This window comes from Oryx dammah, unplaced genomic scaffold (genome assembly GCF_014754425.2).
Source record: "Oryx dammah isolate SB20612 unplaced genomic scaffold, SCBI_Odam_1.1 HiC_scaffold_28, whole genome shotgun sequence".
In the NCBI taxonomy this organism is placed as follows: domain Eukaryota; kingdom Metazoa; phylum Chordata; class Mammalia; order Artiodactyla; family Bovidae; genus Oryx; species Oryx dammah.
In genome coordinates this window covers 30,413,340-30,557,050 of record NW_024070212.1, presented here as the reverse complement: position 1 = coordinate 30,557,050, position 143,711 = coordinate 30,413,340, and the positions used below count along the sequence as shown (strand labels likewise).

Below are 143,711 nucleotides of genomic sequence, written 5' to 3'. Positions count from 1 at the left end.
GATCTTAGCTTTCTGAATGTTGGATTTTAAGCCAACTTTTTCACTCTCCTCTTTCACTTTCATCAAGAGGCCCTTTAGTTCTTCTTCACTTTCTGCCATAAATGTGGTGTCATCTGTGTATCAGAAGTTATTGATATTTCTCCCAGCAATCTTGATTCCAGCTTGTGCTTCATCCAGTCCAGCATTTCTCATGAGTTCTTTTGGCTGGCCTAATAATTAAATTGACACAATGCAGATTAACAGAAGGAAAAAAATTAATTCATAAACTTGGAACTTTCATAAAGATTGGACCTCAGAATTGAGCATAGCAGAAAATTTATATATCATTTTTAGATAAAGAAAAAATTATTTATGAAGATTTAACAAAACAAAGGGGCTGGCACTTGGGGTAGCAGAGTAATGAAGAGGCAACATGGTTTGTTTCTACAAACTTCTTGGCCCTGAGTTCCCTGTCTCTGGGAACAAGGGTGACCTTCTACCTCCAGATACGGGGTTAGGGGGGCACACATTTCACCTGCAAGATTTATTTCCTGCCTCCTGGGAGACAGGAAGGAGAATCCAAGTGTTCTTCTCACATGAGCCATTTCTTAAGTCATTTTATTTAAAAATAGTCCATTATCCCTTGGAGGTGTGTTTCAGGGTGGCCTGCCCTGGATCCAAACACCATAGTGGTGAAGACATAGATAAGCTGTGTATACTAGGGATGTGAGGAGGGCATCAGAAAGGCTTAGATTGCTCAGGTAAGGCTAAAAGCTAAACTCCCCCCTCAAGGACCTAGGAGTGGAGTCAGAGCAGGTATAGGATAAAAGTAGACCATTTCCCACTGAAGATTTCTAATCTCTATGGAACTAATGACTGATCCTCTCTAAACCAACACATTCAAGTGCTGTCTTCTTTACTTTGATAAGGGTCGTCATTATCCTTAGCAAGCTCATTCTCATTTCTACTTCAAAGGACTGTGGATACAGCGGTGCAGGAGGTGAGGTTAAAGACGCTCTCTTTCACATTTCCTTTCTTTTCTTCTTTCTGCCTTCCTTCCCTCATACCTTCCTTTCTCTTTTTCCCTCTTTCTTGTAACAATTTTGACTGTGCTATAGGAGGTGGAGACTCTGGCTCTCTTAAATTTTCAAAGGATTCCTCATGATGCTTAGCAAGCTGCAACTGCTGTAACACAACCAGACCTGTAACAAGGCAAGAAACAAACCCATGACTCCGCTTGGGCTTCCCTGGGAAGCTACAGACCTGTTGCACTGCTGGGTACCTAACGATGAACAGTCAGCTCCTAGTAAGTCCTGCGGTGAGTCCTGCACAGGTCTTCCTCTTCACTGCTGTGCCAAAGCCACCCTGGAGAGGAGGGGGGCCTGGAGCTGGGTCCCCACCACCTAGTGAGTGGTGAGTAGAAGAAGCATGGGCTCTGAGCAGACACTGTTGTGCCTGAAGATAGGCCCTTCTCCTTCCAGCTTCAGGATCCTGAATACCTTGTCACATGACTCCTAACCTCAATTTGCTTCCTGACAAGTGGGGAGAATAAAACCTACTTTAAATTTTGGTTGTAAGAATTAGATGGGATAACTGAAGGGACATTACCTAATATATGTGTGTGTGTGCATGCTCAGTTGCTCAGTTATGTCCAGCTCTTTGTGATCCCATGGACAGTAGCCCGCCAGACTTCTCTTTCCATGGAATTCTCTAGGGAAGAGTACTGGAGTCGGTTGCCATTTCCTTCTCCAGGGGATCTTCCCAACTCAGGGATCAAATCTGCATGTTTTGTATCTCCACATTGCCAGGCAGATTCTTTACCACTGCGCCACTTGGGAAGCCCCACCTAATTAATGTACAGTCAGAATCAAATAAATGCATGTTAATTAAACCATTGGCCCATCTACCTGTTGCAGTCCTCAAGGCTCCAATGGACTGGATTCTCACCTTTCAACAATTACCTCAAACCAGGGTCCAGTTTATCCGGTCTTGCCTTAACTTGGCTGCATGTTCAGTGAGGGCAACATCTGAACGGCTCCGTATTCTTGCTGAGGCCCAGGATGCCCCAGAGCCTCTTGTATGGTCTGCCCTCATGGGTGGTGTTCAGCATCCTCTCATGGACCACAGACTTCCAAGGCAATTTAGGAGTGGGGTGGTGCCAGGTTTCAGATCTGAGCGCTGAGTTCTTCATTACAACGTGTGGCACTGGGAAAGTTATGAGTGGTGAGAAAGGTGAGGGATGGAGGAGTAGAATCATTGTGAAAGTCATTCTATTAAGTGGGATATTGCAGAAAGAGACAGTGAGATTTGGATTGGAAACTACAGAAGCAGCGTTTGGGCTTCGATGAATTCAGAGAATGCCTGACTTGCTAGGACACACCTGCTAAGCCCTTGAAATGCTGAGCTGAGAAGGACCTCGCTACTTCCGTGACAGGAGAAGAGCTGCACAAGGCATCGTCCTGGTGCCCAGCTGCAGGGCCTGCCTCCAGCCCCCCATTTGTCACATTCCCCCCCCATTTGTCACATTCCCCCCCCCATTTGTCACATTCCCCAGGGCCGTGGGCAGCCCCCTGCGGCAGGTATTGTCAGACCTCTCACACGCTGTGGCCAAGTTCAGAGAACTCATTACACGTCAAATCTTCTCAAGATAAAAATCCCTTTGCCATGTCTTTGACCATGGCAGGGAAAGGGAAGGAGACCTTGTCAAAATGTTCCACCAGGACCGTGGGGAATTCTTTTTGCGGTTCCTGTGACTTTGGGGTAGTAAAGAGAAGAATCAGGGTGGAACTAAGACAGAGGGAAGTCAGCGCTCCCCATTTCGGGTTGGCTGTAAATTCTAGGTTTGGGGTCCTTCACTTCTGTTTAGGGTTCTCAGTCATGGTCTCTCCTGGCTAGGAAAGTGGCCAAGGTCCTAGGGCAGAAGCTCTACCAGGAATGAAGCATATGCAGCTACCTGGAGCTGTGTCTCCCACAGGAGTAGGAACCCAAGGAACCCTGACCGAGGTTGTGGAGCAGATGGGGCTCTGCCAGCAGACCTCTCTTCCTAAAACAAAGATCTGATCATGTCTCTCTCTTCCTCTAAACCCACGGTGGTTCCCACTGATTAGATAATAAACTCCAAACTTTATCGAGGCTCATCTGATCCAACCCACCTCGCAGCCTCATTCCCTGCCATCATTTCCAAGTACTGGGTGTTGCAGTCAGTTCAGATTCCTTGCTGGTCTACAATGGCACAAACTCTTCTAAGCCTCTGTACTGTTCTTTGCTTTTTTTTTCCTGCATGAGATGCCTTTAACTTTTCCTACCTAATGAATTCCTGCTAACAAGTATATTCACACTATCGGCTAGAGTCCCACATGGCCACTGTCTGCATGAATTCAGTTTTAAAAGCACATTACAGCTGCCAATGATAATGAAAGAGGATTCCAATCTTATATCACTTGAAGATCAATAAAAATTAGAATTTGTAAGCATAAGCAACATTTCTCAAAATCTCCATCATACATCCCCCTTCAGAGATGTTGCTCTGCAACATTTTCCCCAACAGATTCCAGATCTCTATCTTCTCCTCCACCTTCCACAATTACCACTGTTTTTACTTCCACATTCTCTGTCAGCTCTTTCAACTAAATATTTTCCTCTATCTTCCTACCTCTCTAGACAAGTTCTCTCTCTCCTTTCACTCCTCTAATTCTCTATAGCAGAAAATATGATAATTGTTTAGTCAAGATCTTATTTAGCATGGTGGAGACAAAGGGGCGCTAGTGAAGTATGAAGGACTAGTCACATATTAGTAAATTGAGCCCACATCCCACAGCGATAGTCAAGGCAGAACAGAGCTTAACCTGTGGAGCAGTTTCTGTTGGGTGTTATTTTCTAGAATCCAGAAGCGAATAGAATTCTCTAGCTCTGGCCTATGTTGTTCAGCAGGTTTGTGCTTGCTGATGAGTTTCAGGTGACTCATGATAGCTTGCATCTGGTTGTATCTAGGTATTGAGAAATTCCCAGAAATTATATCTCCAACTCAAGATCTTTGTTCTATATAGTTGAGCCCAGAGGCCAGAGCATGAATAAAGGAGAAACGGAGGCAGAGACAGTGGCTGACAGGCCAGGGGATGAGAATGGAGGTGAACTGTGGCTAACCAGCAGCTCCCCTCCCTTTGACACAAAGACTCTATTTCTTTCATCAGAGAAATGCAACAGAAAAGAAATAAGGATTGGCTCAAGTATAGACACAACTCAGTTCAATTCATGTCAATCTATGCCAAAACCAATACAGAATTGTAAAGTAAAAATTAAAAATAAATTAATTAATTAATTTAAAAAAAATAAAATAAAATTTTAAATTATGAAAAATAAAAAAAATAAAAATAAAACTGTCATCCAGAAAAATCAAATAAAATAAAATAAATGCATTATGTGTTATGTAGCCTGCCAGACCCCTCATCCATAACACTCTCCAGGCGAGAATACTGGAGTGGGTAGCCTATCCCTTCTCCAGGGGATCTTCCTGACCCAGGAATCAAAACAGGGTCTCCTGCATTGCAGGCAGATTCTTTACCAGCTGAGCTACCAGGGAAGCCCCTAAAAAAATACATACCTACATCCACCATCAACAACTTACATATATCTGGATTGATAATACTTTACATCTTTCTTTCCAGATGTGTCCTAATTACATTGGTTGAAGTAGTTTTGAGGTCCCAGAGCAATAAATGTTTTTAATTTCCTGGAGGCAGCATTTCTGCATAAGAAGAACCTCTCCAGATGATCACTGATAATAAGGTAATGCAAATTCAGCTAGTGGGCTTACTTCAAACAGAAAAAGTGCCCAAAAAGTAAAATGTCCTATCAAGGGGAGTGGCCAAGATGGCAGAGTAGGAAGACCCTCAGCTCACCTCATCCTATGGACACACCAAAATTACAATTGTTTACAGAGTAACTATTGATGAGAATGATCTGAAAACTAGTTGAAAAGATTTCCCACAGTTAACAATATAAAGAAGGAATCACAATGAGATGGGTAGGAAGAACAGAGATGTGGTATAGTCTAGACTCTCACACCCAGGTAAGTGACCCACAGACAGGAAGATAATCACAAATGTAGAAATCCTCCCCCAAAAGTAAGGGATTCAAGCTCCACATTGAGCTCCCCAGCCTGGGGATTCTGTAACTAGGATGACAAGAATGTCTGACTTTAAAGGTGAGTAGGACTTGCCTACAGGAGAACCAAAGGGCTGTAGGAAGCAGAGACTCCACTCCTAAAAGACACATGCAAAATCTCACCCACTCTGAGACCCAGTGCAGAGGCAATAATTTGAAGGGATTCCGGTCTGACCCACTTGCTGATCTTGGAGACCTCTTGTAGAGGCAGGAGGGAACTGGGACGTTCCCTGTGGACACAGACACTGGCAATAGCCCCTCAGGGGAACTCCTTCCAGCATGAGAACTCTAGTGCTGGAAAGTGACCCTTTGGAGTCCTTACTCAAGTCTACTAGAGCTGGCAGCCTACCTGCCCATCAGCCAGTCACATCAAATCACTGTGTTGTGCACCAGGAACTAACACAGTGTTGTAGGTCTGTTATACTTCAAAAACGAATGAACAGACAAAAAAACTCATTAGGAAAAGAGGTCAGATCTGTGGTTACCAGAGACAAAGTGTGGAGGGATGCGGGAATTGGATGAAGGTGGTCAAAAGATATACTTTTAGTTATAAGTAAGTACTAGGGATGTAATGTACAACATGATAAATATGATTAACACTGCTTTATGTTGTATAGTTGTGTTGCGAAGAGTTGGACATGACTGAGCGACTAAATAACTATATATGAAAGTTGTTAAGGAAATCAATCCTAAGAGTTCTCATCACAAGGAAAAAAGTTTTTTTTTCTTTTTCTTTTGTATCTATATGAGATGACTGGATGTTCACTAAACTTATTGTGGTAATCATTTCATGATGTAAGTCAAATCATTATGAAAGTGTTAGTTGCTAGGTTGTATCCACCTCTTTGCTACCCTGTGGACTGTAGCTCATCAGACTCCTTCTGTCCATGAAATTCTCCAAGCAAGAATACTGGAGTGGGGTGCCATTCCCTTCTCGAGGGGATCTTCCTGACCCGGGGATCGAACCCGGGTCTCTTGCATTGTAGGCATATTGTTTACCATCTGAGCCACCAGGGAAACCCTTAATCTTAGATGATGCTGTATGTCAATTATATCTCAATAAAACTGGAAGAAAAAAAAAACAACTTTAAAATTTTTAAATACAAAATTAAATTTTTTAAAAAAAAAAGAAAACAAGCAATATGCTCCACTTGACTGAAAATTCCTAGAGGGCCAGAGCCAAGCCTCACCTATATTTACATGCCCCAGTAACTTGCACACAACCAGCTTCATTACATAGCAACATGATAAATATGTCTGGATCTGACTTTAACACTAACTATGTAATTGTCATTCGATGCCTCAGTTCTTTCCACTGTAAAATAAGATTGGGGTGTTAAACTCAAATGCTTTCAGGCCCAGGCAGGTAAAGTGAATGTGAGGTAGCCTGAGAGTGCATGTAGGGTATAATGGCAAAAAAGTCAGAGAGTATTCAGATTCATTAAAACTGTACTGCTCTTCTCAACAACAAACACACACAAAAACTGTTTTCTGATCAGAGTTGGCCATAAGAACAGCTGTTTAAAAAGCTCTCTTAGGTTTCTGTTGACTTAAAAATTCTTGAGTCATCAATTGCTCTGGTTCACTTTCTTTTTTAAGAATGGAGAGAAAATAGTGATGGAGAAGAGAGTCCTAGGAGTGGTGAAAACCTCCAGCCAGGGATCTTCATGCAAAGACCACTGTGTCCTTGATACCCATGCTACATGCAACCAAATACCATGCCTCCTGTTCTCATCCATCAGTTAACAGATCCCCCAACAGCTGTTGCTAACTTTCAAATTAGAATCAAATACTAAGTTGTTTATTGGAAGGAACCTCAAAGATGTTTGAAGATTTCTGAGTTTATTAGTTTCATGAAGAAAGGCTCTTGTGAGCTTAAGGAATCAAGGTTGTTTGAAACGTTGCCCTCACCCCAGAGGCATCAGGGCAACCTCAGAGTCCTCAGGGAGAGTGGAGATGGCTGCCTTGCACTCCTCTAGGCAGAGAGGGCAAAGCCCACTTAGTTGCTGGCCATGTCGAAGACAGTAAAACTCCTTGAGGAAGACATCACCCAGAATCCACAGGGGCTCCCTGCTGGAGGAGGACAGGTAAGTGGCCTCAATCCCCAGTGTGCAGTAGTCATCATTCTGAAGAGACAGCGGACAGGCCATCATCAGTGGCACTGCAAAGGCCTTGCCCCATGGAAATGTCCCCCACTCTATGTCTCATGACACCTGGGAGCCCCTGCCTTCTTGTTCACCCTCGGTCCTGCCCCTGGGAATTGCTTATAGGTGCCCAGATGTGAGCTGGGACACAGAACAGCCTCTGGGCCCATCCGAGCACATATGCAGGGACCCTGGGGTGAATGTGTACATTGAAGACATAGGTGGAGGGCAGCAATGGGAGCTGGGGCCTGCCGATGGTGAAGGTGATGGTAGGCAGGCTCTCCACAGAGTCTCAGCTCACCACAAACTGAGAGAAAAGAGGCAACGCTGCAGAACACCTGGGGCTATGGGCCCAGAAAAGGGCCCAAGGCCCCCTTTTCCTGTGGGACTGTCTCCTCCACTGTCCAGCAGAGACTGTTGCAGACACTGGAAGGCCAGGCCTGACTCCCAGGTGCAACACTGACAAACCCTCTGGCTTCTTGACTCCTCCCTTAAACACATCTCAGCTCTTAGATTTTGGGAGTTCAGATATGGTCCTAAGGAGTTAGGCTTTTCTAGGACCAAATTCTAACCTCAAATCATAAGGAAAAGGCATGGGCACACATTTGCACAAGTACAGTCACACCCTCTCATGTCCACGTGTGTATGCACCAGTCCATGTATTCATCTCTCTCTCTCTCTCTCTCTCTCTCACACACACACACACACAGACATTTGCATGCAAGAAAAAGCAAACCAGCTATGGGGACCAAGGGGAGAAGACATGGGGACAGAAGACTATTCAGAGTAAAGCCCAAAGGTGCATTCCTAGTGAAGGAAGAAAACCAAGTGGAATGGGGAAGTAACATTGTGCCCTGACTCTATTTCATGCAAATGACAGCAGCCAGACTGAGCTGAAATGTGCTCCTAGAACCTACAGTAGACAAGCAGCACCTCCTGACAACCACTCAGCGCAACCTCACAGTCTGGATGGAGTTAGTATTACTCCCTCCCCTTTCCCTTCTTTGCATTGGAGGTTCAAGCTTTGTTTCCACCAGTTCTGTCCTGCCAGGGGTTCGGGTCCCCCACAACGCTTCCTTCTCCCTCTCATGAACTCATGCTGTCGGGCTCCTGCATGGGCAGAGAAACCCTTGGCTTCTGGTTATTCATATCACCATTCTCATTATCCTGGGCTCCCGTTGCCTGCAGGAAGGAGGCCATGAACTGCTGGGGAAAGTCGCTATATCCACAATGGCCTGGCAGACTTTCAAACACCAACCAGTGGCCTGGTCACAAGTGCAAACCTGACAGACACCAGGACAGAGAGAAAGTCAGGTGCCTCTTCTGCAGTCATGAGCCCTGTCCTCCTCCTACCACCCAGCAGTTCAAGAGCCCTAACATTCTGCATGTTCTGGGAAGCAGAGCCACTCTATGACACATCTGCCCATGTGATGCCCCTGGGCCTTTGTGATTACTGGAATAACAGCCTCAGTCTTGGACTGCGGACCTCTCCAGTCCTTGGAAAGCAAAAGCTGTGCATGTCTTCTTTAATCCACTTGTGCCAGGTTTTTCCAGTGCTTACCCAGCGATTAGGACATACAACCTGCGATACGAGCACAGGTAAATACATGGGATTCAAAGAGAGATCACCATAGACTAAGGAGATAGGAATTAACCCAGGCTCTGAAGTTTGCCTAAAGTTCAAATAAGCACAGAGGAGAAGAGGGGTACACCAGGTGATACAAACAAAAGAAGCCAGAAAGTTATGACAAGGTGTAAGGACTTGATGACATCTATGCTTCAGATCAGGAAGTAGTGGGAAGGCTGTATTGATAGATAAGGCCTAGGTTTTGTATGGTCTTGAGTACAAGGCCAGGGCATTTTGTCTTTAAACTTGCATGTGATGGAAAATACTTGGCGGCTTTAAGTGTAGAAGTAACAGACTCACAATCGTGAATTTGGAGATCTGGTAAGCTTGTGCTCAAATTTTAAAATTCGTGAAATGTGTGACTTTGGATAACTTACTAACCTCCCAGCCTTGATTTGTTTTTATCTATAGAATGCAATATGATGCTGACATCCTTATAGTGTTGTATATTCTTATATGCAATAGTATAGTAAAATATTTAGCATATCTGGAATGTGGAAAACACCAGTGACAGCATTCAATTCAGTTCGGTTCAGTCACTCAGTCATGTCCGACTCTTTGTGACCCCATGGACCACACCACGCCAGGCTTCCCTGTCCATCACCAACTCCCAGAGCCTACTCAAACTCATGTCCATCAAGTCGGTGATGCCATCCAACTACCTCATCCTCTGTTGTCCCCTTCTCCTTCCGCCTCCAATCTTTTCCAGCATCAAGGTCTTTTCCAAAGAGTCAGTTCTTTGCATCAGGTGGCCAAAGTATTGGAGTTTCAGCTTCATCATCAGTCCTTCCAGTGAATATTCAGGACTGATTTCCTTCAGGGTAGACCGGTTTGATCTCGCAGTCCAAGAAACTCTCAAGAGTCTTCTCCAAGGCCACAGTTCAAAAGCCAGATGGTCAATACCAAAATCAGATTGATTATATTCTTTGAAGCCAAAGATGGAGAAGCTCTATACAGTCAGCAAAACAAGCCTGGGAGCTGACTGTGGCTCTGATCATGAACTCCTTATTGCAAAATTCAGACTTAAATTGAAGAAAGTAGGGAAAACCACTAGACCAGGTATGACCTAAATCAAATCCTTTACGATTATACAGTAGAAGTGCAAACTGATTCAAGGAATTAGATCTGATTGACAGAGTGCCTGAAGAACTATGGACAGAGGTTCATGATATTGTACAAGAGGCGGTGATCAAGACCATCCCCAAGAAAAAGTGACAGCATTACTCTTACTGATGATGGAAGTGGATAGAAATTATGCTGATGGTATAATGAAGTTTTAAGAACAAAGCTGTGAATTTGCAGGGCCTAGGAATGACCAACCTGCTGGCATGGTAAAGCTCAGTGGCCAGTTCTAAAGGTTCAGTCAAGAGCTAGACACCAGCATCTACTGGGCTCCAGGACCACCTCAGCCTGGGGGTTTGGTGATTCTTTAAGAAATTCATGTCATGAGAGGAACAGGCAATACTGTCATGCTGGGGGACTATGACAGTGCCCATAATCCCTAGGAACTGTCCACTCTACTTACTCCTGGATGGCAATCTGCCAGTACAGCTCCCAGGTGACAGGGGTCCTGACAAGATCACCAGAATAGAACTGAGTGTCCATGCCTCCCAGGATAAGCTCTTCACCATACTGATAAGTCGGCTAGCTGGGGAGAAAGGCCAAGTGCATGAGTCCTGCAGCACAGATGGGTCAGGCAGTTCCTCTCTCTCTCCTCCCACCTTTCCTCTCTCCTTCAGACACAGAGGAACTGCAGAACAAGGGTGTGCTGTCCTCTCAGCTGCTCTGCAGACTCCACCTGGCTCAAGGTACAATAGAGAGAATTCTCAGAGAAACACCCAAAACGCCAGAGACTTGGAAACACAGACTGCATCACAAAGGAGAGGACGGGCACCTGAAAACAGACTATAAGTTTATCCCAGAGAGGCCTTCCCCAGACAGGGAGAGGATAAGAAGAAACCCCACAGAGAGTGCCTGGGATGGGGCCTGACAGAGACCCAAGCGGGCCATGATGGGGATGCTCCTATCGGGGTCAATTTGATAACTAGATAATCTAAAGAGGTTCTAGGCCTCCTGTGTTTACTATCTTGGCCTGCCAGTCATCATAGTAAGCCATTTGGATCAGGTACCCTGAGGACCATGTGTTTAGGAATAAAGGATCAGGGAGTCTAGTTTGTCATGAAGTTTGAGTCCAGATGAAAAGTACTGGATTCTGTTCAAGATTTTTGAGCTGGAGTCTTGGCTTCATGCCTACCAAAGACTGAACCTGTTTCACATTCACTACATGTTTAAGCCTCCATTTCCTCACTGGCAAAATGGGGCCAATAGGATTTTTCAGATGTCATTTGAAGTTATTGCTACAAGAATATTTTATAGGGCCAGTTTAGTTCAGGTCAGTCGCTCAGTTGTGTCCGACTCTCGTGCATCAATCGGTGACGCAATCCAGCCATTTCATCCTCTGTCGTCCCCTTCTCCTCCTGCCCCCAATCTCTCCAGGCATCAGGGTCTTTTCCAATGAGTCAACTCTTCGCATGAGATGGCCAAAGTATTGGAGTTTCAGCTTCAGCATCAGTCCTTTCAATGAACACTCAGGACTGATCTCCTTTAGGATGGACTGGTTGGATCTCCTTGCAGTCCAAGGGACTCTCAAGAGTCTTCTCCAATGCCACAGTTCAAAAGGATCAATTCTTCAGCGCTCAGCCTTCTTCACAGTCCAACTCTCACATCCATACATGACCACAGGAAAAATCATAGCCTTGACTAGACGGACCTCAGTAGGCAAAGTAATGTCTCTGCTTTTGAATATACTATCTAGGTTGGTCATAACTTTTCTTCCAAGGAGTAAGCGTCTTTTAATTTCATGGCTGCAGTCATCATCTGCAGTGATTTTGGAGCCCAAAAAAATAAAGTCTGACACTGTTTCCACTGTTTCCCCATCTATCTCCTATGAAGTGATGGGACAGGATGCCATGATCTTCGTTTTCTGAATGTTGAGCTTTAAGCCAACTTTTTCACTCTCCTCTTTCACTTTCATCAAGAGGCTTTTTAGCTCCTCTTCACTTTCTGCCATAAGGGTGGTGTCATCTGCATATCTGAGGTTATTGATATTTCTCCTGGCAATCTTGATTCCAGCTTGTGTTTCTTCCAGTCCAGGGTTTCTCATGATGTACTCTGCATAGAAGTTAAATAAGCAGGGTGACAATATACAGCCTTGATGTATTCCTTTTCCTATTTGGAACCAGTCTGTTGTTCCATGTCCAGTTCTAACTGTTGCTTCCTGACCTGCATACAGATTTCTCAAGAGGCAGGTTAGGTGGTCTGGTATTTCCATCTCTTTCAGAATTTTCCACAGTTTATTGTGATCCACACAGTCAAAGGCTTTGGCATAGTCAATAAAGCAGAAATAGATGTTTTTCTGGAACTCTCTTGCTTTTTCCATGATCCAGTGGATGTTGGCAATTTGATCTCTGGTTCCTCTGGCTTTTCTAAAACCAGCCTGAACATCAGGAAGTTCACGGTTCACGTATTGCTGAAGCCTGGCTTGGAGAATTTTGAGCATTCCTTTACTAGCATGTGAGATGAGTGCAATTGTGCAGTAGTTTGAGCATTCTTTGGCATTGCCTTTCTTTGGAATTGGAATGAAAACTGACCTTTTCCAGTCCTGTGGCCACTGCTGAGTTTTCCAAATTTGCTGGCATATTGAGTGCAGCACTTTCACAGCATCATCTTTCAGGATGTGAAATAGCTCAACTGGAATTCCATCACCTCCACTAGCTTTGTTCGTAGTGATGCTTTCTAAGGCCCACTTGACTTCACATTCCAGGATGTCTGGCTCTAGATTAGTGATCACATCATCGTGATTATCTGGGTCGTGAAAATCTTTTTTGTACAGTTCTTCCATGTATTCTTGCCACCTCTTCTTAATATCTTCTGCTTCTGTTAGGTCCATACCGTTTCTTTATCGAGCCCATCTTTGCATGAAATGTTCCCTTGGTATCTCTAATTTTCTTAAAGAGATCTCTAGTCTTTCCCATTCTATTGTTTTCCTCTATTTATTCCTAGGTGTTTTATTCTTTTTATTGAAATGGTAAATAAGATTTCTTGCTTAATTTTTCTTTCTGATCTTTCATTGTTAATGTATAGAAATGCAACAGATTTTTGTGTATTAATTTTGTATCTGCAACTTAACCAAGTTCATTGATGAGCTCTAGCAGTTTTCTGGTAGCATCGTTAGGATTCTCTATGTGCAGTATCAGGCCATCTGCAAACAGTGACAGTTTTACTTCTGCTTTTCCAGTTTGGATTACTTTTATTTTTCTTCTCTGACTGCTGTGCCTAGAGGGCTTCCAAAAGTATGTTGAATAAAACTGGCGAGACAGGGCATTCTTATCTTGTTCCTGATCTTAGAGGAAATGCTTTCAGTTTTTACTATTGAGTATGACATTAGCTATGGGTTTTTCATAGATGACCTTTATTACATTGAGGTCATCCCTCTATGCCTACTCTCTGGAGAGTCTTTATCAAAAAATGTATGTTGAATTTTGTCAAAAGCTTTTTCTATATCTTTTGAGATGATCATATGGTTTTTTATTCTTCAATTTGTTAATATGATGTATCACATTGATTGGTTTGCAGATAATGAAAAATCCTTATATCCTTGGGATAAATCCTCCTTGTTCATGGTATCTGATCCTTTTAAAGTGTTACTGGATTTGGTTTACTAGTACTTTGTTGAGAATTTTTGTGTTTGTGTTCATCAGTGATATTGACCTGTAATTTTCTTTTTTTATGGTATCTTTGTCTGGCTTTGGTATCAGTGTAACACTAGCCTCATAGATTGAGTTTGGAAGCATTCTTTACTCTCAATTTTTTGAAATAGTTTGAACAGTGTAGGCATTAACTCTTCTCTAAATATTTGGTAGAGTCACCTATGAAGCCAGCCGGTCCTGGGCTTTTTTTGTTGGGTGTTTTTTCTTATGGATTCAATTTCATTATTGTTAATTGATTTATTCATAGTTTCTGTTTATTTCCAGTTCAGCCTTGGGAGACTGCACCTTTCTAAAAATTGGTCCATTTCTTCCAGGTTGTCCATTTTATTGGCATACAGTTGCTCATGGTCGTCTTTTATGACCCTTTGTATTTCAGTGGTGTTGGTTGTAACATTTCCTTTTTCATTTCTGATTCTATTGGTTTGGGGCTTCTCCATTCTTTTCTTGATGAACCAGGCTAAAGGTTTATCCATTTTCCTTATCTTTTCAAAGAATCAGTTTTTAGTTTCATTTATCTTTTCTATTGTTACTTTAAATTATAGTTGATTTCTAGTCCAAAGTTATTTACTTTTTATAAAGTATGTGAAAATTTAATGAATTGACTCAGTTCAGTTCAGTCGCTCAGTCGTGTCCAACTCTTTGTGACACCATGGACCACAGCACGCCAGGCTTCCCTGTCCATCACCAACTCCCAGAGCCTACTCAAACTCATGGTCAGTGATGCCATCCAACCATCTCATCCTCTGTCATCCCCTTCTCCTCCCACCTTCAGTCTTTCCCAGCATCAGGGTCTTTTCCAGTGAGTTGGTTCTTTGCATCAGGTGGCCAAAGTATTGGAGTTTCAGCTTCAACATCAGTCCTTCCAATGAATATTCAGGACTGATTTCCTTTAGGATTGACTGGTTGGATCTCCTTGCAGTCCAAGGGACTCTCAAGAGTCTTCTCCAACACCACAGTTCAAAAGCATCAGTTCTTTAGTGCTCAGCTTTCTTTATAGTCCAACTCTCACATCCATACATGACTGCTGGAAAAACCATAGCTTTGACTAGATGGGCCTTTGTTAGCAAAGTAATGTCTCTGCTTTTTACTATACTGTCTAGGTTGATCATAGCTTTTCTTCCAAGGAGCAAGTGTCTTTTAATTTCATGGCTATAGTCACCATCTTCAGTGATTTTGGAGCCCCAAAAAATAGTCTCTCACTGTTTCCATTGTTTCCCCATCTATTTGCCATGAAGTGATAGGACTGGATGCCATGATCTTAGTTTTCTGAATGTTGAGCTTTAAGCCAACTTTTTCACTCTCCTCTTTCACTTTCATCATGAGGCTCTTTAATTCTTCTTCACTTTCTGCTATAAGGGTGGTGTCATCTGCATATCTGAGGTTATTGACATTTCTCCCAGGAATCTGGATTCCAGCTTGTGCTTCATCCAACCTGGCATTGTGCATGATGTACTCTGCATATAAGTTAAATAAGCAGGGTGACAATATACAGTCTTGACATACTCCTTTCCTGATTTGGAACCAGTCTGTTGTTCCATGTCCAGTTCTAACTGTTGCTTCTTGACCTGAATTGACCAAACAATGATATAGCAAGTGTATTATAACTGGAAAATGTAAATATATGCATTATTCACCATGTATTTTTGCTACAAACATGTTTTTGTCTTCACATACCTTGGTTCTGAATTTGAAATTTTTTTTAATGCCTTTATGCCACGTGAAGCAGTACTGACTTTATTCTGCACATGGAAAGAGAACATTAAAGTTTTATTAATCTAGAGTATAATACATGTAATACATTCTATATGTCACTTATGCATAGTTTTTTATTTTTTAAATGTATTTTTATTTCTTTTCTTCTTTATTTATATATTTGGCTGTGTCAGGTCTTAGTTGTAACGTGCAGGATTTTTGTTGCAGCGAGCAGGCTTCTCTCTAGCTGTGGCATGCGGGTTCAGTAGTTGTAGCATATGGGTTTAGTTGCTCTGAAGCATGTGGGATCTTAGTTCCCCAAACAAGGATGAAACCCTCGTCCCCTGAATTAAGAGGCAGATTCTTAAACACCAGACCGCCAGGGAAGTCCCTATAAAGTCCCTATAGTTTTTTAGATTGTAGCCTTTTGGAAGGATTTAGTGAAAGAGGCCAGTTACTAAAATGATTCTCTAGTGAAGTTGCAGTTGGCAGAGGAAAGTTGCTGGAACTTTGTCATGCTTCTACCCTAAAGCTTTTCACCTATGTACAAACCCAAAGAAGTTTCCAATTTCACTTGTATGATTTAATGTTTCTTTATAGAAATAAATTCTTAAAGGAAAACTCAAGAGCTATAGAAGTTAGGCTTATAGTAATAACTCTCAGTGAACATTAACTTTATACCAAGCACATATTTCCTCTAACCATTATAACAACTTTATGAGGTTAATTTAGTTTCCCCATGATCATATAGTCAATAAAAGGCAAAGCTAGGATTTCAACCAACAAAGGTCAATCTAGTCAAAGCTATGGTTTTTCCAGCAGTCATGTATGGATGTGAGAGTTGGACTATAAAAAAAGCTGAGCGCCAAAGAATTGATGCTTTTGAACTGTGGTGTTGGAGAAGACTCTTGAGAGTCCCTTGGACTGCAAGGAGCTCCAACCAGTCCATTCTGAAGGAGATCAGTCCTGAATATTCATTGGAAGGACTGATGTTGAAGCTGAAACTCCAATACTTTGGCCACCTGATGCAAAGAACCAACTCACTGGAAAAGACCCTGATGCTGGGAAAGACTGAGGTGGGAGGAGAAGGGGACGACAGAGGATGAGATGGTTGGATGGCATCACTGATGTGCTAGACCTGAGTTTGAGTAGGCTCTGGGAGTTGGTGATGGACAGGGAAGCCTGGCGTGCTGTGGTCCATGGTGTCACAAAGAGTCAGACACGACTGAGTGACTGAACTGAACTGAGGATTTCAAGTCTGGTTTGTCTGAACTCAACTTCTGTCTAACCATGACTTCCTTTCATAGGGCCTCTGTGTGCAGTCTCTTTGCTTCAGTGTGCCTGTAAGCATCAACTTGAATGATAATAACAAAGATATTTATATCTGATTTAATAGTCTAATTCTTTTCTCATACCCTCCTAGCTTTCTTCTTGCCTCCATTTTAAAAAAATAAAATGCAATCATGGACTGCAAGGAGATCCAGCCAGTCCATTCTGAAGGAGATCAACCCTGGGATTTCTTTGGAAGGAATGATGCTAAAGCTGAAGCTCCAGTACTCTGGCCACCTCATGCGAAGAGTTGACTCATTGGAAAAGACTCTGATGCTGGGAGGGATTGGGGGCAGGAGAAGGGGACGACAGAGGATGAGATGGCTGCATGGCATCACGGACTCGATGGACGTGAGTCTGAGTGAACTCCGGGAGTTGGTGATGGACAGGAAGGCCTGGCGTGCTGCGATTCATGGGGTCGCAAAGAGTTGGACACGACTGAGCGACTGAACTGAACTGAACTGATGCTGCTGCCACCTAGTGGCAATATTTCTAACTTAGAAAATTTTTTAGAAATCTTGAAGCTTTCATGTGACTTCAAAATTCAAATTAGAAAGTGAGCGAAGTACATAGCACCCACAGATCACTTTCCTAAGTAGATATAACTGGTACCTGCTTATTAGCCATGTCCCTGTTAGCCTGCACCCTGCCCCCTTCCTACCCACGTTAGACAGACAAACCATCTGCTTCTCCCACGACACATCTCTGTCTCTGGCTTCTTGTCAACCCACAGACTGCAGGCTGTACTACTGCACTTCAAAAATCTTTGCTGAATGATATCAGTACCTAAGCTGTCTGCTTTCTCACACGAGTAAAACAATGTCTGCAAAGCACAGTGTGATCTCTTGAGTTCTCTCAGATAATCATTTGAATGATGGTCTTGTCTCTCTCACTGGTGTTAAAGTCTTGTAGGGACCTGATTCCCGACATACCACCTACTGCCCATACCACAGTGGCTTCCACTCAGAAAAATCACTCCGAATTTTCCACCAAAGAGGGGAACATTACACAGATTTCTGTCCCATTAGGCAAAGGTTGCACATCACCTTCTCTTCATGGCAATGGGTCTGATAGAAGACAAGCACTAACATCGCTGCTTGACAACTGCAGCTCTTTCAGACTTAAGTAAATTTGTATGATGCACCATATCCCTGTGGGCACTGATCACAGTGTCTAAAAAGACCACGGGCATGGCCAGTTGTTCTTATCACAATAAGTATGAAGAGTTTGAAGAGTCAGGTGGGGCATATTCAGCAGGTGCTAAAATTCTTATGAAGCATCATTCAAGAACTGAAAAATTCCTCCACTTCTCAGCTCACATTTCTCCAGTCTGAGTGACAGCACCCATCTGGAAAAGTGCAAAGACGACAAGGAATTAGAGGGAGGTGTTGGGTTCTAGAGCTCCCTGACCTTTAGAGAATCATTAGGGGAAAGCTTGCAATTAGGCACTGGAGGCTTTGATGCACTGCTTATCTAAATATTTGTTACCACTGAGTCCTTTGGTTATTATATGGTGCCATTTTTGAGGGCTTGCAAACAGATGTGTGAGGAATATGCAAGGGTAAGGCTTTTATTTTGCTAGCAATGAACTGACTGTAGGATCGTGAAATCATGAAATTTAGCCCATTTGGAGTGGACATTTCAAGACTGACTCTAGGACTTCATGTACAACATAACTCTTCAGTTGTTAATTCATAATCATGTACAATTAGTAGGGTACAATTATAAGTATTTAAGTTAATGAAGTACTTACAAACCACGGATACTGGGCAGGAGGAAGTAAGGTCTGGAAAGGCTATAACTTTAGAACTCACTGTTATTCTGCCCTCTTTTGATGTGTTATATCATCCTACATGCAGAGATCAATACAATCCCTTCTCCAAAGTCACAATCACCACTCTCCAGAGATTATAGTTTTCTTTCTAAAGACATTAATGAAAAAATTAGAAGTAGGTTAAAACTATACTGCAGTGAAATATTAAGGGTGAGCATCAAGGAAAATCAACAGAAAATAGTCCCTTATTCCCACAAAGGAGGTCCCCAATTGATGGTAGTTAAGACTAGGGACAGGAGTATGTTACCTGCAGACATTTCCAATAAACTCCCAGCTAATTTTTGGAGTAAAATTTTCCCAACTTGAAGACCTGCTCTAAATTCAGGAGCCAAACTTATTGAATTTGAATTGCTGCTTGCTGCATCCTAAGAAAGCCCTTCTCATGGTCCATGTTGTGCTAGGCACTGAGCCAGATCCAGGGAAGGCATGGGGAAGAACTGTACTCAAGAGGACAGCATGCTCCATTGATTCTAGAGACAGGGCTACTTTCCTGGTAGTCCAGTGGCTAAGATTCCCTGCTCCTGATGCAGGGGGCCCAGGTTCAATCCTTGGTCAGAGAACTGGATCCCACACACCACAACTAAGTTCACACGCCACAACTAAAGATTCTGCCTGCCATAACTGAGACCCGCCACAGCCAAATAAATAAATATTTTTTTAAATAAAAGACTTTAGAGATGAGGGTCTAAGTTCAGCTCTAAGTATTCCTTCTCACTGTTAACTTAGCCTCTGTCCTCAAGAAATGTCAAAAAATAAATCCATACCTCCAGCTGTTAAGTCAGAGAATGCAAAATACCAGGTGCTTTGCACAGTGTAGTTCGACAAACCTACACAGTAATACCATGAGTTGTATTAGATTTTGTCAGCTCCAGCAGCCTTTCTTAGGAATTCACACTTCTCTTACTTCCATTTCCTTCTAGAGAGGCACACTGTGTGTTCCCTCTGCCACTTCTGGTTTCAGTGTGGGTACATTACTTAGACCTAGTTTTGGAGCCTCATTCCTCACAAACGGGGTCTGATACCAGGATTGGCACCTGACCCTCATGAGGCCACCAGAGTGTTTCTTGAGACTGACATGGAGTTATCATATGAAAGAAGTATTCTTAACACTGGGAAGATATTGTTTTGAGAATTGCATCAGCAATTGACTTGATCAGATGAAGAAGACTATTTACAAAATTAAAGCAAATAAAAGCAAGCAGAGATTGAATGTGTGTGTGTGTGTGTGTTTGTGTGTAAAAGAAAGAGAGAGATCCAACTCTACTGACCACCCCAGGGTAGGTACAGTGGAGTAAAACAGAAAATGAACATTATTTCCTCAGGCTCTGACTTCGCAGTCTGACAATTATTAGCATCTTACTTTAAATTTTGATTATTTCGTAAATTTCTATCCCTGCCATGCAATTCCCCAAGGACTGTGTACCACCCCAAAACCCTCTGAGGGGGATGTAGTAACAGAAAGGACTTTGGAGACATTTTCTAGAAAGATAAACATGTGGTTTCTAAACATAAAAGAAGAGTTTGCACAGATATGTGAATGGCCAAAAGGGCAAATGTATGGCAAAGACAGCTATTTATCCCCCAATACCTGTCCTTACTATTATATATTTCATAAGTATAAAAATCCTAATAGTTACCTCAGATAAAACCAATATTTCTCAGGTTTCATGTCAGAGTAAGTTCACTTTCAGAATAAATTCACAATAGAACATGTAACTTCAACACTGAACTTTCCTCTGCCCTTTTCCCTGTAACCAGTACAGGTAAACCTTGACTGTCCACTGATTTGTGTTGTGAGATAGATGATGAAGCTGGAAGTCTCAACCAGTTTATATCTAAAAGATAAGTACCAGGAAGCTTATAAGTTAGAATTCTTTTATACACATAGGTAAGTATAAACTTCCAGGCACATTTTATTTGAATAAGGCACATGCAGAAAAGGGGACAGAAAAAAAAAATCACAAAGATTCATCAGAAATATTTATTGTCCATATAGGAACTAGTGGGAAAATCTTCACCTCTATCTCTTTTCTACTCTAAGAATGTCCAATTAAATATATAATCCCTAACCTTTAAGGAGATGAGGGTAGGGTTTATACAACAAGTAGGAGAAAAACTCTGACAATTCAGTGTCCAGAATGGAATGTAATCCATCTCTATTCCATCAGACCTTACTGCAAACACGGAACCCTTTCATCCAAGTGCCCTATCAAAGCACATGCATGCATGCGCACGCACACATACACACAAACACAAACAACTGATTTTAGATGTTTTAGCTTTTCTTAAAGTCATATTGAATTTGTTATTGTAGTAATATCCTCCAATTTATCTATGCCTCCATGTATCCACTTGGATAATTCCTACCATTCTACCTCTGGGCTTGGGCATTTGACTTGCTTTGACCAGTGGAACAATAGTAAATACGCTTCAGGAAGAGATTTAAAAATTAATTGCCTATTGGAACTTTCTCTCTTGCTTTCTAGTAACAATGAAACCACAATCTTATAAACTAGCCAGATGAAGAATGGGAGGTCTCATAAAAAGAGACCTCAGTCAGCCCAGCTGAGGCCATGATAAACCAGCCTAGCCCACCCCAACCCACTAGCTAACTGTAGATGCCCGACCCATTCCAACCAGGACCAGCTAAGACCAGTTCAGAACATACAAACCACCTAGTTCTTCAATTTTTTTTAAAAAAATGAATTCTTAAAAAAAAACACCTAAACACGGCCTAAATTACTAACTTCTAGAATTATGAGCTAAATAAATATTATACCTGCTTTGTAAGATACTAAGTTTTGCAGTTGGTTTCTTTTGCAGCTTAACTGATTTGTGATATATGCTGTGGCAACATGGTCCTAGGGCCATATGTCTACACATGTATGGACATATTTTCATAAGACCTTTAAAGTCTAGGAGGTGCACTTCCAAAATAAAAGATAACACTGATGGCAGATCTGACACTTACTAGCATCATTGTTTCCCAGAAGGGGAGGGCAAGAAATTGATCCTGTGTCTATCCTGACTTATGAGGGTCAATCATGCCCAGAAAAATACTCCATACGTGGGTAACAGTGTGGAGTACAGGAACTGGGGTTTATGGAGGAGCCCCAGGAGGAGTATGCAGGTAACTTAAAATATACTGATTGCATCTTTCCCTCCACCACCTCTTTTCTTTTTTCTTTTTTTTGGCCTTGCATGTGGGATCTTAGTTTCCCAACCAGGGATCAAACCTATGTCCCCTGCACTGGAAGGTAGATTCTTAACCACTGGACCACAAGGGAAGTCACCCCTGCACTACTTCTTGTGGAGAGAACAGGTGAAAGTGTTTTATCACAGATAACTAAGACTTCCAAAGTAGGGAATATAACTGGAAGATACAACTCCCTCCTCCTTTTCTCAGCACCCTTCAGCAACAGGGAAAACTCTAGAGGAGATTTTGGCTCTGACCATCAGTGAAGTCAGCAGTGTTCACTGCAGAGACAGAAGCACATAATCAACGCTGGAAAATATCAGGGTGGGACAGACACAAATTCCCTCCTTCCAAAAATTACAGGAGGGGAAAATGACCTTGAAAGAAAGAAACTGACAATTCACGACCACGGGTCAGTTCAAGAAAAGAACTTCAGAGAACTCAGTTGGCTTCTTACGCTTAGTTTATTCAAGAGAGAAGAGATTAACTCACTATGAGCTGGGGCCTGTTTGCTCCAAGAATGATGCATGAATGGCTGGGCACAGGCAGCTTCTGTCAGGGACCAAGAAGAAAAGATAAGGGCTTCCCCCAGCTTCTGCCAGCAACAGACTCTAGGATCCTTTATTCACAGCAGAGTTTTCCAAGTTTTTTTACAGAGAGGACTCACTGGAAGGGTTATCAAGTCATCCCCAGAATGAGTCCATTAGTGGGAACAAAGGGGTTGTCCAAAGCAAGAGGAGTTGTCCAAGAAGGTGAGATGACAGAGCCAGAGAGCAGCATCCACTTTTCAGCTTCTGTCTGAAGACCAAAGTAACCCACCAGGCCTCAGGGTCCACCTCAGAGGTCAAAGTCTCTCCAGAGTCTCAGCCCTCCCATCAGGGGTGACTGTCATCTTTCCGGAGGGGGTGGTCACCTTCTCAGGGACTCCAGCCTTCCTTCCTGGGGGTGTGACCTTCTGTCCAGTCTGAAGGTGCACGGGACCCACACCTATCCCTCCAGGGCTCACCGCCAGATGGCCCACAGTGGTCAGGGGCTTCTCTCCAGGGCTCTCAGTCTTCTCTTCTGGAGCAGCAGTGCGCCTTCCAAATGATAGAGGGGTCCTTGTAGGGGTTGCAGTCTCACCTCTGGGGGCTGTGGTCATAGTTGCAGACTTTCTATGAGTCTCAGTGGCCACAGCCTCTCCTCCTAGGGGCAAAATGCCCAAACCAGTGGTCAAATCTCTGGTCATAGTTGGCATTTCGGGACCAATTCTTGAAGAATTCACAGCAGTTGAGAACCAAAATTTTGGTGAAGGAGTTGAGCTGAACTCTAGAAGAAATCAACAGAAGAGGGTGAGACTCCTACCTCTTCCTTCCCATCCTGTCACTGGCAGAACTAGAGCTGCTCCAGGGATGAAGTAGCTGCTCCCAAACCAGAATCGGAGGATTTCTGAATACACCCACTTGTCAACACAGATAAAGTCTCCGCACACAGAAGCCTGGCTCCCCTACTTCAACATATCAACATGATCTCAGGCACCCATGGACACTCGGTGGGGTTTGCCACGTTTCTGGTTGAGGGACCCCAAGCAGAAGTCTGCCAGTTCTCTAAGCTTAAGCCTTTGCTTTGACTTTTGCACCTTGAGCAAGACCTTACCCCGAAGCCTATTCCTAACCTGTGGAATCCACAGGAAGAATCTTTCGTGTCCCACTTTTGGGAAGCACAAAGTCCAGGCTGAGGGCAAGGAGGTTGCCCTAGAAATCATGTTGTAAAGAATTAAGTTGGAGTCTCATTTCCACCCCTGACTAGCTGTATTATCTTTCTGAGCCCTGGTCTCCCACAAAATGAGGGTTATAGACTGTCTCCAAGGATGCTGCAGCTCTAGCATGCCAGGTTCCATCTCCAAACTGCCAGGGAAGTCTCTGCTATCCAAGAAATATCAAAAAGAAACTTAATTTCTTTTTCTGGTGTTTGTTGCATGAAAGCAAGGGAAAAAAATACAGAAATAAACTGATATGTATTTAGTGTTCACCATGAGCCAACATGCTTTCATTTCACATCTCATTTAGTTTGTATAATAATGACATGAGTATAAGGATTATTCCCATTTTGTAGATGGGAAAACAAAGCTCAGAGAGATCAAATGGAGCATGCATCCAAACCAAGATTAGAAAGCAGACTGACCTGGCCATCAAAGCTTATTCTCTTCCTTTTTTTAATTTAATTTAATTTTTTTTAATTTTAATTTTTACTTTATTTTACTTTACAATACTGTATTGGTTTTGCCATACATTGACATGAATCCACCACGGGTGTACATGAGTTCCCAAACATGAACCCCCCTCCCACCTCCCACCCCATATCATCTCTGTGGATCATCCCCGTGCACCAGCCCCAAGCATCCGGTATCCTGCATCAAACATAGACTGGCAATTCATTTCTTACATGCTAGTATACATGTTTCAATGCCATTCTCCCAAAGCATGCCACCCTCTCCCTCTCCCTCAGAGTCCAAAAGTCCGCTCTACACATCTGTGTCTCTTTTGGTGTCTCACATACAGGGTCATCATTACCATCTTTCTAAATTCCATATATATGTGTTAGTATACTATATTGGTGTTTTTCTTTCTGGCTTACTTCACTCTGTATAATTGGCTCCAGTTTCATCCACCTCATTAGAACTGATTCAAATGTATTCTTTTTAATGGCTGAGTAATACTCCATTGTGTATATGTACCACAGCTTTCTTATCCTTTGCTGTCATTTTGCCACAACAAAGCCTTTAGATCTTACAGAAGGGACCCACCCAGTGGCTGCTTGTGCAATTGCCAATCCCAGCTTCCAAGTCATAGCTACTCACCATCATTCACCAGGAGATTATTCAACGTGTGGACAAGGGGGAAAGGGCCAGTGCCGCAGAAGTCACCCCTGAAGTCATCCAGGTCCAATGTCCACACCATGGCCCCCCCAAAATGCTCTCTCTTTATGAAAAATGCCTGAAAAAAAGGAGTGGTCAGTCAACCTGCTGTTCTCACCATCCTCCAGACTGAGTACAATGGCAAAATCAGATGGACTTTCAGAAGGCAATATAGCAGGATGGTTAACCACATAACCTGTCTTTGAATCTAGCCTCTATTGCTTATTAGCTGTGGCATCTTGAAAAAAAGTTACATAAACTTTATGTGTCTTAGTTGCCTCCTGTGTAAAAAAAAAAAAAATGGATAATAACATTTCCAACATTTTTAGGATCCAAAGAATTCCTACATGCACATTACAACATGGATGGAAGTGGAAGACATCATGCTAAGTGAAATAAGCCAGTTACAAAAGAACAAATACCAAGATTCCACTCATAGAGGCTCTTAGAGTAGTCAGATTCATAAAGATGGAAGGTAGAGTGGTGATTAAGAGGAGGTATGTGAGGGAAGAGTGAGGAGCTATTTAATGTGTGGAGTTTCCATTTGCGAAGACAAGAAAGTTCTGGAGAGGGATAAGTGTGATAGTTACACAACAGCGTCAATGTACTTAATGCTATTGAACTGTAACAAAAAGTAAGTAAAATGGTAACTTTTATGTTTATGTATATTTTGCCACAATTTGAAAAAAAAGTTTTTAATTCCCACATGTGAAATATTTGGAGCAATACTTTGCACATAGTAAATGTTCATAAATGTTAAGTACTGTCTGACTTCCCAAATACTAATTACCATTATCATCATACTAAACAGTAGATGTTGCTTTATATTTTTTAAAAATCACCTCAACATACCTCATGCCAAAATGATGCTATAAAAGAGGAATAGAACAGATAATATCATATCCTTTTCACAGATAAGTAACATAGTCTTTGTCCATGATTTTTTAAATCACAGATATAACTAAAAGGCAGAGTTTAGACCCCAAACCAGGTTTTATTATTACTTTGCCAGCACTCTGTGTGCTGGCGGGAAAGGCAGACTCATATGCAAACATCTGCATGATGGAAACAACTTGGTCAAATTGGTTGGCTCCTTTCTGAGGTTTAATTTCCCCAAATGTAAAATAAGACAGCAAAGCCTAATTATTAAGTTTGAAACTGTGAAGATTCTGAGATTTTCTCCTACTTCTAAGCTAAACTGGGCTTCCAAAGTGCCACTAGTGGTAAAGAACCTGCCTGCCGATGCAGGAGATGTAACAGACTTGGGTTTGATCCCTGGGTTGGGAAGATCCCCTGGAGGAGGAAATGGCAACCCACTCCAGTATTCTCGCCTAGAGAATCCCATGGATAGAGGAGCCTGGCAGGCTACAGTTCATAGGGTCACAAAGAATCAGACATGACTGAAGCAACTTACCATGCATACATAGGCTAAATTAACCTGTTTTATATGTACACACACACACACACACACACCAGATCTCCAGATCAAAAAAGTGACCATTTCTACTCACAGTTAAAAGTCAGATTAGCACCTGGAGTTTGCTCTCCATTCCCCAATTATCCAAAGAGTGATGTGAAAGCAACCAGATATTCACTTGCATGTGCAGCAGAGTCTGCACCACAGGAGAAGAATCCCACAGTTACGACTCTCAAGCTGACACAGGAAGCAGGCACATCTTGCCCTCCTCCCCTCTAGAGAGACCCAGAGCTTAGCTCTGGAAAGTAAACAAGGCCTCTCCGGGAAGGAGATTTTACAGTCCATGCAGGTAAGGAGATGACTCTGGGGGAGAGGGGAGGGGAAACTTTCTGTTTAATTACAGCTGGTCTGTTTGCTTTACTCAGAATGCCTGGACAGTGCTGGAACACTGAGAGATCCAGGGATTACTGCCTCCCAGTGATTACCTGCAAGGTTTCTTTCAGCTGAGATTCTGTGATGAGAGCTCTTAATTATTCTTACACTGGGCTCACATCCACCTCTAGCTTGGTAAGGCTCTGTAACTGCCCCTCAAAGCAAGGCCACCCTGCACTGCTGGCTTCTGGCTTTCCCCAGCAATGGGGTCCAACCCCTGTCTTCTGTGTCCTATGGATCATATATTGAATTCCACTCAACTGGATAATTCCAGGGTCACTGACCTTTTTTGCGTCTTCTGTTTCCAAACCACAGAGTAAGATGCTGGAAGCTGAAAGTCATGCTCTCTACCTCTCTCCCCACAGCGGGTCTCACCCAGGATTAGAGGAAGTCACAGTGACTCTTCATGATAAACGCCATATTATCTCTGCTTTCTACCGCAAATGTTCCCCAAAGAACAACCAACACCAGTGACTTCCACATCACTTATGAGAGGAGACACTGTGACATCCCTCTACTTATAAGCCCCGACATCCAGGCAGTGACAGACTTCTGACAACTGCTCACTCATCAATGGCCTCTCCTCCCAAACTTCCTAGTCCAGACCCTTATCATCTCACATGTGCACACCTGAAGTGCCACACAGATTAGAGTAGGATCACAAGGGGATATACTGAAAACAGTTTCCAGATTCTTTCTAAGACCTGATGAATATTCAGGGTTGGAACTAAGAATTTCTACATCTATTAAGTCTACATCTAATCTAGGTGATTCCAAGCAGAGGCAGGTTAAGGAAACACTGGAACATGTCTTTTCTGTTTTAATTCACTCACCAGGTTCAACATCATAAACCACTGTTGATATGGGGTGCAGTGGTGGTGACAATTACTAAAGTCTAAAGATTTCAAACTCACAAATCATATACCTGGCTCAGAAACCTGATTTTGCCTGAAAATGCATACAGGATGAAGGCCAGACACCTTCATCAGCATTCAAGTATCTCCATAAATCCTCCTTTTTAAAATAAGATGATCGGGGCAGGTTTGATTAGGAAGCTCCAGTTAGATCTAGTATGCCTAAAACTCATCTAATATAGTCATTCTCACCTTCATTCTCCATGCAGTACACACACACTCATACACACACACACACACACACACACACACACACACACACACAGAGTACAGACAAGGGCCTCACAGAAGCCAGAGGAAAACTATGCTGGAGCAAGAAAGGACCAAGGTCTCACCTTGTAACCAAAGCTGATGGCATCATCATAGCCAACCCACTCTTTCCCCTTGAAGGCATATGGGACATACTGATCATTAATCCAGCGCTTCTTCGCTCTCCGGACAAAAGAGCAAACCTGCCAGGAAGATTCCCAGGGTAGTCCCATGAAGTGCCACGGAGGGGAGCAACAGCAAGGAAAAGAACCCAGGAATCCCGCACCAGGGGGTGACAGGAAGGCAGACCAAAGCGGGGGTGTGGAAGCCACTCACAAAGGACCTCCTGTCTATTCCAAAGAATCCCTACTACTGCGCATTCCTTCTATGACATCTGTGATGGATACACAAAAAGAACACTAAGGAGTGGGGGACAGCCTTAAGAAAACAAACCAGGGTTTGGTAAAATCAATACCAAATCAATACTACAATCAATACTATAGGAACAAACCTGACCTTTGACCAAACCTGTTCCTTTCTCAAAGACTTTTTATGAATAAGTATCTTCTCTGTTCACTAAAACCAACATAAACTGCCCTGTCTAGGCAGTTATCAAACTAACTTTTGAATCTATAGTAACTGTAAAGGCCTAGAATGCAGGGAGAACTAGGTTATTATAATCAAGACAGCACTGAGTGTGGATTGGGTACCCCGCCCTGAGCTGGAGACCATATGCTACAAAGATGTAGACATGTTCAACTTGGGCTGTCGAAGTTAAGGTGTAAAAGTCTTTCCTTTGGGGGTGGGGGTGGTCATTAAAAGTTTATCAAAATCTCTTTCACGTAATGTCCTTCAAGAACACTCCCTTGACTAGGTCATCACTCATAACTATGCTTCACTGGATTAGCAGGGAAACATCTTCAGGAGCCAGGACAGAGCAGAGACTGGAGAGACACCAGCACCTCCACTACCACCACAGGCAAAGATACAGCTCACCCTCTGGTGTCTGCTGTCCTCTGCCTAGAAGGTCCTTCCCACCCATCAGGATTCTGATTGTCCGTCACAGCTCTGCACAGAATTCACCTAATCTATATCCTACAGCCATGCAATCCATGCCTCTTACTATCTTTCCTGGTGTTTCACATTGCCCTGGGTCCATGGCTCTTTCCTCCACTAGAGCAAGCTTTGTTGAGATGGGGATTTGGGGGTGGAATTGAGGTAGAGGAGAAAGAATCTGTCATGGGGGATGTCTTTGAATCATTTCAGAATAATCTACTAGTGAGAAGGAAGGAATCAGGGAGAAGAAACAATACTGAGAAAAAACAAGACTGGCCAAGAGTGGTTAATGACTGAAGCTGGGTGAAGGGCTAATGACTGAAGCTGGGTGAAGGGCATTTGGGAATCAGGGAATAAGAGGATGTTATACTATTCTTTTACTTTTGAAAATGTTTGAACTTTTGAAAAATATATATATATATCTTGCAAATATTAATTAGGTTCATTTAGGTCATATAGTAATTCAGGATTGACTTAAATATTATTTAAGAATCTTCTAAAGAGTGAAATATCTGTCCCCCTTCATTCAGACTTCACCCAGTCCCTCACCTCTTACAAAGGACTCAAATAACTTTCCCAAAAGAAAAGAGAATATCCCACAGACTGGATGTCCCTTACCACAGCAAACTACCTCCTTTTCCTATCTCTAGCCCTCAGTCTTGCCTTGGTCCCTTGTCCCTGCTTTGGCCCTGGGCTCGGGTCGGGGAGCCCTAACTCACAGACAGAGGTTCCCATTCCCGTCACCTCATAATAAGCCAAGAAGCCAGCTTGCTTGGTGTACTTCCCTGGAGCTGCTGGTCCCACAGCTTCTGCCCTCAGCTCATTCTGAGAGGCTCTGAGGAGGTGAAAAGTACGTCCATAGGTGGGGAGCCCCATGAGGAGCTTCTCAGGGGGGACCCCAAGCTGTCGCCAGTAATTCATGACATACGCCTGCAGGGAGGAAGAACACAACCCCTCCTTGTTACCAAGAGCCACTGGCCTGGCTCAGGGGTGGATGTCTGGGTTGCCTAACAGCTTTCCTTTTCTTACCGAAGATTTGGGGTCTCCAGGCAGAGAGAACAGAGGACTATTGTGTCCTGTGACCTTTTCCCAGCTTCCATGTAAGTCATAAGACAAGACACTGATGAAATCCAGGAGTCTGTAAGGGGCAAGAAGAGGAAGTATGAAGATCATGCTGGCTAGACTTTCACAGCATCAAGTAGCTAACTAGCTGAACATCGGCCACCCAGCACCACTGCCGTCTCTGCCCGTGAGGACTGCCCTGCATGTGAAAGGCTGCCCTAGAACACACAGCCAGTGAGGGACAGCAGTGTGTCAGGACCTATGCCCTCCAGAGAGTATCCAAGGGGTCAGACCAGGAAACAAAGGCGTTCTGGCTGATATAAGTGCAGCAGAGGTCTGCATAAATAAAAGACGCTTACTCCTTGGAAGAAAAGTTATGACCAACCTAAATAGTATATTCAAAAGCAGAGACATTACTTTGCCAACTAAGGTCCATCTAGTCAAGGCTATGGTTTTTCCTGTGGTCATGTATGGATGTGAGAGTTGGACTGTGAAGAAGGCTGAGCGCCGAAGAATTGATGCGTTTGAACTGTGGCATTGGAGAAGACTCTTGAGAGTCCCTTGGACTGCAAGGAGATCCAACCAGTCCATTCTGAAGATCAACCCTGGGATTTCTTTGGAAGGAATGATGCTAAAGCTGAAGCTCCAGTACTTTGGCCACCTGATGTGAAGAGTTGACTCATTGGAAAAGACTCTGATGCTGGGAAGGATTGGGGGCAGAAGGAGAAGGGGACAACCAAGGATGAGATGGCTGGATGGCATCACGGACTTGATGGATGTGAGTCTGAGTGAACTCCGGGAGGTGGTGATGGACAGGGAGGCCTGGCGTGCTGCGATCCATGGGGTCACAAAGAGTCGGACACGACTGAGCGACTGAAATGAACTGAACTGAACTGAATCAGACAGCATAAAAGTGCATCCATCTTTCTACCATTCCAGGAGCCACTGGAACCCACCTCTTCCAGAAAGCCTTCCAGATGGCGACGTGCAGGTAAGCCTTAGCAGGGCACAGTGTAGAGGCTAGCATGGATCATCTAATTTAATTTTAATTTAGCCAATTTAGCCACGATTGTCTCTATTTTAAAATGAAGAAATTGAAGGACTTCCCTGGTGGTCAAGTGGTTAAGAATCTGCCTGCCAATGCAGGAGACATGGATTCAGTCCCTGGTCTGGGAAGATTCCACGTGCCACAGGCCCATGCGCCACAACTACTGAAGCCCAAGCACGTAGGGCCCGTGTTTTGCAACGAGAGATACCCACTACAGTGAGAAGCCTGTGCGCAGAAATCAAGGTGTAGCCCCAGTCGCCACAACTAGAGAAAAGCCTGCACACAGCAACAAAGACCCAGTGCAGCCGTTAGTAAACACATAAAATAAAGAAGTTAAAACTCAGACAGTTACCTAACTTGTCTAAGGTGACCCAGCCTGGTGAAGATGAACTCCCTCAATCCTGCATGGCTCTAAGACCAACACTAGGCCACTCACCCCACTGGGGTCCACCTTTCCTGCCTAACCACTCTCCATTGAAACCACGCTCCCTAAAGAAAATCACATTCAGAAACACCCCCATTCACCTCTTGTGTTCTGCATCTAACTCAGCTTTCATATCTGTAAATACCTGATTCTTGAGCTTTGAGAAAATTAGTATAGAACTGGCATTTCCAGAAAGTTATATGCTTTCTTGGGGCTTCCCAGGTGGCGTCAGTGGTAAAGAAACTGCCCGCCAATGCGGGAGAAAGAAAAGACATGGGTTCGATCCCTGGGTCAGGAAGATCCCCTGGAGGAGGGTATGGCAACCCACTCCAGTATTATTGTCTGGAGAATCCTATGGACAGAAGAGCCTGGCAGGCTATATAGTCCGTAAGGTTGCAAAGAGATGGACACGTCTGAAGCGATTTAGCACGCATGAACGTTCCTTGACCGATTTTGTGATTTTGGCATGAAGATCTCTGCTCTGAAAACAGGCCCTGACTTGGCATTCCTGTTTTTATTTCAGAGGCAGTAGTTGGTAATTCACAAATGTCTCTGATGCCAGCCATCTGGCAGTTGGTGCACATCCACAGGGGACTCCAGGAAAACAGAGGCCACGCCTTGTGGCCCAGCCATGGGTAATGCAGATCTCTACCCAAGAGGATGCTATGGTGTAGCCTGATGCTCCATCGCTTCCCTCTGATCTCCTCAGGAAAGCCTATAAGGAATAATCCTTGTCCCCACCTACGTTCCTGCTAGGCCCACCTCCCACAGGTGTTCTCACAGCAAGGCAGGAAATCGAAGCTCCAGGACAGTACTGGGCACCTCTGGGTTCTGAGCCCAAGATGCCTTCTTCCCTCCAGTGTTTCTCCCCCCAACACCAAAGAAGGACCCACTCACCTGCCCAGAAGGCGTGCATCATATGCTTTCTGGATGACGTGGGGGTCCCCAGAGACGGCAGCAGACAGCAGCAGCCTTGGACTCATGGTGAGCTGGGCCTCATTCTTGAAGGCCTGCAGGAGCTCCTGGGAAGAGAGAGGCAAATGAGAGAAATGGACAAGGCAGAGTGGAGTCAGGGAAAGCAGGAGTCATCCGGGAAACAATCTTCTGCAATAACACAGCCCCTGGAGCCAGGAGAGTCAGACACAGGCCCTGCCCACAGGCTCCTGAGAAACAGGGACATGAGCCAGTGCGGTAAGTTGCTGAGCAGAGGGCTGGCTGCAGGCCCAGGAGCAGAGTTCAGCAGCCTGCCTGAGGGAGGCCAGTAGATGCATGGAGAAAGTGTCACTCAGGCTGGAAGGCTGGGGCCAGGCCAGTGGTGACAGAGGGAAAGGCCTCCATAGGGCCCCTGCTCAGCAGCTGTCTGTCCACACCACTCTCCTGTCCAACCCTGGTCTTAGGCTCCTCCTGTGCCCGGGGCCCAGACATGGTCAAAATAGAATCACTTCTGGATTCAGGATCTGACAAGCCAACCTTACCTCAAGTAAGAAGAGAAAGGTCCAGCGGTCATGCGCGGGGCTGCCTCTGAGTCCAGGGTACAAGAAGAAGAGGTCCAGACCATCGAAGCCATGTGTCCTCAGGAGGGCGATCACTGAATTGACAAACCTTTCCCGGTTGGAAAACGTGGACAGCATCGTGGTGAACCTGCAGGGGGAACAGGGGTGAGGCCAGGAGTGCTTTCGGCATGACCGTGCTCCCGCCAACCACTCCCCTGCAAGGCTCTTTGGTTCACATGTGACTGTGGAAAGGAAGGCAGAGCTTTGAAACGCTCAAACCCTCTTAAAGCTCTACCAAGTCCTGGACTTCAGGCTCCAGGGAGGATTAGCAAACCACCCCTGCCCCTGCCAGACGGAAACAACACTTAGCCCGGGGTAGAGACAGTGGTTCAGAACAGCTCTGCCTTTGAAAACCTGGTTACTCCTGGCCAAGCGCTGACCCTCTGCCTAAACAGATAAGGGGAGGGAAAATAAGCCAAGGGCAGGTATTTCCAGAAAGATCTCTGAGCTAAGGGGCCCATAAGGTGGCAAAGAGGTCCAGGCTCTGACCAGGGGTTCCAGAGTCTCTGCTCTTCTATTCACTGGCTGTTTGACTATTTTCTATTTTTTGTAGTATTTTCTCTTCCATAATGAAGACCCTATTGGAAAATCTTTAGTATAGTAAAGCAGAACTTTAAGTAATTTGGAGCTAGTCCTACATGTAATATTAACCAGATTCAGACTTAGGCAGGCCTGGTTCCATTACCTGATCATCACCCTAGCTGGTCACCTCACAGGGACACCTGGGTGAAATACGGTTAAGTTCCCTAAGCTCTCACTCGTGCTTTTTTCCCTACAAATTTGGAATGCAAACAGCCACTTTAATCCTTTCCCCTAGCAATCATGAGATAGTGAGTGTAAAGCTGGCCTGCTCCCCTGACCCATCACCTCAACCCCACCCCAGAGATGAGACCTAACAGCACAGACTCACCTCGAGGTGCCGAAGTTCCACCCCCCGACGGACAGCAGTGTTTTCAGCCCCCTGTTCCTGTGATGAGGGACAGAGTCGGTGAGCTGGGTTCTCATCAGTCATTTGGGGAACAGAGGGAAGTAGTGGGGATGGGAGGAGAGGGAGGGAAAGGGGGCAGTGGGTGGAGTAACCTAAGGGAGAAAGGAGCAGAGCCAAGGAAGGGGAAGAAGGATAAAAGAGACAGCAACCAACCCCCATAAAGGTCACCACACCCAGGACCCCAGGTTGTCCAAGCCCCCCAAACTCCAAAAACGCATGACAGTCTCACAAAAAGGAAGAGAAAAAGCAGCCTAAATTTTCTCTTCACTCACTTTCTTGGTCAACAAACACTCACTGAACAATTAATATGTGCCTCTGACTGCTTTGGGCTTCTCTGGTAGCTCAAATGATAAAGAGTCTGCCTGCAGTGCGCGAGACCAAGGTTCGATCCCTGGGTTGGGAAGATCCCCTGATGAAGGAAATGGCAACCCATTCCAGTATTCTTGCTGGGAAAATCCCATGGACAGAGGAACCTGACAGGCCTCAGTCCATGGGGTCGCAAAGAGTCAGACACAACTGAGCGACTTCACTTTCACTTCTCACTTTCTGACTGCTTTAGGTGCTTGAACACAGCAGTGAACAGATGGACAAGCTCCCTGCTCTCCTCTCTGGAGGCTGTGCTCTAGTGACATGAATTTTCTCTGCCCTTCTACAACCATGCACACAGCGACAGACCACTCCCTGCAGAGGACAGCCCAGGAGGCCTGGGGAGAGAACACTGAGCACCAGCTCTCTGCTGGGCGCTGACCCCGCCACTGGTGTACAAAGAGCATAGACACCAGCCCTTCCCTTGGGGTTCATTTGCAGGTGACAAAGGGTAATGAAACACTAGCATTTGTGAAGCTTTTGTGATACGCAGCTCTCTCCGAAGCTTTTGAAAATAGAATCCTGAGCACTGGGCTTGAAGGGTGAGTAGGGGTGCAAGGCAGAGAAGAGAGAGGAGCATATTCTAGGCAGGGGCACAGCAGCCACAAGGACAGGGAGGCAAGGACAAGCTCAAAGTGCTGATCAATGGGGAACTCCCAGAGCAGGGACACTATAGAGAGCCCTTGACAGGAGGAGGGACCCAAGGATCAGAGGAAAGGTGACGACTAACAGAAGAAAAGACTTACTCCTCTACCTGTAAAATACAGCCCCCACAGACACAGTGAACACACCTCTCCTTGAGCTTGTTGAACTCTGGGTAGAGGATTTTCTCATCCAGGGGATCCTTAGGAACAATCTGATTGTTGTTCATCGAAGCAAAGGCAAATACCAGGTGGGTGCAGAGAAAGGGGTCCAGATCCCGGGGCAGGATCGAGGCTGGGCTGGGCCGACTGAATGCCCAGTTGGTGAAATAACACACCAGCTTGTGGGCAGCACCTGGCAGGGGACAGCAGGCATTACTGATAGAAACCAAGCAGGGATGGAGCTCAGCATCCACAGCAGCACGGAGACTTCTCTAGAGGCCAGTCCACTGTAACTCCCACCAAACACATCCCCCTCAAAGCTACACTGAGGGGAGGTCCATCCCCCACTGCTGGGGTTCCCCAGGGAAAGAAGGCCTCATGAAACCCTGGTCAGAATGGATCCCAGAGTCTGGATCCTGGCAGAGAAGACCCAACAGTGACTGAGAATTTGCTGCTGAGCTGCACTGGGTCAATGATCCCCAACGCAGAGGCAAGGCGGGCACAGGGGGCACTGGACTTGGGGCAGTTCTCAGTGGACACTCTCCCCGGCTCTGGAGAGGACCAGTTTCCTCACCATCGTGGTGTTTCAGCACAAGGAGCAGCCCTGCAGGAGACAAAGGAAGAAACACACGCAGATTCATGGGTACACCCAGAGTGACACACCCCAGCTCACCCTCCAGCTCCCACAAATGCAGACATACACACCCTTCCCTCCTTCCTCTTCTCTACACAGAGTGGATGAAGCCAGATCTAGCTAAGCTCCTTTCCATTCCAATATACTCTACATGTAGACACATAGGCTTTGCATAGGGACAACCATGACACTGAAAGTCCCAGCAAGGTTCAGGCCAGTGGTTCTCAACCCTGAAAGTGTTAGTCACTCAGTCATGTCCGAATCTTTGTAACCTCATGGACTGTACCCCACCAGGCTCCTCTGCCCATGGAATTCTTCAGGTAAGAATACTGGAGTGGGTAGCCATTCCCTTCTCCAGGGGATCTTTCTCATTCAGGGATTGACCCCCAGTCTCCTGCACTACAGGCAGATTTTTTACTGTCTGGGCCATCAAGGAAGTTCTCAACCCTGGATGCTAATTTAAAAATAGTGATATCCTGGTTCCTCCCTCACAGATTCTGATTAACTGGTCACAGGTGAGAAAGGGTGAGAACCACTGCTCTGATCACTTCTCCCTTCACTGTGCCCTGTCCACCTCTACCTAATCCAGGCCCTCAAGTCCCAGGATGCTCCTTTGGGTAACAGTGAGACAACAAGCTTATGAAGCCTGGCACCTCCTGAACTAAGAGACATTGAGGGGCTGGGACCCACCACACTCACCAACCCACAGTAGCAGCTTCCCCATCTCTGTGGTCTGACAGCTGCAGGCCTAGGGCTCGAGCCCCTTTATATGAGATTCCCCAGGTACAACTTTGGGACAGCGCTGAGACAGCCCAGCCACACACACACAAAACCAGTGATTAATAGGCAGCTGCCCAGTGTCACAGTGACCCCAGCATCGCCTGTTGTCCCGCCCAGCAGAGCCATGGTTCTCAGATCCAACAAAGGAACACTCCCTCTGACACTGGCATAGATGGGGTGTCCACCACCAGCCCTGGTGAGGGCAGGGCCGTGCTCAGCCCCTCTTCCTGTAATTCAGCCCCACATGGACTGAGTACGAGGAAGAAACACTGAAGGGCAGCAGGAATCCTACTGTTATGAGATTAGTGATTTGGAGGGTTGCATAGTGTAATGTTAAAAAGTCTCAGCTATAGACTCTGCCAGGCCAAAGTTTGAATCCCATGTCAAAAAGCATAAGTTCTAGCATCTTGAGCAGTTAGTCAGCTCTTTGAGCTTTAGCTCCCACACTTGTAAAATGGAGGTAACACCTGAACTCACCTCATAGGGTTTTATATGATTTAAAGAGATAAAAACTGTATGAAACACTGTGAGTTCAGTGCTTTGCATATATGAGGACCCAAATCCCATTGACCAGGGAGCCTGGTGGGCTGCAGTCCATGGGGTTACGAAGAGTCGGACACGACTGAGCAACTTCACTTTTACTTTTCACTTTCATGCATTGGAGAAGGAGATGGCAACCCACTCCAGTGTTCTTGCCTGGAGAATCCCAGGGATGGGGGAGCCTGGTGGGCTGCCGTCTATGGGGTCACACAGAGTCGGACACGACTGAAGCAACTTAGCAGCAGCAGCAGCAGTGAATGGTAGCAGGTGTTAGAGATGGCATAAGAGTGTGCCCCCAGAGCAGGGTTCTCAAACTCAAATGCTGACAGGCAGGTAATATAAATCAGTGAAGCGGACACAACAGTTCACTCTCCAGTGGATTCGAAGAAAAATAGTCCAAGTCTAGTAATACACTTCAGCTAACACGAAGCCTCTCCGTTGGAAGACATCAGAGATTACCATGAACAGCCACTAACTTTTGCCTTGCAGTGAAACAGAACCAATGTTTTGGAGGATTCTTCAATTTCTCGAGAGAAGACAAAAATCTGAATTTTTGTATGAGTCAAGAATGTCTGAGCCAGTATATGAGCCGATGATGACACTGTCATGAGAGGGGTCATAAACCTAAGGAGTAAATTAAATGCAATTCTGGATACCTAAGAGCCAATTTTTAAAAAAATATACCAAAAATATTAAGGATAAATAAAATAGGTATATAAACCAATGATTTCATGATCCACCAGTTTACTTTTCTGCTAAAAAGTTTCTAACCATGAGTAGGTCCCATATTTCAGTGTCTGAACTCAATCACAAGGACCAAAAATTGGATGTTCTCAGTGTATCCACTATGCTCATCCTCTCAGAGACTCAGACTACTGCTCACCTAATCCACATGCCACTGAGGGATTAACTAGATGCCAATAAATAAAACACTGCAAAGTAACAATGGCTAGTGGTTGAATTCACTTCCTTTCCAGAATGAAGAACAGGAAAGTTTAATTTGTATCAGCAGGTTGCTTGGTTGTTGTTGAATTGCCCAGTCATGTCTGACTCTTTGCGATCCCATGGATTGCAGCATGCCAGTCCTTCCTGTCCCTCACCATCTACTGAAGCTTGCCCAAGTTCATGTTCACGTCCAAGGAACTCTCAGAAGTCTTCTCCAGCACCACAGTGCAAAGGCCTCAATTTTTTGGTGCTCCAGCTCTTTATGGTCCAGCTCTCAAAACGGTACATGACCACTGGGAAGATCACTGCCTTGCCTATATGGACCTTTGTTGGCAGAGTAATGTCTCTGCTTTTCAAAACACTGTCTAGGTTTGTCATAGCTTTCCTTTCCTGCCAAGAAGCAAACATCTTCTGATTTCATAGCTGCAGTCACCTTCTGCAGGGATTTTAGAGCCCAAGAGGTAATCTGTCACTCAAGTCACGTTAGTTGCTCAGTCATGTCCAACTCTTTGCGACTCCATGGACTGCAGAACACTAGCCTTCCCTGTCCTTCACTAACTCATGGAGCGTGCACAAACTCATGTCCATCAAGTTGGTGATGCCATCCAACCATCTCAGCCTCTGTCATCCCCTTCTCCTGCCTTCAATATTTTCCAGCATTAGGGTCTTTTCTAATGAGTCAGTTCTTCTCATCAGGTGGCCAAAGTATTGAAGCTGAAGCTTCAGCATCAGTCCTTCCAATGAATATTCAGGACTGATTTCCTTTTGGATTGACTGGTTTGATCTGTCACTGCTTTCAGCTTTCCTCCCCTCTATTTGCCATGAAGTAATGGGGCCAGAAATACATCTATTTCTGCTTTATTGACTATTCCAAAGCCTTTGACTATGTGGATCACAATAAACTGTGGAAAATTCTTTAAGAGATGGGAATACCAGATTACCTGACCTGCCTCCTCAGAAATCTGTATGCAGGTCAGGAAGCAACAGTTAGATCTGGACATGGAACAACAGGCTGGTTCCAAACAGGAAAAGGAGTACGTCAAGGCTGTATATTGTCACCCTGCTTATTTAACTTATATGCAGAGTACATCATGAGAAACGCTGGGCTGGAAGAAGCACAAGCTGGAATCAAGATTGCCGGGAGAAATATCAATAACCTCAGACATGCAGATGACACCACTCTTATGGCAGAAAGTGAAGAAGAACTAAAGAGCCTCTTGATGAAAGTGAAACAGGAGAGTGAAAAAGTTGGCTTAAAATTCAACATTCAGAAAACTAAGATCACAGCATCTGGTCCCATCACTTCATGGCAAATAGATGGGGAAACAGTGGCTGACTTTATTTTTGGGGGCTCCAAAATCACTGCAGATGGTGACTGCAGCCATGAAATTAAAAGATGCGTACTCCTTGGAAGGAAAGTTATGACTAACCTAGATAGCATATTAAAAAGCAAAGACATTACTTTTCTAACAAAGGTCCATCTAGCCAATGCTGTGGTTTTTCCAGGAGTCATGTATGGATGTGAGAGTTGGACTATAAAGAAAGCTGAGCACTGAAGAATTGATGCTTTTGAACTGTGGTGTTGGAGAAGGCTCTTGAGAGTCCCTTGGAGAGCAAGCATATCCAACCAGTCTATTCTAAACGAGGTCAGTCCTGGGTGTTCACTGGAAGGACTGATGTTGAAGCTGAAACTCCAATACTTTAGCCACCTCATACGAAGAGTGGACTCATTGGAAAAGACCCTGCTACTGGGGAAGATTGAAGGCAGGAGGAGAAGGGGATAACAGAGGATGAAATGGTTGGATGGCATCACCAACTCAATGGACATGAGTTTAGGTAAACTCTGGGAGTTGGTGATGGACAGGGAGGACTGGTGTACTGTGGTCCATGGGGTCACAGACAGTCGGAGACGACTGAGCAACTAAACTGAACTGAATGGGGCCAGATGTTATGATCTTAGTTTTTCTTAATATTTAGTTTTAAGCCGGCTCTTTCACTCTCCTCCTTTACCCTCATCAAGAGGCTCTTTAGTTCCTCTTTGCTTTCTGCCATTAGAGTGGCATTATCCACACATTTGAGGTTGTTGAGGTTTGTCCCGCCTATCTTGATTCCAGCTTGTAACTCATCCAGCTTGGCATTTCTCATGATGTGCTCAGTGTATAGATTAAACAAACATGGTGACAACAGACAGCCCTGTTGTACTCCTTTCTCAATCTTGAACCAATCAGTTTTTCCATACAGGGTTCTTTCTCCGTCATCTTTTGCTTCTCTTTTTTTTAACCTATTTGTAAGGCCTCCTGAGAGAACCACTTTTCCTTCTTGCTTTTTTCTTTGTGATGGCTTTGTTTTCCACCTCCTGTACAATATTATGGACTTCCATCCATAGTTCAGTGACTCTGTCTACCAGATATAATCCACTGAATCTATTTATTACCTCTATTGCATATTAATAGGGGATTTGATTTAAGTTGTACCTGGCTGGCCTAGCAGTTTTCCCTGCTTTCTTTAGTTTAAGCCTGAATTTTGCTATGAGAAGCTGATGATCTGAGCTACATTCAGCTCCAGGTCTTGTTTTTGCTGACTATATACAGCTTATCCACCTTCAGTTAAAAAAACTATAATCAACTTGATTTCGGTATTGATCATTTGGTGATGTCTATGTGTAAAGGTTGCTTGGTATCATGGAATAAAAACAGTAAGTGCTATAGAATGTTTAGGGTGAGGATATTTCACTGAAACTTGGGAAAGCCTGAGGGAATACTCCACCCAACAGAAGCTGTGTCTCCATTTTTTTCATCCCTCTTTGCCTGCCTTTACATATTCAATCAGTATATGTTGAGAAGAGGCCAGGTCCTGATAGACACCCTAGGTACATGCTGATCAAGACAGTTTCTGATCAAGAAGCTTCTAGTCTAGTAACTACATGGATCACATCTCCCAGAGCATGTGTTTTCTCTCTTGTATCTCTTGGGAAAGTGCAATGGGAGACATACAAGTTTTGCTTCAAAACAACCTTGCGATCAGGTTCCTACTCTGCAGTACTGTTAGGGCCCGCTTTTTGCATGTTCAATGCTGAACTCCATACATTGGTCTCATATTAACCTGAATCAGGAGATAATTAAGCCTCCTGAATGCAATACTGGATCAGGTACAGCAACAGCCTTCACAATTGGATGGATTACCCCTGATGTAGTTCCTAACTCTAGTGACCAAGCTACTGTTTCCTAATTCCTAGCCCTTGTGCCCTAAATCTTATTTCTAGGTCTCTCCTTAGATTCTTCTTCCTGGTTTATAAACTGTAGGCACCACAGTTGGTTTCTAGGGCCTGGGTGCTGACTCACTCTTGCCAGGCTCCTGTGGCCTTACTGCTGGCCTTTAAGATCTCCTTGATGTGAATGCTTGCCTCTTTCTGCTTCTGAGCCTCCTCTCAACCTACCTCCTGCTACCCAGATTCTATTTCACTGAGATTTCCCACAAGATTTGTGCTCTTCCACCCAGACTCCTGCCAGGGGAGCTGGCTGTGAATCCTGCCCACCATGGAGCCAAATCTGCCTGCCAGCTGAAGCTCCCTCATCTGTACCTGAGCCGGCATTCTGGGCTCCTGTTCTGCTGAACTGGGCAAGACTGGATCCCAGACCTGCCTGTCCCATATCCTCAAAAGTGATTGATGATGCTGAGAAAAATGGCAAGATATAACAATGGATGCCCAGGAGTGACCCTTGCTTCATTCAGGGGTGACTGTGCCAAAGAGTGGGCAACTAAAGCTCTGTGTGTCAGAGATGATGAACAGTGAAACGCAGGGCTATGTTGAAAACCAGTGTGCCATGTCGCTCCTGTCACTCCCGATCCTCCTCCTTGAGTTCTTGCTGTCAAAAGACAACCACTGCTTTGTATTTTTATACCCCCACCAGGTACTTAGAGAATACTCCTTCCCAATGCTTAGCCTGTTCTCATGAAATGAGAAAAGACACATACAAATGTCTTTTAGTTGACCTGCTGAAGAAATTCCACAGCAAACAGCCCCTCCCATATTCTACAGCACTCCATTAGGTGAGGGCGAGATCACAGATGTGAAGGGCTTTGGGTTTAACAAAGCATTTGGCAACATTTTTCATGATTCTCATGTGGAAGAATTAGAGAAATATGACTTAAACAAAAGCAACTGGTTGAATAATATAAGAACACAAAGAGTGTTGACTACAGGTCAGTGTAAACTTGAAAGAGCTTTACCACGTCTCTAAAATGAAGGAGATGAACTAGAGCATTGTTTTCCAATATTTAATATAAAAGATTTTTGGTTGTGCATTAGGATTTTTTAGTTTAATATTTATGTATTTATTTTAATGTCTACAAGAAAATGTTTACTATCCCAAAGTTCCATGATTTCATAGATATTATTAAAATGTAAAAACTGAGGCAATTCAAAAAGGAATATTTTAATAAAGTAGTAAAGGTAAAACCTATTCAATCTCCTTAGAAGTCATTTTGAGAACACCATAATTTGAAACACACCCTACAGCCCAGCAACTTCATTTCTAGAAATTTGCCATATACATATATCTGCCCCCAAGTAAACAAAGAAAGCATGTTCACTGCAGGTTTATTAATAACAACAAAGAAAAAACAAACAAAATGACCATTATTTGGGGCACATCCATGTTTCTACACATCCATGCAATAGCCTCTTTCTTTGCCTTTTAAGCCAGTGTTCTCAACTGGGCAATAATTTGCCCCCCATAGGACATATGGCAATGTCTGGAGACAATTTTTGGTTGTCACAGTGGAGGCAGGAGTGCTACTAGGATCAGGTGGGTAAAGCCAGGGATGCAGCTAGTCATCCTACAATGCACAAGACAGACCGCCACAGCAAAGAATTATCCAATATTGATAATTTATAATCCCAAGGATGAAACATCCTGGTTAAAGCACAATTGCTTTCATTGCTGTTCCTGTTCTTATTCTTTTAATTCCATTACAAACCAGAGATTAGGGATCTATTCATCCCTTTTTTGGAGAAGGCGATGGCACCCCACTGCAGTACTCTTGCCTGGAAAATCCCATGGATGGCGGAGCCTGGTAGGTTGCAGTCCATGGGGTCTCAAAGAGTCGGACACATCTGAGCAACTTCACTTTCAATTTTCACTTTCATGCATTGGAGAAGGAAATGGCAACCCACTCCAGTGTTCTTGCCTGGAGAATCCCAGGGACAGGGGAGCCTGGTGGGCTGCCGTCTATGGGGCTGCACAGAGTCGGACGTGACTGAAGCGACTTAGCAGCTGCAGCATCCCTTATTACCTTATATTTAAACAACAGTTTCATCTGTTGCAAAGTGAGCTCTTTTAGTGAGGATACATGGTCAATTTAACTTTGTAGCCCCAGAACCAACAATGAAATGGTCTGCCTTTGGAATGAATAAACTAAGAAAAGGCACAGCCAAGGAGCCAAGGAGCATACTCTGGCTTAGAAAGAGGCAACTGGCATTGTTACAGAAGCAGGGGTTGTAACAGGTATATTTTATATTACTTGTTTTTATCTCCCCATTTCCCTCCTGCTACTTTATCTGAGGACACTAATGATGGCTTTAGGTTTAAGGTGAAAGTATGGACAAATGAACACTGTCCCATGATGATAAATAGTTGAGGGAAATTTGGGCATCTTTTGTGTTGAGGACATGAAATTTTACCTGCATCTCAGACAAGAAAGGACACTAGGGCAAAACAGAGTGGAATGTAAGGTATTTCCCAATCATCCCTCTACCTCCCCATCCTTCTCCACTTTGCTCTCTGACCCTGGAAGTCAGTCTGTTTGGACTATATCCAATTAGCTCAGTAGGCTCTACTTGACTAGAGGGTAGAGTGAGGAGGAGATGGGGGTCAGGGTGTTTACACCCCTGATCTTTCCCTGTAAAGTCACATCAAGGTAACTGTATCCCTCCATCGAGGGTCACTGCTCCTCTCAAGGAAGACTGCTCTATCTGACTCTCTTCTTCCAGCGTCAGATAACCTCTTCCTGGAACAGCCCCACTGTTCTAGCCCTGGCTTCCTATACTAGCTCTGTGGCTCCCCTGTGTGTGTGTGCAAGTTCAGTCTTAGTCGTGACCGACTCTGCGACCCCATGGACTGTAGCCAGCCAGGCTCCTCTGTCCATGTAATTTCCCAGATAGGAATACTGGAGTGGGTTGCCACTCCCTGCTCCAGGGGATCTTTTCAACTCAGGAATCGAACCCGTGTCTCCCGTGGCTCCTACACTGGCAGGCAGGTTCTTTACCACTGTGCCACTTGGGAAGCCTGTGGCTCCCTACACCACTCCCAAAACTCTGTAATTAGTCTCTTTGTAAATAAACCCTCCTCAAATTACCTTAATTTGAATGTACATCTGTTTTCCTTAGGATACCACCTGATATACCATATAAACTTTGATCATGTTGCTTATTATTTATGAGACTGTTTTTTCTATAACGTTAAAATTATAACTATCTTTCAGAGTATTCAGATTATTAAAAGTTTTACTTTAAATAGAGTGTTTAAAGGACACATACACAAAAATATGGAGCTTCCCCAGAACTCAGTAGTAAAGAATTTGCCTGCAATGCAAGAGACACAGGAGACATGGGTTCGATCCTTAGGTCAGGAAGATCCCTTGGAGAAGGAAATGGCAACCCACTCCAGTATTCTTGCCTGGAAAATCCCATGGACAGAGAGGCCTGGTGGGCTACAGTCCACAGGGTCGTAAAGAGTCAGACACAAGTGAAGTGACTGAGCATGCACGCACACAGTCAAAAATGTAATGCATCATTAACTATTTACATTTGTTAGGTGCAACAAAAACTTTACTAGATGCATTCAAACAAAATGAAAACTTATTAACTCACATTAACAGAAACCCAGAAGAGGTGGATTAATCAGCACTGCTTAATTCAGTTGTTCAGCAGCATCATCCAAGACCCAAATTCTTCTCTAATGTGTTTCTTCTCTATAGGACAGGGCCACCTGTGTCTGGATAAGATCAAAGTTGTTAGTAAAGATTGAAGGAGGGAAAATAGATGTTAGACAGCCAAATGCCCCTGCTACACTATTAGTAAAGTCCACAGTAATAAGCAGCTACTCAACCTCTCTGACAGCACACAGAATGGAAGGGGACCAGAAAGACTCTTAGGGAAGGGGAGGTGGAATCAGCAGAGCACAATCGGAACAAGAAAAAAAAATACCCTTCACAGAAACCAACAAAGAGAGGCTGTTATTCCTGATGACAGTGGTGAGCTTGCAGAACAATTCCATAACTCTTGACAACAGCTACTTCACTTCCAACCTCACAGAACATGCACGAGCTGTTCTTCATGAGGGTCAGTTGTTCCCCACAGTAGTTGTCAGGGTGGTGGAGTTGTAAACAACAGACAGCAACTCTGGCTAAATCATTGCAAACGAATTCAGAGGGAAGCCTGTTGGAATCAATGGGCATGTTGTACAACCAGTCTTTTTTTTTTTTTTAATTAAGATATAACTGATTTATAATATTAGTTTCAGTGGTTCAATATTTTTACAGGTTAGAGTCCATTTAAAGTTATTACAAAAGAATGACTCTATGTCCCTGTGCTAATATGTCCCTGCTGATTATTGATTTTATACATAGTATTTTGTGTCTGTTAATCCCATACCCCTATCTTGCCCCTCCCTCTTCCTCTTCTCCATGTAGCCACTAGTTTGTTCTTTATATCTGCAAGTCTGTCTGTTTTGATATTCATTTATTTTTTAGATTACACCTGTAAGTGGTAACAAAAGAGTATTTGTTCTTATCCATCTAACATTTCACTAAGCACTATTCTCTCTAGGTCCATCACATTGTTGTAAATGGCAGAATTTCAACTTATGACTGAGTAAAATTCCATTGTATGTAAATATATGACAGCTTCTTTATCTATTCTTTCTGATGGCTCAGACTATAAAGAATCTGCATGCATTGCAGGAGACGCGGGTTCGATCCCTGGGTCAGGAAGATCCTGTGGAGAAGGAAACAGCAACTCATTCCAGTATTCTTGCCTGGGAAATTCCATGGACGGATTCACTTACTGATGAACATTTAGACAGCTTCCATACCTTGGCTATTGTAAATAATGCTACTCTGATCATTAAGGTGCAAGATTCTTTTCAAATTAGTGCTTTTGTTTTCTTTGGAAACATACCCAGGAGTGGAACTCCTGGATCCTATTGTAGTTCTATTTTTAGTTTTTTGAGAAACTTGCATGCTATCTTCCATAATGGCTACATCAATTCACAATCCCACCAACACTGTACCAAGATTTCCTTTCTTCCATATCCTCACCAACATTTGTTATTTGTAGACTTTTTGGTGATGACCATTCTGACAGGAGTGAGGTGGCATCTCATTGTGGTTTCGATTTGCATTTCTCTGATAATTAGTGATGTTGAGCTGTTTTTCATGTGCCTGTTGGCCATCTAAATATCTTTATGTAAAAATGTCTTTTCAAGTCTTCTGCCTACTTTTAAGTGGGTTCTTTGTTTGTAATAACGAAAATTACGGAAGTAAAGAAAAATTAAGGAGAAACAATTCCATTTGCAATCACATCAAAAATAATTAAGTATTAATAACTAGGAATAAACTTAGCAGAGACATGAAAGACATACATTCTAAAAACTATAAAACACTGATGAAGGAATCTGAAAACAACACAAAGAAATGGAAAGATATTCCATGTTCTTGGACTAGAAGAATTAACACATTAAGACGTCCATATTACCAAAGGGAATCTAAAGAAGTAATGCAATACCTATCAAAATACCTATGACATTTTTCACAGAACTAAGAACAAGTAACCACAAATGACCCAAGTTGCCAAAGCAATCTTGAGAAAAAATAACTAGGCTGGAGGTATCATACTCCATGACGTCAGACCATACTACAAAGCTACATTAATCAAAGTAGTATAGTTCTGGCACAAAAACAGACACACAGATCAGTGCAACAGGATAGACAGCCCAGAAATAGATCCACATATTTTGTCAACCTACAACGAAGGAGTCAAGAATATACAATGGAGAAAAGATAGTCACTTTAATAAATGGTGCTGACAAAACTAGACCGCTACATGTAAAAGAATGAAATTAGAACTTTCTCAAACACGATCACAAACATAACTTCAAAATGGATTAAAGACCTAAATGTGAGACCTGAGAACACAGAACTCCTAGAAGAGAAACAGACAACATACTCTTTTACATTAACAGCAACGTTTTTTTAGATCTGTCTCTTAAGGCAAAAGAAATAAAAGCAAAAATAAATAGGACCTAATCAAAAGCTTTTGCACAGCAAAGTAAGTCAACAAAATGAAACAAACAAAAAAAACTACTAAAGGGGAGAAAATATTTGCAAATGGAGTTAATTTCCAAAATTTATAAACAGTTCATACAGCTCAATATCAAGAATCTATCTTAAAACATAGTCAGGATCCAAGAAAGAATATTTATTAAAAACAACAACAACAATTTGGCAGAAAACAACAAAATTCTGTAAAGCAATTATCCTTCAAGTTAAAAAAAAAAAAACAAACACAATATCGCCAGAGTCCTGCCATGGGAAGTCCGGTTAGGAATTCTACTGCTGGCTTTGGTGCTGCTGCTACTAAGCTATCCTCATCATTGCCAGATAACCATTCTTTAATTCTTTGCAGCTCTGCCTCCAGATTTAAGTTCCAGACGGGAATAGCCAAATGGCCAAGTCTAGTTCAGCTGCCTACACCCTAGTGGCTGAGATCAAAGAAAAAAAATACATAAAAACCTCGTCACCCTTAAGCTTCCATAGTCTCCCCTCCACAAAGCACAGCAATGAAATCCATTTCAAAAGCACTTCCAACATGTTACTGCTTTGAGATCCTCAGCATGGCTCACAGCACCCACCATCCAGTGGCAACTAGCCTCATCTTTTATCCTGTACCCTCCACCTCCATTTAACCCTAGTTGCAATACCTCCTCCTCAAGCTCCTTCCACAGCAAGACTCAGATATCTGGAATTCTTCCCCAGCCCCAAGCAACAGTGACTCCACATTCAACCTTTAGGACTCAATCCAAATGTCACTTCATCAGGGAAGATTTACCACTTCTTCATGACTGGCTATAATCTCTGTTTTCCAGCAGTCTTCTTTTTTTTTTTTTTTTTTTGGCTAACACTAAAACACTAATTCCATCCTGTCTCTTTCTCTCTAGACTTAGCTGCTGGAGGCTGGGCTGGCCATGTCTATCTGGCTCACTACCACACATCACAAAGCCCCAAAGCTTGACACACCAAACTCTTCTCTCATGTACTGCTGGTGACGTCCCTGCCTGGTTCCTGACCATCTAAAATTCTCAGGGGGTCATAATCAAAGTTGGTCCTTCTCCCACTTTAACATGCAGGAGTCACTGGGGACGTTGTAAAAATATAAACTCTGATTTCGGTGGTGTGAATGTTTGGTCCTTCTAACAAGTTTCAGATGATGCCAACGCTGCTTGGTCCATGGACCACATTTTGAGGAGCAAGGCAACACCTTAGCAAATCAAATGATAAAACACATAGGAAACACTGTATAATCCCACTCATATGAAGCACCTACAATAGTCAAATTCAGGGACAAGAAAGTAGAAGGGTGGTTGCCAAGGTCTGGGAGAAGAGCGGTTTAATGGATACAGTTTCAATTTGGGATGAGGGATGGTGGTTGCACAACATAAATGTACTTAATGCCAATGAATTATACACTTAAAATTTTGTAATGTTGTTTAAAAAGCAATTGAGAGAAAACAAAAAGGCACACATTGACCTTGCCAAGTGGAGTCTGCAACAGGGGCCCAGGGTTGGCACTGGGCACAAGAGACTGCATCTCTAGGTGCCGAAGTCAAGGGTGGCATTAATACAAACTCTGCCAGGCAAACTGACATTAGATAATGGTCAGGGGACTGAACATCAGGTAGTTTCTGACCTAATCAGAGGGCTTCTGTGAGACACAGGTTGCTTGTTAAAAATCTGCAGAGCTTGAAGCGGATTCTAGCTTGTACTTGTAAAGCACGTTTTCTAATTCAAACAAGCTTCATTCCTTTCACCTAAGATCCCAAATAAGGGTTACTACTGGAATGGAAAATTTTAGCTTGAAACTGAAGCGCTTAATGCATATAACGTGGTTCATCCCAAAGTGAAGTATACCAGCATCTGATACTCAACATCACAGTGATAATAAAACATCTACATTCACTGAAGGAACTCTCACCCAGCAGTGCCAGCTGAGCTCACACCAGAAAGTTAAAAGGATGATGTTTGGAGGTGAAGCCCTTTATTACTGATCTTTCGAATTTTGATGATCTATTATATACTGAAGTGCTGGGCTCACACCAGAAAGTTAAAAGGATGACATTTGGAGGTGAAGCCCTTTATTACTGACCTTTTGAATTTTGATGATCTATTTATTATACACTGAAGCAGCAGAACATCATTTACAAGACAAGCAGAGTTTTCAGAATATGTTGAGGACTACAGTAAACCTTACTACTCCAGACGATACAGATTTTAGTATCAGCAATTGTACCTTAAATGCCTCTGTAACTGAAAATGAGTTAACATTTCCTGTCCTATCTCTGCACCTCCTTCACTCTCTGGATAGTACAAGTCCTATAACCACATAATGAAGATGAAAAACTCCACAGCTATCCATTTGTGAGAGAGAACTCAGTAAGGAAACGTTGGGGTTCAAAACTGGTCTGCTTACTCTTCCAAAATCAAGCTATATTGACTGCTGATGCTCGTCAGAAACTTTACTCACCTCAAAAATCAGATCAGAGCTTACTTACCCTTTTGGGGAACAAAATCAGTTCCCGGCACAAGTGATTCTAAAGTTCAGTATGACCCAGATGTATAAACAGCAATTTGATGTGAATTCTTTCAGCTTTTCACACTCTGTTGGCTCTCCTTAGATGCCCTAAAACTTCCCTAGACTGCATACAAATATTTGGTGTATATCTTACTGAAAGGAATGCTTACGTAACAGTTTGGAATGAGCTTTTCTTTTTCTTTTCCTATTCTTTTAGTTTGTAGATACAAGTCAAGCAACCACGGAAATACTAATATTGCTTATGCTGTCCAAATGCCACAAATCTGCCTTTTAAAAACTCAGAGCCCATTTTTAGGTCTAGATGTGGCAAGGAAGTTTTGAAGCCCTCTGTAACTGAGTAAGTGGGAAATAACTATATACATCTTCCCACTCTGGCTCTCCCAATCTTGTGCATACCACACTGCCCAGAGTACATATGACTAGAAGCCCAGTCAGAGCCTGGGTGATTCGCTGCCTCAGTGAGACTGTGAACCAGCAGGTAATGCCTACAGAGCTAATAATTAAAGACAAGCCTCCTACTGTCTTGTGGGGCAGGACAGATCTTGGAGAATGAACCTGATGTCTGGAGCTACCTGAAACTACTTGAGTCAACCTGTGTCTATTGCTCTGAGCACTAGAAATCAGCAGTGGCATACGGTCAACCAGGTTAGTGGACTTGAGTGAGGACAATGAAAATGGAGACAGATTTACTGCAGGTCTTCAGACATGTGAACCAGTGAAATTAAACACAAAATAGATACTTGTATGGTTTTAAACAAAACAAAATGAGCCCATTTCCACCTGTTATCAGCAAACCTGTGCTCCTGCTACTGAAATTATTCTCAAGTAAAAGACTAGTGAATAACCCCACGTGATAGTACATTTCTGATTATTCTGAGGTCACCTTCTATCTTGAACAATCTTTTTTCTCACCATAGTAGACACAGTCAACCAAAACTGGACAATCATTTCTAACATGACTCTGATTACATTTGCAAATGTCTTATTGATGATCCTCGATGGAATTCTCATCAGCACAGGTTTATCTGAATCCTAATATTTTTTGCATTAAGTAAAGTGGTTCTTCAAACTGCAGGTTTTCTCCTTTGGTGTCATTTTAACCACCTTGACACAATATATTCATTTCCCTGGATTACCTCTTTCACTGTTTTCTCTCCACTATTCAAAGTCCATGAGGGAACAGGCCTATGTAAATTTAATTCCTACCTACCTCACTCTCTCTAAGAAATAACAAATTTTAAGCCTTTATCTCCAGGAAGAACTTAAAGAGTTTCTATCAACACACCCTATTACCTCTCTAAAGTCACAGGGAAGAACAGTGAAGGCTTCATTCTCACCTCTCCCCAAACCCAACAGGTAGACCATCTAAAAACAAAGTCCCATGTTTTCACTTGAGGGTAATTGTGAGACCAGAGCTCATGCTCAGCAAGGGTGAAACACAGCAGCTTTACTTACAAATACTTCGCCCATGAAACTACCCCAGTTTCATGAGATTTTAGCTAAACAAAACTTGCAAAGCACAAAAGTACATAATTGATTTAATTTAGTTTCAATACAATCAGTAATTGATCCATAACTTCTAAGTGGCAGCAGCCACCAATTCAGTAAACAAATATTTACCTTAAGTTTCAACTAGCTACTCTGGGGGGCTGGGGAAGCACATGAAAAAGTAACGGGCTCTAAGATAGATACCTTGATGACTCATGTAAGTGACATGTCTAACTGCACATCACACACATGCTTCAAAAGACAAGCCAACGGTGAATCAACTTTTTATTTCATTGACCGGTACTTCTCTCTCTGATGCTGAATTTAAACTCTTCAGAGTCCCCCAAAATAGCATTCAGGTTTCCTATGTCCAGAGATAAGGACCCAGAGGCAAAAGAGGTCAGGCCCCAGGCTGTTTTCAGGTGGGAAGGTGGCAGACATTCCTATGTAGGTCTATGTCAGTTTTTAACTGAAATGCTTTTAAGCTCTCCATCCTGAACCTCTTCTATGGCATTTATGACAGAAATACATGCATCTCATCAACACAACTCCACGGGGGTGGCGGCAGTGAGGGGGCACTACATAGGTACCAGCCAAACTTCTCATTCGGCCAGAAACTGGACTTCTGGCTCGGTTTAATAACAAGGAGATGCATAAAACTGTGGTGAGTGTCCTGGCTCTTCCTTAAGGTGGGCTGGACTGGATGTAAATGGAAGTACTGCTCATGATAAAGCTGAATTAAGCTCTATAAAAAAATAAAGTTGCTCCTATCTCTATGAGCAGTTTCCGAGAATCCAGGAATGCCCACATCCCGTACCTCAGACATGGCCAATTCCTAATGCACAGCTACAACGGGAAGCATAAAAATCCCTTGCTAATTTTTAGGGCGTGGGGAGGATTGGGCTCTGGGAAAGACACGGGATGGATATTTTTCTCCCTCCCCCCACCTACAAAGACTACGTACCTACACACACACTCAGACACACACACATCCATGTTCCAGGGAATTTTTCTTCCCTGACTACAGGATCCAGCCTCCCCCAGGCTGAGACACAGCGCCTTTGAACTGCACAGATGTGGTGTACCAACATACTGCATAAGGCTCCTCTGTTGTCTCATAAACTGAGAGGGCAGGGGCAAAGGACATGGATACTCATGGGGGATTCACTTCTTGTCTGAAATCCAATCTACTCGGCAGCACTCTTAGGTCCAGGCTCTGGGAGAGGTCCTGTGGGCAGGATATGGTGGATGACCTGATGGTCCCAGCCCACTGTGGTAAGAAGGGAGTGATTGAGCGGGGACCAAGTAGCATCTCTCACAAAGTCTCTGTGGGCTCGGCTTCTAAACCTACAAGAGAACAAAGAAAAGCGTGGGCTTGGTAAGAGACAGAAGAAAAAAGGAGAAATGGAAAGCACCCACTTCACCATACATATGACCTAGGCATCAGGCCACCAGTGTAGCCACGCAAAGAAGACTCCATCATCCAATCCAGTGCCCTATTTTCATAGAAGAAATGACGCTAGAGCAAGGGTATGATGTGAGTCAGGGTCAGACAGCATCTCATGGCAAAGAAGGCAGTACCCTCAGATCTTGTGTCTGGGGCCTTTTATCCTATAGCAGGCTGCATTCCTACACGTGGTACTTTGTGCAAAAAGCACACAATGTCCCTTTCTGAGAGATCGCTGGAATGCCAGGCTCAGGAATCCCACCCAACACCACATTCCTCTACCAGGCACAGAGCTTGGGAGTCAGTCCCTGGAACAGGGAGACAGTCAACAGCTAGCCTGCTTCCATCACCAAGTCTCCCTGAAAGAGACAATGTACTTTTCCGAAGGATAAAAAGACCCAGCCATCTGCTGGTCCCTCCATGACTCCTGATCATAGGGTCCGTGTCACACTTACACCTCGCAAAGGCCTGAGTCCAGCACAGCAAGTGAGCAGTCCTCACTGACAGAGGCCAGGAAGGGAGCACTAGGAGAGAAGGAGAAGGTTGCAAAAGATCAGTTCATAGGTATCAGGACAAAATTTCACTAGGCAGTCCCCAAACCCCACTCTAAAGTGACCAGAGAAGGTAGCTTGATCCCCACTTTGGTTTAAAGCCTGACTACCACTCAAGCCTACAGTACAAGTTTCAAGGGAAGATGAGGAAAATGGAGCAAAGCTAGGGCAGAGAGCCATCCCTGCAACTAACCATCCCATCTGGTGCCTCCCTGTAGCTTCAGCAATAACCCAGAAACACAGGCTTTCCAACCACACAGCCCTAGAAGCCCATAGCATAAGTCATTTGGGGTGTTGAGAAGGAACAAGACCATATTTTAGCCATTTGCAGTCAGAGACCACACAACGCAAAAAACGGACCACAGTCTTAAGAGATCTTTCACTTATTAAGGTCTTCAGCTAAAACAGTGTCTGTTTTAAGGAACTAACCAATCAGCTAATGCTATGCCAACACAAGTATTCTCCCTCACTCTTCCCTTTCATATCTACCAGGCCTTGATGACAAAGAGCAGTACCTGTGTGGGGAGAACACCAGCCCAGTGACACACTGGGAGTGCACAACAGAGCTGAGGGCACAGCTTGCACTCTTGGTGTCCACAAGGGAGACAGTCCCATTCTCATCACCTGAAGGAAGAGGCAGTATGTCAAGGGGGTTAAGAGAATGGGCTTTGGATTAGCCAGATCTGTATTTGAATGCTGGTCCTTCAATCTTGAAGAAGTTAACTGTTCTGAGCATCCATTTCCTCTTTGGTAAAGTAGGAATAATTAGTCATTTGAGGGTTGTGAAAGTTAAAACTATTGGATGAGATAACTGTTGTGTTAACTACAAACTACGTCACAGTATACACAGCCAGATCACCAAGTTAGCACAACTATTCCCTACTATACAACAGGATTCCCTATGTAACAATCCTCTTGCTTTGTGGCCCACTGACTTCTAGCCATGAATGTAAGAGCCACAGCAAACAATCAGGAATCAAATATTCTAGAATAAAAATTACCATGTTCTTTAAAGCTAAACTAAAACGACTTTTGGATCATCCTACCTCCACACACCCCCATTAGAGTACTTCACTGAGTGCTCAAGGGTGCTGACAGACTGAACAGCCGGAGCCTCGTGTACCATGGAGTGGCTTTCTTGCTTATTCTCCCCTTCCCAGAGTCAACACACAGTTGGACATGCTGCCTTACCAAAGACGAAGACTTCACTCTGCTGAGGATGCCAAGTCAGGGAGGTAGGAAGGTAGCCAGAGGCACTGCAGCCTGTGAAGGAGAGAAGAAGGGTCTGGAACAAAACTCTGACCTCAGCTTTGAGAAGAAGCTTCGGTGGTGAAGTCACTCTAAATCCCAGGAGCACCTTTATTCAGTTTCCCAAGTTCTGCTAAGGCAGTCCCATCCTTACTCTTGACCCTCACAACCTATCAGCCTCCTGCTCTTTCCAGACCTGAGTCACAGGCAAGTTTCAACGTAAAGCATGAAGTTGACAACTCTGGCCCCTTTATTTGCCCATCCAGGAAATATCAATTACACCCACCCTCAGGAACTAGCCCTTCCTCTTGGGACTCACTACACAACAAGAACCTCAGCAGGAAAGAAAGCAATTAAATCATTCATGTCAGTGACTGGGCATCTGGTAGCTTTGCCTTTGACTCTGGCCAAGGGAAGTCTCTTCCAGGTGGGTTCCTAGTACCATCATCCCACCACCAGCTCTCAGACTCACCCATCTGTGATGCTGGCTTTGGACAGCGGGTATCCCACAGTAAAATTCTATTGTCCTAGAAGAAGGAATAGAAAAAGGGCTTCACAATCCAAAAACAGCTGCTGGCCAGAAGCTGTCCATGCTAGACTTAGGTCTAAAGGGTTCAGGTGTGGTCAGGGATGGGAAGGGGAAAAGAGGCTGTATCTTACCTCACCGCATGAAAGAAACACAGAATCCTTGTGGGGAGAGGCAGCAACACAGGTGACCTGCCCAGAGTGAGCTGTAGAGGAGAGAGAACAAGAAGTATGACAAAGGAGATAAAAGCAATCTTATCAAGAAGCCCAGATACTATGAAGGGGTAGGAGGGAGGCTGTGAGAACTAGCCCTAGCTAGTCTTATGATGCAAATGGACAAATTCTGTGAGAGTCTGGATACCTAAGAGGAAATGTTGATAGCATTATAAAACCTCAGTAGACTTGCAGGAAAATGAACGGCTACAGTAGACATGAGTTTGAGTAAGTTCCGAGAGTTCATGATAGACAGGGGAGCCTAGCGTACTGAAGTCCATGAGTCACAAAGTCGGACACGACTGAGCGACTGAACAGAATAGAACTGAAAGACATGAATGATAAAGGCTGAGTCTGATCGGTAGAGGGATTTACAGTAAAGACAGGCTAAACAGCACAAGCACACGTGCCTCCAGGCAGCATACGAAGACTTTCAAGGGAGTCCTGGACACTTGGAGTTTTAAGGGCATTTCTCCAATGTTTTCTCTCCATACCAAAATAAGAAGCTGCCTGTGGTCTGCCAGCACTGCAGACCTCTACTCTCAGTCATCCTTCTCCCATGTGTAAAAGAAACACACACCTCTCCTCCTCCTCAAACTTTATCGTGGTGTGATGTTCAGAGCATAAAAACCTAAATAATAAAACAAAACAGGGTTTTTGTAAGAGCCAAAGAAGAAAAGAAAGAGCATCTGGGTAAAATTCTGTGAAGGAGGCTGACCTTTCTTGGCCACACCACGAACACAAGTATTTAGGTACTAATTTAAAAACATGTGAAAGGGTACAGTTTTTCAAAATTCTTTTAGGGCTGCACGCTAAGAATGTTAAAGATCATTCTAAATGTTAATTACAGGCTGTGGAAACCACCTTCTCCAAAGTGATTTAACCATACTCTAAGATAGATGTGGCTCTGCCTTGAGATAGAAGGGTGGATTCAAGCCACCTTCCATAGAATCCACGGAAAGCCAACATTGAGAACAGGAATGTACTGCTCACTTGAAAGAAAGCTTTGGGGCAAGCAGCATGGGGGAGGACGAAAGATGAAAAACTACGTGGGGCCTCTACCTTTAGGGAATCTGAAATCAGTGGAGGGAATACGAATAAACACAAAGAACTGTCACAACACAGTAAATCAATAATCCTTCAGTATTTTAAATTTAAATTAAGAAAAAAAGAAGAACTAATGAAAAAGGCTGAAAGGGGCAAGTGTTTATTTAGCATTGGCCAGAAAATCATATCATATGTCTAGGAAACAAAAGGCTAATATAGTAGACTTTGAACACTGGCATTTTAACATTATTATCTAACTATCTGAAACTCCAGGAGACGTGTGAGTTTGTGGTTTTGCTTTGCACGTATCTGAATCATACACTTTGCAGTTAGAATTGGCAGAGATAGGCAGTGAGGGAACCAGTTATCACCTATATCTACGTCTCTCTGTCACACATACATTAATGCCCTATACATTATCTTCATTAAGATCTGGTATCTTCATGAAGAATGGCTCCCCAAACAAAGTTAACTGCTAGTGCTGTTAATGAAAGTGAGCAAAAAGAGGAAAGTTAATAGAAAATGATGGCTCTCATCCTCCAAAAATGAGAATTTATGGAGAGGAATACTCAAAAAGTTCAAGATTCATGAGTATCAGAGTTTATACTTGAAGAATGCCTAAGATGTACTGTGACTGGGTTTAGACAGCACGATATGCTTGAAGGAGGAATAACAGTAAAAAGGCTTGAATGCCATGACATGAACCCGAGATATTAACCTGCAAGCTACAAGAAACCAGTGAAAGGCCAAAGATGACAGGTCAAGAGATGAAATGAGTGCCACGGTCTAGGTAAGATAAAGACTGAATGTAAATGGGAGCACAAGAAATGAAAAGGAAGGTCACTGACCAAATGGAAAAAAATTCCAAAGAACTTGGGGACCAATTGATAGAAGGAGTGGAAGAGGACTGAGAGTTTGAGCCTCAGGTGATCAAGAAGGTGATAAGCCTGTCAATTAAAAAGATACAGGGAGATTAAGAGCTAGAGTCAACACTGGGACTTGACCGTAGTTTTGGAAGAAAACTACCAGGCAGGAGAGCAAAGAATTGGTGTCACTGACATCCAAGAAAAGCTCAAAGAGCACAAAGGAGAGAATAAAAACAGAGTAGCTACGACAGGGACTAAAAAGGAAAGAAGATGCACTCACCTCGGTACGAATTCAGAACCATCTGCTGAGCAAGGTCCCAAACCTTGATGCTAAGAAGCAAAAGGAAACAGAGACTTCATGTGACCTACACTATATACATAAAAACACATATTCAAATATGTATTCCTACATCTTTGTTGTCTACTGGACTACCGGTACAGTCTACTTTTACAATAGACTGCAAAATCTCTAAGAAAACCTTATAAGAAACCTTATGAACGTGAAAGTGAAGTCACTCAGTCCTGTCCGACTCTTTGAGACCCCATGGACTATAGCCGACCACGCTCCTCTGTCCATGGGATTTTCCAGGCAAGAGTACTGGAGTTGGTTGCTATTTTCTTCTCCAGAGGATCTTCCCGACCTAGGGATTGAACCCAGGTCTCCTGCATTGTGAGCAAGACGCTTTACCGTCTGAGCCACCAGGGAAGTCCAGGAAACCTTACAGGTATGCCATAATTAGTCACTGGGTTCTTATAATGAGCCCAAAACATTACTTAATGAGGCTAATGTGACACCTAAGACACCCAAAGAAGGCCCAGAAACAGGAGCAATGAGAGCGGGGACCCACCACAAGTCTTTGCTACCACTGACAGCATGTGTGCCAGAGCTCAGGACACTGACTGTAGACACGATGTCATCGTGCTCATACTTGCAGAACTTGCTGACAATGAGCGTCTCATTCTCATCCAGCTCCCACAATTCAACAGCACCTGTTGAGGGTGGGGAAGATGGTGAAGGAAACAAGCTGGGGTTACACCAAGACAGCACTTCACTTCTAGGATGCTAAGTTCTCGAGAGACAAGGATGACATCTCCACAATGATATGAATAGCACACAGTTAAGTATGATTAAATAGTCTCAGTTATTTGGACATTAATTGTCCCACCTTTATCCTTCCATGCCATGCCTGCCAACACCTCTATTATTATATTTTTTTTTTAACATAAAACCCTCCACTGGTTTGTCCACTAAGTCTGACTTTCAAAACAAAGAAAGCAGAATGAAAACATGTAAGAAACTGGGAAGAGATGGAAAGAGCATAGATTGGTTTTAGCATCATCTTTAAGATCAATATCATCCTTGATCTTGGGTGGATACAGAGAAAAACAGTTTCATTCATGTCTTAATTTTGTTATGAATTTTGCTAGAAATTTCCACCAATTTAGAATCTTGGGACAGGTATATCCTACCTACACAGTTATTCTCCTTTGGGACCAAAACCTTCAAGCTTCCCCAAACACAGAGTATGTTGTTGCTATTGTTTAGTCTCTAAGTCACATCGAACGCTCTGTGACCCCATGGGCTACAGCACACCAGGCTTCCCTGTCCTTCACTAACTCCTTGAGCTTGCTCAAACTCATGTCCATTGATGAGTCAGTGATGCCATCCAACCATCTAATCCTCTGTCGTCCCCTTTTCCTCCTGCCTTCAGTTTTTCCCAGCATCTGGGTCTTTTCCAATGAGTTGGCTCTTTGCATCACTTGGCCAATGTACTGGAGCTTCAGCTTCAGCATTAGCCCTTCCAAAGAATATTCAGGGTTGATTTCCTTCTGGATTGACTGGTTTGATCTCTCAAAAGTCTTCTCCAGCACTGCAGTTCCAAAGGATTAATTATTTGGCGCTCAGCCTGCTTTATGGTCCAACCCTCACATCCATACATGACTAGAAAAAAATGTCGTTTTGACTATATTGGACCTTTGTGGGCAAAGTGATGTCTCTGCTTTTTAATACGTTGTCTAGGTTTATTGTAGCTTTTCTTCCAATGAGCAAGCGTCTTTTAATTTCATGGCTGCAGGCACCACCCACAGTGATTTTGGAGCCCAAGAAAATAAAGTCTGCCACTGTTTTCATTGTTTCCCCATCTATTTGCCATGAAGTGATGGGACCGGATGCTATGATCTTCATTTTCTGAATGTTAAGTTTTAAGCTAGCTTTTTAACTCTCCTCTTTAACCTTCATCAAGAAGCTCTTTAGTTACTCTTCACTTTCTGCCATAAGGGTGGTGTCACCTGCATATCTGAGGTTATTGATCTCTCTCCTGATACCAGCTTGTGCTTCATCCAGCCTGGTATTTCCCATGATGTACTCTGCATATACCAGCGCTTCCCTGGTGGCTCAGAGGTTAAAGCATCTGCCTCCAATGCGGGAGACCTGGGTTCGACCCCTGAGTCGGGCAGATCCCCTGGAGAAGGAAATGGCAACCCACTCCAGTATTCTTGCCTGGAGAATCCCATGGACGGAGGAGCCTGGTAGGCTACAGTCCACGGGGTCACAAAGAGTCGGACACGACTGAGCGACTTCACCTTCACCTTCACTCTGCATATAAGTTAAATAAGCAGGGTAACAATAAACAGCCTTGACATACTCCTTTCCCAATTTGGAACCTGTCCAGTTCTAATTTTCCACATCCAGTTCTAACTGTCGCTTCTTGATCTGTATACAGGTTTATCAGGTAAAATGGTCTGGTATTCCCATCTCTTTAAGAATATTCCAGTTTACTGTGATCCACATAGTCAAAGGCATTAGCATAGTCAATGAAGCAGTAGATGTTTTTCTGAAATTCTCTAGCTTTTTCTATGATCCAGTGGATGTTGACAATTTGATCTCTGGTTCCTCTATCTTTTCTAAATTCAGCTTGAACGTGTGGAATTTCTCAGTTCACATATTGTTGAAGCCTAGCTTGGAGGATTTTGAGCATTACCTTGCCAGCATGTGAAATGAGTGCAATCGTGTGAATCTGAACATTCTTTGACATTGCCCTTCTTTGGGACTGGAATGAAAATTGACCTTTTCCAGTTCTGTGGCCACTGCTGAGTTTTCCAAATTTGCCGGCACATTGAGTGCAGCACTTTACATCATCTTTTAGGATTTGAAGCAGCTCACCTGGAATCGCTCCACCGACTATGGGACATCAAAAATTGAGCCCAGCCCAACCTATACCCCAAGCCTCCATTCCACCTGTACAGCTGAGGAGCAAGTGACTCACCTGAATCAGAAGCCACTAGGATACCTCGGTCCCCTACCCAAGTGAGGTCAGCCACTCCGGCCTCCGTCTGGACTCCAGCAGAGCAGAAACCTTCGTTCGGGGCGGCACAAGGGTCCTTGAAAAGCCAGAGAGAGCCAGCCCAGCAACGGCCACTCAGGCTAGAAGCCCCGAGCAGGAGCGCCCCATCTAAAGGAGATACAAGATGTCAGCATGAGGAGTGGAGAGGCTCGTTTCCCTGGTAACCGCCCAGCAGCCCGCTAGCTGGATCTGGACCCGAGCCCGGGAACGCGGGGCACGGCTGGGGTGAGCTCAGCGAAGCGAAGCAGGGGTGAGGCTGGCAAGCGGGGGGATCGAGGTGCGGGCTGGAAGGTTTATTCCCAGGAAGGGGCACTCCGGGGTGGGGTAAGGAAACTCCCCGGCCTAAGACCCAGGCTCACCAGACCGGTACCGCGCAGCCTCCAACTGCCGCTCCATACAAGCGGGAGCATTAGGGGGAAGGTTCCACTCCCGGGCTGCCGGGGGCACTAAGGGGGGCGGTGTTTCCTTCCGCATCTCCACGGTTCCAACTTCAGTCTAGACCCAAATTGGATGCCCGCCGGAGATTCAGCTCCAGGAGTCCCCACGTGGTTCCTCTCCGGCCTCCGCCCCTCTAGGCAAGCTACAGCCTCCCTACATCTCGCGAGATCTGCTTCTAAGAGCCCAGCCGGCTTTCCCGCCTGCACCCTCCCGCAACCGGCTCTCTGCTTCTTATCGCGAGGGGTAAAAAGACCGGAAGTTGACGGAGAGGGCACGAAGTTCTCTTCTCGCGAGATTTGTGAGCGTCCATCTTGCTTCTGTCCCTGACAGTGTCTTCTGTCCGGGTCACTGGGGCGGGAAGATTGCTGTGTGAACGCTACCTGACAATGCTGTCCCGGGTGGTACTTTCTGCCGCCGCCGCAGCAGGTGAGAGGTACACACCCTGGTCCTGGATAGCAGAGTGATTGTAAAACAAGGCGTCTGTGGTTGCTTGGAGCCGGTGGGAGGTAAGGGCGTGAAGAAAAGCGCAGTGAGACTTGGGTCTGAGTGGAGAGTGAGTAGCGCCCCTCAGAAGGTGAGTGTGGGGTCTTGGGGGTAGGAATGGAGGACACATGGCCTTAGTGATGGAGCTCTGTGGGGCCGAGGAAGGGGCAAACCAGATTTCACCGTGACCTTGCTAACCTACGCTTTGTATTTTTGTAGCCCCGTCTCTGAAGAACGCAGCCTTCCTCGGTCCAGGGTAAGTGTAAGGGATGTAATATTGCCTCTGCTTTATCACCTCATTTCACTTCTGGGTTAATCTGCTTTTAGCTTTAAGCCAGTAATTACCTTTATTTTGGTTATATTGCAACGCTTAACGTCTAATTGACGTGTGATTCTGTAACTGCCTGGAACACTTGTATCATCTAATAGTAGAGGTTAAGACAAAAAGTAATGTGTGCTAACTAAATTGTTTAGAAACTGGTTTTGGTGTCTCCTAAGCCCCGCCCCTCTCCCTTGTGACCTTCAGCTAGACAGAGCTGCCGCAACCTGTATCGGGGTTGCTGCTGCTGCTGCTAAGTCGCTTCAGTCGTGTCCGACTCCGTGGACTGCAGGCTCCTCCGTCCATGGGATTTTCCAGGCAAGAGTACTGTAGTGGGTTGCCATTAGATTGCATACCCAAGGGTAAGTTTTGTTAAATTAAAAAATGAAACGTGTAGTTTTTAATTTGTCTCCCAGATTCCAAATTTTACTGTCAGATCAGAGAAATTATTCAGTGTTTCAGCAAATATTTATCTTGCACCTCCATAACCCAAAATAAAGAAATTATCTGGTTAAGTACCTGCCTTCACACAGCAGAGGAGGTAGCTATAGAGTAGTTTACAATGAGGACTCCGAAGCTGAGTAAACTTGGCTCCTCTGCTTAACAAGCCGTGGGACCTTAATTTCTCCATACGCAAAATAGAGATAATAGTTCGTTATGGATTATGAGAATTAAGGGACATTCCTGGGAACTCTAAAAACAGTGCTTGGTACATAACATGTGCTTATTATGTGCTTAATGTTAGAACCTGTTATTAATATTATGTCATAAAACATGTCAGTTTTCATTGTAATTTGTTTTTACTTCCGAACTTTATCCTAAATCTTGCAAAATTTGATAACAGTCCTGTGTCTTGAAAAGGTGGTTTTGGTTTATCTGTAGTTAAGTAAAGTAAGACTAATTGGTTGCTTCCAACATTTCAAAGAAGAAAGATTCCATACAGACAAACAGCTCTTTGTAGCATAGGTAATAAACACATATATAAGATGTGAGGAACATCCTTGATTTCTCGTTCACATTTCATATCTAATGCATTTATAAGGCACTTCTTTCTTCTTATATCCAGATTCTGACCATTCTTTCACTCCGACTACTACTGGAGTATGAACCACCATCACGTTTCACCTAGGCTATTTCAGTTGTCTCCTATCTAGTCTCCTTGAATCTATATTATTCTCCCATTACAGGCCATTCTCACAGGAGTCACAGGGATTATGTCCTTTCCCCACCCTTTCCTTGCAAAACCCTCCAGAGCTGCCTGTTCCACTTGGAATAAAATCCAAACTTACAATAACCCAGAAGGTTCAACATGAGTTGACCCCATCCTACCTCTTGATTTATCTTCTTACCTTCTGTTTTTAGCTCATTCTCAGCCATACTGACGTTCTTACCATTCTTCCAAAAACTGCCAAGCTTATTGCTTCCTCGAGATCTTTGTACTTGCTGTTCTCTGTTTTCCTGGTCATTAGCTCAGATGTCACCTAATCTCCCCCAAAAAAGCCTCTCTCCCCCGACACACTGCTCCTTAGCCCTTTCCCTCCCTAATTTACATGGAATTTACAGCTGTCTGAAATTGTGTGTGCACATATACATTCTCAGCACTCCAAACCCCCACTAGAATGTCTAAGGCTGAGACTTTGCTTATTGTTATACTGTTGGTGCTTAACATAAGTAGAGAGTCTGTAAATGTTTTGTTGAATGAATAAATGTTGGCCCACAATTAGAGAAGCCTTTGTAAAGGATATACTTGAGATATTCTAAAGGCTGGTTGGTCTTGGCAGTCCTTAAGTGAAAGGCATACCAAGTAGAAGCAGCATGAGGCCGTCTTTTTTATTTTGAAAACTGTGCACGTTAAGTCTCTTCAGTCGTGTCTGACTCTGCAACCCCGTGGACTGTAGCACACCAGGCTCTGTCCGTGGGATTCTCCAGGCAACAATACTGGAGTCGGTTGCTGTTCCCTCCTTCAGGGGACCTTCCTGACCCAGGGATCACACCCAGGTCTCCTGTACTGCAGGCAGATTCGTTACCATCTGAGCCACCAGGGAAAGCTGTCAGTTCAGTTCAGTTGTTCAGTCGTGTCCAACTTTTTGCCGTGGACTGCAGCATGCCAGGCCTCCCTGTCCATCACCAACTCCCAGAGTTTATTCAAACTCATGTCTCGAGTCGGTGGTGCCATCCAACCATCTTATTCTCTGTCATTCCCTTCTCTTCCTGCCCTCAATCTTTCCCAGCATCAGGGTCTTTAAATGAGTCAGTTCTTTGCATCAGGTGGCCAAAGTATTGGAGTTTCAGCTTCAACAACAACAGTCCTTCCAATGAATATTCAGGACTGATTTCCTTTCAGATGGACTGGTTGGATGTCCTTGCAGTCCAAAGGACTCTCAAGAGTCTTCTCCAACACCACAGTTCAAAAGCATCAATTCTTTGGTGCTCAGCTTTCTTTATAGTCCGACTCTCACATCCATACATGACTACTGGTAAAACCATAGCCTTGACTAGACGGACCTTTGTTGGCAAATTAATGTTTCTGCTTTTTAATATGCTGTCTAGGTTGGTCATAACTTTTCTTCCAAGGGGTAAGCATCTTTTAATTTCATGGCTACAATCACCATCTGCAGTGATTTTGGAGCCCAGAAAAATAAAGTCAGCTACTGTTTCCACTGTTTCCCCATCTATTTGCCATGAAGTGATGGGACCAGATGCCATGATCTTCGTTTTCTGAATGTTGAGCATTAGGCCAACTTTTTCACTCTCCTCTCTCACTTTCATCAAGACGTTTGTTAGTCCTTCTTCACTTTCTACCATCAGGGTGGTATCATCTGCATATCTAAGGTTATTGCTATTTCTCCCGGCAATCTTGATTCCAGCTTGTGCTTCCTCCAGCCCAGCGTTTCTCATGATGTACACTCTGCATAGAAGTTAAATATACAGCCTTGATGTACTCCTTTTCCTATTTGGAACCAGTTTGTTGTTCCATGTCCAGTTCTAACTGTTGCTTCCCGACCTGCATACAGATTTCTGAGGAGGCAGGTTAGGTGATCTGGTATTCCCATCTCCTTCAAAATTTTCCACAGTTTTTGGTGATACACTCAGTCAAAGGCTTTACCATAGTCAATAAAGCAGAAATAGATGTTTTTCTGGAACTCTCTTGCTTTTTTGATGCTCCAGCAGATGTTGGCAATTTGATCTTTGTTCCTCTGCCTTTTCTAAAACCAGGTTGAACATCTGGGAAAGCTGTAAGTACTTGCATATGGCTGGAGAGTAGGAGAATGAAGGAAGAGGAGGCTATAAAACTTGACAGGTGCTGAATCATGTATACTATATTAAGTACTTTGTTTACTGTGGCCAGAAGGAGAGCCTGTTGGAGACTTTTAAAGTCACATTTGTATTTTAAAAACTTTAAAAGCAGCAGCGGGGGGACTGGGTTGAAGGGGTATTTGAGGAGAAGCCAAGAGACCAGGTTTTGATTGTTAACTTTCTTAGACAAGAGTAGCTGAGGGCTTGAGTAGCTAAGGCAGCCAGTTAGGGAGAGGATTTGTGTCCAACTAATGTGAAGTCAAGTGGGCCTTAGGAAGCATCACTACGAACAAAGCTAGTGGAGGTGATGGAATTCCAGTTGAGCTATTTCAAATCCTGAAAGATGACGCTGTAAAAGTGCTGCACTCAACATGCCAGCAAATTTGGAAAACTAAGCAGTGGCCACAGGACTGGAAAAGGTCAGTTTTCATTCCAATTCCAAAGAAAGGCAATGCCAAAGAATGCTGAAAACTACCGCACAATTGCACTCATCTTTACATCACACACTAGTAAAGTAATGCTCAAAATTCTCCAAGTCAGGCTTCAGCAATACGTGAATCGTGAACTTCCAGATGTTCAAGCTGGTTTTAGAAAAGGCAGAGGAACCAGAGATCAAATTGCCAACATCTGGTGGCAGATGTTGCATATTAAAACCAGATTGCTGCTTGTAATGGACAATCAGGTTTGTGAAGGAACTGAAATGTTTATTTAACCCAGATACATGGGTGTTATCTTACATAATAAATGAATAAAAGTAGAACTAATCAATAGAAGTTTTAAGGATGTACGTAGCAGTTCAGAGGATGAACATAGAGATATCCAACACTGCAAAAGTATGTTTCACTTAGTGGTTGTTTAGCACCCCGTCACAGAGTATATTCAGAATGGTCAAAGTTCTTGCCATCAGGGAGCTCCCAACATGGTAGCTATGTAATAACTAACCATTTACATAAAACTTTAACATATTCTGAGCACTGTTCAATATACTTCACATTTTTAACTCAGTTAATCCTCACAACAACCTTCTAAGGTCACATTCTTTATTTTACTTTACTTAGAGAAATCACAGATTACAAAAGCATAAATTAGAATTTGAACCCAGATAGTCTGGCTGCAGAGTCTGTGTTCTTACATATTTTAGTGCTGGTAATAGATGTGTAAGGTACTAGACAGATGATCTATGAGATTTAACAGAGGAATTCTGGTATTGGGTAGAAGATTACATAAAGCTTTAAGTAAGTTGTTTCTCCTTGACACAGCTAATTATTGGACCCTGGCCTTCCTGTTCTTGGTTTGTTCTCTCTCCATTAGGACAGTGGGAAACTACGTTAATCCTCATCGCTATCCATTCTTTCTACAGTTGTTCATATGTTGTGTTCTCTTTAAAGAATAGGCTTTAAATTTATATAATTCTTACCCATAGGGTATTGCAGGCAACGAGGATCTTTCACACAGGTCAGCCAAGTCTTGCCCCTGTACCACCTCTTCCTGAACATGGAGGAAAAGTTCGTTTTGGGCTGATCCCTGAGGAATTCTTCCAGTTCCTTTATCCTAAAACTGGTGTAACAGGTGAGCATTTGCCCAGTGTTTGATAGTATGTTTGGATGCTCTTGTTTATGTTAATTAGAATTTTAGTGGCTTCTTACACCAGAAAAACCAAGTCAGCTGTTTCCAAAAGTAAAGTGCGGAAGTGATTCAGTGTAACAGTTGATTTGATTGCTTTAATTTGTCTTTGGACAGTTTTGTCCAAATTACTTTGGAGTAATTTTGTTGGAGATTTTAACTTGATTTTATAGCATTGTCTCTATTTGTTGATACACCAAATTTATTGAATGCCTGCCCTATCCTAGGCACTGTTCTAGGCATACAGTGGTGAACTGAAGTGCCTGCCATCACGGAATATACTTTCTTTTGTAGGATAGACAATAAAGAAATGAGAGTAATTAGGGAATTTTTTTGGCAATCCAGTGGTTAGAACTCGTGCTTTCACAGCAGGGGCCCAGGTTCAATCCCTGATTGGAGAACAAAGATCCCTCAAGCCATGTGGAATGACCGCCCCCTGCCCCCCCCCCCCAAAAAAAGAGTAACCATAAAATACACTTTCAGGTACTGATGGAAAGAACTATGGATAAAAATAAAGCCAGGTAAGGCAATAGAGACTATGTATTGTATGTGTAATTGTGTGTGTGATTATGAAAAAAGAACTGGGCCGGACTCACCAGTTTTTTTCCTTTTAAAAAGGCCTAACCTGTCCTGAAATCTTTGATTTTTGTAATGCAGTATGCTTTCACTTTATTTAATGTGTATAACAGTTCTATGAAGACATTTTTATTACCCAGAAGAACTAGAAGACAACTTGCTGAGGTTTATTCTCTTTAGTGACTGAGTAGTACTTAAACATGGGTCCTCCAGTTAATTTTAGTGTACTTTTTATTACACACGCTGCTTCTCTTGCTGTATCCAAATATAGCTATGACCATGAAACACTATATATCAAAGATATTTTTTTTAATCTCTCCAAGGAATGACCTAAAATAGCTTTTCCATAATTAAAATTGTGAGAAACATCAGATCTCCATAGGTGATAAAAATGCTGCATGTGATAGGCCTTTTTTTTTAAATAAATTCACATTTAAAATGTATACACTAAAGACAAATTTTTTTTTTTAAGTGAACTGTTTAAACTTTGTATGGGAAACTGGGTAAAACACATTTGAGATTGTAACCCTTTTATTCTCATAGTATGTCCTAACATCCTTTGGTACTTGTATTGCATAGAACACTGCAAACTGCTTCCCCTAGAGACCTGTCTTAAGTCCTACATAGCATCTTGTGAGTCACAGAGGAAAATCCTAAAGAAAGGTGCATGATGGTTTGTATCCTTTCAGAATTCATGACCTGGTTAAAGAAAAAGATGGCCATATTAGAAGCATTATAATAAGGTGCTACAAGAAGTGAAAGTCCTGTTACTTAGTTCTTTTACTTACATGCTGTTTTATAGTCGTGTCTGTTTTGTTTTCTTTGCTTATTTCCAGTGTCAGATTCATATTGAGTAAATAGGCAGGAGTGGATAAATTTTATTCTGACCAGTGTCCCCCCCACTTAATTAATAGTGTATTTTGTTACACAAATTATTCTCAAAGTAACCTGACATTTTTATAAACTACTTCCTGTTTGTTAAGCAGTTGTACTAGACCCTATATGCATTGTTTTTTAGTTACATCAATTCTGTCAAGAAGATACTATTCCCATTTTACAGTTCAGGAAACTAAGCTCAGAGATCATCTGCATTGTCCAGCATTGCTAAATTGCAAAGTCAGATTTCCATAAGTCCAGATTATCGTCCTTTCAGTTGTACCTTACTGGTTCTCATCTAGGCTTTGATCTTTGAATATGATTGTTTAAAATCATTATTAACTTTGCTTAACTGGGTACATGTATGTATGTGGCTGATTCCCTTCTCTGTTCACTTGAAACTATTACGCTGTTGTTAACTGACTATCAGTTCAGTTCAGTCGCTCAGTCATGTCCGACTCTTTGTGACCCCATGAATCGCAGCACGCCAGGCCTCCCTGTCCATCACCAACTCCCGGAGTTCACTCAAACTCACGTCCATCGAGTCGGTGATGCCATCCAGCCATCTCATCCTCTGTCGTTCCCTTCTCCTCCTGCCCCCAATTCCTCCCAGCATCAGAATCTTTTCCAGTGAGTCAAACTTCACATGAGGTGGCCAAAGTATTGGAGTTTCAGCTTTAGCATCAGGCCTTCCAAAGAACACCCAGGACTGATCTCCTTCAGAATGGACTGGTTGGATCTCCTTGCAGTCCAAGGGACTCTCAAGAGTCTTCTCCAGCACCACAGTTCAAAAGCGTCAATTCTTCGGCGCTCAGCTTTCTTCACAGTCCAACTCTCACATCCATACATGACTACTGGAAAAACCATAGCCTTGACTAGATGGACCTTTGTTGGCAAAGTAATGTCTCTGCTTTTGAATATGCTACCTAGGTTGGTCATAACTTTCCTTCCAAGGAGTAAGCATCTTTTAATTTCATGGCTGCAATGGCTGCAATCACCATCTGCAGTGATTTTGGAGCCCCAAAAAATAAAGTCTGACACTGTTTCCCCATCTATTTCCCATGAAGTGATGGGACCAGATGCCGTGATCTTCGTTTTCTGAATGTTGAGCTTTAAGCCAACTTTTTCGCTCTCCTCTTTGACTTTCATCAAGAGGCTTTTTAGTTCCTCTTCACTTTCTGCCATAAGTATGATGTCATCTGCATATCTGAAATTATTGATATTTCTCCCAGCAATCTTGATTCCAGCTTGTGCCTCTTCCTATACCCCAATACAAAATAAAAAGTTTTAAAAAAGAATAAAATAGGAAAAAAACCCTTTACCTTCAACTAATTAAATGCAGAAATATCTCTCAGTCTTACCCTTTTAGACATAGTATATCTATCATAAAATAACTTTTTTTTCCTTTTAGGACCCTATGTGCTTGGAACTGGGCTTATCTTATATTTACTCTCCAAAGAAATATACGTGATAACTCCAGAGACCTTCTCTGCCATATCAACAATAGGGTTCCTTGTCTATGTAGTTAAAAAATATGGTGCCTCTGTTGGGGAATTTGCTGATAAACTCAATGAGGTAAGAATCATAAATCTTACTTCCCATTTTAGACAGTACTAGAAACATCAAATCCATCAAGTGATAGGAACAAAGGATAAAAAAATGAATCTGATTATAATGATTTCAATTATAAATGTTAATTACTAATTTGAGATAAAATTTTAAAAACTACCAGACTTTCTCTAGCTTTTCCGTAGTTTTGCTCATTCAGCAAGATACTCCATAGCTACTGTGAGCAACTCTTGTTAAGGATTGGTGCAGTTCTCCATATGTAAGGGTATTTTCACAAGTGAAGAAGTATAAAATGAATCTTTTTATTGCCCTTGATACTTTCACTAATCTTTGTTGTAAATATCATAATTGCAGCAAAAAATTGCCCAACTGGAAGAGGTGAAACAGGCGTCCATCAAACAAATCCAGGATGCTATTGATATGGAGAAGTCACAGCAGGCACTGGTTCAAAAGCGCCATTACCTTTTTGATGTTCAGAGGGTAGGTTTCAGAACTTTCTCAGACGAGTGAAATTACTCATTTGTGTATATTTAAAACAAAAATTTACAATCATATGAAGGTTGTATATTTTGAGCATATTTTACGTGAAAAAAAGAATATTTGGGTGGGGATTGGCTGTTACAGCTATTTAGACATCTAAGACCCCTCACGTGGATAAATAATTAGAATTATTACTCTAAAACTAGAGACAATAAAAAGTATAAAAGAACACATTTTTAAATCCACACAGAAAGCCGATTTAAAAATGACATTCACTGTAAAATACAGTAGGTGAAATACATGCTATGCATTTCAAGCATGCATGTTATAAGAAAGTCTTATGACATAACAGGATCCCTAAAGATACTTAGCACATTATGTTTGAAATCCCCAGAAATCTCTTCATGCATAGGTTACAGCTGGAGAATTGTTCCTGCATCATAACTAATATATCACACAAAGCCTGGCTTTTGAAGATGTAGCTTTTTGTAAGAATCAAATGATAGTGGTTAAAATTTTTATTTATTTATGAAATACTTCTGTTCAGTCACTCAGTCGTGTCCAGCTATTTGCGACCCCATGAATCGCAGCGCGCCAGGCCTCCATGTCCATCACCAGCTCCTGGAGTTCACTCAGACTCACGTCCATAGAGTCAGTGATGCCATCCAGCCATCTCATCCTCTGTTGTCCCCTTCTCCTCCTGCCCTCAATCCCTCCCAGCATCAGAGTCTTTTCCAATGAGTCTAAGTATGAAATACGTAATAGATGTATTTTAAGTGTGGACACTGGTCAAGGCAGGGTGCTAGGATAACAGCAGAGAACAAAACCAAGTCTGCTTTCTTGGTGCCTACTTTCTAGCCAAGGGTTGAGGAAAGGAAAGGAAAAAAAAATTAAGCAGATATGGATGTCAATTTATGTGAAGTACCTGTAGAATGATAAACTTATGTTAAAGAAAAAAATTTTAGAAGGAGGGAGTTAACTGTTTTGTTCGGCAGTTTAGAAAGGCCTCTGATGTGATATTTGAACCTGATGTCTGATAGTATTGCAGACAGAGGGAAGAACAATCACAAGGACCCTAACCCTGGAAGCTTGCTTGGTATAGACAAGGGAAAGTAAAAAGGCCAACGTAGCTGAAGTAGAATGGGTGAGGAGGAAGGTAAGAGGAAGCAAGGCAGAGAGTGGCCAAGGGCTGGATCATATGAAATCTCATAGGCTTCTATGAGAACTTTGACTTGTACTCAGAATGAGAGAAAGTCATTGAATCTTTTAGGCAGAGGAGTGATATGAACTGAGTCACTCTGATGGCCTTGTTGTAAATAGCCTTCAGTCTTGCATGTGTTGGTTTGAAATGCCTGTGAGTTAGCCAAATAAGAGTTATTAGATACAAGAGTCTGGAATCACTGGGGAGAGTTTGGAAATCATGAACTTACAAGTGGCACTTAACAGCTGTAAGACTGGAACAAGAAGGAAAATAACTGGTGGATACAAGGATTAATTTGTAGTTGCCCTACTTAACGGTCAAGTAATAATGGGCCTAAAAATTTGGCATCGGATTTAGCAGTATGAAGGTTGGAGACCTTGGTGAGGGCTGTTTTAGTGAAGTGGTTGGAGTTAGTTAAAGGAAAAAAATAGAAGAGAAGAATTGGAGTCTGGGTATAAATCACTGTCAGAATTGTGAAGGAGTTGGAAATTGTTGGGCAAAGAAATTAGTAGCTCAGAGGAGAGGATTTAGTAATCAAAAGAGATTTTTTAAAAGATAGAAAGTATAATTACATGTTAGGATCTGATAGAAATTAGTAGAGAGAAAATTTGATGCAAGAAAGGGGTATGCATAGGGAGGAATTTGCTAGAGCAGTGTCCTTCGGTAGGGCTAGGGGGCTTGGCGTACACAGGTGGAAGGGTTGGCTTCAAGAGCATCAACAGTTCCATAGTTAAAGGAAGGCAAAGTATGTGAGTATGGGTTCAGGTAGATTAGCTGATACAGTGGTACAAGTTTGTGAAGTTGTTTCTTTTTTCTCAGTGAAATAGGAAGTTAGGTCATTTGCTGAACAGGAAGGTAGTCAAGGTAGTATTTGAGATTTGAGGAGAAAGAAGATAGGGCCTACTTGAGCTTAATATCTCAAACCGTTATACTTAACAGGGAGATGTATAAGAATTCTCATTACAGACTAGAAAATGACAATATCCCTGTCACTTTATTGATTATTATTCTGGAGGCAGTAGCTGATATTAGAGAAGAAAAAGAAATAAGAGGTATAAAAACTAGAAATGAAACCTTAAGAGAAGAAAAAGACAATTTGAAAAACAATACAATACGTTTGGAAAGACAATATGTTTCCAATAAGACAAAATCCAGAAACTTGGGTAGTGATGGGTGTTAACTAAACTCATTCTGGCGATCATTTCACAATATATGCAGATACCAAATCATTGTGTTTGTATACCTGAAATTAATACAATATTGTATGTCATTTATACCTCAATTTTCAAAAATCCAGAAAACTATAGGAGGAAAAATTGTTAATCTCATTTTAAAAATTTAAATTTTGCATGTAGAAATTACCATAAACCAAAGTTAGAGATAAAAGGACACTTGCATTCCATGTGACACAAAAGGGTAGTTACCTTAGGATAGACCAACATTCCAGTAGAAAACTAGGCATAGGACATGAACAATTTATAAAGGTATAAGTAAATGTAAATGACTTCTAAGTATATAAATTTTCTCCTTATATAATGACAATTAAAATTGATAATTTTTTTCTGCTTATCAGAATAGCAGAAAGTAAAGGTTTTATAAACACTGTTGATCAGGCTCTTTATGTTGTTGATGAAAGAATGGAGCAGTACAACTTTTCTGTAGAATTTGACAGTGTTAATCACAATTTAAAATGGATCTTTAAGAGCATGGCTTTTGTAGCCTGACCCCTCACATTCAGGCCTTGGCTTCATAATTCAGTGACCCTGTAACCTTAGACAGATTCCTTGGTTTCTGCCTCAGTTTTCCTCACTGCAAAATGAATGTAGTAACTATCCTGTGGTGTGGTTTTAAGATTTAATTGAATTGACACAGTGTTTAGAAGGTAGTAGATACTCAACAGATGTTAGCTATTATTTGACCCAGCAGATATTCAGACATAACTGCAAAGATGTGAACTGCAATATATAGTTGAAAGAATTAGAAGCAACCTGATCTGTTAATAGAGCTTGGTTAAATAAATTATGTGTTGTGAGATACAAAAATAGTAGAATCCAATATAAGTTTTAAAACTGAGATGGGTCTATATGTCATAACCAGTAAAAGTGATGTTTATGTGTGTACATATACGTATGTTTGTTTATTAAGTATTTCCGGGAGAAAATACAAGAAATATAGGAAGATGATAGCCTATGAGGGGGCTGGAGAGGGCTTAATTTTTTACTGTATATACTTTTAAATATATTTTTACTGTATGCTGTTAGATTTTTTTTTAACCAGATGCATGTATTACCAGTTCATATTAAACAAATGAACTTTGCATAAAATACAGTTAAGTGGTAGCTGTTCTAAGAGGCAGAATCCTCAGAATGGAAGTAATCCTTTGTGCAAACAATTTTCATCACTTCTTAATTTTGCTTCAGAATAACATTGCTATGGCCTTGGAGGTTACTTACCGGGAACGGCTGCATAGAGTATACAGGGAGGTAAAGAATCGCCTGGACTATCACATCTCTGTGCAGAATATGATGCGTCAGAAGGAACAAGAGCACATGATAAACTGGGTGGAGAAGCATGTGGTGCAAAGCATCTCTGCACAGCAGGTACATGATGTTTCAAAGCTTCTGGAGTTGTATTGATAACTCTGATAGTATAGGGATAGCTGGCAGGGAGTCTTTAGCCTAGCAATAATGGGATAGCCCTGGTTCATTTTCCTGGTTAGTGGTAACCTAGAAAGTGCTGCACAACTGCCATGGTAGGTTTCCTCCTTCCTCAGAGTCTGGTTACCAAAAGAACTCTCACTCATAGTGGAAAGGTCATTGAGAACACTCGTTATAGCCCACTTATGTTCAGGTTCCATCATCTGGGAAACATTAACCAACATCAGTTCAGTTCAGTCGCTCAGTCGTGTCTGACTCTTTGTGACCCCATGAATCACAGCACGCCAGGCCTCCCTGAACTCCCGGAGTTCACTCAAAGTCATGTCCATCGAGTTGGTGATGCCATCCAGCCATCTCATCCTCTGCGGTCCCCTTCTCCTCCTGCCCCCAATCCCTCCCAGCATCAGAGTCTTTTCCAATGAGTCAACTCTTCGCATGAGGTGGCCAAAGTACTGGCGTTTCAGCTTCAGCATCAGTCCTTCCAATGAACACCCAGGACTGACCTCCTTCAGAATGGACTGGTTGGAGCTCCTTGCAGTCCAAGGGACTCCCAAGAGTCTTCTCCAACACCACAGTTCAACAGCATCAATTCTTCAGCGCTCAGCTTTCTTCACAGTCCAACTCTCACATCCATACATGACTACTGGAAAAACCATAGCCTTGATTAGACAGACCTTTGTTGGCAAGGTAATATCTCGGCTTTTGAATATGCTATCTAGGTTGGTCATAACTTTCCTTCCAAGGAGTAAAGCATCTTTTAATTTTATGGCTGCAGTCACCATCTGCAGTGGTTTTGGAGCCCAGAAAATAAAGTCTGACACTGTGTCCACTGTTTCCCCATCTATTTCCCATGGAGTGATGGGACCGGATGCCATGATCTTCGTTTTCTGAATGTTGAGCTTTAAGCCAACTTTTTCGCTCTCCTCTTTGACTTTCATCAAGAGGCTTTTTAGTTCTCTTCACCTTCTGCCATAAGGGTGATGTCATCTGCATATCTGACCAACATTCTTCTCTGTAAAACAAAAACTGAACAAGTCTATTTCTGAGCCTCTTCCATTTTCTAATTCTGTGATGTCCATTCCATTTCCTCTCCTCAGCTGCTAAATTCATTGATCTTGAACAGAAATGTTTTCTATTTTTATCTATTTATTTTTATTTACCTGTTTATCACTTGATTTCTTCTTTCCCAAATAAAGAGTATACTTAGGCATTCCTGGTCACTTTCAGCATAACCATGCAGGGCTGGAGAAAAATAGGGTCTATCGATATTTAATGAATTGGTTTTTTAAATTATACTCTTACATAAAAGTGATATACTTATTTAAGAAATTTGGAAAGTACAAAAGAAACAAAAACTATTTTTATTCTTTCTTAACAATGTTTATTACTAATGTTTGTTAGGTTGGCCCTTTTCAAGCAAGTATTAGCTGTAAAATATAATCAGTGGCACAAGATTACAGGATTATCTAGCTTCAACCTCTAGACAGGTTTCACTCATAAAAGCTATGAGCCAGGGGACTTTAACTATTCTCTGGTTTTGCTTTATTAAATAATTGATTATCCTCTTTGTAAAGCTGGAATCAAGATTGCTGGGAGAAATATCAATAACTTCAGATATGCAGATGACACCACCCTTATGGCAGAAAACGAAGAGGAACTAAAGAGTCTCTTGATGAAAGTGAAAGAAGAGAGTGAAAAAGTTGGCTTAAAACTCTCAGCATTCATAAAATGAAGATCATGGCATCCGGTCCCATCACTTCATGGCAAATAGGGAAGCAGTGGAAACAGTGACAGACTTTATTTTCTTGGGCTCCAAAATCACCTCAGATGGTGACTGTAGCCATGAAATTAAAAGACACTCCTTGGAAGAAAAGCTATGACCAACCTAGACAACATATTAAAAAACAGAGACATTACTTTGCCAACAAAGGTCCATATAGTCAAAGCTATTGTTTTTCCAGTAGTTATGTATGGATGTGAGAGTTGCACTGTAAAGGAAGGTGAGCGCCAAAAATTGATGCTTTTGAATTGTGATGTTGGAGAATCTAACTCTCGAGAGTCCCTTGGACTGCAAAGACCAAACCAGTCAATCCTAAAGGAAATCAGTCCTGATTATTCCCTTGTAAGGACTGAAGCTGAAGTTCCAGTATTTTGGCCACCTGATGCAAAGAGCTGACTCATTAGAAAAGACCCTGATGCTGGGAAAGATTGAAGGCAGAAGGTGAAGGGGAGGACAGGGGATGATTTTTAAGCCAGTAATCCATCTTGAGATTCTATAGTAACCTTAGTGTTTTATAGGAGGTATCTTTTTTTTTTTTTTTTTTGAGTACCACATATATTTTTTTCCATTTATTATTTCATCATCATTATTAAAATGTGCATTAAAGTTACTCTTTTTATATATAAGATATGTTGCACAGTTTAAAAGACCAAAAAAAAAGCCTCATTATTGAGAAATGCAAGGTAGGAAAGAGTGTTTTATATCAAATGCTTTTAAAGCCTTACAGTGCCATTAGTTTAATTTATGAAATTAAATTATTATTACCAAAAAGAAGATAATTATTCTTAAAGTAGGAGGTATCTTTTAGAATGACAGTGTTATTAGACAAGGTCTAACCAGCTTTCTCTTTCCTTATCACAGGAGAAAGAAACAATCGCCAAGTGCATTGCAGATCTAAAGCTGCTCGCAAAGAAGGCTCAAGCTCAGCCAGTTATGTAAACACATCTATCCCTATTAAGACAGCTAGAAACAGTTGACTGACTAAATGGAAACCAGTCAGTGTGATAAAATCTTTCTGTATTGTTATCTACTGAAGTTACAGTTTACCTTTCCTATAAATGAAAAGTTTTGAGTCTGATACAGTGAGAGAATTGAAACAATCTATTGGCCAGTAAGATCTTTCTCTAATTCATCTTGCTGTACATTTTGAGTTGTCCTGTGATCACTTTTAAATAAGCAGTTTCTTTGAATAAAATTTGGTACCTGCCTAAGAATTATCAAAGTTATAGTTTAAATTTGTAATTAATTCAGCCATCTTAACAATAAAGTGACAGTTGAAACAAAGGTTTTCAGGATGCATAATTTTCTGAAATATGATTTCAACATTTACTGGTAAAAATTAAAGATGTCACTGAACTGAATCTTATTTATATAATTATTAATGGTAAGCTATTTCTTGCTGCTCGGTTATGGGGAATCTAAAGCTTTTCAGTATTCTTAAAATGGCTAAAGGAAATCATATATCATTGACTTTATTTTTGCTTTAGTAGTAATTCTGCAGAACATACTATGTACTCCATGTGTCATAAAATTACTCTCAAGAATCCAACAGATAGAAAATTCTGCCTTTCCATAGGTTTGTCTGCAGTTAATTCTCATACTTTTATAAGGATTTACTTGTGAACAAATGGATAAAACAATCATTTAGGTCAGTATTGATGGCTAATATATTCATCTTCTATAGAAATCAGATTGACATCATTATTAAGATGTTGCTTAAAGGAGAGTTTACTAGGGTCAGTAGGTGTTCCAGATTATTCATTAAACGAAAAATTGCTAAGCACTATCCTACAGTGGTCACACAGAGATGAAAAGTTCCTACCACAAGGTATTAATCTACTGGAAAGGGAGAATATATGATACAATACAGATTTTAGTACAAGGTGTTTTGAGAGTCCCATTTTTGGTAGTCTAAATAGCCTCATCGTTTCACTTGTGTATAACTATCAGAAGCACAGCTACTAGGATATATGTTTATATGTAAGAGATTTGACTTTACGCTCTTGTGGCAGCTGGTTAAGCAGTCTCTGTAAGCTCTTAATCTTTGTTTCTAACGAAGGAGCTTGACATGCATGGAGCGGGCATTTAAGAAGGGAAGATAGATGTGAAGTGGGAGAGGGTAGGAACAAGTGGAAACTACAAGCACAGACTGAAACCCTTGTCCATTTTTATTACCTCTGATCTTTATGGTATGGTGGTCCTGCAAAACCCAAGGCCCTTCCTAATATTCCTGGTTCAAAGGTTAGAGAAGCTTAAGGATGACCCAAGGAGAAAAGTTGGAAAATTACAGCCCTGCTAATACTGCTGGATCAACAGATCAGCAGCAACATGGATAAGCCACAAAGTAGTTCCTGCTTGGCACCTGCAAAGGCAGCCAGGCATGAGGCTGTCAGCCCTCAAGCTAGTCACTTCAGACAAAAGAGCTTCACCTGGGACTCATAAGGCCACTGGATCTGAGCAGAGACTGACAGTGTGCCCCATAGTTTCCAGAACCAGGCAGTGACCTGTATTCACACAGCACTGCAACATGCTGTGGGTAAGCAACACTGTGTTCTGCCACCTGGATCTCACTATAACGGCCAGCTATAGAGCACATGCTGCTCCTTTTGGACAAGAATTGCTAGAGGAGTCTGTTTACCTATGTGCAAGGACGGGTGTCACAACCCAAAGTGAAGCCAGTCAGAAGTGAGATGGAAGCAATAAGCTGAGCAGGGATTTTAGAGGCGAAACTCCAAAGTACAGTACCAAATCTCTTCCTTCAGAATATCAGTTTATATATACACTGTGCATAGCTCAGTCAGTAAAGAATCTGCTTGCAATGCAGGAGACCCAGGTTCGATTCCTGTGTTGGGAAGATCCCCTGGAGAAAGAAATGGCAACCCACTCCAGTATTCTTGCCTAGAGAATCCCATGGACCAAGGAGCCTGGCAGGCTACAGACCCATGGGGTCACAAGAGTCAGACACAACTTAGCAACTACACCATCACCACCGTATGTACACTAACCATGTGTATAACGGGAAGTTGCTGTATAACACAGAGAGCTCAGCCCAGTGCTCTGTGATAACAGAAGGGAGGTGGGGAGGGGTCGGGAGGGTAGTTCCAGAGACGGGGGTATATGTATACTATGGCTGATTCATGTTGTACGGCAAAAACCAACACAATATTGTAAAGCATTTATCCTCCAATTAACTTTATTTCTTTGTGATGGTTGTTTAGTACATACAAATTGAATGTGTGGTAATTGGCTGTGCAACCTCAAATGAGACATTGGAAAACCAGTTATTTTTTAAATATTTGATATGAAAAGGTCAAATTGATTTGAAATATGTTTGTGTTAGCAAAAGATTACATATCAATGAAAAAAGGGAAATGTTAGATTCTTTTGTTATAAGTTTTATAATGACCATAAGAGTAATTTATAATCAATGATAATACGAATCAAGATCTTTCCAATCAAGTGGCCAGTGACCTAGTTCACTGGTTATTCTTAGTATCACTCTTGTGGAATAACCAGATGAGTTTCCTGATTTGCTGAAATATGAAGTAGACAATATCACTTGTGGTATAATCTATCCAGAAGTATTTCACCTGAGTCTATCAAGACTTAAGATGTAAATTCCAGTTTCCAGGAAATGCAGGAGGTAGATGAACAAGAGTCCCTTGGACTGCAAGGAGATCAAACCAGTCAGTCCTAAAGAAAGTCAGTCCTAAATGTTCACTGGAAGGGCTGATGCTAAAACTGAAGCTCCAATATTTTGGCCACCCGATGCAAAAATCCAACTCATTGGAAAAGACCCTGATGCTGGAAAAGATTGAAGGCAGGAGGAGAAGGGGACAATAGAGGATAAGATGCTTGGATGATATCACTGACTCAATGGACATGAGTTTGAGCAAACTCAGGGAGGTGGTGAAGGACAGGGAAGCCTAGTGTGCTTCAATCCATCGGGTCACAAAGAGTCAGACATGACTGAGCAACTGAACCACAACAGCCTGTAACCCACAGAAACTGAAAGAAGAAATGTGTACTGTTTTAAGCCTCTGTATTCGTGATATTTGTTATACTGCAATAGAAAACTGATATATTAAGGATCCCTACCACTTCCATCTGGTTTGCTTTTTTCTAATTCACTCACTGTGGGTTCCCTTTCAGGGGATCTGATCCAGTTTCCCACCTTGATGCAGGCTTTAGGTTTCCTGACTTCATACAAGGCCTGTAGACCCAATCTTCAGGTCACCAAAAATTGGTGGCTCTTCCTAGAATAAACAGCAGCTCCAGGTCTCAACTCTCTGATTTTTGAGGATTTCCAACATCTAGTTCAGCCATGCATTTAAAAAAAAATATATATATATATATATATATAATTGGAGGATAACTGCTTTGTAATATTGTACTGGTTTCTGCCATACATCAACATGAATCAGCCACATGTATGCATATGTTCCCTCCCTCTTGAGCCTTGCTGCCATCCTCCACCCCTTCCCACCCCTCTAGGTTGTCACAGAGCAGTAGATTGAGCTTGCTGTGTCACACAGTAAGTTCCCACTGGCTGTCTATTTTACTTAGTCGTGCATTTTTAAATTGTGTGCTTTAAGTCACTTCAATCGTGTCCAACCCTGTGCAACCCTCTGGACTGTAGCCTGCCAGGCTCCTGTGTCTATGAGATTCTCCAGGCAAAAATACTTGGGTGGGTTGCCATACCCTCCTCCAGAGCATCTTCCTGACCCAGGGATTGAACCCATGTCTCATGTCTTCTGTATTGGCAGGCGGACTCTTTACCAGCTGAGCTGCCAGGGGAGCCCTGTTTATCACTGGCACCACCTTAAACTATGGTGTTTCAAATGTTTTATCTAGCCTTTGTTGGTGTTCTTTAACAAGAGGATCTCTTTAAAGATCTAATCTGCTGTACGTCTAGGGATTTCCATTTACTCTTTAACTCACTGAAGTCTTACTCTCCACCACTATCATACCCCAAGCTGCTTTAGCAAAGAGATCGGGATCTCTTCATTTCTAAATCTGATCAACTCTTTCCAGTCCTCATCTTAATCAACCTCTCTCTCTGCAGCATCTGGCACTGTTCAGTTGAGTTCAGTCTCAGTCGTGTCCGACTTTGCAACCCCAGGGACTGCAGCACGCCAGGCCTCCCTGTCCATCACCAACTCCAGGAGCTTACTGAAACTCAGTTCAATAGAGTCGGTGACGCCATACAACCATCTCATCCTCTGTCATCCCCTTTTCTCCTGCCTTCATCATTCCCAGCATCAAGGTCTTTTTAAATGAGTCAGTTCTTAACATTAGGTGGCCAAAGTATTGGAGTTTCAGCATCAGTCCTTCCAGTGAATATTCAGTACCGATTTCCTTTAGATGGACTGGTTGGATCTCCTTGCAGTTCAAGGGACTCTCAAGAGTCTTCTCCAACAGCATAGTTCAAAAGCATCAATTCTTCGGTGCTCACAGCTTTTCCTTTTCCTCCCTGGTCCCTACATTTGCTATTACTGCTGTCACTGTGTCCTCTCAATTTCCGTAACTGACTCCAGGTTTTTTTTTTTTTTTTTTTCCTTAAAAAAATTTTTTGTTCATTTATTTTTAAATTTTTGGCTGTGCTGGGTCTTTGTTGCTGTGCTGGCTTTTCTCTAGTTTCGGAGAGTGGGGGCTGCTCTCTAGTTGTGCTCAGGTTTCTCATTTCAGTGGCTTCTGTTGTGGGGCGGGCTCCAACAGCTGCAGCACGTGGTCTCTAGAGCACAGACTTAGTAACAGTGGCACATGGCTCCACAGCGCGTGGGATCCTCCCAGATCGGGGATTGAACCTGTATCTCCTGCATTGGCAGGTAGATTCTTTACCAACAAGTCACTAAGGAAGCTCCTCCACTTTTTCTGACTCCCTCTTAAGTGGTGGTGTTCCTCAGAGTTCTAGGAATGTTTTATTCTCATTCTACAAGCTGTTCCTGGATAATCTTATCCATACCCGTGGCTTCTACTGTCACGTGTATGCTGATGGCTTCCTGATCTATATCCCAAGTTGTATTAGCCAGGATAAGTTAAGTCAACTGAGGTAAGAAACTGCCCCGAAATCTCAACAATGTAACGTGGAAAAGTTTATTTCTTGCTTACACAGAATCCACTCTAGGTCCAGGTGACCCACCGGAGAAACTATCCTCCTTATAGTGACTCAGTGATCCACTGTAGAGCTTTCAACCTTTATCTTCTCATCACAGAATCTCTGTGATCACCCTGAAGGGGAAGGGGTAAATGCTTCAACTAAAAGGGAACTACATCACGTTCACTGGTCCATTGGCCAGAGCTTATCACATGGCACTACTAAACCGTAAGAAGGTCTGTGCCAGGAGAAGAGATCTGGTTCAGGGTGAGAACTAGTACTCTCTACCACACAGCTCTGGATCTTTCATGAGACCCTGACCTGTGCATCCAACTACCCTCTTGATGTCGCTTGGTAGTACAATCCACAGGCACCCTAGGCTCAATGTGTTCAAAAGTAAGCTCATTCTATATGCCCGATCCTACACTCACCTTCTATATTCTCACCATTAATTGGTGATTCAAGACTGAAACCTGGGAGTTATCTTGAGTTCTCTCCCCCTTAGCTTTCTCTCACAACTAGAAAAAGATTAGATTCATTATCTTTCTGCCCTGCCTCCTCTTCCCCAAGGCCAGTGTCTGATTAGATCATCCTTGTTTCTCACCTGGAACCCTGCCATACTAAAGACTCCCTGCCCCCTGTCTGGCCTGCACAAGTCCCTCCTACACTCTGTTGCCCAAACCAGAATGTGATCATGTTTCATCCTTCAGCAGTCTCTCCATTGTCTCCAAGGAAAATCTGTTTAAGGTCCTCTATCATGGGGCCTTGTGCTTCCTCTACAGTCTTTCTTTTTCTATTCCCCCACTGGAAAAAGATTCCGCCCACCCTTAATCTCTAGCATCAGCAATGATGAAATGCTTGCATTTCACTGAGCGTCACAAGCATGACAAAGCACGTCTTTGCTCACATGGTCCCTCTGCCTGGAATACGCTTCCTTCTGTCTGCCTAGAAAACATGATTCATCTTTCAAGAAGCAACTCAAACATCATCTCCTCTATGATGCTTTTCTTGACACCCACTTCCCCTCCTTACTGTGTGACCTGAGCCTTTTCTCTTGAGTCGCACTCCATCCTGTATGTCTGACACAGCTTATTTCCTTGTCTCTTTCTTTACCCACAGTTTATCTTATTTGATGTGATACAATCTTCCTTACAGGTCATGTTTGGAATCACACAAGAATTCCAAAATCTTTAGTTGTTCTTTATTAATACTTAAAATATACTTTTTGCTTGGATTTAAAGACCTCCACAGTATATCTCAAGTCTATCTACACAACTATTTTCTGTCTCACCCTTTACCAAGGCCTCTCTCTTGAACCTTGCTGATGTCCCAGAAATCTATCGCTCAAAGCCCAGCAAGCAGCCCTTGGGTTGGGAACTTCCTCACACAGTCCATTTCTTCTCCCCCAGGCATATTCCAGATCTCCCTGCTTGTAGCCTTGCCTGATCCCGCCTGCCCTGCCAGCTCTTCCCTTCTCCCAGGCCTGCGAGTTACTCTGCCCTCTCCTGGAACTGTCTTTCCCAGGCTGTCTGCCCAACCAGCTTGTTCCTATCCTTTGGTTCTCAGGATAAATATCACTCCTTGGACAGGAATTCCTGGGTCATCCATTTTATCTAAAGACATCCTCCCATCATTGACTCCCAAGCAGGGCACTCTCTTTCTTTCCTTCATGTCCCTGAACACAATCCGTAATCGATCTGTTATTTCCTTTTCTATTGTTAGTCTTCTCAATTAGATAGTAGGCCTCATGAGCTTTCCTGCCTTCTCTCTAAAATACCCATAGCACATGGCCCATTGTGTCTATTTAATGTGTATACTTATTATTTTATGGGTAAATGTAGGTAAATGGTGAGCCTTCCTTTTGAAGCAATCTCCATGCCATATATATATATATAACTTATTGATTTATTTTGGCCAGTACTGGATTGTCATTGATGCACACAGGCTATTTCTAGTTGTGTTGAGCAGGGGCTACACTTCCTTGTGGTGTGTGTACTTCTCATGTGGTGGCTTCTCTTGTTACAGAGCCTGAGGCTCTTGTGTGTGTGAGCTTCAGCAGTTGTAGCACTTGGGCTCAGCAGTTGCAGTTCCCAGGCTCTAGAGTGCAGGCTCAGTAGTTGTGATGCACAAGCTTAGTTGCCACGCAGCATGTGGGATTTTCCCAACCCAAGGATCGAACCCATGTCTCCTGTATTGGCTGGCAGATTCTTTGTCACTAAGCCACTGGGGAAGCTGGCGACTTCCATGGTCTCAAAACACTTAAAAGTCTGTCTAGTCCACACTTAGCACCATTTGCTTTTCATTTTTCTCTATCAACCTTACTTCCTTGGCTGGAATAAACGAGATGATGCCATGCTTGATGACAGTGATAGTGTCACACGACTGTGATGCCCACAACATCTGACATGGTAGTTCCATATTCAATGAATACTTCATGTGTCAAAAGATAGGGAAGTTCTCTGCTTGCAGAATGAAACAAAATACAGTTTGCCACAAACAGGAAGTTGGCCCTTGAGACAAGATCTTTGCGACACACAGCTTAATGGCAGCAGTGGCAGTAATCACTGTTTCATCATTCTGAGAAACAGGGATGATAACAGAAGCAGCAAGTGAAAAGCTCCGTCTTAGACAATGACATCTTACAACTGGACTTCGTCTTAACAGGTAAACACATTTACCCCATTTTTAATATAGATGAAATAATCACCAAAACAAAATGTTAATCTAATTTTTAGTGGTTTCAGTTACTTTTTTTAACTTATCTGGTCGGGGAAAGTTTGTATGTGAATGGCTGCTTTTAGTTGGTGGATGTTATGGCAATCAGTAAGATTCTCCAATGCTGGACAAAATCTGAAAAAGTATGTATATAGAGTACTGTTTCTATTTTAATTTATGTTTCTGTCAAATGTTTGGAGTGTTGTTTTCAAAGGGTATATGCTTCCTGTTTTTCTCAGAATGGATTTGTGACTAGCATGGATTCATTAACTATTTCCCTGTGGCAACATGTGAAGGTTTTGTCTTTGAGGATGGGGAGACCCAGCTTTTGTTTTAGGTGACTGTGCTAACATTTCTTTGGGGTGGTTGTAAATTTAGAACCACTCATGGGAAGGTTAAGATTTTATGGAAACCTATGATCCTCCCCTCCCCCACCTCCCCAGTGATACAGTCTAGTACATATTCATAGGATAGATTCATACTATGATTATTGCAAACACATATTTCAATATTTAAAAAACACTACGTAAATATTTTACAGTACTCTACAAAGAACACTGTTGACTTTTTATTATCATTATGTTTAATTATGTTGCCTTTTATTTTTTATTGGAATATAATTGCTTTACAATGTTGTGATGGTTTCTGCTGTACAACAAGGTGAATTGGCAATATGTACACATATATCCCCTCCTACTTGATTATTGACTTTTAGATTAGAAAAGGAGCAAAAAGTGCTGGAAAAATTGTTACCCCTATGGATTCTGCTATGGATGATGGACTTTCTATCCCTACAGCTCAGAATTCTCACCAAATTTCCCCATGGCATCTTTCTTGTTATCCTAGATTATATGATCTTTAAAAGTTTGTTTGATTGTAAGGCATTTGATAATTTTGCTGTTGTAACTGGTACATGGCAATGAGGTGTCCTTCTCCCAATCTTTCCCTATGTCCAAGGAATCAGAAATTAATTCACTTTTGACAGCTAAATAATTAAGTACAAATAATTGATGTCATTTATTGTCTAAATAAATAACCTTAAAATACAGTAGTTACAGCAGAATTAAAAATTCTTCTCATGGGTTTGTCTAAGTATGTAGTAAAATTGTGGCCTCCTAAAATTGTTTATTTTATTTTATTTAAAGTGGAGATAATTTTTATCAACATGCAGGAAACTAGAAAACCAAGCTGTAGTACATAGTTACAACAGAAGGACCTATCACCACTCAGAGGCTTATAGAAATTTTCAGTGAAATAGGAAAATGTTTATGATGAAACACTTAGTAAGAAAAGAAAAGGAAATATGAAGTATCTCAACTAGCTTTTAAAAGCTGCATGGAAGTGCAACAAAAAGGAAATACACTAAAATATTAACAATGGGTAGTGGAAGTTTGAGTGATTTTACTTTTCTGCTTTTAGGTACTCTATACTTTTTTGTATAAATAAATAAGAGGGGAAATACAGAAAGTTTAACATGAAAGAACCATAGCTTATATAAAGACGTTGTCACGCCTGAAAAGATAATATATGAACAAAATAGAACTGTCTGATGCAGGACCTCCAAGAGCAAGTTAGTTTGCCCAGCTCCGCTAGGGAAGACCCAAGCCAATGCATCGGACCTACGTGACACTCAATATTAAAATCATCGACTCTGCTTCTTTCATACTTCAAGTTGATGTTTATCAATAAAAATTATGGTTTTAATTGGCTTTCTCATACAGTTTGATGAAATGCACTAGCTATACAAACATGTTTCTTATGTTACTCTAGTTCATACATTAGCCTCCTATGAGCTGGTTGGTGGGAGTCTGTTCTGGAACAGTCCGTCAATTCTTGATGCCCTGATGAGATCACAGAGCTGAGGCCTGCCTGCTGAACTGCGGTCCTCACACTGTAAAGTTTGGGACCACTGACCTCACAAGAACACCCTCCCACCATTTGCCTCTCTCCTTCATTACAGCTCCTATATTAAGATCACAATCTCAGAATTGGCCCCTCTGCTGCCTCTCTTTTCCAAGCTTTCTAAGACCTACCTTTTTTTTTTTTTTTTTTTAATTCTCAGGGGAAGGCAACATGGGAAGCCAAATGTCCAAACCTGAACCAAACGATAGTAAGTCTGCCACAGAACCCATTACTTACCTTGCTGCTGCGCTCAGATGGACTGGAATCACTGGACACTGTGCTGAAGGGCTGTCAGGGGATGGTATTTCTGAAGTTGGAAGAATCGGATGCAGGATCTAATGCCAAGAAGAGTGGAGATGGGAGCCAGGGGGATCTATCTGATCCTCCGAATATGAGTAAAGGGAGTCTCTGTGCTCAATCAACATTAGACCATCTCGGTAGTTTGAGAGCCTGGCTCACTTCCCTTGAGTGTGACCATGCTCAGCCACTCAGTCCTGTCTGACTCTTTGCAACCCCATGGACTGTAGCCCATCAGGCTCCTCTGTCCATGGGATTCTCCAGGCAAGCATACTGGAGTGGGTTGCCATTTCTTCCTCCATGGGGATCTTCCTGACCCAGGGATTGAAGCAGTGTCTCCTGCTTTGGCAGGCAGATTCTTTAGCATTGAGCTTCTAGGGAAGTCCCTTCACCAAGGCTGCCTTTGGCTAGTCACTGTAAATAGCTGCCCTAAAAAACAAATGAACCAAAAAAAGGCAGCAATTTCTAAGGTCATATTCCCCGGGACTTCGGGAAATGCTAGTTCTAGGTATCACTTTGATCTTTAACCCCTGGCCTTGAGATTCTCTGCTTAAGTCCCAGGGAGCATATGTCTCTAGGTCTCATTAAAATCTTTGAGAGAGAGCCCTGAAATGTCATTACAGGGACAAATGGGACTGCAGAAACACTAGGCTCTCCTTTCACTTGTGTAGCTGATAATTGTTTAAGCTCCTGATGTAGTTTTCATGTTAAAAAACACAGGCTTGAGAGACAATGTTCCCTCCTTTTACAGAGCTGTAGCCCCCATGGTTAGACTCCACCGGTTGCTTGGATAGGGGGAGCACACGGGGACCCTTGGGCTGGAGAAGATGTTGCCGATGCACTGATCCCCTTTGTATTCTTTCACAGAGGGACCAGGCACCCACCCCGCCACAGCCTCGGCAGTGACCTCTGCACCCTGCCTCTCTGGCCACCCCAGGTAAGCAAGAAATGCCTCCCATTTCATCTCATACCACATGGCATTTGATTGTGTGTTGACCACTTTGCCTTATGGACTTGGGGAGGGAGGTTTGGGGAGAAGGGACCAGCAAGAGCAGTAGTGGTAAGTCAGTATTTTACCTTCAGAGTGTGGCTCTTTATCTGGGGTCCCCCATGCCTCGAGAGACCCATGAAGCCCCTAAACTTATAAAATTCACTATGTGCAGTCCTATGAACATTTTTAAGGGGGAACAGAGCCCGAAGCTTTTACTGACACCTCAAGTGGATCCGGAACCTGAAAACCAAAAGTTGAAAACTTGGAGTAGAGATTGCAAGTTGACTAACCAGTGTGAAAGCTATTTCAGGGGTTTGCCCATAGGTGGAAAGGGTCACCCTCTTGTCTTAAGGCCTTCAAAAAGTCCCATGGGTCATCTGCCCCCTTTCTTCACCACGACAGCAAAGAACATTTGGTCTTAGCCTTTTTTGCTGGGGTTATCCTGACACTGCTGCTGATGGCCTTTGTCTTCCTCATCATAAAGAGCTTCAGAAAATGTAAGTCTCCAAGAGCTGTGACAGCCCTTCTTTCTCTGCCATCGAGAATAGAGGTAGCTTTGAGGGGACTAAATCAGACAGAGCCCACGCCATCCACAGGTTAAGGACTTGAACCCCTTCACTTCTCTCCCGGCCCTCCTCATCCTCCACCCTCCCCACCTCCAGCACCTCCCTGCTACCCTGTCCCTTCACCCAAGATTAAAGAAAGAAGCTTCTAATTCCTCCAGGCCCCATGGGTGAGACTTGTTCCTCTTCTTCCTGGCACTGGCAGCAGGTCATTCCCGTCCCCAGACCCTGGATCCTCCTTCAGATCATCCAGCCAAGGTAAGACGGCCACTCTGCTTCCTGAACATGGAGGCCTGACGCCACTGGACACTGGGCAACTCACTCTTCAAAGGGTTCTTCTGATCTCTGCGGGTCTTCTCTAACCCAGGCTTTCAAGTTGCTTTTAAATGTCGCTTGCTTCTAAGAGACACCTTCCTCCAAATCGAAGTGACTCATTCCTCCTCTTCCTTCCTCCTCTGCAGCTTTCATCCTCAGAGGAGGTACTTACCTATGCCAGCATGATTTTCAAAGCCCCCAAAGAAAACGGCGATCACCTGACTGAGAGTGTACAGAATGCTGTAGACTCGGATCCTGCTGTCTATGCTCAGGTTAAAGTGGCAAACTCACCTTGCCTCTCCAGTGAGGCTTGAGTCCAGTTCCTTTTATCTCACCTCCATCTTCATTCATCATTTTCCATTTTAACAAATGCTGGACTACGACCAGATGAAACCACAGCTGGAGCCGTCTGGGTGTGCTCGGACAATGCTAGTCCCCAGTTTGAAGACCAAGGGTCAATCTTTTCCTGGCCTGAGAAAAGATCTATGGCCCTCCCACTTGGACCAACAGCCTGTTAGACTGTTGAGAGCTGAGAGTACCTCCCCTGTCACCTTCTAAAAAGTGTGATATAGAGCTCACAGCATCAAGAGTGTTCCCTTGGCATCATTGATCTACTTGGGAAGAGTCAACCAAATGAACAATACAGGTTGGATTACAAATAAAAGCAAACTCTGCAATGCTGACTCCTTCTCCATCATTGATGTGTCTTTCCCCATCACCTCTAGAGGTGCAGAGCTCATCCACAGCCAAAATAAGCCTAATGAAAGTGGTGGTATCTGGAACTAACTCAGGATCGATTGGGGTACAAGTCCCAAATTCTACCACCAACTAACGTCCTTCATTCATTGGGGCAAGTATGCTAAACTTTTGAAGCTTCAATTTCCTCATCTTGAAAACAGAACTAATAACACATCTCCTAGTGTAAAAATATTTATTTTTGAGATATCGTTAAGTACTCTGTACATCCCAGAGCACTACACAAAACAAGGTCCCTGTTGGATAAAGCACTATTCAAATGAGGATGTCCATCTCCTTGCTATAGCATAAGAGATAGGCATAACAACAGTATAGGGGAACTAAAAAACAACTGATCTAAATGTTAGCCCTCTCCCCTGCCAAATTCCAATGGATAACCCCATAGATGGTCCTAGTAAAAATATCAATAAGATTACTTTTTACTGGGTAAGTTTATTCTAAATTTCCTTTGTAAGCCATAAACAAGAAAGATCATTCATAAAAGTAAGCAAATAAAAGATGGGAAGGCTGACCTGAACAGCTAACTGAAAGTACTGTTTTATTAAGAATGGCTAATTAAAACATGTTAATGGTTTATGAATGAAAAAATAAAAGGATAAAATAGAAAGACCAGAAATAGACCAAAAATTCCACAAGAGGAAATTTAGAGTATGATGAAGTTGGTATATCAAATCATTTGGGGAAAATTAGTTTATTCATAAATGGTGTTGAGAAAATTAGGTAGTCATGAAGATGAAAATAAGATCAGATCTATATCTTACTCCTTTTTTCAAAATTCCAGATATGTCAAAAATTTAACTAAAAAATCATAAAAGTATTAGAAGTAAATATGGGAGAACTTTGGAAAACAACAAAGTGAAGTATGCCTTTGAATACATGACACATGGTCAATAAAACAGAAAGGACTGATTAACTTAACTTACAAAGTACCGTTCAAAAGACAAATGGCAAGCTGGAAAAATACTTGCAGAGCATCTCATAGACAAAGGGCTGATTTTCTCAACATATATGACTTCCTATAAATCAATAAGGAAAAAAATCAACAACTCAATAGAAAAGTAAAAGAATGGATAAGGTTAGGCTATTAGCAGAAAAGGAAACATAAATGACTTCAAATATATGAAGACATACTCAACTTTACTCTTTAAGATAAATCATAATTAGAACTATAATTAGATAATAAGTTCTGTCAGTAAGATCCACAAAATTCAAAAAGTTTGCTAACAAACTGGACAAGATTGTGGAGAACTAAAACACATATATACTACTGGTGGGAGAGTGAGTTGATACAAGTACTATGAAAGGCATTTTGGCAACAGCTAACATTTTAAATTCTGTTTCAAAGAATGTATCGTATTTAAACATGTGGAAGTCACCTATGTCATTTGAATTGCAGCATTCATCAAATAGACTAAAACTAAGTGAGGCTTGCTATACTCTAAACACTATTCTGAGTGCTTGGCATGTGTTCATGGAATCCCCACAAAACACCAGGAGGTTGCAGCAGTTATTATTCTCATTTTTGGTACAGAGATGGAGGCACAAGGAGGTCAAACAGCTTGCCTGAGCTCACAATCATACACGAATACTGAATCCATACCTGTATTTACATATGTTTAGTCTCTCTCTGGAAGAAACAGCATTAATGGTTTTATTAATTGCTATTTTCTAGAGAGGGGAACCTGATAACTGAGGGACTGAGGGGCAGAGGTGGGAAGAAGTATGTTTTCCTTTAAAAACCTTTTTTTGTAACTTTTGATGTCCTTCATTTACCTTGTTGAAGATTTTCAGAGAGCCTGATACCTAGTGTTCCCATTCCCCACCTGAATTCTAGACCAAGTGAAAAATAAGAGGACTCGGCAGATAGTGATCAAAGCAGCATCTTTATTACAAACATAGGAAAATATAAGCATAAACCCATAGCTGCAGAACCCTGAACTCCGTGCACTAAGGCAAGTCCCTGCCCCTCCCCAACAACCCAAACACCAGCTCAACTACCCTCAGGAGTTGCGAAAGATACCGTGTGCTCTTGAAATCTGCACCCAAGGGATTAAAAAAGGAAGGGGAAGGGCAGAGCAGTCACTTCTGATTCCTACTCCCAGACTCATTAGACAAATCACTCCACTCTGCGGGGGCGTCCCTCACTAAGGAGTGCCCACCAAAGAAGCTCAGTCCACGGAGAGGAAAGCTTTTTCTACAAATCTCTTTTAAAAATACACTAAGTAATATTTTTGAGAATCAAGGTAAGAAAATTAAGGTTCAAAGAGATAAAATAATTTACCCAGTGTCTCCCAGCTAGTAAGCAGCAGAACAAAATTTAAACCCTCTGACTTCAAGTTCCTTGCTTCTGGCCTCCACCGCAAGCTGTCCCAGACCCCATTCAGAGGCAGAGAAACTAGAAAGGTCAAGTTAGATGATCTATTCTAGGGAGTATGTTCACTCTCAGATGGAGCAGCTGCTCCTGACAGCTGGATTTTGAGGGGAAGACAGAGGAAGTGAGAGTTGATAAAGGAAGGGCTCCCTCTGTGGAGAGCCGGTTTAGGGAAATAGTCTTGAGAAAAGATGGCAGTGCCACAGCGCGGTTGGCCGCACGAGGGCAGCAGAGCGCCAGGAATGCCCTTCCCCGCGCTGGCTGTGTTGGTAGGGGAGGACTCAGTTTCACCTGAAACTGAGCAGACTTCAAACAATTCTACCAACCCTGAAGTTAGAAGCCACATCAGCTTTCCAGTTCAGGGCCAGTACCTTATGAACAGCTGGCAAGAAGATGTATAACCAGCGTCCTATGGCCACCCAATACATGAAACGTCACATTAATTCCTCTTCCCTGTTTTATTGAAACTTCCTAATTTTAACAGCACAACCTTGCATTTACAAAGTCTTGATTTTTTTTTTTGTCTCCCTACCATGAAAAGTGGCACACAACTAGCCTTGCTGAAAGGCGAAATGAGTAAATACTTGACCACAGATTCAACAAGTCTTTGGTATGGGGAGAAAACAGGCTGTGAACTCAACTGTGGAACCAGAACCAACCTGTAGGATTCCCAAAGGAAATAGTTTTCCAGATAGGTAAGCGTGCATCTCCCAAGATGTCTATGGATATCTTCATCTGTCATGGAAAATTGATGTCTGCTCTCTTGCTTTGTGTAGTAGGATGTCCTAACCCACCCAGCCAAGGATGAATTAAAGTGAAAGTGAAGTCACTCAGTCATGTCCGATTCTTTGCGACCCCATGGACAGTAGCCTGCACCAGGCTCCTCCGTCCATGGGATTTTCTAGGCAAGAGTACTGGAGTGGGTTGCCATTTCCTTCTACAGGGAATCTTTCCGACCCAGGGATCGAACCCAGGTCTCCCGCATTGTAGACAGACGCTTTACCGTCTGAGCCACCAGGGAAGTCCCAAGGATGGATTGCTGTTTGCAAAACCGGTGGGCTAGTGGCTTCTTTGTGCAGATTCAACACATGGCCACTGGAGAAGGATTCGGACTTTAGATGTTGTTTTATCTGGGACTGGGGAGGGAAGGGACTGGCTGAGTGGGCCTACAGAGGGTGGCAGGAATGGGGTCCCCCTCCCTGCTCTTCCCATCAGCCTGCTTGTTGAGCAGCTTTGGGTTCCCTACCTATGCAGAGAAGGCTTAGGGCTGAAGGAACTGTGTTCTTAAAAGACTCTGTGAGAGCCTGGACCTAAACGTGCAGGTGTATATAGAACCCTGTCCCAGGCCTGCCCAGACGGGACGCCACTGTGCGTCCTGAGCATGGAGACTGGCCAAAACCCTCTCAGGAGGGACTGGAAGAGCAGGGATTTTATGAGGGCAGCAGAAGCAGTGGGGAGATTCCAGGGTCTGAAAAGCAGGAGACACAGTCTAGGGGGAGAGAGGTGTAGACGTGCAGGTGGAAGCTAGGAGTGTAGGTCATCCTGGCATTCGTGACAGTATCACTTCACTTACACCCACAACTACTGATGCCCTCGTCTCGATTTGTTTCCTGATGTGAATGGATATTTCTCTTATCACACTTTGGTTTCTTACTGATCAGAAGCAGTGTCCATTCAGTCTGGTTCCCCATACTGTTTCCCAAACCGGTGGCAGTTTCCCAGTCTTTGAGCCAAGAGACTCTGAGAACCTGTGATGTAGCCTCTCTCCCTTTCTTTGGGTAGAACAGCATGGAATACTAATTCAGAAGTAAACTGGAATGTTATACTTTAAATCAAACTTTTCTAGAAATACTTTCCCAGTGATATCCTGAGAGAAGTTAGTCATACCTTGGAGTTCATTCAACGCTGGGTCAGAAATTTATTGGCTAAGGAATACAGCAGAAGTGATCTTCTGGCCCCCTGATCGAGATCTGGCCCTCTTCTTCACTTTTGACTAGCCGGTTGCGTGAGAACTAAGATCTTGAGATGTTATCTGACTGTGGTGTTGTTCAGGAGTGGCCAAGCACAACCCCCTGACTGGGTCTGTTCTTACCTATCTGCAAATGATCGTTGGCGAGGTTAGAGGGGCCTTCAGAACACCTGAGATCAGAATCAGTCCCCAAGTTGTGGGCCAGTTGTCATGGTGATTCCACTGTAACATCATTTTATTTATGAACTTAATAAAAGAAATCTTCAGCCCCATCTGTTCAGTGTGAGCCATTGCCTTTGGAGTCAGGACACGTGGAAGGGACTTCAAAGAGTCGTCTGCTTTGTTGGAAATAGAAAAGGAGAATTTAATTGAGATTTATTGCCTACCTCTGCTGGGTGTTTCTGCAGCAAAAGTGGGAAACTAGGTCATAGGGGCTTCACAGGGGCCCAACACCAAAGTTTGTTTTCAGAGCAAAAATCAGATGTCATAATTTAAAGGTCATCAGCTAGTTGGCAGCAAAGCTTGGTGCGTGGGGCCTGCGTTCAACTCTCACCAAGCTCTGGTGACACGAATGCAGCTGACTCCTTCAGAGCCCAGAAGAGACCCTGACCCAGGCTGCACGTTCCCATTGCCTGAGTGTGAGGAAGCTCGCCGTTCCCATTGCCTGAGCGTGAGGAAGCTCGCCGTGGCTAAACCAGATTGTACAATGCCCTGCTAGATAAGAATTCGGTTTGGGTTCCGTTGCCTCAACTTTCATAGCACCATGCATCTCTCCTTTAGAGTACTTATAGTTGACAATTTCACATGTGCGTGTGTGTGAGCGTGTGTCTGAGATGGTTTGCCTATCTCCCACTCTGCATCATAAGCTCCGTGAAGACAGATGCTATTTCTTTGACTCAGCTGTGTATTCCAGAATCTGGTATGGTCATTGTTTATTGAATGAATGAATGAGTGAATGAATTAAAAATCCTGGGGAGTATGGGGTCCTCAACTTATACAGAAGTAAACAGACAAGTAATAAGTTGCCCTAGGTCATGCCTTAAAGAAGTGAAAATGGTTTTTGCAAAAACCTAGACTCCAATTGTGTCCCAAAGGGTGTGTGTGTGTGTTTAGTCACTCGATTATGCCCAACTCTTTTTGACCCCATGGACTGTAGCCCAACTCCAATACATTGGCCACCTGATGCGAAGAACTGACTCATTGGAAAAGATCCTGATGCTGGGAAAGATTGAAGGTGGGAGGAGAAGCAGATGACAGAGGATGAGATGGTTGGATGGCATCACCAACTCAATGGACATGAGTTTGAGTAAATTCTGGGAGTTGGTGATGGACAGGGAGGCCTGGTGTGCTGTGGTCCACAGGGTCGCAAAGAGTCAAACACGACAGAGCAACTGAACTGAACTGGACTGTAGCCCATCAGGCTCCTCCACCCATGGGATTCTCCAGGAAGAATACTGGAGTGGGTAGCCATTTCCTTCTCCAGGGGATCTTCCCAACCCAGGGATTAAAACCCAGGTCTCCTGCATTGCAGGCGGATTCTTTACTAAGACCCCTGGGAAGCCCCCCAAAGGGTGTGATCTTGGGCAAAGCCAAGCAAGTTGTTGCTTTGTCTATATCCCACACCTCCACAGCTCTTAGATGGCAAAAAGCCAGGAATGCCATGGGAGCCACTGCTTTGAATTCTTAGAGCTCCTGCTCTGGCCCCACAGCCAAATTATCACCAAGCTTTGGGTTTCAGATTTGTCTGGCTGCAGACCCTTGTGTTTCATTAACAGATGTTTCTGGTTTGTTTGTGTTCTCTCGTTCTCTAAAATGTTTTCTACATTTCCATACCCAGAGGAGGTTGGAGTCTGTTTTATAGTTATGCCCACGGTTTCTCCATTGCCCAAGGTATTTCTGTGGCTTCTGAGCATAAAAACAAACAAAAACCTATTAGCCAACTAGTGGCGCTTGGGTCTGATGCTGTCTCTACTCTGCGTCCACTTGAGAGGTTAGCTGATTCCCCACCTGGTGGCCTTGGGGATTCTGGCTTCTCTGAAGCAGCCCCACAGGAAAGATGGGCATATCTACACACCCTCTTCTGAACACAATTCCTATGTTTAGGAACAGGGAGCCCTACAGGTCAGGGAGCAGTGGGTATGGAACCCAAGATAGAAGAGTCGAGGAGGGAACTTACCAGTGGTGTGGGGCTCGCAGAAGCTTGGCTGGTTTTCTGGTTTCTCGTTAGGCCTTTACCTGCAATCGCCCAAGGGAAGAAGGAGGCACAAAGCCTAAGGGCCACTCCTCCCGTGGCTCAAGGCCAGGCCTGAGGCCCTTGGGCTTGTCCTTTTCCACTGCCAACCACTCCCAGCCCTTCTTCTCAAGGAGACCTCTCTACACCTGCTTGCCCAGGTGCCCCAGAAGCTCCCCAGTGTCTCAGTCCCCCTCCTTCCCTGATCTGCACATGCCTCCACAGTGCTCTCGGCCACCTCTCAGGGTGCCTTTGTGATTATGAAACAGAATTGCCCTCAGCCCGTGGGCAGGCTGCATGGGAATCTGGGGGCCCAGGCAATAGGAGGAGGGTCACATTCACCCATTTGAGAACTGTTCCTTGACCCCGTTCATTTTCCTCAATTTCCACCACCCCTGCCCCAAACTTCTACCTACCCCTTCTGTTTCTTTGGTTTCTCCTCCTTCGGGACAAACAACTGAATATGAAGGTGAGCCCTAAGCCCACGATCAGCATGCAAATGATGAGAATGAACATCCTGGAAGGAATCACAGACAGTATCCATATATCTTGGAAGAAACCACGTTTAGGTTCTCTGCTCAGGATTCCCTTTTCTGGGACCCATCCCCTCTCCCAGCCCCTGCTCCCACCAAGTTCCAGCAGCCCCTGGCAACCAGATTCTTTTAGAGCACCCACCTCCTCCAGATCACACATGATCATACATGATTGGACCTGGGGTGGCTGTCTGACGCCAAGCCAGGCCCAGTCCCCTCCTCGGAGACTAACATGGGAGTGTGAGGATGCGGTCTTAGGCTGGGGGAACAGGGGAAAAAAGAAACTCAGCAGCTACAAGTGGACTATCTTCTCCCAGGGCAGGAAAAAAAAAAAATGGAATATAAGAGGGCAGTAGGGAGAGAGAAGAAGCAAACACGCAAAAGAGAAGCAGATTGAAGACAGAGATAAATCCTGATGATGCTCCCCATTTCTGAGCGCGGCCACATCTTTGCCCCTGCATTTCCTCAGACACTGCTTTCTCCTTATGATGAAATCTCCGTTTTCATCAAAGTAGCCAGAGGGCATTTTTGCTGCTTGCAATCAAGAGTCCTAAACTGTATTCTTTCAAAAGAAAGCAAACAGTCACACTGAAGATGGATAGTTCAAAAGAGGAGAAACAAAACGAAGCTGGAAAGTAGAGGGTGCAAACCCACAGCCGTGTTGCATTGTTACTGCCCACCCAAAGTCCACTTGTCCCCTAACGTTGCTCACCTGGAGTCATCTGCCTCGTGGACAACCTTGGATCTGCAGCTTCTGTTCTTGTTGCCCGATAGGTCTGTGTCAGAAAGGATTTGTTGAGAGTCAAATAAGGCCCAACCTCAGGCCCTTCCTTTGCCTTCTGCATCTCTGCACCTCTGCCTACCCTTCTCTCAGTCTCCAGAAAGTGAGTGCCCTGGGGGAATACTGGGTTATGTTCACCTGCACGGGGCAGAGTGAGTGAAAGTCCCTCAGTCGTGTCCGACTCTTTGCAACCCCATGGACTATACAGTCCATGGAATTCTCCAGGCCAGAATACTGGAGTGGGTAGCTGTTCCCTTCTCCAGATCTTCCCAACCCAGGGATCGAACCCAAGTCTCCCACATTGCAGGTGGATTCTTTTACAGCTGAGCCACCAGGGAAGCCCAAGAATACTGGAGTGTGTAGCCTATCCCTCCTCCAGAGGATCTTTCTGACCCAGTAATTGAACCGGAGTCTCTTGCATTGCGGGCAGATTCTTTACCAACTGAGCTATCAGGAAAGCCCGCAAAAGGCAGAAGGCAGATGGAACAAGCAAGGGCTGAAATCCAGCCCATACATTGTTTGCCAAACCATATACCCTGCCATTGAGTTCCATGCACTGGGAGGAAGGGCACCTTTTCCAGATTTGCATGTTGACTAAATATGGCCCTTGGTTAGAGAGGCTGACAGCTATGAGAGGGGACTGTCAGAGGCACCAGAGTGCCAGTCCTGTGCTTAAGGAACTGATCAGTAGGCAACATAATTGCCACGTTGTGTTTCTGACACCTATCAAAACCCAGCAAGAAAAGGGCCACCACAGTCACCCGCCTTGCCCCCTCTGAGAAGATCAGGGGATGGGGTGTGTCTGTGTTTCATTTAAACTGAGGAGCTCATTTAGGTGGGACTTTTCTCATCCTGAGCCTAAAACTCAGGACAGACTACAACACTTAAGAAAAGGAGAACCACACAAAGTAGAAACACAGTGGATGCAAAGGCTGTCACGCTTTCAGTAAGATGCGTGCCAAAGAAATTACCAGCTGGTCAAATGTGAGCAAGGCTCTCCAGTATCAGGAGGAGGCTTCCCCGAGCCTGCCTTATGCCCTTTGCTATGTTTTCCTACTGGCATTGTCCTCTGATGAAGCTGGAAAAAGATTTCCCTTCTAATTTTTATTTATTTATTTTTGGCTGGGCTGGGTCTTCGTTGCTGTGAGGACTTTTCTCCAATTGCGGCGAGTGGGAGCTACTCTTATTTGAGGTGCGTGGGCCTCTCATTGCGGTGGCTTCTCTTGTTGCAGAGCACTGGCTTCAGGGCTCATGGGCTTAAGTAGCTGCGGTTCCAGGTCCACGGTTTGTGGGATCTTCCTAGACCAGGGATCGAACCCGTGTCTCCTGCACTGGCAGGCAGATTCTTATCCACTGAGCCACCAGGGAGCCCAAGACATCCCTTCTAGAAATGGAAATAAGGAGAAGCCACAGGAGCGGGGGGGGGGAAAGAAGGACAAAAAAGGTAGAGCAATGTGCCTGAGAGAGGTTTTCTGGTGTAAAGGGAGGTTTTCAACCTTGGACAGAAGGACTTTGGGGAGCAAATGGAGCCCCTATCCCTTCTGCCTGGCCCAAAGGAGCAACATACTGGCTTAGACAGACTTGCCCCTCCAGGCTGCTCCACCCACGCCCTTCCAGCTGCCTTCAGGAGCAAAGTGTACCCCTTAAAAGAAAACAAACAGTGACCTCTCGGACCATATTTATCTCTGTATATCATAAAATTATTTAAGTGCACAATTTTTGAGGGTGCTTGCCCAGGTTCCTGTGTGCTTGCTAAGTCGCTTCAGTCATGTCCAACTCTTTGCGACGCTATGGACTGTAGCCCACCAGGCTCCTCTGTCCATGGGATCCTCCAGGCAAGAATACTGGAGCGGGCTGCCATGCCCTTCTCCAGGGGCTCTTCCCGACCCAGGGATAGAGCCTGCGGCTGTTATGTCTCCTGCGTTGGCAGGCGGGTTCTGTGCCGCTAGTGCCACCTGGGAAGCCCCGCCAGGTGCCTAGTCCACTTTTTACAGCCTCAGCCACCTCTCAAGAAGTGAATATTCAAGATTCTCATTCACAAGGCAAAGTTCTCACACCAGTGAGCCACCCAAATCAGATGGCTGTGAGGGGAGAGAGGTCCTTAAGAGCACCCTGGGGCCCAGGCACCCTCCTCTTCCCACAGATTCCCAGTTAATCGTCAGCACCATCAGCAGCCACCCAACTCTGGAGGGAGAGAGGGGCCAGGTTAACCCAGAGAACCGAGTTGGTGCTCAGTGAGTATCTACCTCACCAGCTCCCACCCCCCACCGCGGGTCACCCCCAGCTAGACCCACAACAGGTTCCTTACCTTGCCGGGACCAGAAATGGTTGGTGATGGCTCTTCTGTCGTCGGTCACAACCAGCTCTGTGAAGTCCATCTCATCTCTGGCAAAGTCACGCTGGATGCCACACCAGTACCAGCCGGCATCCTCCTTGGTCAGGCAGGACACAGTGACAATGAGTTGGTCTCCTGTGTCCCTCAGGGCCACGCGGTCGGTGCTGTTGGGTGTGAAGGCAATGATGTTGCAGTAGTCCCGGAAATAGCCTTGGCACCAGTACTTGGGGTGGTCCTTATAGTGGGTGTCGTAGTTGCAGATGGCGGAAGCTGTGTCCAGCACAAAGCTTTCCTTGACCTTCTCGTCCATGACCATGGCATCTGTGAAAACACACGCAGACAAACACCATCGTTCTTTTAAACACATCTCAGCCCCTGTACCCTGGAGGAAAATTAATGAAAGCATTGGAGGCAGCTTTTTGCCTGTTTGGGGGTTGGCAACTAACTGTTAAGAGGTTGAACAGTGTTCCCCTGAAATTTATATGTTGAAGTGGTAACCACCCAGTGCTTTTTAAAAAAATCTTATTTATTTATTTTTGGCTGTTCTGGGTCTTCATTGTTGCATGTGGACTTTCTCTAGTTGCGGTGAGCAGGGGCTAGTCTCTGTTGCGGTACTCGGGCTTCTCACTGTGGCGGCTTCTCTTGTCGTGGAGCACGGGCTCTAGGGCATGCAGGCTTCAGTAGTTCCAGCTCCCAGGCTCTAGAGCGCAGGCTCAGTAGAAGCTGCATTGCTTCACAGCATTTGGGACCTTCCCAGATGGGGGACGGAACCCGTGTCTCCTGCATTCACGGGTGGATTCTTAACCCCTGAGCCACCGTGGAAGCCCACTCAGTACGTTAGAATGTGACTGTATGTGGATTTAGAACCTTTAAAGAGGTAATGAAGTTAAAGTAGGGTCATTAGAATAAGCCCCAATCCAATCTGGCTGGTGTCCTAATAGAAAAGGAGATCAGGACACAGACAACAGAGGGATGACTGTGAGGACAGTGAGAAGGTGGTCCCCTGCAAGCCAAGGAGAGAGACCTCAGGAGAAACCAAACCTGCTGACAGCTTGATCTTGGACTTTAGCCTCCATCACCGTAAGGAAACAAACGTCTATTGTTGCAGCCACACAGTCCGGGTTCGTTACAGGAGGCCTAACTTGGAGAAGGAAACGGCAACCCACTCCAATGTTCTTGCCTGGAGAATCCTAGGGACGGGGGAGCCTGGTGGGCTGCCGTCTCTGGGGTTGCACAGAGTCGGACACGACTGAAGCTACTTAGCAGCAGCAGCAGCAGCAAACTAACACAGCAAACCTGGAGAAGAAATTTTTCCCTGCCTTAAGAGCAGGTAGAATACGTATGCCCCTCTGAAAGGCTTCAGGAGGCCACTCATGTTGTTTGAGGGGAGGGTTGAAGAGCCTGAGGCTTACTGTTAGAAAGTTCTCTGCCCCTAGCTCCCGCTCCCTGCCCCACTTCACCTTGGCACCCTTGAAAGGAAAGTAAGGAGCTTTGAGACAGAAACAAACTCACAGACATAGGAAACACTACACTTACCAAAAAGGAAAGGACGGGGGGAGAAAAAAATTAGGAGTTTCGAACTAACAGATACACACTAATATACATAAACAGCTAAACAACAAAGTCCTATTGCATAGTACAAGGAATTATATTCAGTATCTTGTAATAACCTATAATGAAAAAGAATCTGAAAAAAATATATATGTGTGTGTGTGTTCACTTAGTTGCTCAGTTGTGTCCAGCTCTTTGTGACCCCATGGACTGTAGCCCACCAGGCTTCTCTGTCCATGGAATTCTCCAGGAAAGAATACTGGAGTGGGTTGCCATGCCCTCTTTCAGGCGATCTTCCCAACCCAGGGATCGAACCTGCAGCTCCTGAATTGCATGCAGATTCTTTACTGCTGAGCCACCAGGGAAGCCCCAAATCAACTATACTTCAATAAAATTTTTTTTTAAATTTAGAAAAATAAAAGGTAAGGCAGTTTTGAGGCTTCTGCTGGCTGTCCAGGACTGAAGACAGAGGCGTCTGGTTCTGCTCTATCCTCAGGGGCTAAGAACTTCATGTTTCCTCTGTGCCAGACCAACGTGGGCACCTCTGTCATCTCAAGATGTTGCATAAAAAGGAAGTCATACAGGCCTCATCCAGCTTGACGGTGGCTGGGGAAGTGTTCGACCAAGGAGATGAGATGGCTAAGAGAGCCCAGCCCTCCCTTAGCCTTCCAGATGTGCATTGGGGCCCCCCCGTGCCGCCTCCAGAATAGCCTGCAGTGGGTGTGACCAGCCCACAGAGCAGACTCGTGTCTTGATGTCACTTGATAGGCTATGATATTTTGTTCTCATTTGGACCCCATGAGAAAGATCACGTGATAGTTAGTCTACCAGCCTGGATGCTGACCCAGAGAGAGATGCAGTAACTTCAGAGATCACAAGGCTGGAGGAGGGCAGAGCTGGGGGCAGCCTGGTCCTCTGACCTTCTCATCTTTGGGGTCAGGTATGTGCAGGAAGAGGGAAGTCCCATCCTCATATATCAGCACAAATGTTTTTAAAAGAAGAAGGGGGAAAGGGAAGGGGAACTTACACTGAGAACACAGGGCCCTCATTTTAGCTGAGGGTTTCAAATTCCCCACAGCCCTTTTATAAGACTGAAGAACAAGGACTAATTTGGACAAGATGTATTATTTCACCACCTTTTATTTTCCCATCCAGCTCCTTCAGTGGCTTGCACTTATTAATAAGCAGGAACTCCAGGTAGGAAAGGAAAAGCACCAAGTTTAGTGTTAGGATGCACAGCCTCTGGGAAGCTTGGAGGCCTGGAGAGGATCCTTCCCCATCTCTTACCTGAAAAGACAATCAAAGAGAGCAGAATGAAGAGCCTCATGACTGGAAAGAAGTGAATCTTCAACTGGGATGACCAGATGGACCCAGGGGCCTAGGAATCCTGGATCTGCTGAAAGGAAACAGATATCTTTCAGTCGAAGATGCTTTTATCCTGTTTGGAGAGATCAGGGAAAAGAAGGACCAACCAGTTAATCCAAGAAGTGCCGCCATGTACAGGTATCCCTGTTGTGCACTGCACAAGGGCGCTTCAGCAGGGGGAACCCACTTGCAGACATAAACTTACTTACAGAGTAAAATGATAAAATTCTGGGCTTCCTGGTAGAGCCCAAAACCCAGAAGAGCTCTCCCTCCTGGATACGTCTCCTCTGGCACACCAGGCACACTCAGGGCACATGAATCGAAACCATCACTGGCACACCTGCGTCTATGCAACTGTGCCCTGTCCTGCACAGTGGTCCAGGTACCATCCATGGTCAGGCCTCTTGTCTTGTTCACCAACCTTGGAGGCCCAATTCCTATTTAGCTGAGAGGAAGACCAATAAGGAGATTCATAACTATCCTGCCTTCCAGGAGAAAACTGCAGCCTCATCCAGGAAATGTGGCCAGAGGGTAGAGCCTGAAGCAGACATGCTGGCAACTGGAGCAGGTGAGCAGGTGAAAATGTGGGTTCTGGGGCATCAAGAGCCAGGCTGCAGCCTACAGACATCTTGAAAGCCTTCTTGGGACACATCAAGGCTGTCCGTGCGATAGATGCTTCCCCTGATTCCACATGGGACCCATATGGTCTGGCTGCTGATCTTTAAAGTCTGAATTATGGAACCACACTCAGGTGAGTTTAAGCTGAATGCTTATGATTCACACCCAGAGCTAGCACTTCTCCTTAAGGGTTGGATGTGGTGATTGTCCAGGTTTTCAATAATGTCCGCTCCTGAGCAAGGAGAGCCTTTCTCTATTCACATCAAGTCAGCATTGGGCCAGCAGCAGGCCTGCATCATGGGAGGGGTTTTGCTTCTATTGCCTCATTTATTCCTCGAGAAACCTTTGTGAGGTCAACAAGTAAACTGCCAGGGGGACAAAATGAAGCAGCACTCTATAGATTCAAAGGGGCTTGAGAGACATACTCCCTGGAGGAGGGCACAGCAGCCCACTCCAGTATTCTTGCCTGGAGAATCCCATGGACAGAGGAGCCTGGTGGGCTACAGTCCATAGGGTTGCAAAGAGTCAGACATGACTGAAGCAACTGAGTATGCATGCAAGAGAAACATACTAACAAACTGTAATATATGGAACTTAGTAATAGGAGAAAATTCTGGATTTTGGATCCTGACAGAAGCAAACAATTGAGAAAATTTGGACAGTGACTAGACAGATGATGATATTAAGAAATTATTGTTGTGGACACAGTGGGGGAAGGAGAGAGTGGCACAACTGGAGAAAGTAGCATCGACATGTAGTAGTAGCATTTACACTACCATGTGTAAAACAGATCGCTGTATAACACAGGGAGCCCAGCCTGCACTCTGTGATGACCCAGAGAGGCGGAGTGGGGAGAGGGGAAGGTGATATATGTATAATTGTGGCTGATTTTCATTGCTGCATGGCAGAAACCAACACAACATTGTAAAGCAATTTTCCTCCAATTAAGAAAGAATTTTTTTTAAGTGAGAATAAAAGAAAAGGAAACACTGTTACACTTTTTTCAGATGTGATAATGACATTGTCATAGCCAGCCTCTAAGATGGCTCCTGATATACATGCCGCTGTGTGACTCCCTCCAGACTTGAATCAGGGCTGGCCCAGGTGATCAATAAAATACAGCAGAAGTGATGGCATATGGCTTCCAAGGCCAGATCATAGAGGATGTGCAGCTTCCACCGCAGACGTTGTACTGCTTGCTTTCTTTCTTTCAGAAGTCAGCTGCCACATGGTGGGGACTCTCAAGTGGAACTGTGGAAAAGCCATGAGGAGAGGAACCAGCTTGCTAGACATGGACAACCCACCTTGAAAGTAAATCCTCCAGCACCATCAAACCTCCAGATGAATGCAGACCCAGCAACTTTGTGAAAGACCTCAAGCATGACCCGCCCAACCAAGATGCTCCTGAATTCCTGACCCATCAAAACCACAAGAGATAATAAAGAATTATCATGTTAAGCCTCTAAGTTTGGGGGTGTTTCATTAAATCACAATCAATAATTAATATTGATATTGTGGGGTTTTTTTAAGTATGCCCTTATCTCTGAGAAAACCCACATGTAAAACATTCAGAATTGCTCAGAGCTTGTACCATGAAACCAAAGAAAGTGCTAACCAAAGAAGATTGTGCACAGATATCAGGAAAATACCTAAGACATGAAAAAGTAACATTCTAAAGTAATGACAGGCTCAGAGTGCAGAGAATAAACAGATGCATCTATTAGCATTCTGACTATTATTTGGTATAATTAGTTCTATTGCTCCCTCTTAGGGGGAGAATTAATTTTCACTCTATTTGATATGTAAATAAGAAAGTAAACGGGTAATAAGAATAAGCTACATTTTTAAAATACCTTTTAAAAATACAAACCAAAATGCTTACAGATGAAATAATTTCATGTCCAAAATTCCAAAATAATCAGGTCAAGTGGGGAGGGGCCATTAATAAAACAAGGTTGGCTGTGAGCCGATCATTATTAAAGCAAGATAATAGTTATACGAGCCTTTGCTATTCTAGTCTCTCCACTGTTGTATGTTTGAAATTTTTCATAATACAAAGTAAAAAGCAAGAAAACAAACAAAACATTGAAACAGATATTACTGGTCTCACTTTAAAAATAAGAAAAATTGAGGCTTAGTTTAAATAAGGCTAAGTTTAAATTCATACAGCTACTATAGCCACCATGCTGCTAAGTCACTTCAGTCGTGTTCGACTCTGTGCGACCCCATAGACGGCAGCCCACCAGGCTCCGCCATCCCTGGGACTGAGTGGGTTGCCATTTCCTTCTCCAATGCAGGAAAGTGAAAAGTGAAAGTGAAGTCACTCGGTCGTGTCCGACTCTTAGCGACCCCATGGACTGCAGCCCACCAGGCTCCTCCGTCCATGGGATTTTCCAGGCAAGAGTGCTGGAGTGGGCTGCCACTGCCTCCTCCATGGCCACCATGAGCACCATGAGGTAATGCTAAATCTGAAAGAAAAAACTGCTGTCCATCACTTGACTATGATTCCTCAGTAGTAACAGGACTGCAAAACTGTAGAGCACTTCAGAGATTACAAAGAGACTTTACATATGCCATGCCCACCGAGTGGCCGAGGCAAGACGCAACCCGACTTTTCTCATTCCCATCATACCCATTATAGTAAGTAAGGGCAGAGTTTCTGTGGAAAATGTGCATTTAGTTCTAAGAAACAGAAGGTACAAGTGGACCATGGCCAAACCATATATAAAAATAGAAGTCTGGCCCACAACCAGCCCAGGAAACCAGCCCCTTATCTAGAGTAACTGGCCCAGGAAGCCAGCCTGATATAAACCAGACGGATCGGAAGTCAGACCATTATTTCTAGTAACAATCCAGAAAGCCAAACAATAATCCCTGTAACAATTGGACCCGCATGGCCAGGGCTAGATGAATAACTGACAGCATCCCTAAGTTTTGTCCTGCTTCCAACTAAAGACCAACCCTAACTCACCACGCAGGATGCCCCACTTTTAGTCAGCCCACTGCGGTCTCCCCAGACCAATGGTCTCCACTCAGGGCACACCTGAAGCCTTCTTTCTTCCCCTAGAAATCATCCCACTCTTCTCCTGCCTTTGAGACTCTGTCAGAGAGCAATGGGCAATGATTTCCTGGTGGCTCAGAGGTTAAGGGATCTGCCTGCAATACAGGGAACCTGGGTTCGATCCCTGCGTTGGGAAGATCCCCTGGAAAAGGGAACAGCTACCCACCCTAGTATTCTTGCTCAGGGGGTCACAAAGAGTCAGACATGGCCTAGTGACTAAATCTTAGTGGCTGACTCCTTCTCTAGAAAACTCAGAATAAACAGCCTTCATTTGTTCTCATTTGGTTGGCCTTCACTAATTTCTACTGTTAATAAAAAGAAAAAAATCGGGTAAATAAGCCAGCTACTCAACAGCTACATTTGGTCCAGTGAATCTGTGTGGAGGAGAAGGAGGAGGCAAACCTTGATCTTGTCTGAGTGGTCTCTTTACCTTTTTCCTTTAAAATGAAAGCCTAACAGCCACCTTTGAGAATGTTTAGCTGAAGGGAGGAGCCAGGAGACAGACATGGGGAAACTCCTGTGATGCTAATCTTTAAACCTGAAACCAGGGTGGTTCTCACTACCTCTAGGCCAACTCCTCACCAGTGAGTGAGTCTTGCTTCATCTTTTTTGAGTTCACACCCAAAGATACTTTACTGAAAGGCCTCTTCTGGGCAGGGAGAGCCCCTGAGCTCAAGAGATTCTCACTGACTCCCAAGATATGACTTCCTACAAGCCTTCAGTGGGTTTACTAAGCAATGAATATCAGAAAGGAAAAGAGAGAGAAGGAGGGGAGGAGAAAAAAGGGAAATTAAAGTTTTTCTGAAACTCAGGAGCTGCAGCTTTTCTGATGACACCAAATGACTCAGGACAGACTGCTGCCTTCTTTTGAGAGAAACAGTTCCTTAATCAAGTCTTCCAAAAAAAGGCATAGGTCAAATGTTGCTACAGCAACTGGGTTAGAGGCTGAGATCTAACCAGCATGTGCCTCAAGTCTCAAATTGGGCAAAGGTGAGTTGTTGGCAGACCAGTGTGCCAGGAATACCCATCGCCCCCGAGTAATCCCCAAGTCTCATCCTGGAGGAGCATTTTCACTAAAGCATAACAATTAATTCAGGGGGAAAAGGCTGAAATCAAACAAAGGGATACCATTAAGAAAAAATTGGAGGTGGCAGAGACTTGCTTTTTTGAAACAAAAAAGATCCCCCAAAACGTTTGATGGGGAGCTTGTCGGGAACAAAGTCCCCTTCTATATCCAGGGACCCTCAGGAATGGGGGTGGGCATTCCAGTCTTCTTCCTCTAACACAGGAGTGTGATGGTACCAGGAAGTAGGTGACTGGGGTGGCCATCTGGGTTGGGCATTAGTAGAGAAGACCGTGCGAACTTTAAACATCCCAGATAGTGCTGATTCTGCCTGGGCTGACAAAAGGAGACGCACGAACACTTCCCAGAAGTGAAATGTTAACAAGATAAATGTGGTTATCAAGCTCTGGCCTAAGATTAGGGTCAGGATAATCTCTCAGGACTAGTTGAGAATTAATAAAAAGCACATTTTCGGTACACTTATCCTCTCTGATGTGGTTTAACTGAAATCCCCAGCTTGCTGTTCTCATCACGTTAATATACATACTGTATTGACTTGGGACTGAGAGTCCACAGCTGCAAATTTGGACTGCCTAATCAGAGAACCACCGCCAAATTCCAGGGCCACACACAATGCCCAAATGACATGACTAGCATTCGATTCCTGTCTGGTGTCCCAACAAGAAACAGCAACTAAGGCAAAAAAAAAAAAAAAATCCAGCAGTCCTCAAGTATATAAACCATGGCTTGTACTCATGATTCTGATAATTGTATATAAGGTGAACTAAGAGTTTGGGCTTTGTAGAAATTGCAAGTCTTGCTGCACGTCTAAGGATAGGTAGCAAGAATGTTGGGTTCTCCCATAAAGCAGGGCTGCCTTGAAATCCTGGTGCTCATACCGATTAATTATGTGATTGTGGACAAGTTACTTAAACTCTCTGTACCTCAGTTTTTTCTTCTGCAAAATAGAGATGGTAGTTGGGATGGTACCTCAAAGACTATCAGGACCAAAAGAGAGAACACGTGTAAAATAATACATAGCAAGTGAAAGTGTTCGACTTAGTCGTGTCCGACTTTTTGTGACCCCTTAGACTGTAGCCCACCAGGTTCCTCTGTCCGTGGGATTTTCCAGGCAAGAATACTGTAGTGGGTTGCCATTTCCTTCTCCAGGGGATCTTCCTGACCCAGGAATCGAACCCGAGTCTCCCACTTTGCAAGCAGACTCTTTACTGTCTGAGCCACTAGGGAAGTATATAGAACATGCTCAACAAATATTAATAGCTGTCTGGTGTCTCTTTTTGCCCCTCACCCATTATTCCTATTAAAATAAAATACCAGACGAAATAATTTAAGACTCATGTCTAAGAGAGAATTGTTTCTTCTCTAACCCTTGACAAATGGTTCAGAAAGCTGACAAATACTCTGATCACCCCAGGAAAAAGGAGCAGAGTGTGCTGGGGCCAGGGGTGAGGGCCCCAGAATTTACACAGTATTTATAGGAGAAGGTGTCACATGGCATCACATAGCAAGCAGGCTGAGTGCCAGGAGCAGCCAGCTGGGTCTTCTAGCCCCAAGTGACCCTGACCCTCAGCAAAGAGTTATAAAAAAGTTAGTTATCATCTTTTATTCACTCAATACGTTTACAGCTGAATCCAGAAAGTTAAGTCCCCCTTAAAGGCAAGTCAGTCCTTGCATTCCATCATCTTCCAGGCAACTGCTGAGAGCAGGGTTCTCTGCTTAGTTCCACAGTGAAGCCGAACTGAGTCACCATCACGTCAAGCCCGATCAGTCCCTTTTTGTCAGTAAGTCAATGAAGCATCCTTCAGATTCCACAACTTCTGTTCGAGGAGAAGACATGTAGCAGTAACAATGGAGCATTGTCCTCAAGTCAGATACCCAGAAAAGAAGGACATGAAAAAAAAATGAATTAGAGAAAGAGGACATTGGGAAGGACATAGAGGCAGCCAGCCAAATGCTTTCCACATCAGTAGAAGGAATCAAAGGCATGAGAGCCCCATCCCAGGTGGAAAGGCCCTCAAGCGTCAATGCCAAATCTGAAGGTCAATGAGATGGACAGCCGTCTTTCATGGATAGCTACTCAGAAGTCTGCTCAATGCTTGGGTCCATGGACTTAGAGGGCTGGCAGATCACACAGGCTTTGAGGATCAAGAGATAGGTTTCCTTGAACTTCTTTATTTTATAAGCATAGACGATAGGGTTCATCATGGAGTTAGCGTGGGAGAGCAGGATGCCCAGGTACAGCACAATTTGTGGCACTTCCCCATCAAAGTAGAGGATACAGTTGATGATGGACAAAGGCAGCCAGCACAAAGCAAACAAGAAAAGAACCAGTAACAGAGACTTGGCTGTCTTGAACTCCCGTCCGTAGAATGCACCTGTCTCTCTGGAGCCAGAACAGTTCTGACTGAGTCGGTTCCGGATGATGTAGAAGATATCAAAGTAGATGGCACACATGACAACCAGGGGCATGAGAATCCACATGAAGAAACTGAAGTAGACCATGTAATCCATCCTCATGACCGAACGGAATCGGCAGGGTAGGAAGGTGAGATTTCGGTCTGCTGAGCTCAGTTTCATGTTCCAGCCAAACATGGGGGCCAATCCCACCAAGAATGACACCAGCCAGCAAAGGCCCAGAGCCAACCATATTCTTCTTTGCGTGGTGACTCTTCTGTATCTGTTTGCATGGAAGAGAGTCAGTGAGTTCACAGCAGAAATTGCTAATGGGTGGAGGAGGATGGAGCTGGGCTGTTGGGATTCTATGGTGATTTCAACTAAACTCTACTGGATATGAAGACAAGATGAGCAGAGAAAAATCCAGCAAAGTTCTCTGGGCACTTTTCTAAAGAAGTACAATCTACAATACATCAGGAGTATGCTGCCAAGGGTTTCCCTACTGGCTCAGTGGTAAAGAATTCACCTGCCATGTAGGAAAGGCAGGTTCAATCCCTGGGTTAGGAAGATCCCCTGGAGAAGGACATGGCAACCCACTCCAGTATTCTTGCCTGGGGAATCCCATGGACAGAGGAGCCTGGCGGGCTACAGCCCATAGGGTTGCAAAAGAGTTAGACACAACTTAATGACTAAAGCACAGCAACAACATGTTCCCAGCAGTTGGGGCTTGCATGCCCCTCTCACAGCGCCATTTCCAGCCCAAGAATTCTTCAATTCCTGGGAGGTAAGAGTTATTGAAGTCTCCTAGGATCATCTACCTGAGAAGAAATAATCTGCTCAAAGCATGTTTGCCTGCTGCGTTCTGCACTATTTTTTTTGCCTGTCATGCTGACATCCATCATTTAGACTCTGCCTCTCCCACATTTCCCCTCTATCTGTGTCTGTCCCTGCTTCTCTATGCTTTTCAAACACTTGGTGTTTGAGTTAGAGTCTATGGAGCTGCAAAGTTGTGTTGAAGTTCTTCCAGGACCTTAAAAGACTCACCCAATCAGAAGTCACCATTTCTCCTTAAACTATTCATCCTGATAACATTCTACACAGACTACAAGAAGAAAGTGGATTTTATTAAGTACTGGCTATGTACTCAGTAGACTTTCTCTCAATGAAACCTCATGACAAACTGGGGCTATTTTTATGACAATCTCCATTTCATTGTCAATAATGGTGAAAATCAGAGTAGTGACAGCTACAATTTACTGAGCACAGACTCTTTGTTGACATTTTTCTAAGAGCTTTACGTGTGCTAACTCACTTTACCTTACCAGGAAGGTGCAAGTATGATCCCCATTCTATGGGCGAAAAAAATAAAACAGACAAACAACTTGTAGAAGCTAAAAGTGGTGGAGCTAAAATTGAATGGCGGACAGTCTGAGTTCAGAGCATTGCAACACTATGCTGAAGAACTAAGACACAGAAAGTTAAATAACTTGCCCAAGATCAGACCTCAAGATCTGAGATTTGAACTAATGCTTGTTTGTATCCGAAGTCATCTGTAGCTCCTTCACCATGCTCTTTCCCCAAGAGAAGAGAGGAGCAACAAGAGACCAGTGTGATTCAGGACACCCGCGGAATTATTCATTTGGCAGTTTGTTCTCTTCACATGGTCACACGAAAAGTTGTTACTACTTTCTGCAATGGAGAACTTTTTTGGTCCCCTTCGCATTATGGAAGAGGAAGCAAAATTACAATAACTTTAAAATAGCCTACATTTGTAAAGGACAGAACTACCAGTTTATCTCTTTTTTTTTTCTCTCAGCTTATCTTATCATCTAGCATGTTTCTATCATTTCTAATAATCAAGAGCATTTTTCACTAATTAAAGATGGATCAAGGGGCTATCATCTTTAGCCCCTGCCCCAGGGGATATGGAGCAGGTACTCCTGTATCAGTGGGGTAGGGGGGATTGGAGGATTCCTTCATTCCTTGTTCCCAAGTCTCTGCTTATCATTGCTAAACCCTTCACATATCAAATAGTGAAAAGAACCACTTTCAAGCTCAGAGGCCAATTGGATTTGTTTCCACTTAAAAAGTCTTGGATCTGGACTTGTAGCTGCATTTCCCAGGCACTTCTATCACCACCTGACACCACTCCCCTTTAGGCAAGTTACCTGACTGTGAGCTTGACCCGCAGGTATCGGTCCACAGCAATGGCTAGCAAGGACATGATGGATGCGTGGGTGAAGATCAGCATCAAGCAGGTCATGAAAAGGCAGCTATAAAAGTGGATTGTGACACCCAGGCTGATGACAATGGCCAGAGGCATAACCAGCACCCCGACAGCAATGTCAGCCAGGGCTAGGGAGACAATGAAATAGAAGGTGGTGGTCTGCAGGCTGGGGTTCAGCTTGACCACCCAGATGACCAGTACATTGCCCACTATGGCACAGAGCCCGATGAGAATCTCCACAGTGATGTAGGTAACGCTGGCCAAGGACACGGCAGTGCTGTTGACAGGCATCTCGTTTTCCAGGAGGAGCTTCCCAGGTGAGTAGTGTGCCAGCAAGATCCGTGTGGGCCAGTCCACCTAGCTCTTGCCACACATCCTGCCAGAGGTCCAGGTGTAGCAGCCACCATCCAGAACTCACAACTCACCCATTCCTTCTCTTCTCTGGCGGCACCCTGTCTCCTTAGAGAGATTCCATCCCAGGGCCATCATTTCCAGCCCTGACACAGGCCACACATCTCCAAGCTTGCAGAAGTCTGGGGAGGACAGTTCTCTGTGACGGAATGTGAAAGTGCAGCTGCTGTTAGTTCCCCTGCCCCTGGAGGGCTACCCAAGCTCCATCAAGATAAGCAACGCTCTTTAGTGATGTTTCGGGAAGTGAGATGGGCCAAGAGGAAGCACAGAGCTACGAACACTCAGCAAGAAGACGGAAAGAAGGGGTGGAGGGATGTTCACAGCATGGAGAAGCCTCAGCATTTATTTACTCAGGGACTAGATAAGAATATCACACTGGGTGGGGAAGGAACTGGGAGCACCGACTATGTACCAGGAAGAAGGCTCTCATCAGACACAGGTTCTACCGCCATGCTGACCTAGGACTTAAGAGCCCTCCAGAGCGGTAAGAAATAAATTTCTCTGGTTTCTAAGTCCCTTAGACTCTAGTATTTGGTATATCAACCCAGATGACTAAGACAGCGTATAACAGTTAATACGGAGAATTCAGTCACATGAGTTGACCCTGTTGGGCATGGCTGAACGTGGCAATATATGGCAAGCCTTTGTACTGGAGGTCTTTTGCCAAAGGGACAAACTAAGATTCCCTGTGCAGAGGAACAAAACTTCAGCACCTCCCATAAGCCCCATAAGCATCCATCTGCTGACCCTCAGCTCCCCTTCTCAGCCCAAACTGTGGGCTCACTCACTCTAGCAACCAGCCTGTATCAGATCTATCTGAGGGACAACAGGGATGACCAGCAACACAGAAAAGAGGGAAAGAGCACCACGTGCACATAATCACATGGCAGACCTCTGCCCCAAGCCCTGCCCCCACCCTGCAAAAATAGCTACCAATTCTCTGTACTTATGTTGTGCACTGTCTTAGGCATTTGCGCTGATACACCAAATACTAAAGCTGAAGTTGCTCACCTGGTTTCAACTCCTGGGAATCAGACACTTGAAATGCAATTGTGATTTGGAGTCCACCCTTACGGCTCAAACTGTAAAGAATCTTCCTGCAGTGTGGGAGACCTGGGTTTGATCCCTGGATTGGGAAGGTCCCCTGGAGAAAGAAATAGCAACCCACTCCAGTATTCTTGCCTTGAGAATTCCATGCACAGAGGAGCCTGGCCGGCTCCAGTACATGGGGTCACAATGAGTGAGACACGACTGAGCAACTAACACTTACTCGTTCAGGGATTTCTCCATGCTGCCCAAAAGGGTTATTTAGAGAGCCAGCAAAAGGAACAGTTGAACCTAAGTCCACACTGTGGATTGAAGGATTTATAGCATTTGCCTCTAAGCACCAATCTATGGAGAGCCGCAAATAAAATTCGATCATCACAGGAGTGCTGTTCTGGTGTCTACTAACAAACGCCTCTCACTGGGGCATGGGTGAGATGCCTCAGCATGGAGCCTGTCAGGGTCTTCTTAAGTTGTTCTGCTTCTGTATCATCCATCGATAGCCTACCCCAGCTGCATCCCAAGTCTGTCTGGCATGTTTTGCTCATTCCTGCTAGACTTGCCACATATCCCTGAGCAGACACCCCAGGTAATAAGGGGCAGCCCTCTTCAACTGCATTTCTGTCACCCCAGCATTTTCCAGCATTAGCTGTGCCTGCACCCCTGCACTTTGGGAATGCAAACGGTGTCACCAACCTCCAACATAAGTAAGTAAGTAAGCCACTCAGTCGTGTCCAATTCTTTGCCACCCCATGGACTATACAGTCCAAGGAATTCTCCAGGCCACAATACTGAGATGGGTAGCCTTTCCCTTCTCCAGGGCATCTTCCCATCCTGGGGATCGAACCCAGGTCTCCCGCATTGCAGGCAGAATCTTTACCACCTGAGCCACCAGGGAAGCCCAAGGATACTGCAATGGGTAGCCTATCCCTTCTCCAGTGGATCTTCCCGACCCAGGAATTGAACTGGGGTCTCCTGCCTTGCAGGAGGATTCTTTACCAACTGAGCCATCCGGGAAGCCCTAACCTCCAGCATGGTGAAGGTCTCTCCTGCGGCTGCTCTCCTTATCTCTGCTCAGGAGAAGCAAGTCGTAGAGAGCGAATCCTAGGAGGCTGCATGCTCCCAAAACAAGCCTTTCTGCAAGTCCACTATAAAGCAGTTGTTGCATCTTGGTTTGTTGTTGTTTAGTCACTCAGTGGTGTCCGACTGTTTGCCCACCAGGCAAGAATACCGGAGTGGGTTGCCTTTTCCTTCTCTAGGGATTGAACCCACATCTCCTGTGTCTCCTGCCCTAGCAGGTGGATTCTTCACCACTGAGCCACGTGGGGAAGTCTGCTGCATCTTGGTAACTCACCGCAATAAAAGATACCCCGGCTCTTGGCCCTTGGCCGCCCAGTAGCACCAAATAACCTCATATAAGAGAAAGACCCTCTGGGGAAGGGATGAGACGCTAACTGGTTGTGGGGATGGGATAGCTAAGGAGCACTTTTCCTGGAGGGCTTGGCAACCCCTGGGGTTACCTGGGGTGGCCAAGGACAGAGGGAGTTGGCTCATGGCAGAGCAGAGCACAGACCTCTGCTCCGGATTGTGACTGGTCAGAGAGTGGCCAACTTCTGCATTTAGAAAGAAAAAGGTTGTGGCCCTTGTATGGTTGTGGGCCAGAAGCTGCGGTAGGGAAAAGTTGTAGAGGCCAGGGAAAGTCCCTGAACCATGGATCCATCACAAGAGAAGTGGGCCGAGCCCGGAGGGATGGATGTGACAGCTGGAAACCGGACTGGTGTGTGTTTTCAGGTTCCAGCCCATTTCCTCTCCTTTAAGCCCCAGGTGAGTCCTTCGGGGTTTGAGAAACGAAGGACAGGAGAGTTTGCCCAGGGACCAGTTGCAAGGGCATTCTGGTGGGGACAGGGTGGCCTGTAGGAGAATATCCCCCAGGAAAAAGGAGAGGCAGGGGACAAACTTGGGGCCGCCAACTCAGCCACCTCACCCCCTAGGAACTGTTCCTTGAACCCTCTGCACAGACCTGGGGAATTTCCTCTCTGTGAATAACAGAAGCCCTTCCTTTGTATTTTCTGAGTAGATAGAGCTCATCTCTGCTCAGGGGAGCTGAGCTGAGGGGTGGTGGGGAAAGGCTTTCACAGTTACTTAGCATTTTGGCCTAGGAGGGGGCACTGAGTGTCCTTTTCATTCTAGATTAAATATCAAAGAGCAGCCAGGGAGAGGACAGAGAAACCAGGAGGAATGGACACCTTCCTCCACTCCCCATTCCCCATTCTTAGGGAACCGGCCTCATCCCCGCTGAGCTGCCTAACCCAGGCCCAGATTCAAGCCCCTCCACAGCCTCCCGTGTTGCGGGATCAAGTGCGGACCCCTCGTAATGGCGTCCAGACTCTGCTTTGGGCTCTCCCAACCCCTTCAGCCTCCTGTTGCCCGGTTCCCGGGGAAACCTAAGTGCCTTGGGGGCTCGGGGAGTGCTCTTTCACTTCCTCCGCCCCAGGTGCACTGCTCCTTTCTGTCTAGGAAGGCCCTTCTCCCTTGCATCCACCCATAAAACAAGCCCTTCTCCTTCCAGTCTCTTCGCAAACAGAACTTTGAAGAAAACTTTGCAGACACCACCCCTCCTCCCAAGGCTAGGGCTCTACAATCCCTGTGAGCTCTTGGAGGGCAGGAACCTACCCTTTTCATTTCTTTCAACCACCTACCGCAGCACCTGGCAACTACTAGGTGCTCAGGATCGTGACAAACAAATGGATAGGAAAGCACCTCAGTGAACCAGGGGCATAATAAACTCAGCACCAGGTGTAGAGTACCAGGAAGCCAGCTAGGACCTGTGAAGCACTTCCATTCTACAGCTGCTATGTTGATGTTTTTATACACCTAATCTCTTGCAATATTATCTGATGAAATATATGCTATCATTACTGTTGAGGCTCAGAAGTGCGAAGTAACTTGCCCCAGGTTGCTGAGCTAGAAAGTGGCAGAGCTGGCATTCAAACCCAGGCTCCTGGTTTCAGTAAATCAACAAGCAAGTGAACAAGCTTTCACAAGTATAAGCTGTCCCTGGATTTACTGTTGCCATATTGTCAACTGGAGGTTCTACACTCATGTCCGGGAAAAAAAAGTGGTGACCAAAACCACCAAAACACAGTGCAAGAATAACGTAGGCCGAGCACCAGATCTGGGTGAGAAAGAGATGGAGGAAGCAGAGACCACTAGAGCAGCCTGGGTTCCCAGGGGAGCTCTGTGCCAGGAAGAAAACCTTTTGTTGGACCAAGGTGCCATACACTACAAATTTAAGAATAAGATAAATTATAAATGAAACGTGGCTCAGGTCATTTTCCCATCTAAAAGAAGGCCCATGTCTGTTCCAGTTCTACTGAAAGAAACCTGAAAACTCTGGAGGAGGGAAGACTTTTGGAGGAACCATGAGCCTGAATGGGGGAAAAAGCAACAGACTTCTAGGAAAGGCCTTGTGTGTCCCAAAGCCTGCCCCGGCGCCACCTTGGGCTGACGCAGCTGGACTTAGGTCAGCCACGATGCTGGAGTTCTGCTTAAAATCCTAAGAGCCTGGCCAGAGATGATTGATCGGATCCTCTGCAGCTTCTCAGAAAAGCCTGAGAAACCCCAGCAGCCAGCCTGCAGTAACCACAAGGTGCAGTGTTAGGAGGCAACCAGAGACAGTGCTCTGGAGCTGCAGGGCTAGTACAGGTGGCGCTGAGACAGGATGCCAGGCGGCTGAAGGTGGCGGCTTCTGCCAGGGGCCTGCTCTCACTGACTCCACTGCTGCCTGCGGAGCTGCACAAAACTATCCTGCTCACTTCCTCTTGGCCCCACTGCCACTTCCCCAAAGCCCTATATCTTTACAGAGCTTGATGCTTGCAAGCCAACACCCGAGGCTGAGAAAGAACGAGTGCTCAGTCACCCCAGGACGGTGGCCAGCTCTTACTACCCCCTTCTCCCAGGCCCCCCTTGCTTCTCTGCCTCTCAGTTAAGCCAGAAGGTAGAGACTGGGGCTTATTTGAAGCCACTGTCCCCTGGGTGCTTCCTACTAGGGCTTCAGTTATGACCAAGGAGCCAGGGACTCCCTGGAGTCTGAGTTCAGGAGACTCACATAGAGCCAGTGTGAGAGGGGAGGAGAGAGGTCAAGGTTCCTTCACTCTGAGCAACAGGAAATCCTGCCCAGCCAAGGAGAACTGTTCCTGGCGCCTACGCCCCATCCACCCCTACTGAGTGTGTCAGAAGTTCTCTGGGCTCTAGAGGAGAATCCGAGAAGTGTTCAGCTAACTGTTTGTACCAGGTTCTAGGCACTTAGGAAATGAGGAGGTGTTCCAACTGCAGGAGTCTCAGTGGATAGAGACTTTTTATTCTTGTGTCCCTGTTGGGACGCTATGTGCAGCGACGACCAGCAGATGGCAGCACATTTCCACTGCCACTCAGGATGCTGGCTGAGCAAGAAAGTAAAGCAAGAACTTGGGGGTTCCACCTCCGCAATGTCTAGCCAGCCCCCTCAGATTGTTCAGAAAAGGAAAGAGAAGACTAAGGGCAAGGGAGACACGGAGACTTCCCTGGAGTCCAGTGGTTGAAAATCTGCCATGCCAATGCAGGGGACATGGGTTTGATCCCTGGTCCAGGAAAATCCCTCATGCCTAAATAAGCTCACATACCTGTGTTCTAGAGCTTGTGCTCTGCAACAAGAGAAGGCACTGCAACGAGAAGCTCACTCACTGCAACTAACGAACAGCCCCGGCTCGCCACAATAGAGAAAAGCCCAAACAGCAATGAAGACCCAGCACAGCCAAAAATAAATATATAATTTTTTTTAAAAAAGGGAGACATGGAGAGATTGCCGTCTATTTACATTCTTTCATTTTAGACAGAATGTGCATTTTTATTAATAGATCACAGAAATGTGTGAATTCCTGTTATTAATATGTCTGTCATTGAGTATAAAATCAATGAGTTAAATAGCCTGTTCTTTGATTAAGCTATTATCCAAGATCTAAACAGAAAGTTGGACATATAGCAGGCAGTCAATTAATACATTGAGTTAATTACATAAACGTTGAAATTAGACAACTAAGCATTTGAATTATTTTAAATGAAATTCTGAAAAAAAGTTTGCTAATATATTATTGAACAGCTCATGAAAGTTAGCATCCTTTATCAGACTCTGAAGGAGAATTTAAATTGACTTTGAAAAGACTATCATAACTTTTTTTTATTAAAAAATGTTTATTCTCATCTAGAATAGTTTTGATTGCTTAAAAATAAGTTGTAAAAATATAAGCAAAGCTTCCCATGGTGGGTGTGTGTGTGGGTATGTCTATATCTATATCTACCTATCCGAGAGAATATAGTATATAGTATATATATATATATACACTCTTAAATCAACTTGAGTTGACATTCATTTGCCATCTGCCTGCATTCAATCCAATCTCAAAGAATATTCCTGGGCAGTACCAAATTTCATTCTCTTGACTCAAGGAGACTAAGAAGCAGGTTCTCCTTTCAAACCTGTGTGTGTTCCAATAAAAGCAATATTTGTTGTTCTTCATAGTGTGCAAAGCACCTCACGTGTCCCACCTGACTAAATTAATGTAACAATCTCACCGGGCAGGTATCATTTGTCTCACCTCCCAGCAGAAGAATCTGAGGCAGAGAGACGGAGAAATCTACTCGAGGTTGTCCATCTGGTCAGAGGCAGTGTGAGAATGGAGCTATCTCACTCAGAGGGAGACAGAAGTCCCCAGGGGAGGTCCCACCAGGGTGTTTCCCTCCTTATATTTGTGTCACCAGACCCCCCACCCCACCCCGCCCCGCTGCCTGCCGATCTCTCACCTATCCTGTCCCTTCTATGGGCACAGGGCCCATTGGTCCATTTACTTGACCTTTGTTGAAGAGTATCCTGTCTTTTGGAGCCCATTTCTCAAAACACCTTGGGTCTCTTCATAACCCAGCCTCCTCTTTATCACAGCTCCAGCCTCCTATCAGCTGCAGTCCCCACAGTCGCCATGGTGGCCAACTGCACAGCCTGCTGCCGACCCCCAGGCCCTTAACACCAGAAGGTGTAGGAACAAACTCCAGAGAGCGCAACTGTGAATCCTAAATGTTTCCAGCAAGGCCATGCCCTGGTCCCTTCTTTTTACCTTCTGCCTAACAAATGTGATGCCGCTCCTATAGTAACTGGGTGAGAGCTCCCCCATGTTGATAACATATGTGTCTCCCCCTCCTACTCCACAAGGCCTCTCATATTTATGCTTATGAGAGCTGCATGAGATGGTGCCAACCAACCTGTGCCAGGCACCCTGCCATGGATTATACACACATCATTATACAGTGACCCTGCAAGTGACTTATTAGATCCATTTCACAGATGAGGAAACTAAGGCATGGTGGCCATTGAATGACTTGCTCTGGGCAACACAGCCAGTAAATGTCAGAACTGGGCCCAAGCCCAAGTCTATCTTGGCTTCAGTGCCCTGGCTTGTCCCAGTGAACCACATGAGGACAGTACCCATCAATTATGCCAAAACCCCAATTGTCATTTTGGGCAGACATTCTTCAGTGTCCTAATGGATAAGACTTGCTTCATAGGTCAGGCCAGCTGCTGGGGGCAGTGTGTCACTGGGTCAACTGTCTGTGCTCCATCTCCCTCCAAAGCTCAGCTCAGCAGGAGGTTATCCTGGGCCAGTGGTGGAGGGAAGCCAGCCCTCTCTCCCTGCACACTCTACGTGCTGCTCCTGCAGGGAGCACATTAGACAATGCTGTCCTAGAACCATATCACTTTAGTTCCCTGCTGAAACATATTCCCAGACAATCTTATCCTCTCTGTTTTTTATTAAAGGTAAATATAGAAATCTGTCAGTGGAAGTATGTCTTGCATTTCATCATGACCCAAGATACTATCTACTGCTATGTTCCCTGCAGAAAGTTTCTGAGGATACATTTCTCCAAGCAGTTTAGTGCTAGGGAAAAAAATAAAGGCTGCTTTCCTTAATAAACTAGCCTGCTTTGTTGAACTGCTGAGTGGGAAAGTTTTGTATAATTCAGTTTTCCATGGGCAGCCAAGAAGCTCAGCACTGGGGTCCTGTCTCAGTAATCATGCTCTGCTTATGTCTCCCATGGCATCTATATGCCCCGTATCAGCCCTTGGCACCTGGTGTACTGGAACTCTTCATGCCCCTCCTTTTACTATCAACAGTTCCCAATCTTTTTATAAGTAGCTGCTACTGCTGCTGCTAAGTCGCTTCAGTCGTGTCCGACTCTGTGTGAACCCATAGACAGCAGCCCACCAGGCTCCCCCATCCCTGGGATTCTCCAGGCAAGAACACTGGAGTGGGTTGCCATTTCCTTCTCCAATGCATGAAAGTGAACAGTGAAAGTGAAGTCAGTTGTGTCCAACTCTTAGCGACCCCATGGACTGCAGCCCACCAGGCTCCTCCATCCATGGGATTTTCCAGGCAAGAGTACTGGAGTGGGGTGCCATTGCCTTCTCTGTTTTATAAGTAGGCAAGGTGTAAATGATAATTTCACAGAACTATCATTACAAGAAGGAGCCTCCCTGGTAGCTCAGCGGTAAAAAATCTGCCTGCAGTGCAGGAGACGCAGGTTTGATCCTTGGGTCAGGAGGATGCCTTGGAGAAGAAAATGGCAACCCACTCCAGTATTTTTGCCTGGGAAATCCCATGGACAGAGGAGCCTGGCAGGCTACAGTCCACGGGGTCTCAAAAGAGTGGGTTCATGACTTAGCAACTGAACAACAACATTACAAGGTCTGTTAGTGTTTATTTCAAAGGCAGGCCTGAAGCTCGATTATCTCACAGTGTTATATAAGATTCTTGTCATTCCACCCCGCCCCCCATGATTTTGGGGTAAGGATTTTATTTGAAAAGTGGGCCATAATCATATTTTACATTATCAGTTTGGACAAAAGAGAGAGAAAAAAAAAAAACTATTGAGACTGGAAATGCCCTCTGGGATTAAGTGAGCACTTTGGGAAAAGCTTTCAATACAATGCTTGAAGCCTCAGTATCTAGCAGGATCTAGTAAATGCTCCCTCAGGAATGATGCTTATAGAGCATAATACGATGATTCCCCAGGTAGAACTTGTTTTTATTTATGTAACCCCACCCGCTTCCACAAAGGATTGAAGTTACTACCAGGCTGAGTCAATAGCTTCCTCTTGCGTCCTCCCACGTCACCTCACACATTCCTCTGCTGCAGCACTTGTTACACCACTCTGTAGTTATTTATTTACATGACTGCTCCTCTCACTAGCTGGTAAGCGCCCATAGATAGTAAACTCCTTAAGTACACTCCATAAGAAATTATGTCTATCCATGTTTTTGTCTCCCTCCCAATCCCCTTATCGCAAAAGTACCAAGGGCCTGAAACAGTACCTGGGACATAGGAAACCTACAATAAATTCTCACTGAATGTGTGATATTATTCTCAGGTCTTTCTGCTCCTTACATTTGCAACAGTGCTGATCATACCTCTCTACAGCCAGTGAGGCGTCAGAACGGACCTAGGAGACTGCTTCCTCAACAAAAATAGCATTTTGCATCTAACGTCAATTGCACACCAACACAGACAGACAGCAGCATTTCTCTGGTCAAAGTTTAGGTCTGGTCAAAGGGACCCTCAGACAAACTGTCTGATGTTTACATTAGAGTTTGTGGTTTCAGCATTTAAACATACAATTGTCTGTTTCATTCTCTCATCTCTGTGATATGTCTAAAATGGTGCCCTCTACAACCACACACACACACAAACACACACACTCTCTCTCTCACACACATGCACTCTCATATGTTTCCTATATTACGCACACACACACAAACACACACTCTCTCACACACATGCACTCTCATATGTTTCCTATATTACGCACACAAACACACACTCTCTCTCTCTCTCTCACATGCACTCTCTAACATGTTTCCTGTATTACTCCTTTTACAACCAAAATTCATCAGAGTTTATTCCTTTCTTCACTTGTCAGGTCACTGCTCTACCTGCAGGACCCAGAACCACCTCTGGCCCTGACTGGCCCACTTACTGTGACACGTGATGTAAGGGGCTCATGAAACCCTGGATCATTGTGTTTGCTGTGAGGTTTCCAGGATGTGAGGACTTGGGGTGGGAGGAAGCACCAGAGAAGTCTGATGCCCACAGTCTGATGTTCAAGGTCAAACCTGGAAAAAGCACTCCAGGCTCTTCACTAGAAGAAATGTTGAGAATCCCCATGGTTGGGCATCCATAAGGATGTTACGTCCGCAGGTCCTGTGTTCTCTTAGGGTTGATCCTCTCAGTCTCCGCTGGAAGGGCTCTGTCGCTGTTCTCCTTCACTGGCTCCTTTGCCACTCTGGTCCGCATCTCTCTGAATCTCCAAACAGCCTGCGACCTTGCAATCAAGCCTGTATTTGACTTTTTTTCCTCCTTTCGTGGCTGCACTTGATCCTTGACCACTCTGCCTATCAGCCCATGCGGTGGGTGCCACAGTGGGTGCTAATGAGTCATGCCTAGAGCACCCCAGATGTGCTTAATGGTTGCTCAGTTATGCAGGGACGCCTGGTGGCACCACACACCTGTGCCTCTTCATCCCGGTGCCAGGCCTGTCCCCACTCTTCTCCCGGAGAGAAATCACTGGCGGGTCCATCCCTGTGCTGTGAAACACGCCCATCTGTCTTTTTTGAACTCTGTTTCTAAATGGATGATGGTGGACAAATTGTTCATTCTGAGTCTGCCTTTCCCCCTTGATAACCTGAACAAGGGCGGAGGGAAGCAATGTGGGCACGGCAGCTGGTACAGAACTGGGCCCACAGCCTGGCTCACCACCCCCTGTGCCAGTGTGTGAGCACTACTGGGGAGGGTCTGTGTTGCCCCATTAAGGCTACTCCATCACCCAGCCCAATGCTCCCCTCAAGAGGTGTTTGATGAATACTGAAGAGAAGGAAAATCATTCCATACCTACCACCCTCCCCAAACTGTGAGATACAGGCCTGCTGGGAACCACTGAGGACATGCTCCCCAGACACTGGTCTCTTCAGGGCTGACTCTCCCAGTCTCACAGGAGCAGCTCTACTCCCACCCAGCTCCCCTGTTGGTGCTCCTGGCTTCTGAAACAGGAAGCTCCCAAGGGAGATTCGCAGGAGGCAATGCCCTCTTTTTTCCCTTCTCCGTGCTTGCCTGGGTAACCTTGCTTACCTTGTTCCACGTGGTGTGTCAGCACTGGGAATGGTGCCCACCCACCCCGGGAAGCAGAAGCAAGGGACCTTGCTGGGCTCACAACAGTCCCACCCATGACTCTTTGGAGTGCCTCAGATCTAAAAATGCTCAGTTCCAGACATGCAGCCTGCTGATCACTAGCCCCTAAGAGCCACTTAGGCCCCCCACTTGCCACAGGTGATGCTCTCCCAGTGCCAGTCTCAGATTAGCCCAGGCACTAATCACAGTTTCCATTTCTCACGTGTCATTCATTCTGGAGGACCATGCACGTCACTTGACGCTGTTCCCCACTATGAAGGGCCCCTCCTGCACAGGCTGGGAGGGTTGCTGAATGTCACAGCCAACTTCTGTCAAAACAGCTGCACGGCAAGCACGGGGGCACATGAGGTCCATCATTTAACTTGAATTACATTTATTCGTATTTGTTCTTGACCCTAAACCCCAAACATCATCCAATCTTTCACTACCGCTGGAATATTTCTTAATTTCAAAGGAACAAAGAGATAAATTTCTTTTAGGTCATGGGTTTAGGCTCAGAGCCAGGCTGTGGAGCCAGTTCCAATAACTCCAGTCTTCCAAGATAACATCTCATTCTGTCCCTGTCCCTCCAAGATGAGTCAATTTGCTCTGGCCATTCCCGAGGGAAAGCTAGACCTTGCTTTAATGACCATGACTTCAGCTGGGGCAACAGAATTCTAGGTCACTGCAAGATGCCCCAGCCTGTGCTCCCCCCTCCCCCTACTCCCATCCTGTGCCTAGTGCCCATGACTAGGGCTTTTTGTGTGATTTGGGACTTGGCACCCTCTCCCTTTCCTGCCAATAATGGTGGCTGTTGTTTCTGAGCAAATGGAACAAATGACCAACGTGAACTCCATGCAATCTATGAACTGAAAACATCTGCAGAGAGGCGAGGGCAGCCACTGGCTGGGGTGGGACTTGGAGAGGCAGAGGAGGGGCCGGGGAGGGAGATGCAAGAACCCCTGTACCACCTGTCCTGGGCCGCTCCTTCAGTCCCACTGCCAACTTGAGAGCTGAGTGTTGCCCGTCTCTGCGGATAAGAGACAGAGGTGAGCAGCTCAAATCCTGAATTGGACAGTAAGATGGCCCCAGGGGCTGCTCTTCTCCTAAAGAGGGAACCCTCTAGAGGAAAGTGCGTGTTCTTGACCTAGACTCTAACCTGGAAAGGCCTTTCTGAGCATCCTGTGGACTGGTTACTGTCCCCGGGGCAGGTGGGGGACCACAGGACAAGACACGACTTAGACTAGGTCACAGGGGCTGCCCAGCTAGGACTCCCACCAGGTAAGACTGAGCTTCAGTCCCTGGGTCTGGGAGAGGAGGCACCGGTTTCCTAAACTGCCCCCTGCTGGTCCTCAGCCTCGTTTATCTGATGAAGGAAACACCAGCTGGCTGAGAGGGGTTTTCAGGCCCTGGATGTTGAGTCAGCTAGGAGAGGGGCGAGGAAGGGGCTGCGTGCTCCCTCATGTCAGCCTCCCGCAGCAGACGACAAGGAAGGAGGCCCTTGCAAAGATCCAACGATCCCTTGCGCCGAGGGCGCAGGACCCGTCCTCACAGGCAGCTGAGCTCAGCCGCGGGCCTGAGAACTGGAGGGAGGCAGGAACACGGAGGTGAATGAAGCTCACGGAGTCTTTGGTGTGTGGGGGGGAGGAGGGGTGGGGGGTTAGTGTCAGGGCGCGAGGGGTGGGATTCGTGCCCCGGGCACCCCCCAGGAGTCACAGTACCGACAGCTCAGCTCCCTGGCTCTAACGCGGTGAGGATGGGTGGGGCTGTGGGGCTGATTCATTTGCCACACAGTCTGAGGATGCTGGTGGTTCACCCAGCCGCAAATGCTCCTTTGGAACTCTGAGAGAACTGGACGCCGGAGGGGTGTTCCCACACACAGCGGGAGTGAGCTAGTCTGGTCCGCATAGCCTGGCCCAGAGAGCGGCGCCCTAGTCAGAATCAGGTCCAGCCGGGTGCTCATGCTCTGCGGGCGGCCCCAAGAATCCTGGAACTGCAGTTTCCGCGATGCCCGCGGTCTGTAGTCACCGGGATGAGTGGCTGATTTGGAGGCTGTGTCTCCTTTCCCTGCTCGCATCCCCAGAGCCGGGGATCCTCCCACAATCCTCTTGTAAGAGGAGCCAGGCTGGGCCTCTGCCTGTCAGGACAGCACCCTGGGCAGCTGCCTCGCCACACGGCCCTCTCTCGCCTTCCACGACCTTGCACACATCACCTGTGGTCCAGTGGCTGAAGCAGGAAGCTGCTCTCAGGGCCTCTGAGAAAGGAGAGCAAGGAGGAGGGCCGAGAGGAAGTCACAAAGATCAGCTTAAAAATAACTCTCCTCTCCATGTCAGACGGGCGCGTGGAGCCAAGTTCTGACAGCGGTGGCTTGAGGCGGAGTCTGAAAGGCCCAAAGTGAATCAGCAGACACCCATCTGGGAGCACACACTGTGTCCTTATCAGCCTCAGCAAGCCCCTGCCGAAACCCTGTCTTCTCAGAAACTTCCTCCCAACCAGCAGCTGTTTCCTCTCCTATATTTAAACAACCAGGTTAGTGAACTGGAGAGAGCATTGCTGCCCGCCCCAGGAAGAACACAGTTTCCCATGGAACACGTAGGGCACAGGATGACCCTGAGTCCCTGTGGCCTGGGCTGGGCTCCTCCTGGCTTCTGCTGGGTGAGTGGGGCCCAGAGTTCCGGGGAAGGCCTCCAGCCCCATGGTCCCGGCAGTGAGGCAGGAGACCTGGGGGGAGGGTGTGCCCAGATGGTTTTCTGGGTGTGAGCAGTGTGTGATACCTTCCAACACTGAATGGGGTAAAGAGGACCCCCAGGAAAGCCAGAGATCCATGAAACAACGCCTATGTCACAGCCTCAGCCCTGAGCACCAGGGAGTACAACCCCTCAACGAGTCTTTGGATATAGTTAGGCTTCTTGGCTGTTTTGAGGGGCTTCCCAGGTGGTGCTAGTAGTAAAGAACCTGCCTGTCAATGCAGGATATGTAAGAGACATGACCCAGGTTCAAGCCCTGGGTCAGGAAGATCCTCTATGCAATCCACTCCAGTATTCTTGCCTGGAGAACCCCATGGAGAGAGGAGCCTGGCAGGCTACAGTCTATGGGGTCGCAAAGAGTTGGACATTACTGAAGTGACTAGCTTGGCTATTTTTAGCTGCCATTTCCACCCTTATCTAAACAGAGCTGTTTGTTTAGAGGAAGACCACATCTTTACCAGGGACCTTTTCCTGGTTCTCCTGGCTCCCTGGGCCCTGGTCTCATCCCACTAGACACACACACACACACACACACACACACACACACAGTACTAGCCTCATGAAACATTTAGTGAAAGGAGGAACGTTTTAGGAATCCTCTAGAAAGTATCCTCACATGGCAGAAAGTACTAATGCTGACTAATGGTCTACATCTCTCTTAGGATCCCCAGCCTGGGCCATTACCAAGAAATGTTCTCCGTGAGCGGCTTAACGCTGCTCAGCAAGGCAAGGAGACTTTCCTGGCCTTACTAGTTGTCACTGAACAAGAGCAAGATCTGCTCCTGTCACTTGCATCCTGCTCCCCTTCACCTGTCCCCACATTCCCCAGGCCATTTGTCCCAGCTGGCACTAGAGAGAGACTTGCCTTTACATTGTTCTTTCCATCCTTAAACACAGAACTCGCCAACTAACTGAATATAAAGTAGGATACTTTATATCCTGGAATCTGCCCTGAGGTGAGCATTTTTTCAACCCCTCGAAGCACAGGCTAGAGTCCTAACTGCAACGTCCTTGGTGGCTCAGTGGTAAAGAGCCCCGGAAATGCAGGAGACCTGGGTTCAATCCTCGGGTTGGGAAGATCCCCTGGAGAAGGGAATGGAAACCCACTCTAGTATTCTTGCCTGGAGGGTCTCCTGGACAGAGGAGCCTGGTGGGCTGCAGCCCATGGGAGTCACAAAAGAGTTGGACACAACTGAGCTTCTAAACAACAGAGTCCTACCTGAATTCAGAACCCCAGCTCTACTTCTTAGGACTGTGTGGGTTTGAGCAAGTTGCTTTGTTTAGAGCATCTTTCCATATGTGTAAAGTAAGACTGAAATCGGCTAATGAGAGCCATATCAAGGGTTGTCAAGGGGATTCAATGAGATGATATTTATAAACACCTGGCAACTTGCCCAGCAACTCATACTGGGTCCTTCTAGGGTTGATGAACTTTATATTGCTGTGCAAATTGTCCATTTCTGTTTGGTTTGTGTTCTCCTTCATGGTTCATATAAAAAAGTTCAGAGCTTCTGATTAAAATCAGTGCCCCTCTCAGCACTGTCTCCATAACTATTCCCCTTGTAGTAATAGAAAATATCAGTTGAGCAGTTGCTAAACTATGCAAATATGTCCTTTGTGTGTGTTAACACATCTCTGTGAAGCAGGTATCATTGTTGTCCTCATTTTATAGATAAGTAGACTAAGGTTAAATGACTTGACCAGGAATATACAGGTAGTAAATGGTTAAGCCAGGATTTGGATTCAGGCAGGCTGGCTCCAGAGTCACTACTTAAAACCTCTTTGCTACCCCTGCATTAACTACTGAGTGCACTTCAGGTAGCTCTGTTGGGGACTTTTCCAGAACCTAAGACAGACTTGCACAGTCCTTTCTTCCCCAGAATCTGGTTTTCAGTTAGCCACACTGAATTGATCGTTGGGTGATGATAGTACCATTGATCTAGCACCTTCATATTTTATGCCAGACACTTGTATACATTATCTCTCAACCAGGATTTCCAAGCCTCAGCTCTGTTGACTTAATTCTTTGCTGTGAGAAGCAGTCTGTGCATTGTAGAATGTCTAGAAACATCCATGGCCTCTACCTGCTAAATGCTAATAACACTTCCTCCCCCATGTCAAGAGGATCAAAGATGTATCTAGATGTTACAAAATGTTCCCTGGGCAGGGTGGGGAGGGGGGTGCAAAATCACTTCCAAGTGAGAACTACTGCACTTGCCTGAAGAATCCCAGGGACAGTGGAGCCTGATGGGCTGCCGTCTATGGGGTTGCACAGAGTCAGACACGACTGAAGCAACTTAGCAGCAGCACTAAATGAGAATTCTGACGTTCAGAGGTTAAACAGTTTTCCCAAGGTCATAAGGCTGGCAGGCAGCAGAGATAGAATCTGAACCAAAGTTTGCCTACACCAAAACCAGGTGTTTGCCAGTCTGTCATGCTGTCTCAGTAAAGAAAGCAGAATACCAAAGAACTGATGCCTTCGAATGCTGGAGAAGATTCCTGAAAGTCCCTTGGACAGCAAGGAGATCAAACCAGTCAGTCTTAAGGGAGATCAACCCTGAACATTACTGGAAGGACTGATGCTGAAGCTGAAGCTCCAATATTTTGGTCATCTGATGCTAACAGCTGACTCATTGGGAAAGTCCCTGATGCTGGGAAAGATTGAAGGCAGAAGGATAAGAGCATGTCAGAGGATGAGATGGCTGGATGGCATCACCGATGCAATGATCATGAATTCGGGCAAACTCCAGGAGATGGTGAGGGACAAGGAGGCCTGGCTTGCTGCAGTCTATGGGGTTGCAAAAAGTCGGACACGACTGGACAACTGAACACAGCAACAGGCTCTCTACTAGTTCTATATAAAGTTACAGTTAAAATGTTAGTCATTCGGTCATATCCCACTCTTGACCACCTCATAGACTGTAGCCCGCCAGGCTCCTCTGTCCATGGAATTCTTCAGACAAGAATACTAGAATGGTTAGTCATTCCCTTCTCCAGAGGATCTTCCCAACCTAGGGATCGAACCCAGGTCTCCTGCATTGCAATCAGATTCTTTACCCTCTGGGCCACCAGGGAAGCCCCAGGTCTATATAAGGAAGGTGTGAACTCAATACTGAAATCTATTGGCCCAGAGGCAATAGCGTCAATAAACTGGTTCCCCACCCACTAAGATTCTTCAAATTCTGAACTTAGAACTTCTGGCTGCTGCTTATCGGAGCAAAATCTAGATCTTAGACTTTGGAAGTTAAATCAACTGAGATTTAGGCCACTCTGCCAAGGCTGGCAGAAGGCAATGGCAACCCACTCCAGTACTCTTGCCTGGGAAATCCCATGGATGGAGGAACCTGGTAGGCTACAGTCCATGGAGTCTCGAAGAATCGGACACTACTGAGCAACTTCACTTTCACTTTTCACTTTCCAGCAATGGAGAAGGAAATGGCAACCCACTCCAGTATGCTTGCCTGGAGAATCCTAGGGACTGGAGCCTGGTGGGCCGCCGTCTATGGGGTCACAAAGAGTTGGACACGACTGACGTGACTTAGCAGTAGCAGCAGCCAAGGCTGGGGATTTAAGCTCTTCTTTACAATCCCATCTCCCCTACATGTGCCAAGAGCTTAGTTTGGACATCCACCACACTGGTTCTTCTGGAACCGTGGGTAGGCTGCATTCTTTGGAAAATCATGGCAGCTCTTCCAGCAGCTTGTCCACAGCCACTTTCTAGAAAAATGCTGAGGCTGGAATCCCAACCCAAACTTCTGCCTGAGTTCTATCTCCTTTGGTTCTGAGTTCATTGATTAAAACCTTCATGGGCATACTGTCATACTGAGTGAAGTAAGTCAGACAGAGAAAGACAAACATCATATGGTATCGCTTATATGTGGAATCTACAAAATATGGTACAAATGAACTTATTTACAAAACAGAAATAGAATCATAGATATAGAGAACAAATTTATGGTTATCAGGGGGAAAAAGGGAAGAGGGATAAACTGGGAGTTTGGGATTGACATATACACATTGCTATATATGAAAAAGATAACTAATAAGAACCTACTGTATAGCACAGAGAACTCTACTCAATACTCTGTAATGGCCAATATGGGGAAAAAATCTAATTTAAAAAAGAGTAGAACTTAATGTATAACTTAGTGGTACACCTGAAACTAACACACCACTGTAAATTGACTATACTCCAATAAAAATTAAAAAACAATAAAATAAAATCTTCATAGACATTAAATGGACTGAATTTGCACATTATACCAATTCCTGTGACACAGATGATGCCTAATTGAACAGAGACTGCCAGACACATGAAGATAAAGTTGCATATGGAAACATCTTTCATAGCAGAACTTCAAGCCTAGATTTCTTTCATCATTTGTCGTTCTTTGCTTCCCTCCCCTGGTTTTTTCTCTTCTTTGCTGAACCCTGTCGTGCACAGATAGCTATCACTGTTAACATGGTGGAAGCTAGAAAACAAAGAGCCACTTTTCATGTGGCCTTCATTATGCAAAAATAACTACTAAAAGTAAATTCTGCTGAAAACAGAGTCATCACAAAGAATAGGTTCACTGCTGGAGCCCACTTACTTACTTTGATGAGGGAAATGATAACAGCAGCTGCAACCCATGTTCGTAAAGCCCAAAAGCCCTGGCAGCCACAGTAACTGTGTGGTCGGTAGCTGCCATCTCACGTTTCCTCAAAAGCCTCCTATAGTGTTCCTCTCGCCTGGAGTCATCACAGAAGAATTTTCATTACGAGATCATAAGATCAGCAGTCTCCAGAACAAGACAGTGGGCAGATGGTGGCAAAAGGGTGAGAGTAAGTCTCAGTTTCCAAAACAGGAATTGGAAAGATTGGGACTTTTACTTTATAAAGTTTTATAATTTCTCAACCATGTTAACAGATAGGGGAGATGAAAGTCAGAGGTAAAAACATAGAAACTGACTCAGAGGAACTTGTCAGTGTAAGATACTGTTTGGGACTCACGCCATCCATTTTTCAAACATATTTTAAAGCAGTGTTTTTCAAACTGCAGATCCCAATCCCCTGTAGAAGTATGCAGTCAATTTACAGTTGATCTGATCAGAGTATATTTTCGATTAAATGGAATGGAATGAAATGTGTGTATCAGATTACACATAGCAAGAGTAATTTTGTTTCAGTTATGTTCCAGTGTGCAGTGGATAGAAATCGAAAATGAATTCTTTGGTTTTACACCCTGAGAGATAATTAACATGCTACAAACTTCACATACGTAACGTACAAAATTTGATAAGTTTTTACATATGTGAAACCATCACCATAATCAAGATAGCATATGCATTGCTCCCAAAAGTTTTCTCATGCCCCTTGATAATCCCTCCTCCAGTCATTAACTGCTGAGCACCTACACTTTGTTACTATAGTTTGTACTTTGTAGAAAATTATATAAATGGGGTCATACAGTAAGTGTGCACTCCTTTTCACTGACTTTTTCACATAATTACTTCGAGATTTATCAGTTCTTATGAGAATCAGTGGTTCGTTCATTGCCATTGCTGTGTAGGATGCTGCTGTATAGATCTATCTCTATTTGCTTATGCATCGCCTGTTGATGGACATCGGGATTGTTCCCAGTTTGGGACTCTTACAAATAAAAGTGCCATAAACATTCACACACAAGTTTTTATGTGGACACATATCTCCTTGGGTAAAAATATGATTATGGAATAAATGAATCATACAGTAGATGTAGATTTAGCTTCCTTAGAAACTTCCAAAGCATTTTATTTTTTTACCATTTTACACTCCCACCAATAATGAATGCCAGTAATTTTTGCCAGGGCTTGGAATGGCCAGTTGATTTAATTTGGCCATTGTAGTGGTTACACAGTAGAATATCACTGTTTTAATTTGTCTATCCCTAATGACCAATGAGGACTTTCCTGGTGGCTCAACTGATAAAGAGTCTGTCTGCAATGAGGGAGACCCGGGTTCGATCCCTGGGTTGGAAAGATCCTCTGCAGAAGGCAATGGCAGCCCACTCCAGTACTCTTGCCTGGAAAATCCCATGGACAGAGGAGCCTGGTTGCCTAAAGTCCATGGGGTCACACTTCATCTCTCATATAAGTCAAACTAAGGTCATGGCAACCCACTGGTATTCTTGCCTGGAGAATCCCCATGAGGAGCCTGGCAGGTTACATGGGGTCGCAAAGAGTCAGACACAACTGACCGACTAAGCACACAGTGACTAACAAGATTGAGCATCTTTTCATATACTTATTTGACATTTGTCTATTTTTTTTTCAGTGAAGTGATTGTTAAATCTTTTGCCCATTTTTAATTAGGTTTCTAATCTTCTTATAGAGTTGTTAGAGTTCTTTATTTTAATTACAAATCCTTTGTCAGATATATATTCTGCATATATTTTCTCCAGTCTTTAGCTAACTCTTCTACTTAAAAAAAAAAAAGTGCCTTTGGAAGAACAAAAGATTTAATTTTGATTATTTATTTTTATACCCAGTTTCCTTATTTTTGGTTGTGTCTTTTGTGCTTTTTGCATCATATTTAAGAAATTTTTGCCAAGTCCAAGGCTACTAAGACTTTCCTCTGTGTTTTCTCCTACAAATTTTATAGTTTTAGCCTCATATTCAAATGATCCATTTCAGGCTGGTTTTTGTATAAGATGTTAAGTAAGGGTTGAGGGTTTCTTATTGCATTTGTTATTGTTGTTTAGTTGCTAAATCATGTCCAATTCTTTTGTGACCCCATGGATCATGGTAGCCCGCCAGGCTCCTCTGTCCATTGGATTTTCCAGGCAAAAATACTGGAGTGGGTTGCCATTTTCTTCTCCAGGGGATCTTTCCAATCCAGGGATCAAACCTGTGCCTCCTGCATTGGCAGGCAGATTCTTTACTGTCTGAGCCACCAGGGAAGCCCCATTTATTGCATATGGCTATCCAATTGTTCCAGCACCATTTGCTGAAAAGATGGTCCTTTTCCTGTTCAGTTGTCTTGGCATCTTTCTTGAAAATCAATTGACCATTATGTGTGAGTCTACTTCTGGACTCTATATTCAGTTCCATCAACCTATTTATCTATTTTTATACCAATATGATATCATCTTAATTGTGTTTTATAATCAGTCTTGATATTAAGTATTGTTAGTATTCCAACTTAGTTCTTCTCTTTCAAAGTTGTTTTGAGTAGTCTAAGTCTTTTGAATTTTCATACACATTTTAAAATTAGTTTTTCAATTTCTGCAAATAAGTCTCTGGGAATTTGATTGAGATTGTGTTAAATCTGAGAGATCAGTTTGGGAAAGAGAACTTCCATCTCAACAACACAGAACCTTAAAATACAGTATCTGAAGACAATGTATCCGTTTTCTTAGGCCTTCTTTAATTTCTTTCAGCAATGATCTGGCTTTCAGTATTCAGATTTTGCATATTTTTTGTTAGTTTTATCCTTAAGTATTGTTCGTTGCTATTACTGTGACAAATGGTATTGTTTTTAAATTCAGTTTTCTAACTGTTCATTACCAGAGTAAGGAAGTACAATTAATTTTTGCATATTGAACTTACATAAGATTTTCTACATAGACAATCATGTCCTAATAAAGACAATTTATTCATTTTCCAAACAGAATATCTGTTATTTCTTTCCTTGCCTTATTCTGCTGGCTAGGATGTCCTTTACAATGTTGGATAGAAATAATGGCGGTGGCCATTTTGCCTTTTTTCTGATCTTAGGAGAAAGAATTTAGCCTTCCAATGTGATATTTGTTGTAGGTTTCCCATAGGTGCTTAATCAGATTAAGGACGTTCCCTTCTGTCCCTATTTTAATAAGAATTTATGTCAGTGATATCAGACCTTTGTCAAATATTTTTTATGCATCTATTGACATAATATGATTTCTTTTTATTTCTTAGTCTGTTAATATAGGAATTAAAAATTTAGTTTTGAATTATAGATTGGGCTCTAGGATAAATCCCATTGGACATCATATATGTTATTCTTTTCAAGTATTGTCAGATTCAATTTACTAAAATTTTAAGAATTTTTGCATTAATTTCATGAAGGGTATCAGTATATAGTTTTCTTCTTGGGAAAATCTGATTTCAGTATCAAAACAGCACCAGTTTCATAGACTCATTTGAGAAATATTCTCAAATATTTGGTTAAGTTGATGATATTTCATCATCAAATATTTGATAAGATTTGCTCATGAAGTTGTCTGGCTCCAGAATTTTCTTTATAGGAAGATTGTTTAACTAGAATTTAAATTTATTTAGCTTTGTCTTTCAAAAATTTTAAACAATTTTACTTAAATTGTTGAATTTATCAGTAAGATTGTAAATAATATTCACAGATCAAACCAGTCAATCCCAAAGGAATTCAACCATGGATATTCATTGGAAGGACTGATGCTGAATCTGAAGCTCCAATACTTTGGCCACCTGATGCAAAGAACCAGCTCATTGGAAAAGCCTCTGATGCTGGGAAAAACTGAAGGCAAAAGAAAGCGGTGCCAGAGGAAGAGATGGTTAGATAGCATCACAGACTCAATGGACATGAATTAGAGCAACTACAAGAGAGAGTGAAGGGCAGGGAAACCTGGCATGCTACAGTCCATGGAGTTGCAAAGAGTTGGATACAACTTAGCAACTGAGCAACAAGAACAAATACTTTTAATGTGTGTGGGATCTGTGGTGATGTGTCCCCACTTTGGTAATTTTGTTTTCTCTTTTATTCTTGATTAGTCAAACTAGAGGTTTGTCAGTTTTATTGATATATTTAAAGAGTCAGCTTTTGTTTGATTGTCTCTATTATTTTTGTTTTCTCTTTCATTGCTTTCTTCTGTTATCTTTATTATTTTCTTTCTTCTGCTTGCTTTGGGTTTAATTTACTCATCTTTTTCTGGTTTCTTAAAGTCTCATTGATTTGAGACCTTTCTTTTTTGTAATAGAGATGTTTATTTCTATAAATTTCTTTTTAAACGCTGCTTTAGCTGTGTCTACAAATTTTGATATTATATTTTTATTGTTCATTTCAGTATACCTTTTAATTTACCTTTTGATTTCTTCTGTGACTTACAAATTATTTAGAACTGTGTTAATATCTAAATGTTTGGGGATTTTCCTAATATCTTTCTATCATTTCTTTCTAACTTAATTCCATGTGGTCAGGAAAAAGTTTGTAGGATTTAAGCCCTTTTCAGTTTTTTCGGGATTTATTTTATGTTTTTGTGGTAAATGTTCTATGTGTACTTGGAAAGAGTATATATTCTACTGTTGTTGCATAGATAGTTCTATAAATGCCAAATTAGGCTTAATTAATGGTTGTTATTCAGCTTTTCTGTATACTTGCTGACTTTCTATTTGTTCTAATAATTATTGAGTGAGCGGTGTTAAAATTCCAGCTATAATTGTGGATTTACCTGTTTCCTCTCTCAGTTCTATCAGTTTTAAGTATTTTAAAGCTCTATTATTAACTGTATATTTGTTTAGGATTACTGTGTCCTCTTGATGAATTGACCCTTTTATCACTATGAAATACCTCTCTTTACCCCTAGTTATATTCTTTGCTCTGAAATCTTTGTTTGATATTAATAGAGTCTATCCAGATTTCCTTTGATTAGTGTTTCCATGTTGTATTATTTTCCGTCTTGTTAATTTTATTCTATTTTTATCTTTATATTTAAAGTGGATTTCTTTGGAGGCAATATGTAGTTCATTCTTACTTTTGTATATAAACTGATAATCTGTGCCTTTTAATTAACATTTAATGTAATTATTGATATGGTTAGATTTAAATCTGCCATCTTGTTATATGTTTTCTATTTGTTCCATTGTTCTTCATTCCTTGTTTCCTCTTTCTGTGTCTTCTTTTGGACTATTATTTAAGAAAATTTTTAAAAAATAAACTACTTTTTCAGTTCAGTTCTGTTCAGTCTCTCAGTCATGTCCGACTCTTTGTGACCCCATGAATCGCAGCACGCCAGGCCTCCCTGTCCATCACCAGCTCCCAGAGTTCACTCAGACTCACGTCCATCGAGTCGGTGATGCCATCCAGCCATCTCACCCTCTGTCGTCCCCTTTTCCTCCTGCCCCTAATCCCTCCCAGCATCAGAGTCTTTTCCAATGAGTCAACCAACTCTTCGCATGAGGTGCAGTACTAAGTTCGTAGAAAGAACAGAGCGAAGTACAAAGTTCACAAATATCCCCTGCCCCACAGTACACACAGCCTCCACCACTGTCAACCACAGTGTGGGGCTTTTTTGTTACAATCTGTTACAGCTGAAGAACCTACATTGACACATAATTATCACCAAAAGTTCATACTTTACTTTTCCCTCTTGGTGTTGTACATTCAGTGGGTTTTAACAAATGTATAACAATATATATCTACTATTATAATATTATACAAAATAGTTTCACTGCTCTAAAAATCCTTTTCCATCTATTAATCCCATCTGCCAACCTCTGCCAACCACTGATTTTTTTACCGTCTCCACAGTTTTGCCTTTCCCAGAATGTGATATAGTTAGAATTATGCAGTATGTGGTCTTTTCAGATTGGCTGCTTTCACTTAGTAATATGCCTTTTATGTTCCTTCTTTTCATGGTTTGATAGCTCATTTATTTTTAGTGCCAAGTAATATTGTGTTGTCTGTATGTACCACAGTTTATCTGTCCAGTCACCTACTGAAAGTCATCTTGGTTGCTTCCATGGTTTGGCAATATGAATAATGCTGCCATAAAAGTCCATATGCAGGTTTTTGCATAGACGTGTTTTCCAGTTTGTCTGGGTAAACACTAAGGAGCACAATAGCAGATCACGTGATAAAAGTATGCTTAGTTTTACAAGAAACTGCCAAACTGCCCTTTTAGAGACAGTACAGTTTCACAGCCCCACCAACCACCAGCACTTGGTGTTGTCAGTGTTTTAGTTTCTGGCCATTTTGCTGTATGTGTGGTAGTACTTCACTGTTGTTTTCATTTCCTCAGTGATGTATGACATAGAGCATATTTTCATGTACTTTTTTGAAAATCTGCATATTTTCTTTGGTGAGTTGTCTTTTTCCCTTTTTTAATCTGATTTTTCATTTTCTTATTGCTGCATTTTGAGGGGTTTTTTTGTATACTTTGATTAACAGTTCTTTACCAGATACGTCTTTTGCAAATAGTTTCTCCCAGACTCTGGTTTGTCTTCTCATTCCCTTGACAGTGTCTTCAGCGGAGCAGAATGTTTTCAGTTTAACAAGGCCTAGTTTATGGATTCTTTCTTTCATAGTTGTGCCTTTGCTGCTGTATCTAAAAACTCATCACCACACCCAAGGTCATCTAGGTTTCCTCCTATGGCATCTTCTGGAAATTTCATAATTTTGCGTTTTACACTGAGGTCTATGATCCACTTTGAGTTAGTCTTTGTGAAGGCCATATGGTCTGTGCTAGATACTTTATGCACGTGGATGTCCAGTTGTTCTAGCACCACTTGTTGAAATGATTGTCTTTTCTCCATTGTATTGCCTTTGCGCCTTTGTCAAAGATCAGTTGACTATATTTATATAGGTCTTTTTCTTGGCTCTCTATCCCATTCCATTGATCTATTCATCTGTTCTTTTGCCAATACTGTGCTGTCTCAATTAGTGTAACTATGCAGTAATTTCACGTACTATCAGTCTTCCAACTTTGTTCTTCTCTTTCAATGTCATGTTGGCTAGTCTGGATCTTTTGCACTTCCACATAAACTTTAGGTTGTTGACAAAATAACTTGATGACGTTTTGATTGGGATCATTTTGAGTCTACAACTCTAGACAGAAGAACTGATATCTTGACAATATTGAGTCTTTCTATCCATCAACATGAAATATCTTTCCACGAATTTATCTCTTTTTCTATGTCTTTCATCAGAGCTTTATAGTTTTCCTCACATAAATCACATAAATATTTTTGTTAGATTTATTCTCAAGAATTTAATTTTTTAGGGTGCTAATGTAAATAATATTGTGTTTTCTTTTTAAAATTAAGATTATTACTAATATATAGAGAAACAACTGAGCTTTGTGTATTGACTTTGTATCTTGCAACCTTGCAACAATTGTATTTTAATTCCAGGAGCTTTTTGTTGATTCTTTGGAATTTTTTACATAGATTATCATTTTATCTTCAAAAATTGACAGTTTTATTTCTTCCTTCCCAGTCTGAATACCTTTTATTTCCTTTTGTCTTATTGCGTTAGCTAGGATGGGCTTCCCTTGTGGCTCAGCTGGTAAAGAATCTGCCCGCAATGTGGGAGACCTGGATTCAAATCCTTGGTTGGGATGATCCCCTGGAGAAGGGAAAGGCTACCCACTCCAGTATTCTGGCCTGGAGAATTCCATGGATTCTATAATCCATAGGGTCCCAAAGAGTTAGACATGACTGAGCGACTTTCACTTTTCACTTTTCCAGTACAATGTGGAAAAGGAATAATGAGAGGGGGCATCCTTGTCCTGTTACTAGAATTATAATTTAAATGATTCCATTTAATATCCTTGGTTGGCTTATTAGCCATAACTCTTTGTTTTATTATTTTATAACAAAATATTTGCAAAATACAGTCTACCTTCAAATAATATTATACCATTTAACACATCATATAATGACCTCAGTTCAGTTCGGTTCAGTCACTCCGTAGTGTCCGACTCTTTGCAACCCCATGAATCACAGCACACCAGGCCTCCCTGTCCATCACCAACTCCCAGAGTTCACTCAGACTCACGTCCATCGAGTCCGTGATGCCATCCAGCCATCTCATTCTCTGTCGTCCCCTTTTCCTCCTGCCCCCAATCCCTCCCAGCATCAGAGTCTTTTCCAATGAGTCAACTCTTCGCATGAGGTGGCCAGAGTATTGGAGTTTCAGCTTCAACATCAGTCCTTCCAAAGAAATCCCAGGACTGATCTCCTTCAGAATGGACTGGTTGGATCTCCTTGCAGTCCAAGGGACTCTCAAAGGTCTTCCCTAACACCACAGTTCAAAAGCATCAATTCTTCGGCGCTCACCTTTCTTCATGGTCTGACTCTCACATCCATACATGACTACTGGAAAAACCATAGCCTTGACTAGACCTAGAGACAATATATATCCATTTTCCCCTCCCTGGCCTTTGTGCTATTGCCATACATTTTACGTCTGCAAATGCTATAAACCTTTCAATACATTGTTATTATTTTTGCTTTCTAAAGTCAATTATTTTAAAGAACTTTTTAATAATAAAGAAGTTTTTTATATCTATATTTACCATTTCTACTATCCTTTGTTCCTTTGATTTCCATCTCATATCATTCTTCTCCCTGTAGAAATCCCTTTAACATTTCTAGTTGTGGAGGTCGGCTGTTCGTGAATTCCTTCAGTTTTTATATGCCTGGAAAAGCTATTTTTTAATTATCTGCAAAAGTTATTTTTTAAAAACATTTTTGCTAGGTGTTGACAAATTTTTCTTTCAGCATTTCAAAGATTTTGCTCTGTGGTCTTGTGTCTCATTGTTCCTGACATTCATCTTTCATTCTTTGTTGCTCAATATATAATGTGTCTTCTTTTTTTCCCTTTCTGGTAGCTTTTAAGATTTATCTTTATCTTTGGTTTTGAGCAATTTGTTTTCTGCTGTAATTATTTACGATTGTTTTGCATGGGGTTCATTAAACTTCTTGGGCCTGTGGCATTATAATATTCATCAAGTTTGGCAATTTTCAACCATGACTTTTTAAATGTTTTTGCTGTTTATCCCTCTTCTCTCCTTTAGAGTCTCTATTTACATGTATATTGGGCTGCTTGAAGTTGTACAACTTACTGATGTTCTTAAATTTTTTAAAATTTCTTTCTCCCTGATTCATTTGGCATCATTTCTATTGCTAGACCTTCAGGTTTATTGCTCTTTTATACTGTGGTATCTAATCTGTTAATCTCATCCAGTGTGTTTATCATTTTTGTTTTTAATATTTTTTCATTTACTTTATTTTTGGCTTTTTGCCATAACTTCATGACAAATAGATGGGGAAACAATGGAAACAGTGACAGACTTTATTTTCTTGGGCTCCAAAAACACTTTGGACAGTGACTGCAGCCATGAAATTAAAAGATGCTTGCTCCTTGGAAGAAAAGCTATGACAAACCTAAACAGTGTATAAAGAGCAGAGACATCACTTTGCCGACAAAGGTTTGTCTAGTCAAAGCTATGGTTTTCCCAGTAGTTATGTATGGATGTGAGAGTTAGACCATAAAGAAAGCTGAGTGCCAGATAATTGATGCTTTTGGAAAAGACTCTTGGGAGTCCCTTGGACTGCAAGGAGATCAAACCAGTCAATCCTAAAGGAAATAAGTCCTGAATATTCTTTGGAAAGACTGATGCTGAAGCTGAAGCTCCAATACTTTGGCCACCTGCTGTGAAGAGCTGACTCATTGGAAAAGATCCTGATGCTGGGGAAGCTTGAGGGCAGTAGGAGAAGGGGATGACAGAGGACAAGGTGGTTGGATGGCATCACCGACTCGATGGACATGAGTTTGAGCGAGCTCCAGGAGATGGTGAAGGACAGGGAAGCCTGGCATGCTGCAGTCCATGGGTTTGCAAAGAGTCAGATATGACTGAACTACTGAACAACAACAGTTTTGGCTTCACTGTGTTTTCATTGCTTTGCATAGGCTTTTCTCTAGTTGCAATGAGCGGGGGCTTCTCTCTGTGAAGCTCTCTCCAGTTCCCTCCCGGCTCTCTTCTGCAGATTCTAGCCACCTTGTCCTCTCTAGGCTCTCCACCTCTGTCTCCTCAATCACCAGGCTCTGCCTGGATTTCTCCTCCCTGCTTTGAAACCTAGACACTCTCCCAGAATTAAGCTGGGAGTAACTGTGGAGCTAACTTCATTTGTTTTCCTTCTCTCAGGGACCACTGTCTTCACAGCTTGATATCCAGTGTTCAGATATTGTTGTTTCATATATTTTGTTTGATTTATTACTCATTTCTGACAGGAAACTAAATCTGCTTACTTTCACTCCATCTTTTCTGTAATTAAAAGTCTATTATGTATTTTTATATGGGTTGTGGGGTGGGGGAAGTATAAAAATGCTATCTTTGAAAACATATTTCCATACATAATAAAAATTCTGTCCATTGTAGAGTTTGGTCTTACAAAGGTCAACCAGCTTTAGAAAATCACCTCTTTAACAGAGTGCTCCCAAGTTGCCTTTGTAAAGGCACTCAGTAGCTTGTATAAAGATTGAGAACCTGAATTCAAGTAGCATACATAATCATTAAGATCATGTACTTCCCTGGTGGCTCAGATCGTAAAGAATCTTCCTGCAATGCAGGAGACCCAAGTTCAATCCCTGGGTTGGGAAGATCCCCTGGAAAAGGGAATGGCTACCCACTTCAGTATTCTTGCCTGGAGAATTCCAAAGACAGAGTGGGCTATAGTCCACGGGGGTCGCACACAGTCAGACACGACTGAGCATGAGCACACATGCATGCACGGGGATACACAGGGATAACCCTCTAGGGCCTCATGGTGGAGAAGGAAATGGCAACCCACTCCAGTATTCTTGCCTGGAGAATCCTGGGGACAGGGGAGCCTGGTGGGCTGCCATCTCTGGGGTCGCACAGAGTTGGACACAACTGAAGCGACTTAGCAGCAGCAGCAGGGCCTCATGGTATTCAGTAGCTGAGTAAATATAGCTTCCAAAGTTTCCATGTGCAAGTGCCATTCACACATAGTAAGGCAGAGGAGAATCTGAGGTGTCAGGCAAGGTACAACTCTGCATTTATGCTGCAGCTCTGACCACTTATTAAGGAGCTACTTGATTAAAAATATAGTTCCTGTGTATAACCACAGCTTCCCAGCAACTAGCTATTTTACACGTGGTGGTATATATATGTTAGTGTTACTCTCTCAGTTCATCCCACCCTTCCCTTCCCCTGCTGTGTGCACAAGTCCGGTCTCTATGTCTATTCAGTGCTCTGTGATGACCTAGAGGGGTGGGATGGGGATGGGGAGAGAAGCTTAAGAGGGAGGGAATATATATATATCTAACAGCCAATTCACCTTGTTGTAAAGCAGAAACAAACATTGCCAAGTAATTATCCTATTAAAAAAAGGAAACACATACTTCCTATTTGCATTTGAAAGGGCAATCTAGCATATTGTATAACGTATATGGTTAATATATGAATTTACCATCTTTGGAGTTGAACAGATCTGGGTTCAAATCTCACCTCTGCCACAACTGAGTGGCTTCTCAATAAGACTCCTAACTTCTCTGACAATCAGTTGCAGCCACTTGTAAAATGATGCAATACTCTCTATTGCAGCATTTTGTTGTGAGAAATGTTCAAGTATGATTTCTTGCACATCATATTCACTTAGTAAATATAGCTATAATTAAAGTTATGCTGGCTATCTGAGGATGAAACAATGATCATAGGAAGAAGATAGAAAGGTGGGACCTCTTCTTACTTGTCAAGATGAAAACATGTCGTACTCTAAGATGGAATCCATCCAATCCAGTCCTAAACATTTTTTTTAGGAGGGGAAAAAAAAGAAACTAAAAAAATCTCATGTGTACTCCAAAATTGTCAGAAATATCAGGATCTCAAGTTCTCAAGTGAGAATGGCTATTTTGGCTTTGACTGAAGAGTTCTTTGTTGTTGTTGTTGTTTAGTCCCTAAGTCATGTCCAGCTGTTTTGCGACCCCATGGATTGTAGCCTGCTAGGCTCTTCTGTCCATGGGATTCTCCAGGCAAGAATACTGGAGTGGCTTGCCATTTCCTTCTCCAGGGGATCTTCCCAGCACAGGATCGAACCTGCATCTCCTGCACTGGCAGGCAGGTTCATTTCCTCTGAGCCACCAGGGAAGCCCAGTTCTTTAGAGGGTAGCTTTTGCAGACACAAAAGTGCTCCCAACACCCGGCCCTGGGAGTCACTCAGGGCTGAGCACTACCTGTCCACTGTGTATCACAAAGGCCTGATATGAAAGGCAACTGCATGCTCCTTCCTCCAGAGACCTTGGCTTGAGCTCAAGAGAAAACGGAGGAGCTAATAGCAGACCTGCAAAGGAGCTGCTGGGATCTGCTGGAACAGGGCCACCTCACAGAGGCTTGTCTCCGGGCCAGCAAGGTGTCCCAGCAGATGAAACCCGATCCCTTCCCTCTCAGGCTGCCGTGATTGCAGGCGGCCCTATTTATCCGTACTGCTCTGCCGAGCAGAGAATCAGTCTGTTTTTGAATTTTTCAGAGAGTAGGAGACCACTCCTGCTTTAAAACAGCAACCTTTCCTTTAAACCAGAACAGTCAATCTCAGGGTAGAAACAACTGTGTTATGTGCTGGAATTCTCCACGGGACTCTCCAGCCATCCAC

The 143,711-nt window shown here is 43.8% G+C and overlaps 5 protein-coding genes across 7 annotated transcripts; 2 read left to right on the top strand and 3 right to left on the bottom strand.

Moving 5' to 3' along the window:
• Positions 1–22,178: 22,178 nt before the first annotated feature.
• LOC120856683 (oviduct-specific glycoprotein) lies at positions 22,179–36,355 on the bottom strand. Of its 2 annotated transcripts, XM_040232047.1 has the most exons (11): positions 36,275–36,355; positions 35,516–35,545; positions 34,930–35,134; positions 33,695–33,751; positions 32,707–32,872; positions 32,129–32,253; positions 29,727–29,835; positions 29,442–29,627; positions 27,728–27,844; positions 24,573–24,708; positions 22,179–23,041 (listed from the first exon to the last, which is right to left on the bottom strand). In XM_040232047.1, the coding sequence occupies exons 1-11, from the start codon at positions 36,297–36,299 to the stop codon at positions 22,578–22,580; spliced, it is 1,620 nt and encodes a 539-aa protein (XP_040087981.1). In that variant the 5' UTR covers positions 36,300–36,355; the 3' UTR covers positions 22,179–22,577. The 2 variants fall into 2 exon arrangements, with proteins under 2 accessions (XP_040087981.1, XP_040087982.1); XM_040232048.1 differs by lacking the exons at positions 32,129–32,253; positions 32,707–32,872.
• Positions 36,356–51,230: 14,875 nt separating this feature from the next.
• WDR77 (WD repeat domain 77) lies at positions 51,231–61,115 on the bottom strand. The gene is made up of 10 exons (XM_040232050.1): positions 60,798–61,115; positions 60,361–60,546; positions 57,943–58,084; positions 57,375–57,424; positions 55,104–55,174; positions 54,916–54,970; positions 54,387–54,458; positions 53,711–53,819; positions 53,100–53,168; positions 51,231–52,544 (listed from the first exon to the last, which is right to left on the bottom strand). The coding sequence occupies exons 1-10, from the start codon at positions 60,910–60,912 to the stop codon at positions 52,385–52,387; spliced, it is 1,029 nt and encodes a 342-aa protein (XP_040087984.1). The 5' UTR covers positions 60,913–61,115; the 3' UTR covers positions 51,231–52,384.
• On the top strand, positions 60,655–77,036 carry ATP5PB (ATP synthase peripheral stalk-membrane subunit b). Its single transcript, XM_040232051.1, has 7 exons — positions 60,655–61,302; positions 61,579–61,615; positions 66,399–66,544; positions 69,462–69,625; positions 69,974–70,099; positions 73,721–73,900; positions 76,599–77,036. Exons 1-7 carry the CDS (start codon positions 61,263–61,265, stop codon positions 76,674–76,676), a joined length of 771 nt encoding a protein of 256 aa, XP_040087985.1. The 5' UTR covers positions 60,655–61,262; the 3' UTR covers positions 76,677–77,036.
• Positions 77,037–84,047: 7,011 nt separating this feature from the next.
• CUNH1orf162 (chromosome unknown C1orf162 homolog) lies at positions 84,048–104,592 on the top strand. Of its 2 annotated transcripts, XR_005719461.1 has the most exons (8): positions 84,048–84,498; positions 86,612–86,659; positions 87,616–87,685; positions 88,142–88,236; positions 88,511–88,560; positions 88,764–89,471; positions 92,286–92,439; positions 104,341–104,592. XR_005719461.1 is itself a non-coding variant. In XM_040232054.1 (6 exons), the coding sequence occupies exons 2-6, from the start codon at positions 86,623–86,625 to the stop codon at positions 88,929–88,931; spliced, it is 423 nt and encodes a 140-aa protein (XP_040087988.1). In that variant the 5' UTR covers positions 84,051–84,498; positions 86,612–86,622; the 3' UTR covers positions 88,932–89,300. The 2 variants fall into 2 exon arrangements, 1 of the variants encoding a protein (XP_040087988.1); XM_040232054.1 differs by lacking the exons at positions 92,286–92,439; positions 104,341–104,592 and having other exon boundaries at positions 84,051–84,498; positions 88,508–88,560; positions 88,764–89,300.
• Positions 93,931–112,609, bottom strand: LOC120856685 (transmembrane domain-containing protein TMIGD3-like). Its single transcript, XM_040232049.1, is given in 8 exon segments — positions 93,931–94,048; positions 95,890–95,948; positions 96,360–96,460; positions 97,189–97,252; positions 99,566–99,913; positions 102,431–102,523; positions 102,526–102,536; positions 111,834–112,609. Coding segments are annotated over 8 exon segments (1,038 nt in total). The 5' UTR covers positions 112,184–112,609; the 3' UTR covers positions 93,931–94,036.
• Positions 112,610–143,711: the final 31,102 nt, after the last annotated feature.

Coding starts and splice junctions, on each gene's coding strand:
- LOC120856683 (XM_040232047.1), bottom strand. CDS start 36,299: ATGGGGAAGCTGCTACTGTGGGTTG. Junction 35,546..36,274: donor GAAGCTGCTACTGTGGGTTG/GTGAGTGTGGTG, acceptor TGTCTCCTGCAG/GGCTGCTCCTTGTGCTGAAA. Junction 29,836..32,128: donor GATGCACGCCTTCTGGGCAG/GTGAGTGGGTCC, acceptor TGCCCCTTACAG/ACTCCTGGATTTCATCAGTG.
- WDR77 (XM_040232050.1), bottom strand. CDS start 60,912: ATGCGGAAGGAAACACCGCCCCCCTTAGTGCCCCCGGCAGCCCGGGAG. Junction 53,820..54,386: donor GAGTGAAGTCTTCGTCTTTG/GTAAGGCAGCAT, acceptor CTCTTCCTTCAG/GTGATGAGAATGGGACTGTC. Junction 53,169..53,710: donor CTGGTGTTCTCCCCACACAG/GTACTGCTCTTT, acceptor CTTCTCTCCTAG/TGCTCCCTTCCTGGCCTCTG.
- ATP5PB (XM_040232051.1), top strand. CDS start 61,263: ATGCTGTCCCGGGTGGTACTTTCTGCCGCCGCCGCAGCAG. Junction 69,626..69,973: donor TTGCTGATAAACTCAATGAG/GTAAGAATCATA, acceptor TCATAATTGCAG/CAAAAAATTGCCCAACTGGA. Junction 70,100..73,720: donor ACCTTTTTGATGTTCAGAGG/GTAGGTTTCAGA, acceptor ATTTTGCTTCAG/AATAACATTGCTATGGCCTT.
- CUNH1orf162 (XM_040232054.1), top strand. CDS start 86,623: ATGGGAAGCCAAATGTCCAAACCTGAACCAAACGATA. Junction 87,686..88,141: donor TGCCTCTCTGGCCACCCCAG/GTAAGCAAGAAA, acceptor TCACCACGACAG/CAAAGAACATTTGGTCTTAG. Junction 88,237..88,507: donor CATAAAGAGCTTCAGAAAAT/GTAAGTCTCCAA, acceptor TGGCACTGGCAG/CAGGTCATTCCCGTCCCCAG.